The 131910-nt window shown below is 40.8% G+C and overlaps 2 protein-coding genes and 1 pseudogene across 8 annotated transcripts; 1 reads left to right on the forward strand and 2 right to left on the reverse strand.

Moving 5' to 3' along the window:
• The window catches only part of LOC103232354 (riboflavin kinase pseudogene), a 387-nt pseudogene extending 176 nt beyond the window's left edge, over nt 1-211 (forward strand).
• Nucleotides 212-29024: 28813 nt separating this feature from the next.
• Nucleotides 29025-100804, reverse strand: CENPI (centromere protein I). 7 transcript variants are annotated; one of them, XM_037988948.2, is made up of 23 exons: nt 100722-100804; nt 100419-100514; nt 98843-99162; nt 97687-97922; nt 96567-96704; nt 89392-89510; nt 88987-89094; nt 77555-77603; nt 77220-77266; nt 71160-71249; nt 70725-70853; nt 70326-70493; nt 69175-69295; nt 67940-68031; nt 65358-65475; nt 65207-65271; nt 56102-56196; nt 50231-50366; nt 49149-49273; nt 47605-47653; nt 47255-47473; nt 33902-33943; nt 29025-32645 (listed from the first exon to the last, which is right to left on the reverse strand). In XM_037988948.2, exons 4-23 carry the CDS (start codon nt 97907-97909, stop codon nt 32511-32513), a joined length of 2268 nt encoding a protein of 755 aa, XP_037844876.1. In that variant the 5' UTR covers nt 97910-97922; nt 98843-99162; nt 100419-100514; nt 100722-100804; the 3' UTR covers nt 29025-32510. The 7 variants fall into 7 exon arrangements, with proteins under 7 accessions (XP_037844876.1, XP_007990463.1, XP_072869629.1 ...); XM_007992272.3 differs by having other exon boundaries at nt 98908-99162; nt 100710-100796; XM_073013528.1 differs by having other exon boundaries at nt 29025-29632; nt 100710-100796.
• A 2542-nt stretch (nt 100805-103346) lies between these two features.
• TMEM35A (transmembrane protein 35A) lies at nt 103347-118934 on the reverse strand. The gene is made up of 2 exons (XM_007992271.3): nt 118664-118934; nt 103347-104426 (listed from the first exon to the last, which is right to left on the reverse strand). Exons 1-2 carry the CDS (start codon nt 118781-118783, stop codon nt 104043-104045), a joined length of 504 nt encoding a protein of 167 aa, XP_007990462.1. The 5' UTR covers nt 118784-118934; the 3' UTR covers nt 103347-104042.
• Nucleotides 118935-131910: the final 12976 nt, after the last annotated feature.

Below are 131910 nucleotides of genomic sequence, written 5' to 3' on the forward strand. Positions count from 1 at the left end.
TAAGATGGTGGTGGGCATAGGATGGAACCCATATTACAAGAATACCAAGAAGTCTATGGAAACACATATCATGCATACCTTCAAAGAGGACTTCTATGGGGAAATCCTCAATGTTGCCATTGTTGACTACCTGAGACCAGAAAAGAACTTTGATTCTTTAGAGTCACTTATTTCAGCAATTCAGGGTGATACTGAAGAAGCTAAGAAATGACTAGATTTACCAGAACACTTGAAAATCAAAGAAGACAATTTCTTCCAGGTTTCTAACAGCAAAATAATGAATGGCCACTGATGAAAAATCATATTATGTATTCATTCACTGTTTTCTAGTGTTTCTGTGTTTATTACTGTCCAGCCTCATCTTGGTTATATACTAAAAATCAAACACTTTGCTACAGTTGTGAATTAGTTTAAACAGTACAATGTAGTTACCATACCATGCTTCAACTGTTAAATTAAGCCCATTATGTCATAGCACTAAAAAGATTCAGTTAAAAATCAAAGATTTAAAATATATATATTGATTAAAATGTACCACTAGAAAGGTATTACATGTGTATAAGTATGGGTAAAAAGGCAAGTCACTAGTTTGAGATAAAAACTAAAATTATCATGGTAAAATACCAGCATGTATGTTCTTGTATAGTGTGTACTTCTAAACAGAGGCTTATAAAAGTAAATGCATTAAGGCCAAGTGCAGTGGCTCACACTTGTAATCCCAGCACTTTGGGAGGCCGAGGTGGGAGGATTGCTTGAGCTGATGAGTTCAAGACCAGTCTGGGCAACATAGCAAGACCCAATTTCTATAAATTAAAAAAAAAAAAAGGAAATGCATTAAATAGAAGGTTGATAGTTTATCATAAACCTGCGGGGAAGAAACTCAGGCTTTGTATTTTTTATATTTTGTGCATTAATACATTACAAACATGAAGATGTTTGTAAAATTTTGTTGTAGTCATTTTCTTTGCAGTCACATCATTGTACCACCTTCATTATTGTATAGAGCTGCTTCAATTCTGAGTCCTCTGGACTTCCCCTGCCTATCTGCTTTTTGTTGTTATTGAAGACAGCAAAATAAGTGTTTTCAAATCTATATGTCTCCTTTTTGTTGGATAATGTTTCTTCTTTTTAAAGGTAAATATTCTTGTTATTCAACATTTTTCTTTGGTTCTTTTTTCCTTTTTGAGGAAAAACAAAACAACAGACTTCATCATCCTTAGGTTTTCTCAAGACTTAAGTGAACACATTTACACGTATCAATTGCTTAAAGAACACAAAATGTTTCTCCTCCCAGCAAAACTATTTAAGAGCCAATTAAACTATGAAATAGTTAGAGAATTATTTTTAATATTTAAGGTCTTGGAAATTAATTATATTCCAAGACAAATCTAAATGGGTGTAGTTGTATATGCACAATGTAATTTAATGCTAGTCTAAAGAGTACTTACAGCTTGAGGGAAAAGCATAAAGTTTTAGTTAAATAACCTTCATACTGTGGATTTTTCCTCCTACTAACTAATATGTAGGAAATTAAGATTACAGATTGCTAGATCACACCACTGCACTCCAGCCTGGGCGACAGAGCAAGACTCCATCTCAAAAAAAAAAAAAAAAAAAATTACAGATTGCTTTGGGCCCCCTCAAACAGTACATTGCATCATTGTTCACTGTAGCAACAGATTTGGTGGTGATGGGGGGATAGAGGTAGAAGCAGATAGAAGGTAATTTTAAAGTTAATTTATTATGAATCACTTTCCCCCAATCTGCATAAATGAATTAGAACTGATTTTAATAAAAATGCTTTGTTTTGTATAAAAAGTATTCAGAAAAACATTTAAAGCTGTTGGAGAAGAGGGACTGATATAAATACAGTTGGATTTTGTTTTGCTTACTTTTTAGAAATCTTATACTTGAAAGAAGCCTCAATTATCAGTGGCTTTACGAAGTAAAGTTAAAAACAAACATGGGAAATATAAAAATATTTGTGTTTTGTCTGGCTAGCTTGCTGTTAAATGCTCTCTTTAGGTGTGTGAATATGTTATTTTCCCTTTACATCTTGTGAAATAGCCATTGCTTTTGAGAATCAAATAGTGTGTTGTTTAGGGGTTGTGTCTATATTTTTCAAAAACTTTTATATTATGTATTATAAGAAGTTACAGTAGTACCATTTTGATTAGTTTGAATGTTTTCAGGCCTTGAAATAAATTTTGACTAAGTGATTAAAAAAAAAAATATATCCATATGGTCAATAAGCCTATGAAGAGATGCTCACCATCATTAATCATCAGGAAAATGCAAACTAAAATGACATTGTGATACTACCATACATCCAACATAATGGTTAAATTAGACAGACAAAATCAAGTGCCGATGAAGATATAGAGCTATTGAGACTGTCAAACATTGCTGGTGGTGATGTAAATAAACATATAATCACTTTGGCAGTTTTTACAAAAGCCAAACATACATCTCATTCTATGACCAAGAAATTCCACTCCTGCATATGAACTCAACCAAAATGAGTGCTTATGTTCTATGAAAGATATGTACAAGACTGTTCATATCCATTTGGTTCATAATTCAAAAACTGGAAACTCAAATGTTTTTATACTCTAGAATGAATAAACCAATTGTAGTAAATTGACACAATGGAATTAGTACATAGCAGCTAAAAAAAAAAAAGAAACTACTAGAATGTGCAATGACATGGATAAATCTCAAGAAAATAATGCTGACTGGGTGCGGTGACTCATGCCTGTAATTCCAGCACTTTGGGAGGCCAAGGCAGGCGGATCACCTGAGGTCAGGAGTTCGAGACCAGCCTGCCCAACATGGCGAAACCCCATCTCTACTAATATTTATTAGCTAAGCACAGTGGCACATGCCTGTAGTCCCAGTTACTTGGGAGGCTGAGGCAGGAGGATTGCTTAAGCCCAAGAGTGCAAGACCAGCCTGGACAATATAACAAGACCTCATCTCAAAAAAGAAAAAGAAAAATATTTAAAAAGACAATATCAATTTAAAAAGAAAAAAAAAAAGGTCAATGGTCCCATTGAACACTTCAAGAAAAATGTATGTTATCCCAGCATTCAAATTAGATAAGTAAAATAACTGCTTCTCTCTCAAATTGATAGTTGCAGGAAAGACTGCTATTGCCCATTAAATCTTCCTCTAAAAAGATTATTTTGCTTTTGTTTTGCTTAGATATTTTTGCTTTGGATGTGGTATCCAAGTATAATAAAGCAGAAGAGAGAACTTTCTTCCTACTCCCAGATATTAGTTTATGCCATACAGACATCATATATTTTTCAGAAGATTTGCTCTGACCCAATTCAGGATACTCTGTTTTTGGCAAATAATCTGAGTAAAAATGCCATTCCTCACTCTGTGAGTGTGTGTATATTTATACAGTTTTTAATTTCCCTGGGAGTACTCATACTCAGTTTGAACAGCATGCCTTTGAATAGCCAATCTAGTCACAATGGCTAATTGACAGGAAAAGCCTTGAAGTGCTCAAAGGGATCACAGATCCTTTTATTTCGCGATGAGCAAAGAGATCCTTAGAGCTAATTAAATTGTGATCCTAATATTCTTCCCTTTCATTATTAGCAGTATTTGGCCTTGATTTTTTTCCTGGAGCATGTGTATTCAATTAGGGGTGAGGGAAACACATGTTTTTTTTTTTCTGTTTTTTTTTTTTTTTTGAGACGGAGTCTCGCTCTGTCGCCCAGGCTGGAGTGCAGTGGCCGGATCTCAGCTCACTGCAATCTCCGCCTCCTGGGTTTACGCCATTCTCCTGCCTCAGCCTCAGGAGTAGCTGGGACTACAGGCGCCCGCCACCTCGCCCGGCTAGTTTTTTGTATTTTAGTAGAGACGGGGTTTCACCGTGTTAGCCAGGATGGTCTCGATCTCCTGACCTCGTGATCCGCCCGTCTAGGCCTCCCAAAGTGCTGGGATTACAGGCTTGAGCCACCGCGCCCGGCCGGGAAACACATGTTTTACAAAACAAAAGTGGTCATTATTCTCAACTTCAATAAGAGTGTATTTTATCTTTTATCATTAAAAGAAGAATCAGTATTTTTACCAGGAGTTTTCAAATACATTTTTCTTTGAAGAAAGTTCTGGTGTGTTTCAATTGTTCTAAATTAAGATTAAGCTCCGGGCAATAATTCAAAACGTTTAAATTATATATAGTGATTAGTTTTAATTTTCACTGTGGGAAAGTGGTCATTGTAGACAACATTAATTTGGTAATGTTAAAGCATTAAGTGGAGAGCAACATTTCAATTTTCCTCACCCTGGTGTGATTTATTACATTATAGCCCATACTTGCAGTATCTATATTATCTCCTTCAAGGTATTAGATCTTATGATACTACTAATCTTAAAAAAGAGGTATTTTTCTTAAGAGAGTACCAGGCACTGGGCGTGGTGCTCACATCTGTAATCCCAGCAGTGGGGGCGGGGGGGGGTGGATCACCTGAGGTCAGGAGTTCGAGACCAGCCTGGCTAACATAGGGAAACCCTGTCTCTACTAAAAATACAAAAATTAGCTGAGTATGATGGCACGTGCCTGTAATCCCACCTACTTGGGAGGCTGAGGCAGGAGAATCACTCGAGCCTAGGAGGTGGAAATTGCAGTGACCCAAGATTGCACCACTGTACTCCAGCCTGGGAGACAGAGTGAGACTCTATCTCAAAAAATAAAATAAAGAGGCCGGGTGCGGTGGCTCATGCCTGTAATCCCAGCACTTTGGGAGGCCGAGGCGGGCGGATCTGGAGGTCAAGAGTTTGAGACGAGCCTGGCCAACATGGTGAAACCCCGTCTCTACTAAAATACAAAAATTAGCCGGGTGTGGTAGGGGGCACCTGTAATCCTACTCAGGAGGTTGAGGCAGAAGAATCACTTGAACCCGGGAGGCGGAGGTTGCAGTGAGCCGAGATCGCACCACTGCACTCCAGCCTGGGTGACGGAGCAAGACTCCGTCTCAAAAAAAAAAAAAAAAAAAAAAAAAAAAAAAGTACAAGGAGCAGCTTGCAATACCATATGATTTTATTCTCAAAATGGTATAATGAAAAAAACCCATAGAATCTGGTGTTAGTAGATCTGAAAGGTAGACCTGACTCCATTATGAATGACTTTGTGTGAATTATTCAATCTTTCAGAGCTTATAGTTTCTTCAACTGTAAAATAAGACTATTATAATAATGCCTGCCACACTGAAGAATCTGGATGAAAAGCATCCACACAATATCTTAGAATGTGAACTGGATATAATGTATGACAATATTTTTTTTTAGACAGGGTCTCACTCTGTCACCCAGGCTGGAGTGCAGTGGTGTGATCATGGCTCACTGTAGCCTCAACTTCCCAGGCTCAAGCAATCCTCCCTCATCAGTCTTCTGAGTAGCTGGGACTATAGGTGTATGCCACCATACCCTGGTAATTTTTTAATTTTTTGTACAGATAGGGTTTTGCTATGTTGCCTAGGCTGGTTTTGAACTCCTGGGCTCAAGTGATCCTCTCACCTCGGCCCCCCAAAGTGTTGGGATTACAGGCAAGAGCCACTACACCCAGCCTGATACTGTTTTTAAAATTGCAGTATAATTAGGCTGACAAAGGTTTAGGTTTGGGGTTTAAAAATCTAAAAATACTAAATAGTAAAAAATGCAGTATAAAGATTTTTTTTTTTTTTTTTTTTTTTTTTTTTTTTTTTTTTTGAGACGGAGTCTTGCTTTGTCGCCCAGGGTGGAGTGCAGTGGCCGGATCTCAGCTCACTGCAAGCTCCGCCTCCCGGGTTTATGCCATTCTCCTGCCTCAGCCTCCCGAGTAGCTGGGACTACAGGCGCCCGCCACCTCGCCCGGCTAGTTTTTTGTATTTTTTGGTAGAGACGGGGTTTCACCGAGTTAGCCAGGATGGTCTCGATCTCCTGACCTCGTGATCCGCCCGTCTCGGCCTCCCAAAGTGCTGGGATTACAGGCTTGAGCCACCGCGCCCGGCTGCAGTATAAAGATTTTAATGATGGTCGTGGTAATCTAAGACTGACAGAACCAGTATTTTAATGGAAGAAAAGGTTACTTTTCAATTCCTAGAAATAAATATTTCATTACTGAGAGAATAAGTGTGTATCTGTTTGGGAAGGAGGGAGTGCACAGAAGGAAGAGATTATAGGTAAGCCTCTATATTCTATTTTTTATTTTTTATTGCTTATTTTTTTTTTTAATTTTTTTGAGACGGAGTCTTGCTCTGTCACCCAGGCTGGAGTACAGTGGCGCAATCTCGGCTCACTGCAACCTCTACCTCCCAGGTTCAAGTGATTCTCCTGCCTCAGCCTCCCAAGTAGCTGGGATTACAGGTGTACAACACCACGCCCGGCTAATTTTTGTATTTTTAGTAGAGACGGGGTTTCACCATGCTGGCCAGGCTGGTCTTGAACTCCTGACCTCAGGTGATCCGCCCACCTTGGCCTCCCAACATGCTGGAATTACAGGCGTGAGCCACTGCGCCCAGCCTGAGCCTCTATATTCTAATCCACTTGTTGTAGGGCCCTGATATGGGCACCCAAATATAGCTTTAAAATATAAGGAGAATGACAGACAATAGTATATATGAAATATTCTTATCAAAAGATAAAATCTACTCTAATTAAACCTGTAGGGAAAAAAGGGACAAAGGGGCATGTTAAACAATATCATGAGAATAGAATGAGCAAACTCTAGAATGTAGGAAACTTAGGAAGACAAACACCCAGTTTCTTCAACAAATAAATTGCAAAAATAAAAAGGAACAAGGAGAACCTAGAGATTAAATGAGGCATTAAAGACATCAACCAAATGTAATCTGAGGACCATTTAAAATATCTGAATCAAACAAATGGTTATAAAAATACTTTGAGACAATCAAGGAAACATAAAATAGACATATATTAAAGCAGTATTGTTAATATTTTTAGACATAATTATATTAACAAGCTTTTTAAAAGAATTCTTGAGGCAATATCAGTGAAAACGGAAGAGTAACAGTCCCCCAAATTCAGTCCTCCGTAAAATTATTTTGAAGCCCAAACTCGTCAAAGTCAACATTTTCAGAACTCTGGGAATTAACCAAAGACTTGCAGCAAGTGGGGAATGTATTTTAAAGAAAAACACCTGAATCTCTGTAAGAAAAGTGAGCTTTATGTCATTTTAACTTGTCCTAGTTCCATCTCCCACTCTCTAGCTCTGCAGTAGCCTTAAAAAATTACAGTCCACATTTATGAAGAAAACCAGCAGCCTGTCTGACACGTGAGGGAGCAGAAAGAGGTGGGAGCTTATTCAAAGCCTCATTCCTAAACAACTGTCATTATTATATATGTCTGGTGGTTCCCTGGAAAATACCACTTGCTCTGAGATAACACAGTGCAAAAAGCCTTCTCCAGGGGGAGTATTTGCCAAAAATGAATACAGGCAAGTGATTTAGCTTTGCAGCTGCCTTAGGCTGTGAATAACAGTTAAGGTACACAATAGACTAATAAAAAAATCTTAAACAGAAAAATTGGGGAAGAATATATCTATAAGCACTTTGAAAACCTTCTACATTTTTCAGAAAATCTAGAAGGGCATCAGCATGCATAGAACTGTACACATGCTCTGGAAAGACTCAAGAAGGCCCCACACTGTCATGTCTGGCTGACCTTGAGCCTTTACGCAATCAGGAAGTGAAAGCTAAGGCAGAGTTGTTAATGGCCTGGTTGACTGTTGAAAGTACACCTCAACATGCACATGGAGTTCTTTGACAAGGACTAGGAGATTTGCTGGTTCTGGGCATTTAAGAAGCTCTCTGTCCAATCATGAACTAATCTCTAAAATAGCTGAGTAGAGAATTTAGTGGTCACATATGACAAAGAATACAGACTAGTTCAGAGAATTCACTAAAACAACCACCCACCCACATGAGTAAAAGCAAGTCAAAACAACAATAAACCTTGGTAAAGGGAGAGCATCTGATTTCCAAAGTTGCCACATTAGATTATTCAAAAGTCCAGTTTTCAACAAAAAATGATGAGTGATACAAATAAATAAGAAAGTATGGCTGGGCACGGTGACTCATGACTGTAATCTCAGCACTTTGGGAGGCAAAGGTGGGTAAATCACTTGAGGCCAGGAGTTTGTTAACAGCCAGCTCAACATGGTGAAACCCCATCTCTACTAAAAATATAAAAGTCAGGTGTGGTGACGCATGCCTGTGGTCCCAGCTACTTGGGAGGCTGAAGTGGAAGGATCGTTTAAACCCAGGAGATTGAGGCTGTAGTGAGCCGAGCTTGCACCACTGCACTCCAGCCTGGATAACAGAGTAAGACTCTGTCTCAAAAATTAATAATAAAATAAAATACAGTATAAATGTATTTTTTGTTTATAACACGTTTTCTCTCCTTATTTAAAAGACAACTGCATAAAACAAGAATTATAAATCTGTGTTAAAAGACACTCAATGTATATACATGTAATTTGTGGTAACAACAGCACAAAGGAGGGTTAGGATGGAGCTACTAAAGAACAAAATCTTCACATACTATTGAAATCAAGCTACTGTTCATCCAAATTAGATTGTTTTAAGTTAAAAATGCTAATTGTAATACTCAGGGCAATCACTAAAAAATTTTTAAAAACACAGTAAGTGAAATGACAAGGGAATTAGGATGCTACACTAGAAAATATCTATGTTCCATATGAGTTTTGTTTTTGTTTTTGTTTTTGTTTTGTTTTGTTTTTGAGACGGAGTCTCACTCTGTCACCCAGGCTGGAGTGCAGTGGTGCGATCTTGGCTCACTGCAACCTCAGCCTCCCAGGTCCTGGTTCAAGCAATTCTCGTGCCTCAGTCTTCCGAGCAGCTGGGATTACAGGCACCACCACCATGCCCAGCTAATTTTTGTATTTTTAGTAGAGACGGGGGTTTCACCATGTTGGCCAGGCTGGTTTTGAACTCCTGACCTCAGGTGATCCAACCGCCTTGGCCTCCCAAAATGCTGCGATAACAGGTGTGAGCCACCGCAGCTGGCACTATATGAGATTTTAAAAGCATTATCCAACTATGTGTTGTCTATAACAAAAAAACTTTAGATCCAAAGATACAAATAGGTAGAAAGTAAGAGAATCATATATATATCGAGAGAGATTCTGTTGCCCAGGCTGGAGTGCAGTGGTGCAATCTTAGCTTACTGCAACCTCTGCCTCCCAGCTTCAAGTGATTCTCTGGCCTCAGCCTCCTGAGTAGCTGGGATTACAGGCACACACCACCATGCCTGGCTAATTTTTGCAATGTTAGTAAAGACGGGGTTTCACCATGTTGGCCAGGCTGGTCTCAAACTCCTGATCTCAAGTGATCTGCCCACCCCAGCCTCCCGAAGTGCTGAGATTACAGGCGTGAGCCACAGCCCCTGGCCAAAACAAAGATTTTTTTATGCAAACTAACCAAAAGAGAGTTGGAGTGGCTATACTAATATCAGAGAAAACAAACTTTATGACAAAAGTTGTTACTAGAGACAACAAAAAAAAAGGAGTGTGTGTATGGGTGAATCCATCAAGAAGATATAACATTTACAAATACATATGCATCTAACAATAGAGGTCCAAAATAAAGGAAAAAATCCTGGTAAAATGGAAGAGAGAATTATGATTCAACCACAAGAGTTGGATACTTCAATACCCCACTTCAAATAATACGGGACTTGAACAACAAAATAAACCAGACAGAAATAACAAATATTTATGGAACACTCTATCCAACAGCAAAATACAAATTCTTCTCAAGTGCACATAAAACATTCTTCAAAATAGACAACATATTGTGACATAAAACAAGATGCAATAAATTTTAAAGGATCGAAGTCATACAAAGTATGTTTTTGGACAAGAATGGAATGAAATTAGATATAAAAGAAGAAAATTTGGAAAAGTTACAAATACGTGGAAATTAAACAACACACTCCTAAATAATCAATGAATCAAAGAATAAAAATAAAATTACAACAAATAAGAAAATGTTATGAGTTACATCAAAACTAAAACATAACATAATAAAACTTTTGCAATGCATAATTTTTATAGCTACAAAATCCTATATTAAAAAAGAAATATCTTAAATCAAAAATATAGCCTTATACCCTAAGATACTAGAACAAGAAGAGCAAATTAAACCCAAAGCAAAAGAGAAAGCAAATAATAGAGATTAAAGCAGAAATAAATGGAATAGAGAATGAAAAATGATGGAGGAAAAAAACCAAAGGCTGGTTCTTTGAAAACGTCAACAACATTGATAAACATTTAGCTAGACTAAACAAGAAGAACAAAAAACACAAATAACTAAATTCAGGAATAAAACAGGGTACATTACTACCAACATTACAGAAATATAGTATAGTGGTTCCTCAAAATATTAAAAATAGAACTGCCATATGATCCAGAAGTCCCACTACCGGGTATTGGGTTTCTTTGCTATAGGAAATCCAAGTGGAATAAGGAATGGAGATGTCTAAAAAGGTTTCTTTAAGGAAAGAAGGATGACACCCTGCATGGATTTAGATTTCAGCCCCTTCTGCAACATCACATTCTTCTCCTGCACTGTCTGATGTCCAAAGTGTTAGGCTGTCTCTAAGCAACTGCATGATGAGGGTGCTTTGTATGAGTGTTCATTCAGTGTATCACGTTCAGTTATGGCCTCATCAAAAGCCTTACTCAATTAACTTTCTTTTAAAAAAGTCACCTTATGCTAATAATGATAGCTGTGGTGGTTTTTACAAAAAAGAGGAAGGGAGCATGTTGGGAGAAAAGCTGAGTGTTGGGAGAGAAGCTGAGGCAGGGCTTGCATGTCTGCTAGACTTACTGACTCCTTGCTTCTAGCATTCCCAGCATCTCAAGCAGCCATATGCTTCTCGTTCACTTGACACACTGTTTCCTTTTAACCCCCACATCCTCACCACCTGTTTCTTTGAGCACCAATAAATAGTGTGGGCTTCCAGAGCTCAGGGGCCTTTGCAGCCTCCACACTTGTGATGGCCTCCCAGTCACACTTTCTCTCTCAAACTGTCTTTTTCTCATTCCTTGGACTCCGCCAGACTTTGTCGCCCCTACGACCTGGTGTTGGGTCTGATCACCCCAAGGAGACTGAGGCAAGAGAATAGCTTGAACCTGGGAGGCAGAGGTTGCAATGAGCCGATGTCGCACCACTGCACTCCAGCCTAGGGGACAGAGCGAGACATTGTCTCAAAAAAAACAAAAAACAAAAAACCTAGAAAGACACAAACTACAAAAACTGACTCAAGAAAAACGAGAAAATGTGAATAAATATATAACAACTAAGAGATTGAATTAGTTATTTTTAAAAAACCTTCCCACAATTAAAAGTCTAGAACCAGATGGCTTCACTGATGAATCCTACAAAATATTTAAAGAACTGATGCCAGCCTTCACAAACTCTTCCAAAAATGGAAAAGGAGGGAGCACTTCCTAACTAATTCTCTGAGGCCAACATTATCTCAATACTAAAACCAGACAAAATAATCACAAGCAAAGACAACTACAGATTAATATCACTTACGAATATAGACATAGTAAATTCTCAACAAAAAACTAGCAAATCAAATCCAGTCACATATAAACAGTACTACATGCCATGACCAAGTGGCATTTATCCCGGAAATGTAATGTTGAGTCAACATACAATAATCAATTAATGTAATACATCATATTAATAAAGGATAAAACCAAATCATCACATGTCAATAGACACAGAAAAACCATTTCACAAAATTCAATATCCTTTCACAACAAAAGCACTCAGCAAACAAAGAATAAAAGGAAACTAGGACCGGATGCCATGGCTCACACCCATAATCCCAGCACTTTGGGAGGCCGAGGTGGGCAGATCACTTGAGGTCAGGAGTTTGAGACCAGCCTGGTAAATATGGTGAAACTTCAGTTCCACTAAAAATACAAAAATTAGCTGGGCGTGGCAGCCCACGCTTGTAATCTCAGCTACTTGGTATGCTGAGGTGGGAGGATCACTTGAACCTGGGAGGTGGAGGTTGCAGTGAGCTGAGACTGCATCACTGCACAGTGAGACTCCGTCTCAAAAAAAAAAAAAAAAAAAAAAAAAGGGGGGCTGGGACAGCACTCCTAGCACTTTGGGAGGCCAAGGCAGGAGGATTACTTGAGTTCAAGACCAGCCTGGGCAATATAATGAGACTCCCATCTCAACAAAAAAAATTTTAAAATTAGCCAGGCCTAGTGGCACATGCCTGTAATCCCAGCTACTTGGGTGGGTAGCTGAGGTGGGAGGATCACTTGAGCCCATGAGGTCAAGGCTGCAGTGAGCCATGATGGTGACACTGCACTCCAGCCTAGGTAACAAAGTGAAATGCTGTATCAAAAATAAACAAATAAATAGAAGAAATTTCTTAAACCTGTAAACAGCATCTACCAAAACCCAACAGCTGATATCATACTTACTATTAAAAGACTGAAAGCTTTCTCCCTGAGTTCAGGAACAATAAAGGGATGTTCACTCTCCTCATTTCCATTCACCATTGTACTGGAGGTTCCAGCCAGGATAATTAGTCAGGAAAATGAAATAAAACACATTCAGATTAAAAAGGAAGAAGCAAAAACATCTCTATTCACAGATGACATGATCTTGTATATAGATAATTCAAATAAATCCACTCAAAAAGTATTAAGGCCATCAAATGAGCCAGCAAGGTTGTAAGAATCAAGATCAAATTACTAAAATTAGTTGTGTTTCTATATGCTTTAATAAAAAATGCAGACATAAAAATATTTCATCTGTAATAGCATCAAAAATAATAAAACACTGAGGAATAAATTCAATAAAGTAAGTATAAGACTTGTACACTAGAACTACAAAACGTTGTTGAAAACCATACCTAAATAAACGGAAAGACATCTGGTATTCATGTATTAGAAAACTTAAAATTTTTTAAGTCAGTACTTTCCAAAGTGATCTACAGTTTCAATGTAATTCCTATCAAAATTCCAACTGCCTTTCTTTGCAGAAATTGACAAGCTAATCCTAAACTTCATATGGAAATGTAAGGGACCCAGAAACGTCAAAAGCAATATTGAAGAAGAATAAAATTTGAAAGTCTCATTCTTCCCTATTTCAAAATTTATCACAAAGGTACAACAACAAAGACACTGTGGTACTGACCTAAGAAGAGACATATAGATCACTGCAGTAGAATTGAAAGTCCAGAAAAAAAAATAGCTTCATACTTCTATAGTCAATTGATTTTTGACAAAGATCCTAAGAAAATTCAGTAGAAGGTAAGAATAGCCTTTTCAACAAATTGTGTTGCAACAAATTGATATCACCATTAAAAAGAAATAAATTTAGACCACCTCATACCATATTAAAAATTAGCTTGATCCCATCTCTACAAAAAAATAAAAATTAGCCATGTGTGGTGGCATACCCCCATAGTCCAAGCTACTTGGGGAGATGCGGTGGGAGGATTGCTTCGGCCCAGGAGGGCAAGGCTGCAGTGAGCCATGATCACATCACTGCACTCCAGTTTGGGCAGCAGAGCAAGACCCTCTCTCTAAAACAAAAAACAAAACCATTAACTTAACATGGATAAAATACCTAAATATAAGAGCTAAAACTAGAAAATTCTCAGAAGAAAACAATGATGTAAATCTTCATGACCCTGGACTAGGCAACAGTTTTTCAGACATTACACCTAAAGTACAAACAGTCAACAAAAAAATTAGTTGGACTTCATCAAAATCTAAATATTTTGTGCATTAAAGGGCGCTATGAATAAAGTATACAGATAACCTGCTATTTGCAAATCATATATCTGAGAAGTGTCTTATATTCGGAATATATAAAGATGTCTTACAACTCGACAACCAAAAGACAAATAACCCAATTTAAAAATGGGCAAAGGCCGGCTGTGGTTGTTCATGCCTGTAATCCCAGCACTTTGGGAGGCAGAGGTGGGAGGATCACTTGAGCCCAGGAGTTCAAGAACAGCCTGGGCAACACAGTGAGACCTCAGATCTACAAAAAATAAAAAAATTAGCTAGGTGCAGTGGTGCACAGCTGTGGTCCCAGCTACTCAGGAGGCTGAGGCAGAAGGATCACTTTAGCCCAGAAGGTTGAGGTTACAGTGAGCCACAATCACGCCACTGCACTCCAGCCTGGGTGGTGGAGCAAGACCCTGTCTCAAAAAAAAAAAAAGGTCACAAAACGTAATTAGGCATTTTTCCAGAAAAGATACACAATGTCCAACAAGACATGAAAATTATGTTCAACACCACTAGTTATAAGGTAAATGCAAATGAAGCTATAAGATATTACTTCCTACCTACTGGCATGACTACAATAAAAAATAACAATAGTTGGCAAGGATGTGGAGGAAATAGAAGCCTCAAACATTACTGATAGGAATGTAAAATGGTACAGCCATACTGAAAAAGTTTGGTGATTCCTCAATAATTTAAACATAGAATTACCATAAGGTCTAGTAAACCCACTCCAAACCCACAAGAATTGAAAAACAGGCATTCAGGCCAGGCGTGGTGGCTCATGCCTGTAATCCCAGCACTTTGGGAGGCCAAGATGGGCAGATCACGAGGTCAGGAGATCGAGACCATCCTGGCTAACATGGTGAAACCCCGTCTCTACTAAAAAATACAAAAGGCCGGGCGCGGTGGCTCAAGCCTGTTATCCCAGCACTTTGGGAGGCCGAGACGGGCGGATCACGAGGTCAGGAGATCGAGACCATCCTGGCTAACACGGTGAAACCCCGTCTCTACTAAAAATACAAAAAACTAGCCGGGCGAGGTGGCGGGCGCCTGTAGTCCCAGCTACTCCGGAGGCTGAGGCAGGAGAATGGCGTAAACTCGGGAGGCGGAGCTTGCAGTGAGCTGAGATCCGGCCACTGCAGTCCAGCCCGGGCTACAGAGCAAGACTCCGTCTCAAAAAAAAAATAAATAAATAAATAAATAAATAAATAAATAAATAAATAAATAAAAAATAAAAAATACAAAAAATTAGCTGGGCGTGGTGGCGGGCGCCTGTAGTAACAGCTATTTGGGAGGCTGAGGCAGGAGAATGGTGTGAACCCAGGTGGTGGAGCTTGCAGTGAGCCGAGATCGTGCCACTGCACTCCAGCCTGGGCGACAGAGTGAGACTCCGTCTCAAAAAAAAAAAAAAAAAAAAAAAAAAAAAAAAAAAAAAACGAAAAAGAAAAACAGGTGTTCAAATAAACATTTGTATATGTGAATATTCACAGCAGCACTATTCACATCAGTCAAAAATGGAAACAATTCAAATGTCCATCACTGATGAAGGACTAACAAAATATGCTATATTAATACAAAAGAATATTATTCAGTCATAAAAAGGAATGAAATTCTGATATAAGTTATAACATGCATGAACCTTGGAAACATCATGCTAAGTGAAATAAGCCAGACACAAAAAGCCACATATTGCATGATTCCATTTATATGAAATATCCGGCACAGGTGAATTCATAGAGACCAGAATGCATATTGGTGGTTGCCTGAGGCTGGGAAAAGGGAAGGAATGAGGAGAAAATACTTAATGGGTACAAGGTTTCCTTTTTGGGTGATGAAAAAGTTCTGAAACTAATACTGGTGGTACCTGCACAACATTATGAATATACTTAATGCCACTGAATTGGACTTTAACATGGTTCAAATGGTAAATATTATGCAATGCGTATTTTACTAGAATAAGAAAAAGTAGTAAAATGCAAATCAGTTATCTTATCAAAACTAGCCTTTAAAATGCTTAAAGAAATCTAATAATTCTAAAACATGAATTATGAAATGTTTAAGAAATCAAAGTTAAATCTGTTGGTGACAGAATAAAACAAAATTCTAAGAAGAAAAAATGTAATGCTGACTGATGGCAAGGAAATTCTGAAATTTAGGGTAAGAAGAGCTACTGTAGTTATTAACCAATGTGAGTACTCTTATGTGAAGTGGCTTATAGGGTGAAAGTTCTTTAAGCAGCATAGATCTGACTGGGTGCGGTGGCTCATGCCTGTAATCCCAGCACTTTGGGAGGCTGAGGCAGGTGGATCACCTGAGGTCAGAAGTTCGAGACCAGCCTGGCCAATATGGAAACCCCATTTCTACTAAAAATACAAAAATTAGCCGGGCGTGGTGGCAGGCACCTGTAATCCCAGGTACAGGTACTTGGGAGGCTGAGGCAAGAGAATCGCTTGAACCCGGGAGGTGGAGGTTGCAGTGAGCCGAGATCATGCCATTGCACTCCAGCCTGGGCAACAAGAGCAAAACTCTTTGTCTCAAAAAAAAAAAAAAAAAAAAAAGGAAGAAGAAGAAGCAGCATAGATCCTAAGGGAGGGGCTTTGAGACAGCTGACTAGAGGCATCTGGTACTCACCTCCACAAAGAACCAAAGTAGCAAGTAAATAATCATATTTCAAACAGATCATTTAACAGAGAACACTGGAATTAGAGAAGTGACAGGAAACACCTAAAGAGAGGAGGGAGAGGGAAGTGAAGCAGCCTGCTACCTGTGATCAGCTGGGAACCTGGAGAGGCTCCAGGGGAGCCCCTATCCAGGGGAAAGGATATGTGAGTGGCCCCCAGTGTCCACATTTCCATTGCAGACTCCTTCCAGGCCACAGGAAAGCCCCTAGACCCTTTCAGGCCCTGAGAATAAGCTGCCTGAAGAATGCATAATGACATGGCTCCAGAGAGGGGGCTCCCACTGGGTCCCACACATACTCCAAGCCCTAAGCAGCTACAGCAAGGCACCATATTGGTTGCTAAGACTCACCAGACTGCATCCTGTCTGGGGGCCCAATAGCCCCTGCATCTCCACATCTTTGGAGCCCCATTGACATTTCACACCCACAGCCACCATTGCAGCTGACTGTGCCACCAGGGCTAAAGCGCAAGAGAAGGCATTGGCAAGGATCCTGCTGCCCCCAGCAGTGAAGCTGCAGCACACCTTCACATGGCCTGAGGACAAACTCCCTTACCAGCAGTAGCTACCACATCAGACTGCCTCCACCAGGCCCAAAGTGTGAGCACCCACCTGCATATAACTGCTACCAACTGAAAGCCACCCTGTCCTCTATAGTAGCAGGGCTGTTGCACAGTTGCTGCTGTCCCCACTCAAACATTCTGCCTTGAGCTTGAGGAGCGCCCTGCCTCTACCTAACACAGCCAATGCCTAAATGCACCACCTGGGGAACTGAGAACAGGTCCACCCAGCCTGGCTCAACCCTCGCTGTGACCTACCATGCCATCCAAGGGCCTAGAGGCTGCCCAGCAAAGACCACCACTGGTGGCACATGGGCATTCATCTTGAAGGCCTGAGGTTGGGCCCACCCAACCTGCCACTGCAGGTACCCACCTGCAGCTGGTACTCACCCGCACATGCCACTTGCAGGCCTCAGGACTATATTGCATAACCCATTATAGCCATCATAAATACCAGTGTGGATAGCTTGGGAGCAAAAGGCTTGTACAACCACTGCAACTATCATTACCCAAACCATACCTGCATCCAGGTGCCCAAAAACCTACCCACCTTCCCAGCTTGCCACTGCCACTATTGGCACCCAAGCAAGCCACCTAGGAGCCCAAAAGACAGCCACCCCCCAGATCTAAAATAACACTGGTATCAACATACACCACACTGAGACCCAAGGACAGGTACATTCAGCCCGCCACTGGAATCAAGGGACCAAGGGCAGGCCCATGTGGTGTCCCTGTCCCCAGGAAAACTTCACCACAGCCTCCACCAATAATAGCATCCTAAGCCACTGAGGAAATCACAAACATCACCATATACTAAATCAACTCAGCATGGTAACGACTGAAACGTAAGACCTGAAATTATAAAACATTGGTCTATGCAAATCACTTATGGCTAAGACCTGGAAAGCACAGAAACAAAAACAGACAAATGGGACTATATAAATAAAAACCTTTTGCACAGCAAAGGAAACAACCAACAGAGTAACATCATTGAACTGAAGAAAAGATGTGCAAATGAGTCATCCTACAAAGAACTAATATCCCCAATATACAAGGAACTCAAACAACTTAACAAGATAAAACAAACAAACCCATTAAAAAGTGAGCAAAGGACATGAATAGACAGTTTTCAAAAGAATACACACAATTTCCCAATAGGTATATGAATAAAAATGCTGAACATCACTAATCATCAGGTAATGCAAATCAAAACTATAATAAGATATCATCTCACCCCAGTTAGAATGGCTATTAAAAAGAAAAAATAACATGCTGGCAAGGGTGTGAAGGGAATGCTTATACTCTGTTGGTGGGATTGTAAATTAGTATAGCCATCACGGAGAACAGTATGGGAGGTTCAAAAAACTAAAAATAGAACTACCATATGTTCCAGGAATCCCACTACTCTGTATTTATCCAAAGGAAAATAGATCAGTATATCAAAGGGACACCTGTGAGCTTACTGCAGCACTATTCACAATAGAAAGACGTGGAATAAACCTCAGTGCCTATCCATGGAGTAATGGGTTAAAAATGCACATACATACACACATACAATGAAATACTATAATCTATAAAAGAATAAAATCTTGTCATTTGAAGCAACATGGATGGAACTGGAGGTCATTGTGTTAAGTGAAATAAGCCAGGCACACAAAAACAAATATCACATATTCTCACTCATACGTGAGAGCTAATAAAGCTGACCTTATGGAGGTAGAGAATAGAATGATAGATACCAAAGGCTGGAAAGGGTGTGGGTTTGGTTGGGGTTGGGGGAGGATAAAGAGTGATTAGTTAATGAGTACATTCAGTTAGATAGAAGGAATAAGCTCTAATGCTTGACAGCACAAGAGGGTAACTATAGTTAACAATGTATGGTATATTTCGATAGCTAGAATAGAGGACTTGAAATGTTTCCAACACAGAAATAATAAATACTCAAGGTGTTAGACATCCCAAGTACCCTGACTTGATCATTATACAGTCTATACATGTAATAATGTATCCCATGCACCCCATAAATTTGTACAAATATTATACATCAATTAAAAATAGAAGTATAGATACTAGAAAGGCTCAATTACTGTCCAACCTCTAGGAGCTAAGTTATAGTCCAAGAATCCTTCAGCTCTTTCCTTCAGCTCAATTCATTTCCAAACACAAGGGGAATAGTATTTGAAGTTAGGACAAGAAACTACAATTTTATCCTAACTCCCCATTCAGCATAACATGCTCATTTTCTTATTTTCTTTCTTCCCATCCATGGAAGTAGTAGGATCATTTTCTTTACTTTAGCTTTCCCTGCAACTGTAGAGGCTAAGTTGCAGAGGTAGAATTCTTACTTCCTTATAGTGGGGTAAATATCCAGCTGGGTTAGGTGATAGATCTATGTAAACTAAAAAGCTGTTGCACAGCAAAGGAAACAATCAACAGTAAAGCAATAACATGGGATTCTAAACATTGCTAAGATTTTTTCACACAGAGTATCTTCAAAATGGGGTTAAGTTATTGAAATAGCCTAATTGTTACAATCCTCACCTGAAATTAAATAGATTAATAAATTTTTAAAAATATTTCAACTTTTTTTTTTTTTTTTTTTTTTGAGACAGAGTTTTGCTCCTGTTGCCCAGGCTGGAGTGCAATGGCTGATCTTGGCTCACCGCAACCTCCGCCTCCCAGGTTCAAGTGATTCTCCTGCCTGAGCCTCCCGAGTAGCTGGGATTACAGGCATGTGCCACCACGCCCAGCTAATTTTGTATTTTTAGTAGAGATGGAGTTTCTCCATGTTGGTCAGGCTGGTCTCAAACTCCTTACCTCAGGTGATCCGCCTGCCTTGGCCTCCCAAAGTGCTAGGATTACAGGCGCGAGCCACTGCACCCGGCCTAAAATTTCAACTTTTATTTTACGTTCAGGTGGTACATGTGCAAGTTTGTTACCTGGGTATATTGTGTGATGCTGAGGTTTGGGGTATGACTGACCCCATCACCCAGGTACTGAGCATAGTAACCAATAGTTTTTCAACTCTTGCTCCCCTCCCTCCCTCCTCTAGTAGTCCCCAGTCGCCATCTTTATGTCCACGAGTACAGAATGTTTAGCTCCCACTTATAAGGGCGAACACGTGGTATTTGGTTTTTTGTTCCTGCATTAATTTGCTAAGAATAACGGTCTCCAGCTGTATCTATGTTGCTGCAAAGGATATAAAGTTGTCTTTTATGGCTATGTAGTATTCCATGGTATGTATGTGCCATATTTTCTTTATCCAATCCACCACTGATGGTCACCTAGGTTGATTTCATATTTTGCCATTGTGAATAGTGCTGCAATGAACACATGAGTGCATGTGTTTTTTTGGTAGAATAATTTATTTTCTTTTGGATATATACCCAGTCATGGGATTGCTAGGTCAAATGGTATCTCATGGGAGATAGAGATATGGATATAGATATAGATACACCCAGTCATAGGATTGATAGGTCAAATGAATTGCTAGGTCAAATGGTTTTAAGTTCCTTGAGAAATCTCTAAACTAATTTCCACAGTGGGTGAACTAATTTATATTCCCACCAACAGTGTATAAGCATTCCCTTTTCTCTGCAGTCTCAGTAACATCTATTGTCTTTTGACTTTTTTATAATAGTCATTCCAACTGGTGTGACATGGTATCTCTTTGTAGTTTTGATCTGCACTTCTCTGATGACTAGTGATGTTGAGCATTTTTTCATGTTTTCTGGCCACTTGTATGTCTTCATTTGAGAAGCATCTGTTCATATTTTTTTTTGCCCATTTTTAATGGGGTTATTTGTTTTTTTCTTAAGTTCCTTATAGATTCTGGATATTAGACGTTTGTCTGATAGAATTTGGCTGTGAATCTATCTGGTCCAGGATTTTTTTTGGTTGGTAGATTTTTTATAACAGATTCAGTTTGGGAACTTGATATTGGTCTGTTCAGGGTTTTAATTTCTTTCTGGATTCAATCTTGGGAGGTTGTTTTCAGTAATTTATCCATTTCGTCTAGCTTTTCTTGTTTGTGTGCATAGAGGTGTTCATAATGGTCCTTGAGGATCTTTTGTATTTCTATGGGATTCGTTGTAATGTCATCTTTGTCATTTCTGATTGTGCTTAGATTAATACATTTATCTACATAAATTACCATTTAAACACATGAGAAAGCTTCCCAATTCTATTTAAAACATCATCACTCTGGTTGCATCCTCATTCAGAACTGTGGAAATTCTGTATGCCTTTAGTCCCAGCCACTTGAGAGGCTGAGGTAGAAGTATCACTTGAGCCCAGGAGATAGAGGCTGCAGTGAGTTGAGATCACACCACTGCACTCCAGCCTGGGTGACAGAGTGAGACCCTGCCTTAAAAAAAAAAAAAAGAAAAAAAAGAGGCCAGGCGCGGTGGCTCACGCTGTAATCCCAGCACTTTGGGAGGCCTAGGTGGGCAGATCACGAGGTCAGGAGACCAAGACCATCCTGGCCAACATGGTGAAACTCCATCTCTACTAAAAATACAAAAATTAGCTGGGCATGGTGGAGCATGCCTGTAGTCCCAGCTACTCGGGAGGCTAAGGCAGGAGAATCGCTTGAACCTGGGAGGTGGAGGTTGCAGTGAGCGGAGGTCACACCACTGCACTCCAGTCTGGCAACAAAGCGAGACTCCATCCCAAAAAAAAAAAAAAAAAATTCCTACAACTACTTAATAGGTGCACAATGATCATATACAATTGTCTTTGCATATTCCTAACTTCCTGGACTGGAAGTGGTCAGGGACAGCAGATAAGCAAATAATGATTTTATAATTTTTCTAAATGTATTATTATACAATTAAGATGATCACTATGCAAATGTAAGATCTTTAAGATTACTCATCCATTTCCAAAGGACTTAAAATAGTCCTTATACATTTTTAAACATTGATATAATTTACATCACAATTTATCCATTTAAAATGTACAATTCAGTGGTTTTTATATTTACATAGTTTAAAACTTTTTTTTTTTTGATACGGAGTCTCACTCTGTCGCCCAGGCTCTAGTGCAGTGGTGTGATCTTGGCTCACTACAAGCTCTGCCTCCCGGGTTCACGCCATTCTCCTGCCTCAGCCTCCCGAGTAGCTGGGACTACAGGCGCCCGCCACCACGCCTGGCTAAGTTTTTGTATTTTTGGTAGAGACAGGGTTTCACCGTGTTAGATAGGATGGTCTCGATCTCCTGACCCTCGTGATCTGCCCGCCTCGGCCTCCCAAAGTGCTGGGATTAAAGGCGTGAGCCACCGCACCCGGCAAAACACTTTCATTACCTCAAAAAGAAACGTCTTATCTGTTAAGAGTCACTCCCCATTACCGGCTAACTATCCCAATCAGCCCTAGGCAACTACTTATGTCTTTATACATTTACATATCGTGGACATTTTCATATAAATAGAACCATAAAATATGTTTGTGATTGGATTATTTCATATAGCATAGTGTCTTTGAGCTTTGTCCATGTCATATGTTTTTTTTTTCCTGCCAAATAGTATTGTTAAATGGGTATAGCATACTTTACTCATTCATCAGTTGGACATTTGCATTATTTTACCTTTTGGCTATTAAAAATAATGCTGCATGAACAATCTGTGTTCAAGCTTTTGTGGGGACATAGTTTCATTTCTCTTGGGGATACACCCAGTGGAACTGCAGGCTCATATGACTACTCTATGTTTGAAATTTTGAGTAACTACCAAACTCTATTCCAAACTGGCTGCAACATTTACATTCCAACCAGCAATGTATGACTATTTCAATTCCTCTGCATCCCCCCAACACTAGTTATTATCTGTCTTATTATGCCTGTGTATCCTACAGGGTATGACGGTGTAGACCACTGTGGTTTTGATTTGAATTTACCTAATGACTCATAATGTTCAGCATTGTTCCATGTTCTTATTATCCATTCGCATATCTTTCTGGGGAGAAATATTCAGATCTTTGGGCCATTTTTTAATTGGGTCATCATTATTTATTAATATATTTGGAATAAAAGTTTTATCAGGTATATGATTTGCAAATATTTCCTCTCATTTTGTTTCCATCTCACTTAATGGTGTCATTTGAAGCACGAATGTTTTTAGCTACGATAAAGTTCATTTTTTTCTGTTATGTATGCTTTTGCTGTCATAGCTATCACTGCCCAACCCCATGTCATCCCATGTCACAAAGATATACTCCTATGTTTTATCTAAAAGTTTTATAAGGCCAGGCATAATGGCACACACCTGTAATCTCAGCACTTTGAGAAGCTGAGGTGGGAGGACTGTTTGAGCCCAGGAGTTTGAGACCAGTCTGAGCCACAGACTCGGTTTCTACAAAAACTCAAAAATTTAGCCAGGCATGGTGGTGCATGCCTGTGGTCCCAGCTGCTCAGGAGGCTGAAGCAGGATTGCATGAGCCTGGAAGGTCAAGGCTGCAATGAGCCGTGTTTGCGCCACTGCCCTCCAGCCTGGGTGAGAGTGTCACCTTGTCTCCAAAAATAAAAAATAAAAAAGTTTTCTAGTTTGGGGCTTTATATTTAGGTTTTTAAATCCATTTTAATTTTTACATATGGTGTGACACAGAGGCCCAAATGGATTCTTCTGCATGGAGATATTCAGTTGTCACAGTACCATAATGAAATACTATAGTCTTTTCATTTAAAAACTTGTTTTATAATCTTTTCAAGTATTGTATTGTTCCAGTACACTGGAGGACTATTCTTCCCATTGAACTGTGTTGGCTCCTTGTGGAAAATCACATTGGCCCTAAATGTATGCGTTTATTCCTCAACTCTCAATTTCATCCCATTGACCTATGTCTACCCTTATGCCAGTATCACACTGTCTTGATTAATACACCGTTGTGGTCTTTGAAATCGAGAAATGTGAGTTTTCTGAGTTTTTTCAATATTGTTTTGATTATTGAAATAATATTGAAAAATATATTGTTCTGGGGTCGGTCCCTCAGTTCCATTTGAATTTTTGGTTCACCTTGTCAACTTCTGTAAAATGCCAGATGAGATATCAAGAGACTGCACTGGAGGCCAGGTGCAGTGGCTCACATCTGTAATCCCAGAACTTTGGGAGTCTGAGGCACGCAGACTGCTTGAGCCCAGGAGTTCAAGACCAGCCTGGGCAACATGGCAAAACCCTGTCTTTACAAAAAATACAAAAATAAGCTGGGCATGATGGCACATGCCTGTAGTCCCAGCTACTTGGCTGAGGTGGGAGGCTTGTTTGTGCCCAGGCTGACGATACAGTGAGGCATGACTGCACCACTGCACTCCACTGTGGGCAACGGAGCAAGACCCTATCTCCAAAAAAAAAAAAAAAAAAAAAAAAAAAAAAAAGACCGCATTGGAAATGTAGATCAGTTTGGGGTGTATTGCTATCTTAACAATATTGTCTTCTAATCTATGAACATAGGATATATTTGCATTTATTAGATTGTCTACTTTTTAAAAACAATGTTTTGATATGGTGTATGATATTAACTACCTTTTGGATGTTAAATCAACCTTGCGTTCCTGGGATAAATCCCAGTTTGTCATGAAGTATAATCCTTTTTATGTAGTCCTGCAACTCTGAACAACAGTGCCATGTCCTGAGAAATGCGTTAAGTGATTTTATTGTATGAACATCATAGAGTATACTTACACAAGTCTATGGCATAGCCTATTACTCCTTGGCTACAAATCTGAACAGCATGTTACTGTACTGAATAGAATACTGTAGGCAACTGAAACACAATGTATTTGTGTATCTAAACACATCTAAACACAGAAAAAGTACAGTAAAAATACAATATAAAAGGTACAAAGCAGTACACCTCTATAGAGCACTTAACATGAATGAAATTTACAAGACTAGAAGTTGCTCTGGGTGAATCAGTGACTGTGAATGCCTAGGACATTACTGAACAATACTGTAGACCTTATAAACACTGTACACTTAGGCTAACTCTATAAAAAGCTTTTCTTCAATAAATTAGCCTTAGCTTACTGTAACTTTTTACTTTATATACTTAAAATTTTTAACTTTACTCTTTTGTAATAACACTTAGAACACACATTGCACAGCTGTACAAAATATTTTCTTTATATCTTTATTTTATAAGCTTTTTTCTAATTTTTCACTTTTTTTGTTAAAAATTAAGTCACAGAAGCACACATTAGGCTAGGCCAACACCAGGGCAGGCTCATCAATATCACTGTCTTCCACTTCCACATCTCATTCTACTGGAAGGTCTTCAGGGGCACTAACAAGCATGGAGCTGTCATCTCTGATGATAACAATGCTTTTTTCTAGAATACCTCCTGAAGGACCTGCCTGAGGTTGTTTTACAGTTACCTTTTTAGAAGTAAGTATGAGTAGATGCTCCAAAATAATGATAAAAAGTACAGTAAATACATAAACCAGTGACACATTTATTCTCATCAAGTATTATCTACTGTACATAACTGTATATGCTGTTTTTATGTGAGTGGCAACACAGGTTTGTTTACACCAGCATCACCACAAACATGTAACACGTTGCACTATGACATCACTAGGTGATGGGAACTTTTCAGCTGCACTATAATCTTATGGGACCACCATCATACATGTTGTCAATCATTGATCAAAATTTTATGTGGTGGTACATGACTGTATATTGCCGAATTTGATTTGCTTATATTTCCTTGGGCTTGTTGGATGTGTAGATTGTTTTTCATCAAGTTTGGGGCATTATTAGCCATTATTTGCTTAAATATTTTTTCTGTCCCCTTCTCTCCTCTTCTGGTATTCCCATTATGAGCGTATCTGTGTCACACATTTCTCTAAGGCTCCATTTATTTTTTTTCACTTTTTTCCAAGTCCAGAATTTCCATTTCTGTGTATAGAAATGGTGTATGTGTGTATTCTATACTTTATTGATGTAGTCATTGTCATCATATCTCCCTTTAATTATTTAAACACAGTTTCTTTAATTTCTTTGAAGCTACTTATAATAGCTGCTTTGAAGTCATTGTTCACTAAGTTCAATATCTGGTCCTCATCAAGGTAATTTCTAGTCTTTTTTCCTGTGTATGAATCACATGTTCTTATTTCTTTGCACATCTCATTTTTATTGCACTGAACACTTTAGGTACTACATTGTTATTGCTCTGGATAACGATACTCTCTACTCGAGGATTTGTCGCTGTTGTTTGTTCACTTATTTGGTGATGTGGCTAGACTAATCCTGTTAAGTCCATTCCCCCAGTGTATAGCCTCTAATGACCCCATTTAGATTTTTTGTTAATTTGTTTTTATCCTTAAATCTGGCTCCCTAAGGGTCATCCTTAGGTCAGTACAGTTTAGTAGTCAGTCACTGATAGATCAGAAGTTGTGCTTAAGCCCCTTGAGTCAATAAGATTTTTTTGTTACGTTTTGTTTCTGAGACAGTCTTGCTCTGTTGCCCAGGCTGGACTGCAGAGGGCAATCTTGGCTCACTGCAACTTCCGCCTCCTGGGTTCAAGCAATTCTCCTGCCTCAGCCTCCCTAGTAGCTGGGATTACAGGTACACACCACCACGCTCAGCTAATTTTTGCATTTTTAGTAGAGACGGGGTTTCGCCATGTTAGCTAGGCTGGTCTCGAACTCCTGCCCTAAGGGATCCACCTGCCTCAGCCTCCCAAAGTGCTGGGATTACAGGCGTGAGCCACCATGCCCGGCCCCAATAAGGTTTCCATTCTTTACTGTTTGCTCTGTAGCTTGGAGACTGCTTTTACACTTCAGGGAGTTTATAATTTTGTCTCACATTTAGTCAGGAACTACTAGCAAAGCAATGCCTTCTTCAGTTGCTTCTGAGAGAATGCAGATTTATGTATGTGTACACTTTTCCATATCACCAAATATGACCATGATTTTAGCAAGGCCTCCTTTGCTCTTTTTCTGATCTCCCTTTTAAACTTCTGGCTTGTCTTCCTCTACAGGTATTGTACCATGCTGTTAGTCTCCACATATTGCTAACTGGTTATCCTATTCTTTTGGGCAATTCTTAGCCATAAGTTGCTCCACAGGCCAAATAAAGTCAGGCCTCTCAGGAAGGGCCAGGGTCTTGCCAGTTTTTAAGGCTTGCACTGACCCCCTCCCTTGGCAGAGCCTCTGTATTATGGAGCAGTATCTGGAGGAGATGGGAGTTCTACCTTGGACCATGCCCACTGGAATACTTCTTGCATAACAATAGCTCTTCTGCAACATGAATTTGGGTGGGAAAATGAGTGCAGTCTCTAGTTCAGTTGTTATGACTTCCACTATTATTGAGTTCTGTCAATTTTGAATAAGTTGAGTTTCAATTTTGTGAATCTTCTGCTCACTCTCCAGATACTTTGAATGATTGCCTTTGCTAATTTTAACCAATGAAACAGGTATTTCCCTGAGAAGAAGTTCCATTGAATTCTTCGCAGTGCCACCCAGAGGTCCCCCACATTCCAATTTTCAGTTGATTATGCAGAAAGTGGTAATCAAGTTTGGGAATTTAACTTAGTCCATGAAGCTGATTATAAATGCAAAAATGATTCATTTCTAATTTTTAAAAGCTGGAATTAATGGTTAATTTTAAAAAATTATATACTATGTTTAACCTTATTACCCCAGGTAACAGTAAGTTGCATACAAACGGATGCAAGGGCAACATACAACGCAAAAAAATCAGTCCTGTTCAATTTCGTAGGTGTCATTATATCCAAAGCTGGAGTACTCATAAATGGCCAGGATGTCAGTCTATTAAATACATGCTCATTCATTCATACTTTTTGCATTTTGTCCAAAAAGGCTCAAGCAATCTGTTTGCCCATGAAGGTAAATTATAATAAATGCAAATTATCTCAGTAAAAATTACAGAGAATAACTTTTCTAGTAAACAATTCTACTATGCTAATAAAAGTTATGTGTGACACCATAGCCTTACTTTTCTTTCCAGATCAACCCCAAGATCAAAAGGAAGGAGGAAGTATAATAAAAAGGAAAAAAATGGGCTGGGTGTGGTGGCTCACGCCTGTAATCCCAGCACTTCCGGAGGCCATGGCGGGCGGATCACAAGGTCATGAGATTGAGACCATCCTGGCCAACATGGTGGAACCCCGTCTCTACTAAAAACACAAAAATTAGCTGGGTGTGGTGGCATGTGCCTGTAATCCCAGCTTTAGGAGGCTGAGGCAGGAGAATCACTTGAACCAGGGTCAGAGGTTGCAGTTAGCCGAGATCGCGCCACTGCACTCCAGCCTGGTGACAGGGTAAGACTCCGTTTCAAAAAAAAAAAAAAAAAAAAAGGAAAAAAAAGGAAAAAAATGTTAGAACTCTAATAGCAACTTTAGTATTCTTTAATATTGAACATTAGGTCAATAATAATGTCACCAATTCTACACAAATACTGGGTAAAGAAAATACTTTTTTACAACTGCAATAATAAACCAAATTTTCCATTTCTTTTATCTTCTCGACATGTTTTGTACCAAAGCAAAATAGCTATTCTTTATTTAAGTATTACGGTTTTTGCCATGAAGAATCTTCAAAAAATATTTTTTCAGATAACTATATTTGGCTTATTTGCACTGCCATATAATCTAAAGTGAGTTAAAAAATTAAAAGAGGGCTGGGAGCGGTGGTTCATGCCTGTAATCCCAGCACTTCAGGAGGCCGAGACGGGCGGATCCCAAGGTCAAGAGTTCAAGACCATCCTGGCCAACATGATGAAACTCCATCTCTACCAAAAATACAAAAATTAGCTGGGCATGGTGGCACGTGCCTGTAGTCCCAGCTACTCGGGAGGCTGAGGCAGGAGAATTGCTTGAACCCGGGAGGCAGAGGTTGCAGTAAGCTGAGATTGCACCGCTGCACTCCAGCCTGGTGACAGAGTGAGACTCCATCTCAACAACAACAACAAAAACAAACAAACAAACAAAAGTTAAAAGAGAAATATGCACAAAAAAAGGTATCCAGGTATATCTAAGTATTTTATTTGTGGGGAAAAAAGATACCCAGGGAATCATTATTGAACAAAAAGACAAACCTAAGGGAAAAATTATTTTTCATAAATTTAAGTTTATAAAAGTTTCTTTAATGATAAAATAATCAAATTCCTTCTCACAATGGAAAGTTCTACATGATTTTAAGGACCAAAATATCATGATTGAAAAGCAATATGGAAAGTTATTTGCAGTACAAACTATCACATTTACTTAAAAAAGCAGCCAAAGTTGCTTTTTTCCAGGTATACAGGCAACATTCCACACCATTCAATACTACCTTCCTTTTGTGAAACATTTTCTTCTGGTGGCTTCCAGAATATCAGCCTCCTGATTTTTCTTCTAGGTCACTGGTGGGTCCTTCTCAGTCTTTTGCTGGTTCCTCTTCTTCTCTGCTTCTCAATGCTGGCATACCTTAGGTCTCTGTCTTTTGCCACCTTCTCTTCTCTAGATGTACTAGGTGATCTCATCCAAAGTCATGGTTATTCCCTAATGACTCTCAAATTAATTTTCCAGTCCCAAATAGTACTCTGAAGTCCAGACTTGGATATCCAATTGCCTACACGGCATTTCCAACCTAACATAGCCAAAACAGAATTTGATTCCACATTCCTCCAAACCTGTCCCTTCTCCAGTACACTTCTCAGAATTTCATAGTTCACCCAATTGACAGGTCAAAAATCTGAGTCATCCTTTACTCCTCTCCTTCTTCCTCCTCATATCCAAGCCATCAGCAGACATTATCTTCTCTATTTACAAAACAGAGTCCTGAATCCAACCTCTAACCCCTCCCACCTCAACATTTATCACACTAGTCCAAAACTGTTACCTAGAACACTATAAAAACCTAACCAGTCTCTGATTTTCTCTTTAATCTTCTTCACTCTAACCTTAGCATTGTAGCTCCATATTTCATAAAGGTAAATCAAATTATGTCACTCCTCTTCTCAATCTAATTGCTTCCCATTTACATATCCACGCCAGGCTATAAGGACCTGGCTTTCTTTTTTTTTTTTTTTTTTTTTAAGACGGAGTCTCGTTCTGTGGCCCAGGTTGGAGTGCAGTGGCCGGATCTCAGCTCACTGCAAGGTCCGCCTCCCGGGTTTACGCCATTCTCCTGCCTCAGCCTCCCGAGTAGCTGGGACTACAGGCGCCCGCCACCTCGCCCGGCTAATTTTTTGTATTTTTTAGTAGAGACGGGGTTTCACCGTGTTAGCCAGGATGGTCTCGATCTCCTGACCTCGTGATCCGCCCGTCTCGGCCTCCCAAAGTGCTGGGATTACAGGCTTGAGCCACCGCGCCCGGCCAAGGACCTGGCTTTCTTATGTCACTTCTTACCATCCTTCTCTCTTAATCACTATGCTGTAACCTTACTGGCCTCTTTGTTGTTCCTCAAACATGCCAAGCAAGTTAACATTTTAGGGCCTTTCCACTTGTTTTTTACCTTTGTCCAGAATGCTCTTTCCCCAAATATTTATATGGCTCATAAGCTTCCTTCATTGGGGCCTCTGCATATGTCATCTCTTCAAACAGGCTTTCCTAAACCATCTTATCTAAAGCTTCAACCCTCTCCACATTCTGTCCCAATGGGATTCATCCCGGGATACAAAGATGATTCAATATACACAAATCAGTAAACATGATATATCATGTTAACAGAATGAAGGGCAAAAGCCATATGATAATCTCAAAAGATACAAAAAAAGCATTTGACAAAATTCAACACATTCTATCCCTATTCCCTGCCCTTTCTTTATAGCATTTGATATATGTTATTGTCTGTCTTCTCCATTGGAATGTAAACTCCATAAAAACAGGTACTTTGGGCTGGGTGCAATGGTTCATACCTCTAATCCCAACACTTTGGGAGGCCAAGGCCGGTGGATCACTTGAGATCAAGAGTTCGAGACCAGCCTGATCAACATGACGGAACTCTGTCTCTACTAAAAATACAAAACTTAGCTGGGCGTGGTGGCTGGCACCTGTAATCCCAGCTACTTGCGAGGCTGAGGCAGGAGAATCGCTTGAACCAGAAAGTAGAGGTTGCAGTGAGCCAAGATCATGCCACTGCACTCCAGACTAGGCAACAGAGCGAGACTCCATCTCAAAAAACAAAAACAAAAAAAGCCCCAGGTACTTTGTATTGGTCACAACTGCATAACCAGCACACAGAAGAGTACCTGGCACAGAGTAAGGAGCTCAATAAATATTTATTGAATCAATAAATGAGTCAATGGATGAATGGGATTTCTAGTCTGAACACCATCCAATAATATAGTTTAGGGTTTGTTTTTTTTTAAATGGGGGAAAAAAAAGGAACCCCAAGTATGCATCCTTAAAGACAAAAATTAATTCAGCTTGATTCTTCTCAAATTGAGGTAAATTTTTTTTTTTTTTTTTGAGACAGAGTCTCGCACTGTCGCCCAGGCCGGAGTGCAGTGGCGCGATCTTGGCTCACTGCAACCTCCGCCTCCCGGGTTCAAGCGATCCTCCTGCCTCAGCCTCCTGAGTAGCTGGGGCTGTGGGCACATGCCACCATGCCCGGCGAATTTTTTGTATTTTTAGTAGAGATGGGGTTTTACCATATTGGTCAGCCTCATCTCAAACTCCTGACCTCATGATCCACCCAACTTGGCCTCCCAAAGTGCTGGGATTATAGGCGTAAGCCACCACGCCCAGCAGGCAAAATTTTATAGTACATTTTCAGCAAGATATTCTAGCTATTATTATTTTTTTTAAACTTCAGAATTCCTTCTAAAAGTAAAATTTCAGTTAGTTTATTTAGTCCTTAACACTTAAAAACTGAAGCTACAGACACACACATACACATATACATATACAATACACACAAACAAAATAGACCAGTTCCATGAAATCAGACATATACAGGAATGTCTTGATTACCCAACAAATCCTCTTCCCTTCCTTCCCTCATCAAATTGCTATGATTGAAGGCCCAGGAAGTTACCAACTACTTAGGGCTTTTAGAGTCATACATGTTGCATCCTGTTAACTTGGTGCTAGTGCTGTTGTTCACAGTAAGAGAAATGACAATATCCCCAGAGGCAGCAAAGTATTTTGCATGTTTATGCCTGTGAATTAACTGTCACCACATATTGCCTGCTGTCTTCCATCAATGCAGCTCATAGTACCCCAAAATGTGAAAAAATCCTACCACAAAACAGATGTGTCTTTTCATGTATAATTTGGTAGAAAGCAGAGCCTGATGATGAAGGGGTCCATTTTTCACTGGTAGGCTAAAAAAAATCTAAATCTTTAAAAATCAGTTAGCCACACCAAGGCTCTCCTAAGCCATGAACAGAAGGCCAGTCTGAGTACTCCTTGAGGATGGCAATCTGTTAGTGAAATGAAAATGGGAACTCAAGGTGAGCCATTTTGCTCTAGCAATGAGGAGGGAGTTTTGCCCAGTATGCTCAGTTTATGTCAACATTCATTTAATATTGATTGTTGTAGTTTATGCCCTCTGCTCTGGGAACGGAAGAATGATGAACACTACTTCTTATAAAAAGTTTCAAGCCTTGTAACCCCTGTGAAAATAAATAGTCCAAATACCAGCTCCATTTCTTTCCCTGCAGGCACAGAAAAAGGAAAATTACTTATCAAATATTTTACTATGCTTTTTCTCTATTTCCTTCTCTTTCCCTAGGAAGAGTTTGCAGCATCCTGCATGCACATATCAAAATTAGTTCCGGGGGAAAATGAGCTCAGTCACTAAGTAACATTTAAACCAGAAAGTACCCAATTCCAAGGGCTAAACATCCATTTTATTATGTTGGCAAAAAAATTTAAGTACTACGCAATGGAAATGTGTCATCATTCTCACACTCTAGGAGATAACATAGGAGCCGATATTATTACATTACTGCCTATATTAAATATGTAAATAGCAGTTTTTGATAATGAGATAATTATATATGGTTTGTTTTTTTATTTTTTGAGATAGGGTTTTGCTCTGTTTGTTGCCCAAGCTGGAATGCAGCAGTGATCACAGCTCGCTGTAGCCCCGACTTCCTAGCCTCAAGCAATCCTCCTGCCTCAGCCTCCCGAGTAGCTGGGACCACAGGCATAAGCCACTATGCCTGGCTAATTTTTTAAAATTTTAGTACAGGCATGGTCTTGCTACATTGACCAGGATGATCTCAAATTCCAGGACTCCGGGTGCGGGGGCTCATGTCCATAATCCCAGCACTTTGGGAGGCCAAGGCGGGTAGATCACTTGAGGTCAGGAGTTCGAGACCAGCTGGCCAACAGGGAGAAACATCTTCTCTACTGAAAAAACAAAAATTAGCCAGGCATGGTGGTACACACCTGTAATCCCAGCTTCTCAGGAGGCTGAGGCAGGAGAATCGCTTGAACCCGGGAGGCAGTGGTTGCAGTGAGCTGAGATTACACCACCGCACTCCAGCCTGGGGGACAGAGGAAGACTCCTTCTCAAAAAAAAAAAAAAAAAAAAAAAAAAAAAAAAAAAAAAAAAAATCCAGGCCTCAAGGGATCCTCCTGCCTCGACCTCCCCAAGTGCTGGGATTGCAGGAATGAGCCACAATGCCCGGCCTATGTACGGTTTTGTTACAGCAGTCTCATTACAGTCACACTTTATATATATGCAACTGTAACTATCAAGAGTTATATTCTAGATAAGACTAGAAAGAATAAGTGCCAATAAATTCACATTAAAGTCATTGGAATGAATTTGGAAGGCAAACACTTCATTTTGATTTTGTGGAGGCAGCAGGCTTAAGGTTTGGAAAAAAGGAAAGGCATAAATTCTCTTGATGAAATTAAGCTGTATGAAATCCCTCAACATGATGAAAGTAAATTTATTTACCTGAATAGAGCTCACGTTTACTGTCCTTTCTTCTGGGCTTTCCTTAAAAACAAACAAACAAAAAAACAAAACAAAACAAAAAAGAAGTGGGGAGATATGGGGATAGAAATACTTGGTTAGTACAAATCATCAGAAAATTAAGATGGCACTTCACTTGCTCATTTGCAAAGTTCTAGTCCTACCATCACTTTTGGATTCCTTTCAAATATCCATCAGCTTTAAGAAATAATATTTTAAAAATTATTGCTAAGTTAAAACTTCTAAACTATTTATAACAGGCCGGGTACAGTGGCTCACACCTGTAATCTCAACACTTTGGGAGGCCAAGTCGGGCAGATCTCTTGAGACCAGGAGTTCGAGATCAGCCTGGTCAACATGAGACCTTGTCTCTATTCAAATAAATAAACTATGTATAACACAATGAATGCCTTTTTAACAGAATTGTTAGAATGATTAAAATAGTTGTTTTATGTAGGCAGGTTTATATCATATATCATTTTATAAACATAAGATAGTAAATATAAACAAAATAAACTGGTGAAAGTACTTCTAAAACTTCATATTCGGAGTACAATCCCTCTATTCAGAGTACAACTCCTCTGAGTTGTGGGATGTCTGTATTTTTTCACACCACATCATCCTCTGTCCCATAGTGTTGGTTACGTACCATTTCTTTTCTCTTTTTACTGACACATAATAATTGTACATATCTATGTGGTACAATGCAATGTTTCAATATGTGTATACATTGTTTAATGATCAAACCATGGTAATTAGCATATCTATCACTGTAAACATTATTTCTTTGCTGTGGGAACATTCAAAGTCCTCTCTTGGCTACTGGAAACATACAACGCATTTCTTAAAAGAACTAAAAGCTAGGCCGGGCATGGTGGCTTATGCCTATAATCCCAGCACTTTGGGAGGCCGAGGAAGGTGGATCACAAGGTCAGAAGTTTGAGACCAGCCGGGCCAACGTGGTGAAGCCCCGTCTCTACTAAAAAAAAAAAAAAAAATACAAAAATTAGCCGGGCATGGTGGCATGCACCTGTAATTCCAGCTACTCGGGAGGCTGAGGCGGGAGAATTGCTTGAACCTGGGAGGCGGAGGTTGCAGTGAGCCGAGATCATGCCACTGAACCCCAGCCTGGGCAACAGAGCAAGACTCCATCAAAAAAAAAAAAAAAAAGAACTAAAAGCTAATGGTGCTGGGGTCTCAATTATATAAAGCTAACTACTTTTGGCTTCTGCTTCAGGAAAGTCCATAACAAGTATGAATCACTGCTTCTGCCCTCCCTCCCTCCAAATCATTGGGTTTTTGAGGATTACAACAATGCTCCAATATTGTCTCCAGATTTTTTCCCCAAGCTGCTGGCATTCATCCTGCAAAGTCTGATTCTGGCAGTCTGCCTGTGCACACTCCAATAGCAAATGACAAATATGCCATTATTCCTACCTGACTGACAATGATCACACGATGTATTTGATCTCTTAGGAGCAGGAAAATGAAAAAAAAAGTTTTTGAAATTGATGAATATACTACTCACTGATGAATTCCATATTCTATTTATTTTTCTAGCTTGAACATTTCTTCTGAACACCAAGCTCCAACTGTCCACTTACATTTTTTTCTTGGATGTCTAACAAGCATCTCAAATTTAAGCAGGTCAAACAGAACTTGATTCTCAAATTGTCCTCCTCACAAAACAAAATAACCTCTCCTGTTCTCTCATCAGTATTCCTCTTAATAATAAATGGAACTACCACCAACTCAACTGTTCAAGTCAAAAAACCAAAAAGTCAGCCGGGCGCGGTGGCTCACGCCTGTAATCCCAACACTTTGGGAGGCCGAGGCAGGCGGATCACCTGAGGTCAGGAGTTCAAGACCAGCCTGGTTAACATGGTGAAAACCCATCTCTACTAAAAATACAAAAAAATTAGTTGGACACGGTAGCGGGCGCCTGTAATTCCAGCTACTTGGGAGGCCGAGGCAGGAAAATCACTTGAACTCGGGAGGCGGAGGTTTCAGAGAGCCGAAATCATGTCATTGCACTTCAACCTGGGCAACAAGAGCGAAACTCTGTCTCAAAAGAAAAAAAAGGCCAGGCGCGGTGGCTCACGCCTGTGATCTTAGCACTTTGGGAGGCCGAGGAGGGCAGATCACGAGGTCAGGAGATCAAGACCATCCTGGCTAACACGGTGAAACCCCATCTCTACTAAAAAATACAAAAAATTAGCCAGGCATGGTGGCGGGCACCTGTAGTCCCAGCTACTCGGGAGACTGAGGCAGGAGAATGGCGTGAACCCAGGAGGCAGAGCTTGCAGTGAGCCGAGATCGCACACTGCACTCCAGCCTGAGCGACAGAGGGATACTCCGTCTCAAGAGAAAAAAACAAGTCATTTTCTCATTCCCACTTCCAATCAAACTATCATCAAGTCCCATCTGTTCTACCACTGCAATATACCTCAAATCAGTCAATTTCTGTCAATTTCCATTACTACCCCTTGGATACAAATCACTATCAATATCTGTTGTCTAGACTTCAGCAATAGCCACCTAATGGGTATTCCTGTTCCCACTCGGGCTTCTTCTTATAACCCCATACTCCAAAAAGAAGCCAAAGTGATATCTATTGGCCGGGCACAGTGGCTCATGCCTATAATCCCAGCACTTTTGGGAGGCCTAGGCGGGTGGATCGCTTGAGGTCAGGAGTTCAAGACCAGTCTGACCAACATGGCAAAACCCCATCCCTACTAAAAATACAAAAATTAGCCGGGGGTGGTGGCACATGCCTGTAATCCCAGCTACTCGGGAGGCGGAGGCAGGAGAATCATTAGAACCTGGGAGGAGGAGGTTGTGGTGAGCTGAGATTGCGCCATTGCACTCCAGCCCGGGTGACAGAGCGAGACACTTTTTTTTTTTTTTTTTCGGAAGAAAAAAAAAAAAAGCCATACTGCCCAAAGCAATTTACAGATTCCATGCTATTCCTTTTAAACTACCAATAATGTATCCATCGACAAATGAATGGATAATGTGGTAGATATATACAATGGGATATTATTCAACCATACAAAATAATGAAATTCTGTCATTTGTGGCTATGTGGTTGGAAGTGGAGTACATTATGGTAAATGAAATAAGCCAAGCACAGAAAGACAAACATTGCATGTTCTCACACATATGTGGGAGCTAAAAAAGTGGATCTCATGGAGGTAGAGAGTAGAATGATGGTCACCGGAGGCTAGGAGAAGGGGGTGGGGGACAGGTGTGAAGAGAGGTTGGTTAATGGGTCCAAAATACGTTAGATAGAAGGAATACGTTCTAGTGTTTAATATCACAGTAGTGTGACTATAAGTAATAATTTATTGTATATTTCAAAGTGGCTAGAAGAGATTTGGGATATTCTTAACATGGAAAAATGATAAGTGTTTGAATTAATAGATATCCCATTTACTCTAACTTGATCATTACATATTGTATGCTGTATCAAAATATCATATAAATACCCCAAATTAAAAAAAACAATCAAAAAAAAAAAAAAAAAGAAAAAGAAAAACAATGTCCCTTTTTGTTTTTGAGACAAGGTCTCACTCTGTCACCCAGGCTAGAGTTCAATGGAGCAATCACAGCTCACAGCAACCTTGACTTCCTAGGCTCATGTGATTCTCCCACCTCAACTTCCCAAGTAACTGAGAGCACAGGTGCATGCCACCAAACCAAGCTAAGTTTTTATGTAAAGACAGCATCACACTATATTGCCAAGGCTGGTCTCAAACTCCTGGGCTCAAGCAATCCTCCCACCTTAGCCTCCCAAAGTGCTGGGATTACAAGCATGAATCACAGTGCATGGCCCCAGTGTCCTCTCTTGCTTGTCACTGATCCAGGGTCAATTTACTCCACCTCTTTGAGTTCAGCTTCCTCTCCTGTAAAACAGGGATGGTGACACCTAGTTTTGAGGCCTAATACATATATGTACATTATAGGCCAAGTCTGGCAAGTCACAAGTCTTCAATAATTGTTAATTCCTGGCCATAATAAAAATAAAATGAAAAAATAATAGATGTTGGCATGGATGCGGTGAAAAGGGAACCCTTCTACACTGCTGATGGGAATGTAAACTAGTACAACTACTATGGAAAACAGTGTGGAGATTCCTTAAAGAACTAAAAGTAGAACTACCATTTGATCCAGCAATCCCACTACTGGGTATCTACCCAGAGGAAAAGAAGTCATTATACCAAAAAAAGGCACTTGTGCATGCATGTTTATAGCAGCAGAACTTGCAATTGCAAAAATGTGGAACTAACCCAAACACCCATCAATGAATGAGTGGGTAAATAAACTGTGGCATATATATACGATGAAATACTACTCAGCCATAAAAATGAATTAATTAATGGCATTTGCAGCAATCTAGATGGGATTGGAGACTATTATTCTAAGTGAAGTAACTCAGGAATGGAAAAAAAAAAACATTGTATGTTCTCACTCATAAGTGGGAGCTAAGCTATGAGGATGCAAGGGCATAAGAATGACACAATGGACTCTGGGGACTCGGGGAAAGGGTGGGAAGGGAGTGAGGGATAAAAGACTACAAATTGGGTTCAGTGTATACTGCTCGGGTGATGTGTGCACCAAAATCTCACAAATCACCACTAAATAACTTACTCATGTAACCAAATACCACCTGTTCCCCAAAAACCTATGGAAATAAAACATTGAAAAATAATAAATACATAAATAAACAAATAAATAATTGTTAATTATTTTTCCCTTTTAGCAATAAATCAATCTTCCTGAGGCTATTCCTTCCCCTTTCAGATGGGAATAATGGTGCCTAAACTTACAACCTTACAGGACTGCTTTGATAATCAAAGAGTCAATGTATATTGTGGTACTTAAAAAAAGAGGATAAGGCAGGAGCGGTGGCTCACACCTGTAATCCCAGCACTTAGGGAGGCCGAGGAGGGAGGACCACCTGAGGTCAGGAGTTCGAGACCAGCCTAACCAACATGGTGAAACCCATCTCTACTAAAAACACAAAAATTAGCTGGGTGTGGTGGCGGGTACCTATAATCCCAGCTACTCAGGAGGCTGAGACAGGAGAATTACTTGAACCCAGGAGGCAGAGGTTGCAGTAAGCCAAGATCGTGCCATTCCACTCCAGCCTGGGTGACGAGAGTGAAACTCTGTCTCAAAAAAAAAAAAAAAAAGAGGGTAAGTTATTAAACAAAGGCAAGGCAAAACATTAGTACCATCATAATAATTATTATCATTACAATTATGTATGGCTGCACTTGACTCACTTGTCTTTATGAAGTTCAACATTACCTCATAAAAGTCTTACATGACAATCTAGCCTGAGCTATTTTCCAAACTAAACTGGTCACTTATATGCTTTAACATTTTTTATTCAATAGTCAAATCTGTTTGTTTCCAAGAATCTATAAGACTTGTAAAAAGAGTTTTTGGTTGCCCTTCCTGAATTTAGTAAGCCTGTGTGCTATAGAGGGTTACAAAAAAAAAAGTACCCAGTAATGTGTAAAAGGGAATTGTTATCCATCACCAAACAGGATTTATTCTAAGAATGCAAAGTTGGTTAAACATCTGAACCTCAATTAATATAATATACCATATCAGTAGAATAGAGGACAAAAACCACAAAACCATGTTTATAGATGCAGAAAAATCGTTTCACAACATCTAACACCCATTCATAATAAAAAAAAAAACATTCGGCCAGGCGTGGTGGCTCACATCTGTAATCCCAGCACTTTGGGAGGCCGAGGTGGGCAGATCACCTGAGGTCAGGAGTTCGAGACTAGCCTGGCCAACATGGTAAAACCCCATCTCTACTAAAAATACAAAAATTAGCCAGGCGTGGTGGCAGGTGCCTATAATCCCAGCTACTTGGGACACTGAGGCAAGAGAATTGCTTGAACCCAGGAGGTGGAGGTTGCAGTGAGCCAAGACTGCACCACTGCATTCCAGTCTGGGCAAGAAGAACGAGATACCACCAAAAAACACCATTCAACAAACTAGAAATAGAAGGGCAGTTCCCCAACCTGACAAACGACAAAGTGAAATGTTTCTCCCTGCGATTAAGTGGCCATTCTTGCCATTTTATTCGACATAGTACCTGAGGTTCTAGGCAGTACAATTAGGCAAGACAAAGAAAAGGCATTCAAATTTAAAAGGAAAAAACAAAACTATCTCTATTTGCAGAAGACATAATCTTGTATGTGGAAAATCCTAAGGAATATACCAAAAAGCTATAAAAACTAATAAATGAGTTCAACAACATTATGAGATATAAGATCAATATATGGATGCAGATCAATTGCATTTCTATATAATAGCAATAAGCAATCCAAAACTGAAATCAAGAAAAATATTCCATTTATGATAACATCAAAAAACACAATACTTAGGAATAAATTTTACCAAAGAAGTATAAAATTTATAATCTGAAAACTGCAAAATATTGTTGAAAAAAACTGAAGACCTACATAAATGGAACGACATACGATGTTCATGCATTGGAAGAATATTATTAGGATGGCAATACTACCCAAATTTCTACAGATTACAAGCCATTATCTATCAGAATAGTAGCTGGATTCTTTTTTTTTGAGACAGAGTTTTGCTCTTTCACCCAGGCTGGAGTGAAGTGGCGCAATCTCAGCTCACTGCAACCTCCGCTCCCCGGGTTCAAGTGATTCTCCCACCTCAGCCTCTTGAGTAGCTGGTAGCTGGGATTACAGGCATGTGCCACTACGCCTGGCTAATTTTTGTGCTTTTAGTAGAGAAATGGCCAACATTTCACCATGTTGGCCAGTCTGGTCCCAAACTCTTGACCTCAGGTGGTCCACCCATCTCAGTCTCCCAAAGTGCTAGGATTACAGGTGTAAGCCACTGTGCCTGGCCTCGATTCTTTATAGAAATTAATAAGCTGGTTCTAAAATTCATATGGAATTTCAAGGAACCAAGAATAGCCAAAACAATCTTGAAGAAGAAGAACAAGTTGGGGAACTCATATTTCCTGATTTCAAATCTTACTACAAAGCTATACTAATCAAGACAGCATTTACTGGCATAAGGATAGACATATAGATCCATAAAATAGAATTAAGAGTCCATACATCTATGGTCCATTGATTTTAGACAAGGGTGCCAAGACATTTTAATGGGAAAGAGTAGCCTTTTCAACAAATGGTGTGGGTGCATTTGTGTACTCACACACACAAAAATGAAGTTGTATACTTAAATCACAACATATACAAGAGATAAAATCGATTTAAAAAACCCAAATATAAGAGTTAAAACTATAAAATTCTCAGACATAACAGAGGAGTAAATCTTTATAACCTTGGGTCAGGCAGTGATTTCTTAAGCTCTGACAACAAAAGCATAAGCAATAGGAAAAAAAAGTGAAATTTCATTTCATCAAAATTAAAAACTTTTGTAAATCAAAAGACATTAACAAAAAAGTAAAGACAACCCACAAAATTGGAGACAACTTTTGCAAATTACATATTTGATAAAGAATTTGTATCTAGAATATAAAAGAACTATTATAACTTGATAATAAAATCACAAATAAACTCATTGAAAAATGAGCAAAGGGCCAGGTGTGGTGGCTCACATCTGTAATCCCAGCACTCTGGGAGGCCAACCCGGATGGACCATTTGAGCCCAGGAGTTCCAGACCAGCCTGGGCAATATGGTGAAACCCTGTCTACAAAAAATGAGTCAGGAGTGGTGGTGTGCACTTGTAGTCCCAGCTACTCAGGAGGCTGAAGTGGGAGGATCAATTGAGCTCTGGAGTTCGAGGCTGCAGTAAGTTGTGATTGTGCCACTACCCTCCATCCTGAGCTACCGAACGACCATCTCAAAAAGAAAAAAAAAAAAGTAAGAAACTAAAAAACTTAAAAAAAAAAAAAAGTTTAAATGAGCAAACAGTCTGAATAGAATTTCTCCAAAGAAAATATATAAATGATCAATAAGCACATGAAAAGATGCTAAACATCAATAGCTACCATGGAAATGCAAATCAATACCACAATGAAATACCACTTCACACATCCAGGATGGCTAGAACCAAAAAACAAAACAAAACAAAAAAAAAAACAAACATAAAAAGTGTTAGGAAAGAGGTGGAGAAAATGGAACTCTCACATACTGCTGATGGGAATGTAAAATGGTGCTGCCACTTTGGAAAACAGTCTGGAAGTTCTTCCAGTGGTTAAACATAGAGTTACCATATGATCTAGTATTCCCACTCTTAAGTATATATACCCAAGGTATATACACCCAAGAGAAATGAAAACATATGTCCACACAAAACCTTTTACAAGAATACTTATTCACAATCACCAAAAAGTGAAAACAACAAAAATGTCCATCAATTGATAAATGAATAAAATGTGTCATATCTATCAAAGCAATATTATTTATCAGTAAAACCAAAGTACTGATACATGCTATAAGACAGCTGAATGCTGAAAACATTATGCTAAGTGAAAGAAGCCAGGCCGGGCACTGTGGCTCATGCCTGTAATCCCAGCACTATGGGAGGCTGAGCAGATTACCTGAGGTCAGGAGTTAGAGACCAGCCTAGCCAACATAGTGAAACCCTGTCTCTACTAAAAATACAAAAAATTAGCTGGGCATGGTGGCAAGTGCCTCAGGAGGCTAAGGCAGGAGAATCGCTTGAACCGAGGAGGCAGAGGTTGCAGTAAGCCGGAATGGTACCACTGCACTCCAGCCCAGGCGACAGAGCAAGACTCTGTCTCAAAAAAGAAAAGAAAGAAGCCAGTCACAGAAGACCACATATTGTATGATTTCATTGATTTGAAACTTCTAGAGGCTGGGCCGGGTGGGTCACGCCTGTAATCCCAGCACTTTGGGAGGCCGAGGTGGGTGGATCACGAGGTCAGCAGTTCGAGACCAGCCTGACCAACATGGTGAAACTCCGTCTCTACTAAAAATACAAAAAAATTAGCCAGGCATGGTGGCACACGCCTGTCATCCCAGCTATTGGGGGGCTGAGGCAGGAGAATAGCTTGAACCCGGGAGGCAGAGGTTGCAGTGAGCCGAGATTGCGTCATTGCACTCCAGCCTGGGCAGCAGAGCGAGACTCCGTCTCAAAAAAAAGGAACTTCTAGAACAGGCAAATACATAGATATATAAAGTAGATTAGTGTTTGCTTAAGACTGGGAGGTGGGAGGCCATGGGGAATGATAGCTAAGGGGTGTGATGTTTCTTTTGGGAATAATGAAAATGTTCTAAAATTGATGATAGTGATGGATGCACAGTTCTATGACTAAACTAAAAGCCATTGAACTGTGTATTTGTTTTTTGTTGTTCTTGTGTTTTGTTTTTTGTTTTTTTTGCGATGGAGTCTTGCTCTGTCACCTGGGCTGGAGTGCAGTGATGCCATCTCGGCTCACTGCAACCTCTGCCTCCTGGGTTCAAGTGATTCTCCTGTCTCAGCTTCCTGAGTAGCTGGGACTACAGGCACGTGCCACAACGCCTGGCTAATTTTTTGTACTTTTAGTAGAGATTGGGTTTTGCCATGTTGGCCAGGCTGGTCTCAAACTACTGACCTCAAGTGATCTGCCTGCCTTGGCCTCCCAAACTGCTACAATTACAGGCGTGAGCCACCCCGTGCCTGGCCTCATCATGCTATTCTACCTTTGTTATGTTTGACACTTTTCCATAACAAAAGGTAGATTTTTTTTTTTTTAAGTAACAAGGTGCTAATGCTACGGTAAGGAGTTACAAGGCCAAAATATAGAAGATGATAACCCAAAGAAGTCAGTCTAATACTTAAAATCACTTTTGGCCTGAGGGAATTTGCCAATCCAGAGGAATTTGCTACCAAAGTGAACTGTACTTCCACGGCCTCAAAGAACTAAGGTAATTAAATTCAGAGCACAGGGTTTTCCAAAATTGGGAACTCTTATAAATCATGCCCCACTTTAAACTTGGAAACCCAATGGGCTATACTTTCAAGGTAAGACATAACCAGAAGTAAATTAGTCCTCTTACAAGCTTGCAGTCTGACCTCCTATAGTTCAGGGAATCTCAGACACAGAACTTGGATTAGGGTAGTGCCAGACAAAGAGCACCACTGGGTACCAGTAAGAAGCAAAGGCAAGTCCTCTGTGCAGAAAGATATCATTTCAGTGTTCAAATTATTTCTACAAAATAATAGTCCAAGTATCCAGCACATGGTCAAAGATAACCGAGCACACAAAGAAACAAAGCAGTATGAGGAAGAAGCACAAGAGAAAAAAAAAGCAGGGAACAGAAACAGACATTCAAAAACTTCAGAAGATGGAATTATCAAATACAGATTATAAAACAATGCTTACTAAGTTTAAAGAAAGGAAACATGGATGGAAAAAACAAAAAGCAATAGAAATGGTTATCTCAATGCAGAAGATGGTAAAAGATGGAAGAGGAAAGGACAGAAGAGAGATTTTCATAGTATAGAATTATGTAAATTTTTACATATTTCAAAATAAAATCTAAAAACAAAAAGTAGCCAGGCACAGTGGTGCACACCTTTAATTCCAGCACTTTGGGAGACTGAGGCAGGCATCTCGCTTGAACTCAGGAGTTTGAGACCAGCCTGGGCAACATGGCGAAACTCCATCCCTACAAATATGAAAAAACTAGCCAGGAGCGTTGGCACACGCCTGTAGTCCCAGCTACTCAGAAGGCAGAGATGGGAGGATCACTTGAGCCCCCGAGGTCAAGGCTGTAGTGAGCCGAGATTGTGACAGTGCACTCCATCCTGGGGGACAGAGAGTGAGAATGACACCTTGTCTTAAAAAGAAAAATAAGGCAATCTGTAAAACATGAAAACAAACAGAAATAACAAATATACCTAACTGCATGTAAAATACAGTATGTGCACCTTACATTTGCAGGAGGATTTAGTCCAGGGGGAAAAAGACCTGCAAACATTTAAAATTTCATCTAGTAGCCTCATGTTAGTAGTAATATGAATATTATTAATTTGACACAGGTTTTTGTATATTGTACGATAAGTTATTATGAAGGTAAGAAAAGAGAAAAGGACAAGAAGAAATATCAGAAAATCACTATACTATAGTCTCTGAAATTCTTCTATGTAGTTAAAAAATATAATTCTTACTCAAATATTCAAATCAATCAATATGGTTTCAGAGGCTTATGTATTATTTTCCTCAGCATCTAGTCCTTGACTGCATTTCAAAACCTCATCTACCATGTTATAGTCTAGCCCAGTGGCTCTCAACTCTTGTTGTATATCAGAACTATTTAAAAGGTGGGTCCTGAATGTCACCCTAGAGTTATTAAATCAGAGTCTCAGCATGGGAGCAGCTAAGGATGTACACTTTGAAAAAGCACCACTGAGGCCGGGCGCGGTGGCTCAAGCCTGTAATCCCAGCACTTTGGGAGGCCGAGACGGGCGGATCACGAGGTCAGGAGATCAAGACCATCCTGGCTAACACGGTGAAACCCCGTCTCTACTAAAAAATGCAAAAAACTAGCCGGGCGAGGTGGCAGGCGCCTGTAGTCCCAGCTACTCAGGAGGCTGAGGCAGGAGAATGGCGTGAACCCGGGAGGCAGAGCTTGCAGTGAGCTGAGATCCGGCCACTGCACTCCAGCCTGGGCGGCAGAGCAAGACTCCGTCTCAAAAAAAAAAAAAAAAAAAAAAAAGAAAAAGCACCACTGGCTGGGCGCAGTGGCTCATGCCTATAATCTCAGCACTTTGGGAGACCAAGGCAGGCAGATCACCTGAAGTCAGGAGTTCAAGACCACCCTGGCTAACATGGTGAAACCCTGTCTCTACTAAAAATATAAAAATTAGCCAGGCATGGTGGCGGGCACTTGTAATCCCAGCTATTCGGAAGGCTGAGGCAGGAGAATCGCTTGATCTTGGGAGGCAGAGGTTGCAGTGAGCCAAGATTGCACCACTGTACTCTCACCTGGGCAAAAGAGCGAGACTCCATCTCAAAAAAAAAAAAAAAAAGCACCACTGACAACTCTGCTGCTCAGTCAGTGTAGAATCACCGCTCTAGCCCTACAATTCTACCTCATGTTCCTCAAACATGACAAGCTCTAACATAGGGGTCATCCAACCACGGTCCAAGACCAAAACTCTAGCTCAACACCTGGCTTTGTAAATAAATTTTTTACTGGAATACAACTATAACCATTTGTTTATGCTTTGTCTACAGTTGCTTTCATGCTACAATGATAAAGTTGAGTACTCTTGACACAGACCATGTGGCCTGTAAAATCTAAAATATTTACAATCTGGCCCTCTACAAGAAAAGTTTGCTGACTTCTGTTCTATATTTGCTCTGCATCTTTGCACTTTTCCTCAAACTGTTCCTATCTTGACAAGCTCATGTTCACGCTTCAAAATTCCAATCAGCATCATTTCTGCAAATCTTGAACTTAGCGCCCCTTTATATTTTTTCATCTCTGTACTTTCTCCTATTATGTCACTCATTATTGTTTTTTCTAAGATGTCTGTTTAATGACTGCTTCCCTGACTAGATGTTAAGCTCTCTGACGACAACACTCAGAGGGTCTTACTCACTATAGTGCCTGGTTCATTGTATACGTATATTAAAATTTATTCAATGAATATCTCCTGCACCCTGCACACTTTTTTTTCATTTTGTTAGATTTCTCAATGTTCCGGTCTGTTAAGGGAATCCTGAGTCCAACTTCTTTCAGGTTATTTGTAATTCCACCCTGTTGTCTCATCCATGCATTTCAGATACTACCATTTGAGTTCCTCTCCATGTCACACACACATAATGTTGAAAGTGACAGGGCTGAGAATTAAGTCCTAAAAGGATACACACAAACATAAACCCTCCTCCATTGATATCAATCCATTAAATCAGCAGTCTTTGACTAAGATTCTAACTCTAATTGTACTATCATCTAGCCTACATTTTCTATCTTGTCTAGAAGGATTTTATGAGAGCTTCCACATCTATGAAGCCTTTCCTTACATAGCACCACCTCTACCCAGGCAGGACTGGACTAATCACTCCCCCATCCTTCTTACAACTGAACCTTTTCTCATTTTGCCACACTGTATTAATTTGTTTACAAGCCTATCTCTGCTACAAGCCCAAGCTCTCTTAGAGGACAGAAACTTACTTAAATTAACTGGAATCTCAGAGCCTAGCACAATGCCCAAAATTTAGTTGTTACTTAAAAAAAAATTACTAAACACGTGTCTTACAATTCAGACACATTAAATTTATGGCATTTCCTATATCCGCCATCACAGTATTACAATACAAAATCTAAAAATTCTTTAAATACCCTTACCTGCAGCAAAAAGGAAACAGCATAACTCAAGAAAGAAGGATGATGGATTACATTTAAACTGTTTTTATATTCAGTCACTCCAGTTTTTTCTAGGATTTCAGGGTCAATATATATTCCTTTCCCAAAGGGTTTAGACGTCCACAGGCAACCAACCATTGATGTCAAATAGTGATTAAATTCTTGATAAGTCTTGCTGCTGAAATTGAACTCTGATTTTGTCTAATGGGAAAGAAATAAAAAATTGTCACTATCACCTATTCTCCCTTTCCTTCTTATTCCCATCAGGTCATAAATATCTAGACTTAATTTTTAAACAACAGTGATTTAACACAGAGCTTTCTTATTCATACCTTTTGTACCAACTCATTTTTCTTTGCAGCAGTCAAATTTTTACGATACCTAACAGAAAAAACAAACAGAATGAAACATTTAACATGACTTTGAATATAATGCCTTTGAAATGGTAAAATTAAAAAAAAATACATTTTAAATGTAAATATATGCAAATATGCATATACACAAATATCCAGTGGTCTAGTTAAGGATTTTATCCTTTTGTGGTACATTCTCCTCAAGTGAAAATTAATAGAGGCTCAATAAATTGTATACTTAAGTTGTATACTTGACTAAATAAAAAATAAGCAATGAAAAATGCTTTCAATGTTTCACTATTAAAAATTTAATAGAATTCTCACTCATAAATGGGAGTTGAATGATGAGAACACATGGACACAGGGAGGAGAACATCACACACTGGGGCCTGCCAGGGGGTGGGGGGCAAGGGGAGGAAGAGCATTAAGACAAATACCTAATGCATGCAGGTCTTAAAACCTAGATGATGGGTTCATAGGTGCAGCAAACCACCATGGCACATGTATACCTACGTAACAAACCTGCACGTTCTGCACATGTATCCCAGAACTTAAAGTAAAATAATAAAAAAAAAATTAATAGAGGCTCAAAAGCAGTCACTGATATAGAATATATTTTCCTAATGTAAAAAAAAAAAGGTGCAGCAGAAAGGATAAAGGGGAAATTCTTGTCTGAGAACTATTAACAACTAATTAGTTTTTAAACATTTTAACCTTGACACAGTCCTACAAGTTATGCCAACAAGGTCTACACTAAGCTGAGCATGGTGGCTCATGCCTGTAACCCCAGCACTTTGGGAGGCCAAGGTGGGTGGATCACCTGAGGTCAGGAGTTCGAGACAAGCCTGGCCAACATGGTGAAACCCTGCTCTACGAAAAATACAAAAAATTAGCCAGGCGTGGTGGCAGTGGTGGCAGTCGCCTGTAATCCCAGCTACTCGGGAGGCTGAGGGGGAGAATTGCTTGAACCCGGGAGGCAGAGGTTGCAGTGAGCCGAGATTATGTCACTGCACTTGAGTGATAAGAGCGAAACTCCGTCACAAAAAAAAAAGTCTACACTTATGGACTGAAGAAACTAATTTCAGTCCACAAGTGAAAGAATTAGAGGAGACCAGAAATAATACTTATAGTTTCACATAATTGGCAATAGCTCCCCTTATCTCCCAGAAAATGTTATTTTTACCAGAGAAGCTACAAACACTCAAAGCAATTATCACCAAATGACTAATTTTTCCTGAAGACACAGCAATTAGAATGAACAACGCTGAGTGCAACAGTACCATTGCACAACAAGTCCTTAACTATGAATTTTTTTTTTATTTCGTAGCCACAGCAGTGGAGGAGTTAAAAACAACACGGCTACCATGGCCTCATATTGGAAGGTCATGTCCAAAAGCAAGCCACATTTCTGATTTCCAGAGGCCCTGGCAGAAGACGAGTAGGAATATTTATTGTATTATAGCTGAAAGAGGAAGAGAGAATTATAATACATTGTTTCATAAAATGGTAAAAAGGCTTTGTACCTGTGCATGATAAAACACAGCTGGTTCAGGATGCTGGTATCCAGGCTGAGGAGTGCAGAATAGAAGATCCCAGGAGGAAACAACACCACTAACGGAAGGTTATAATTTATATATATGTCACACACCTTGGAGGAAGAATGATAACATCAGTATATAGAGTATTCCCCAGAACTCCTCAACTAAGTTCACCCAAAGAATCATCAGTATAAGATAAGCAATAATATAACATTAGCTTTGGACATGCCTAACTCCTAAATAAACAAGTAACTACAAGCTTGCTTAAAATATACTTCACCAAACATCAACCACACTATAGAGGATTATTTCCAGAAGGCCATTACTCAAATCTTTCATTTTTTGGCGGGGAAAGGTCTTAAAGTTAGGGGGACAGGGTAGATTAAGGAAGTATTTCTTTCTCCTTAAGTCCCATAATACTTACTTATCATATGAGTTAGCTGTCAACCTAGAAAACAAAGGAGCATGCTTCTAAGCAAATGCATAACACAAGACAACTAGGTATTAGTAAAGAGAGGAAGCTGGGAAAAGTGAGACTATAATGGATACTTCATGGATAATATTAAATTGGTGCAAAAGTAATTGTGGTTATTGCTATTGTTTTCAATGGCAAAAACTGCAATTACTTTTGCACCAACCTATAGTTCTGTCCAGGTCATATACTATAAAACAATAAAAGGGTACTAGGTAGCAAGAGAAGTAAGGCAGTTGAAAGGTAGAAATGGAGATCTGAAGAAACAACAAGATATTTTTGGTTTCTGCCAGGGTTGGGAACGGGATGAACAAAAAATAATGCTAACGATAGACTTCTCTCTAGGGCCAGTATTAACACAGGTCAGTGTAGTGGTACCTGGCCCTAAATAAAGGCATTTGTTTTTCCACTTTGTTTATGAAAGTGAGTTATTCTGGGGAGAAAATAATCATGAACTTCAAAATGTGAGGTTATTTTAATGATGCTAATAAGATCATAGCCCACCTTAATGGTTGTACATAAAATTTAAATAATAAGCCAGTAAAGTGGACAGCCTTCACAAAAAGCCAAATGGGGAAAATGTAATGTGTACTACCTTCTCATAGAAATCCAAAATAAAGTGCAGCAAGAAAGTACTGTTGCTCTCCAAGCGCATTGCAGTAGTGGATAACCACCCTACATAGTGGATCAGTTTAGACACAGAGTTCATGGATCCACCCAAAGTTGTCTCTCTGCAATAAGAAACCACATAACATTCAGATACAGAGTAGCAATAGTGTTCACAATTTCCAAGCCAAAGCTAAATAATATAAAGCAAAAAGTTGGTGAAGATTTTAAAAACTATCAGTGCTCCAATGTATAATTCACTTTTTAAAAAAATCACAGTGATTAATCACAAAACTACACTTAGCCCTCCAGGGAACCATTAAGATGAATTCATAGAACATTCTAAGCAATCAGACTCTACTAGCAAATACCAGAGAAATAAAGTATTAAGCTCCAAGCAGATATGAAAATTCTCAAGTGAGATATATAAAAACCATTAGAAAAATAGGTATTCCATTAAAAGTTAAGTGGGGAAAAAAAGTTCACATAAAAGTGACATGAAAAATTCAGGGCCAGGCACAGTGGCTCACGCCTATAATTCCAGCACTTAGGGAGGCGAAGGTGGGGGGCTCTCTTGAATACAGGGGTTTGAGACCATCCTGGGCAACATGGCAAAAACCCCGTCTTTACAAAACATACAAAAATTAAGTGAGGTGGTGGCGCATGCCTCTGGTTCCAACTACTCAAGAGGCTGAGGTGGGAGGATCACTTGAGCCTGGGAAGCAAAGGTTGCAGTGAGCGAGATTGCACTACCGCACTCTAGCCTGAGCAACAGAGCAAGGCTCTGTTTAAAAAAAAAAAAAAAATTCAAGCCAGGTGCAGTGGCTCACACCTGTAATCCCAGCACTTTGGGAGGCCAAGGCAGTTGGATCACTTGAGGTCAGGAGTTCGAGACCAGCCTAGCCAACATGGTGAAACCCTGTCTCTACTAAAAATACAAAAATTAGCCAGGTGTAATGGTGGGTGCCTATAATCCCAGTTACTCGGGAAGTTGGGCCAGGAGAATCGCTTCGGGAGGTGGAGGTTGCAGTAAGCCAAGATCATGCCACTGCACTCCAGCCTGAGCAACAGAGCAAGACTCTGTCTCAAAAAAAAAAACAAAAAAAACAAAAAAATTCAGGATAAAATGTGAAAATGAACAAAATGATACAGTAAACTAGAAAAAATGAGAACTAATTTATCCCAACCAAATCAAAAGTGATTTAAAGGAATAAACATTAAAATGACTTTAGGAATCATTTCCTATACTGTAACATTGCAACACAGATCGAAGGAAAACTACAGTACACAAATCAAAACTCAGTTTTGCCTTAATTCCTGAGCTAAAATGCTATTAAACATATTTTCACTTGAATTTGGCTGGGGTCAGTGGCCCACGCCTGTAATCCCAGCACTTTGGGAGGCCGAGGCAGGTGGATCACCTGAGGTCGAGAGTTTAAGACCAGCCTGGCCAACATGGTGAAACCCCATCTCTACTAAAAACACAAAAATTAGCCAGGTATGGTGGTGCACACCTATAATCCCAGTTACTAGGGAGGCTGAGGCAGGAGAATCCCTTGAACCCAGGAGGTGGAAGTTGCAGTGAGCCAAGATCATGCCATTGCACTCCAGCCTGGCCTGGGCAACAGAGTGAGACTCCATCTCAAAAAAAAAAAAAAAAAAAATACAATATATATATATTGTATTTTTTTTTTTTTCACTTGAGTTCAATTCAACCCTAAAAGCGAATCAGCAAAATTTTTGGCATCTTTTATTCTTCTAGTAAAAAAGCAGATCTGGCTATTTTATATTCTCCCCAGATCAATGAATGGAGTCTCTTACAGCATATATGGGTATTTGTTCAATCCATCCATCTACTCACCACTGTCCTTCAATCTTTGACAATGTTAAATGGATTAGGAAAAGACTTACAAATCTGATTTCATAGCTTTGCCCTCCTATCTAGGTAGTTAACAATGGTTATGCATAAGGAAAAGAACATGTATAATCTTAGAGTTTCAGAGATGATAATAACTCTACTACTGCCCACCACGATAATTCAGTGCCAAGGCAATCAAGGAAGGATCAGGAGACCATTCAAATAGGTGAGCAACTACACATAGCCAGCTGGCTATTTGCAAAACTCTATCCTTTTTTTTTTTTTTTTTTTTGAGATGGAGTCTCACTCTGTCGCCCAGGCTGGAGTGCAGTGGCACAATCTCAGCTCACTGCAACCTCCTTCTCCCAGGTTCAAGCAATTCTCGTGCCTCAGTCTGAGTAGCTGGGATTGCAGGCATGCACCACCACACCCAGCTAACTTTTGTATTTTTACTAGAGACAAGGTTTCACCACGTTGGCCAGGCTGGTCTGGAACTCCTGACCTCAAGTGATCCGCTGGCCTCAGTCTTTCAAAGTGCTGGGATTACAGGCATAACTGTATCTTAACTATGATTTTTGGTAGCACTTGGCAACTGTGTCTGAAATAATTTGAAACAATGACGATTGCTCAGCACAGCCTCTTTTGAAGTGTTTCTCCACAAGACACTATTGGCATTTTGGATGAAACAATTCACTGTTCAGGACTGCCTCCTACTTCCCACCCACTGGAGCACATTGAGCATCCCCATCTTCCACATACTAAATGATGGTTGCAACCTCTTCCCAGTCACTGTGACAACCAGAAATGGCCCCCTTTGAGAACCACTGTTGAGAAGTTTTCTACCCTTCTCTTTTTATGATATATAACTACAATTTACTCCCTTTTTGACAGTGATACAGCATATGGTTACATGACAAAAATAGGGCATTATACCTATATTTACTAAATAAAAAGAATTACTGAAAACTTGAGCTATACTATATAATGCCAAATATTGATATGGCAAGCAAAATTATCCACATGTATCTCCATTTATATAAGAATTTTAGAAAACAGAATTCCTTTTTAAATTGTCTACCTTAACTTATGACACTAATAAAAGAGGAATCCTAAGATTTTTGAAAAGATAATACAGAAATTGTAAGGCAGCTATTTCAGGGGTACCAGAGACTTACATTGCAAGTCGGCCAAAGATTATAAATGCAAACATACTATTTTGTCAAATCTCTTGCCCATCTGGGGGAATAGAGAATGAATAAATATGGGTCTAGGCTCAGCAGCCCACAGAGGGGAATGCAGGTTAGGCAGAACCACAAGTAAAAGAGAGGAATTTCGGACTGGATGTGGTAGCTCATGCCTGTGATCCCAATACTTTGGGAGGCCAAGGCAGGAGGATAGCTTGAGCCTAGAAGTTCAAGACCAACCTGGACAACACAGTGAGACCTTGTCTCAAAAAAAAAAAAAAAAATTAGCCAGACATGGTGGTGCATGCTTGTGGTCAGAGCTCAGGGGCTGAGGTGGGAGGATCGCTTGAGCCTGGGAGGTCGAGGCTGCAGTGAGCTAAGACTGCGTCACTGTACTCCTGGGAGACAGAGCAAGACCCTGTGTTAAAAAAAATAGTGGGGAGGGGGGGAAGGTGGAGGCAATTTCAAACATACTATTCTTAATGTAATTTAGATAGAAGAGATTAAAAGTTTAAGTGGAATTTCTTTATAATAGTGGTTCTTGGCCAGGCGCAGTGGCTCACACCTGTAATCCCAGCACTATGGAAAGCTGAGACAGGTAGATCACGAGGTCAAGAGATTGAGACCATCCTGGCCAGCATGGTGGAACCCCATCTCTGCTAAAAATGCAAAAATTAGCTAGGCGTGGTGGAGAGCACCTGTACTCCCAGCTACTCGGGAGGCCGGGGCAGGAGAATAGCTCGAACCCGGGAAGCGGAGGTTGCAGTGAGCCAAGATTGCGCCACTGCACTTCAGCCTGGAAACAGAGCGAGACCCGCCACAAAGATAAGACAAGACAGATAAGATAAGATAAGATAAGATAAGATAAGATAAGATAGTGGTTCTCAAACTTCAGCTTGCACCAGAATTATGGTAGTGTTAAAACAGATTACTGGGCCCCAACTCCAGGGTTTAATTCAGTAGATCTAGGGCAAGACCTGAGATTTGCATCTCTAACAAGTTTCCAGGTTATGCTGATGATCCAAGGACCATATTTTGAGAAGCACAGCTTTACAAGATGTTTACTACCCACTAATGCTCCATTTCCTTCTAAAAGTGATCAGGTGTATATGGAAACAATGTAATAATGAATATGAAGAATTAAAAACAATTTTCCAGGTCTTAAGAAGCTTCTATTCTCTATTCTCCTACCAAAGTAGGAAACTACTATAGGGATAAGAACACACAGAAAAATTAGTCTGGGCTCATCTTTTAGCCAAGCTAACCACCAGCTATTTATAACTGAAGCTAAGGGGAATTTGAACATTGGTTAGATATTTAAAGATACTAAGAACTACTGGCCAGGCACAGTGGCTCATGCTTGTAATCCCAGCACTTTGGGAGGCCAAGGTGGGTGGATCATTTGAGGTCACGAGTTCAAGACCAGCCTGGCCAACATGGTGAAACCCCATCTCTACTAAAAACACAAAAATTAGCCAGGGATGGTGGCATGGGCCTGCAGTCCCAGCTACTCGGGAGGCTAAAACAGGAGAATTGTTTGAACCCAGGAGGCGGAAGTTGCAGTGAACTATCATCACCCCACTGCACTCCAGCCTGGGCAACAGTGAGACTCTATCTTAAAGGGGGGAAAAAAAAGAACTGCTAATTTTTTAGGTGTCATAATGGTACCATTTTTTACAGTTGAAATGGGAGCTGAGTTTTGCTTAAAAATAATCGAAGAGAAAGGTGAAAGGTATTATAGATGAAAAAAGGTTAACCAAGAGTTGATAACTGTTGAAGATGGGTAATGGGCACAGAAGGGTAACACTGCAGTGTTTTCTCTACTTTTGATTATATTTGCAATTTTCTATAATGTAGTTTGTCAAATGTCAAAAAATAATGTGACTGATAATAGAATTTAGAAGAAGCGGCTGGGCGCAGTGGCTCACACCTGTAATCCCGGCACTTTGGGAGGCCGAGGCAGGCGGATTACCTGAGGTCAGAAGTTCGAGACCAGCCTGGTCAACATGGCAAAACCCCATCTCTAGTAAATATACAAAAAAAACGTAGCTGGATATGGTGGCACATGCCTGTAATTCCAGCTACTTGGGAGGCTGAGGCAGAAGAATCATTTGAAGCTGGGAGGTGGAGGTTGAGGTGAGCCGATATTGCGCCTCTGCACTCCAGCCTGGGTGACAGAGCAAGACTCTATCTCAAAAATTAAAAAATTAAAAATTAAAAATAAAAAAGAATATAAGAGAAGGCAAAGATTTTAAGTAGAAAGAGTCAAAACAACCTGATTATGCCGTTCCTTGAAATTTAGTCTTTTACTTTTACTTTGAAGGTAAAGCACACATTTAACAAAAACTTAGGGCTCTTATTTTAAACTCCAAAGTTAAGATAAATTAACACACATAACCAAAATACAGCACAGAAACATAAAAACAAAGTTGTACGCAAAATTATGTTACAGATTTTTCTAGCTGTCATGTAAATTGGCTTTAAATATAAGAATATATTTTATAAAATGAGTTAAACTGAATGAAAGTCAAAGTTGCAAATTCTAATCTCAGCTCTCTAGTGTTTTCTTGTATTAACTCTTGAAAGAAGTCACTTAGCAGATAAGGGGTTGCTTTCTGATTTATACAATAGGAACTTAGAGAATTAGTCTTCCTTTCAGGATTGTGGGGGAAGAAGAGTGAAAAGTCACAAAAAAAGTCTTCCAGAAAAGTACTACTAAGCATTTACATGAAAAAATTAGGTTTTATGCCACACTATTAAACATATGCAAACATTTGTATACAGATCGTCTCTTGTGGAAGACCGTTAGATAACTCACAGAGGACTGTTTGTAACAGGTTTCATGTGAATGTCCATAGAAAGCCACAACAGCCAATTCTGCAATAGCTCTTTCAGACTCTGAAGAACACTACACTGAGGGGGACAAAACGAAAAAAAGATTCATGAAATCATTCAGACATAACAGTGTTCAGAACTAACAGAGGCTTAGAGATGAAAAGGACCATGGAGATGACCACATCCAATTTCGAACCCAACAGCTGCTTCTACAACATGATTAGTCTCCAGAAGACAGACGAATGCCAAGTACAAGTTTATTTTGCTATTTTCTCTACAAGAAACATACCTCAACAGGACTGCCTAACTTATCAGCCTAGAACAGACTTTTCTCTAAATTACTTCCATTTATAACAACTATTACATCATCAAATAAAAACAGCATCTATATCATCCCCCCTCAGAGAACTTTTGAAGTTGCTACAGATATGAATTCCTCTCCCTTTTTACCTTGCGGTCTACACTTACAATTTGCCACCTTTTTGACGGTCATAAAAATTTATCATATCTTCTGTGACTTTGAAAAAAAAAGCAATTCTAGTCTTTCTTTTCTCAGGCCTTGCCTCGATTTCCCAAGCCTCAATCACATACAAAAACATACAATGATGACATAAATTTGTCCGGGGCATTTATGATGATAAACCATAATATCTATAAATTTGAAAGCAATCCATACCATCCCAAAATCTAATACAGCAAACCTTTCTTAAAAATTCTTACTAAATAATGGCCTACTAATCATTTGAGTGCTCACTGCTACCTCAGAGTACAGTTCAATTAATATTCTTTTTGACAACTCACAGTCAGGTTAGAAGTATGTTCTAGTTGAAAGTAACTCTGGGCCGGGCGCGGTGGCTCAAGCCTGTAATCCCAGCACTTTGGGAGGCCGAGACGGGCGGATCACGAGGTCAGGAGATCGAGACCATCCTGGCTAACACAGTGAAACCCCGTCTCTACTAAAAAATACAAAAAACTAGCTGGGCGCGGTGGCGGGCGCCTGTAGTCCCAGCTACTCGGGAGGCTGAGGCAGGAGAATGGCGTAAACCCGGGAGGCGGAGCTTGCAGTGAGCTGAGATCTGGCCACTGCACTCCAGCCTGGGCGACAGAGCGAGACTCCGCCTCAAAAAAAAAAAAAAAAAAAAAAAAAAAGTAACTCTGGAATCATCTAAGACAATAGTCTACTTCAGTGTCAACCAAGGAATTTTATCATTTGAAGATATTCAAAATTACAATGTTATATTATCATTTTTAAAATATTTTATTTTTAATTTTTGTGGGTATATGGTAGGTATGTATATACAATGTTATATTTAGAAAACAAAAATCTTGACCGGGCGTGGTGGTTCACGCCTGTAATACCAGCACTTTGGGAGGCTGAGGCGGGCAGATTACCTGAGGTCAGGAGTTCGAGATCAGCCTGGCCAACATGGTGAAACCCCATCTCTACTAAAAATACAAAAATTAGCTGGGTGTGGTGACACATGCTTGTAATCCCAGAATGTTGGGAATGCTCAGAATGTTGAGGCAGGAGAATTGCTTGAGCCTGGGAGGCAGAGTTTGCAGTGAGCTGAGACCATGGCACTGCATTACAGCTTGGCCGACACAGCGAGATGCTGTCTCAAAAAGAAAACAAAAATCTTGGCCGTGCACAGTGGCTCACGCCTGTAATCCTAGCACTTTGGGAGGCTGAGGTGGGCAGATCCCTTGAGTCAAGGAGTTCGAAATCAGCCTGGGCAACAAAAATTAGCCAAGCATGGTGGCACGTGCCTGTAGTCCCAACTACTTAGGAGGCGGAGCCAGGAGGATCACTTGAGCTCAAGGAAGCAGAGGTTGCAGTGAGCCAAGATTGCACCACTGCACACCAGCCTGAGCAACAGAATGAGATCCCATCTCAGGAAAAGAAAAAAAAAATCTTGGCCGGGTGTGGTGGCTCACACCTGTAATCCCAGCACTTCGTGAGGCTGAGGCGGGCGGATCACAAGGTCAGGAGATCAAGACTATCCTGGCTAACATGGAGAAACCCCGTCTCTAATAAAAATACAAAAATTAGGTGGATGTGGTGGTATGTGCCTGTAATCCCAGCTACTCGGGAGGCTGAGGCTACTCACTTGAACCAGGGAGTCAAAGGTTGCAGTGAGCCGAGATCATGCCACTGCACTCCATCCTGGTGACAGAGTGTGACTCCATCTCAAAAAAAAAAAAAACTTTAATTCCCCACCTACCCTACCCCTGTCACCACATTAAAGAAAGGCGTGAGGGGCCAGTTGCAGTGGCCACACTTGTAATCCCAGAACTTTGGGAGGCTGAGGCGGGAGGATCACTTGAGGCCAGGAGTTCGAGACCAGCCTGGCCAACAGGGCGAAATCCCATCTCTACTAAAAATACAAAAAGTAGCCAGGCGTGGTGGCAGGCACCTGTAATCCCAGCTACTCGGGAGGCCGAGGCAGGAGAATTACTTGAACCTGGGAGGCAGAGGTTGCAGTGAGTGGAGATCCTGCCATTGCACTCCAGCCTGGGCAACAAGGGCAAAACTCCATCTTAATTAAAAAAAAAAAAAAAAAAAAGGGATGAGGTTTTTATGTTCATGACGATAAGGGGACACAGGTTTTGTCTTTTTTTTTTGAGACAGGATCTCACTCCATCGCCCAAACTGGAGTACAGTGGCATGATCTCAGCTCACTGCAACCTCTGCCTCCCAGGCTCAAGCAATTCTCTGGTCTCACCCTCTTGAGTAGCTGGGATTACAGGCATGTGCTACCACGCCCAGCTAATTTTTGTATTTTTAGTAGAGGCGGGGTTTCACCATGTTGGCCAGGCTGGTCTCGAATTCCTGATCTCAAATGATCCACCCGCCTCAGTCTCCCAAAGTACTGGGATTACAGGCATGAGTCACCGCCCTACGGCCAGTTTTCTCTTTTTAAAAACAAGGTTGAGCCGGGCGCGGTGGCTCATGCTTATAATCCCAGTACTTCGGAAGGCCAAGGGGGGCTGATCATGTCAGGAGATTGAGACATGGGTTTCCTGGCTAACACGGTGAAACCCCGTCTCTACTAAAAATACCAAAAAAATTAGCTGGGCGAGGTGGCATGTGCCTGTACTCCCAGCTACTTGGGAGGCTGAGGCAGGAGAATTGCTACAACCAGGGAGGCGGAGGTTGCAATTACCCGAGATCGTGCCACTGCACTCCAGCCTGGCAACACAGCAAGACTCCATCTAAAAACACACACACACATATACACACAAACGAATAAACAAACAAGGTTGAGAAACACAGCTCTACCCTACATGTGAACCTTTTCTACATAAATATCCTGAATAGACAGCCATTAAACCTCTGCCTGACCTACTCCACTGTCAAGAAATATATCACCTCTGAAAGTCCTTTATTCCATCATAAGTCTACTCTAACTGTTACGAGATACTGCCCTATATCTACCTCTGTTTCTTGAAGCCACAGAGATCTCCTTTCATGTGACAATCCTTCAAATATTGGAAGGGAACCAGAAAATCTTAGCCTTTTTTCCTCCAGGCAAAATATCCCTAGTTCATTTACTATCTCAAGTTGGAAAGTTTCAAGTCATCGTGCGTCCTTTACACTTTATCTTCAGTCACCATATTCTATCAATTTTTTTTCCTTCAAAATGTCCTACTTGTTCATTTCCTTCCCAATCCCACTGTAACTGTGAAGACCAGGCCTTCACACCTTTGAGGTCACTTTATCCTCCTAGCTAGTCTACCTTATTCTAGTATCATCTCCCAAACCCCAATTCTTTCCCCATGGCTGCTAGACTCTTGTTATTTAAGCACTCCATTCACTGCATCCTCCTTCTTTCCAAGAACTTGCAGTGTACATCCCATTAGCTATGGAACAGCACCTTACTTTTCATCCAGTAATCTCACTTTTATAAATGTATGCCAAGGGAAGAGTTTAAGAAAAAAACCTATATTATGAAGATGCTCAAGACTGTTATCTATTCCAACAAAAGAAACAAATTAGAAATAATAATAGAGGCCAGGTATAGTGGCTCACACCTGTAATCCCAACACTTTGGGAGGCTGAGATGAAAGGATCATTTGAAGCCAGAAGTTCGAGACCAGCCTGGGCAACATAGTGAGACCGTGTCTCTACAAAAACTTTAAAAATTAGCCAGGTTTGGTGGCACATGCCTGTAGTCTCAGCTACTTGGGAGGCTGAGGTGGGAGAATCCCTTGAGCCCAGGAGTTCAAGGTTACAGTGAGCTATGACCATACCACTGCCCTCCAGCCTGGGCAACAGAACAAGATCCTGTCTCTAAAAAGAGAGAAATAATAATAAATTACTAAATAAATTATGGTACTAAGGACTACAGTGCCACTATTAACAACATTATGACGACTATGTGGAAACATGAAAATTATTATGCAATGTTAATTATGTATTCCGATTTTTTAATTTATGTCCACTGTTTGCAACTCTATGGAAAATGATAAATCAATAAGGACAGATATTGAAAAATTAACACTCTAAACAAATATAACAACATTAGTGTGGATTTGTGGGGCCTTTCCCATGCAAAATTCTTCGGTGAAAATAAGTTATTTGCTGATAGGCATAACTGACTAGACCCAAACAAAACACACTGAAAATGTGAAAATATTTTAATAGGTTTTAAAAATACTATTCATTTATTAGACTAAGCTGGGTAATCAAGTTATACAATAACAAGGCAATAACTAGTTACTACAGGCCTCAGAAACTACTGTTTAGCTAATTCTACCATATTTCACATTCCTGTTACTCTTAGTCACCTCCCAATATGTAAGCCCCTTTAGTCACTTATTCTTCCTTGTGTCTATGCTTCTTGTCCTCTTTCATTGATCTCATCCTTTCCAAATCTCTCAACTGCAGTATCCAGAACCTCTGTTCTGTGGTAACCTAAACATACTCCTTCATATTCTACAAAGTATGCTTTCTCTGTCTTCTTACCTTAATCATATCCTAGATCTCCTTCACCACCAAACCAGGACACTGTTTCCTCTGAATACATTTCCATATCTATCCCACTTTAACAACTAGAAGTAAGCAGTGCCCTATACTAAGCTTCCCAGTGCTAATGTGGAACAGAATATAAGCCCCCTCTTTGAGAAGGTAAATATAAAATCAGAAATAAATCCTACTTTAAGAAGGAAATTAGATTTAATTTAAAAGATAATATACAGGCCGGGCACGGTGGCTCACGCCTATAATCCCAGCACTCTGGGAGGCCAAGGCAGGTGGATCACCTGAGGTCAGGAGTTCGTGACCAGCCTGGCCAACATGGTGAAACCCCGTCTCTACTAAAAAATACAAAACAGGCCGGGCGCAGTGGCTCAAGCCTGTAATCCCAGCACTTTGGGAGGCCAAGATGGGCTGACCACGAGGTCAGGAGATCGAGACCATCCTGGCTAACACGGTGAAACCCCGTCTCTACTAAAAAATACAAAAAACTAGCCGGGCGAGGTGGCGGGCACCTGTAGTCCCAGCTACTCCGGAGGCTGGGGCAGGAGAATGGCGTAAATCCGGGAGGCGGAGCTTGCAGTGAGCTGAGATCCGGCCACTGCACTCCAGCCTGGGCGACAGAGCGAGACTCCGTCTCAAAAAAAAAAAAAATACAAAACATTAGCTGGGTGTGGTGGAGGGCACCTACAATCCCAGCTACTGGGGAGGCTGAGGCAAGAGAATCGCTTGAACCCGCTAGGCGGATGTTGCAGTAAGCCAAGATCACGCCACTGCACTCCAGCCTGGGCAACAGAGTGAGACTCCATCTAAGAAATGGATCCATTTGATTTTTGTATATTATGGTTTTTTTTCCATTGCCTTAAGATTGTTTACAAATAATTTGTGAGCTACAGAAAGAATCTTATTAGTCAAACTACTACTAAAAGCTGAATTTGTTAGGCTAAATATTTGATTGCATTTTGCTACAGTCAGTTTTTCTCATGAGTCTGCTATCCCTTGCTTTTCTGAACACAACACAAAAGGTTATCTTCAACCCTATTTCCAAACCATTATTCCTCCTTCCTTGTGTAAAAAACCCTTTCTCCTTTGTTCGTATTATCCAGCTACACTACCCTCTATTTTTTTATCTTCTTATATCTCTGCTGTCTATCACTTGGAATCTTATCCAGATTCATTGAGGACCTTAGAACTCTGCATTGTGTCCTGCCATCAATACCTCAGTTACACCAGTGACCATGCAAATGATCCCCCTAACATTTCAGCTTCACAGTTCCTTGACTTTGAATCAAATAACCTTCACCTTCACTCCACCTTAGTTACCCACTCCCACAGCCACACACTAGATTCTGTCATAACCTGAACTGAACCACACCAAAATCTATTATTTTTTTCTTTGTTATAACTTCCTATTTCAGCTTTCTCACAGACTCAACTCCAACTATAGCTACTCTTGTTTCTCAACATCAGAGATATTCAGCCCCTTAATTCCTATTTTTTTTTTTTTTTTTTTTTTGAGACGGAGTCTTGTTCTGTTGCCCAGACTGGAGTGCAGTGGTGCACTCTCAGCTCACTGCAACCTCCACCTCCCGAGTTCAAGCGATTCTCCTGTCTCAGCCTCCTGAGTAGTTGGGATTACAGACATGCACCACCACGCCTGGCCACGCCTGGCTAATTTTTATATTTTTAGTAGAGATGTGTTTCACCACGTTGGCCAGGCTGGTCTCAAACTCCTGACCTCAAGTGATCCGCCCACCTCAGCCTCCCAAAGTGCTGGGATTACAGGCGCACGCCACCACACCCAGCCAATTCCTTAATTTTTAACCTCTTTTTTCAGGTTTATCAGCCTTCTGCTGGCCTTACTTTCCTATCTAGACTAGACCACACAGCTGATCACAACTCTCTTGTACTCCATTCAACCAGCAAAACCCAAACTGATTCAATCTCATAATTTGCTTTCTCTTCTCCAATATCTAAGTGGAAGAAAACACACAACTGCAAAGATTGGCGCCATTCCAAATTTATGAGCACCAACTTCTGCTGGGCCCTTAATGACGCTCAATAATCCTTTTACTTGTCTTTAACCAGTTCTTTTTTCTTCCTGGCTGTCCTAAGCAGCTAACGCCCTCCTGGAGTGTCCTACTTAATTCTATTGTGTAAATCATGCTTCTTATTTTGAGAAATTTAACATTCTTAGGCACAAAGTACTTTAATTGTCTTGCCCTTTCTTCTAACTTTACAAATATATCTATATATACACCTATCCATGCATCCTCGCCCCAGTCTTAGAGGATAAATGGTGCCTCCCAATTCCTAACCACCCATTCAAGTAAATCTCACTACCTAGTTTTAACCCAATACCTTCATATTTCTTCTGGAACCTTGTACCATCAATTATCCCCAATCTTTTCTCCATTTTCAACCTCTCCCTCTTCTCCATTGGCTCCTTCGACTCCATCTATAAACACACTCACGTTTCTCTCATTTTAGAGGCAAAACAAACAAACAAACAACTTCCCCTGGTTCATAGTCCCCCTATAGCTCTCTCTACAACATTTTTTTTGGTCAAACATTTTGAAACATATTCTATACTCATTGTCTTGACTTGACTTTTCACTCACTCCTCAACCCACACAATCTGACTTCTACCTCCTCTGAAGACATTTCCATATCCCACCTTAACAACTAGAAGTTGTTCCATTGGAACTACTCACTAAGGAAGCCAAAACCTCTGTATTGTCAATTCTAAAAGAAACTTTTTTTGTCCGTATCCTTCTGAACCTTCCTGGGATACTTAGCAACATCATTCCTTCATTCTTTTTTGATATCCTATATTCCCTTTGTTTCCTTGGAACTATTATTCTCCTGGTTATTTTTATACCTCTGGCAATTTCTTAAGATTCCTTCAGACCGTCCTCCTTCTTGGCCTGAGAATTAAATACTGTGCATTCCCCTGAGTTCTGCTTTTAGCCTGCTGTCTGTTCCCTCCCTTCCTTCCTTCCTCTCCCTACTCCTCTCACTCTCAAATATATGTGTATGAATGTGTATATGCATATTAGGTTGAACCACAGCAAACTGCCAATCATTAACCACCTCTGACGTACAAGAAGTGGCAATTTCCTAAGGTACAGCCTAATGTTTAAACACTTCTTTAGCGTGGAAGAATAAGAGAAGAAACAAAGAATAACCCAATTAGAAGATTGAGAGAGAATTGCAAAAAAAAAAAAAAATTTCAAACTGAAGTCTCTGAAAATTTATTAGCTGGGAGAATTGGTGTGGATATCATGTGAATGATGATATTGGTCAGGATGTAAAAGTTACAATTAACATAAATAGACCTCAAATCCAACTTAATGTGATAGGTAATTAAGCAAGTGCCATTCAATTATGACAAACACTAACCAGGACAACATGTTTCCTGTCAATGTGGCCAACAGTAAGTGATTTAAGGTAAAAAAAAAAAAAAAAAAAAAAAAAAAAAAAAGTTATAAAAGAAACATTACTTAATTGCCCCTCTTTTAGAATAGGAATAACCATTCTATAAGAAAGTGGCTCTCAAACTCATTCAGGTAGAACTTCTGGAAGCCATACTGGTCTTCTTGGAGACCACCCCAAAATAGTAACATATTATATATAAGGTTGGAACAATTTTATTAGCAGAAAACGACGATTACTATAAATATAAAATATGAATGTCAAGGGGAGTTTTGTTTGCTTTGGTCACTACTATATTCCCAGTGTCAAGAAGGGTATATAGTAGGTGCTCAAAAAATATTTGTGAAATGAATAAATGTATCTACAAAAATATAAACCACAACAATCAAACTAAGTATTTCTCAGTTCATTTGTTTTTATTAATATGCGTCTGCCACTTGTTCGTTCACTATGTCATTTGCTACAAGTGGAAACAGGTCAGGAAAACTGTATGCAACACAGCCTTAAAAAAGGAACATTCTATACATTAACTTTGAGTTGAGTGATGCAGCACCTCAAAGCCCAGGTCCAAGAAAATCCTGTTATAAAACCATTGCTGTAATGTCAGTTTGGAATTGTGTACCACTAGCAATAGAATAATACATCCTATTGAATCTAAGCAAGGCAAGTTTTTGTTACCTTGAAATAAATGGTTGATGTAAAGAAGAGCTGTGCTAGATGGTCAAAAAGAAGTGGTTTCACCTCTAGGAATAAAAAAAAAAAGATTATTCAAAATCCTTTCAATCTTAGTACATTGAATTAAATGACTCCAAATTTTCATGATACATACCAGAGAAGCTACTAAAAGGAATCCAGCTCACAAGCTGAAGGAACTGTGACCGACAACAAAGGCCATCCCAGAGAGGAAGGCTCTTATACAGGAATGCTTCACAGGAATAAAACCCCTCCTGTAACACAAGTGAATAGTAAATCCTTATATGGAACTCTTCAGTCATAAAATTACGCTCTAAACAACCAGTTTATTTTGTGCTATAGTTGCTTCACTCTTAGACTAATTTTTTTGTCATGAATATAATAAAAGCCTTAGGTTAGCTGCCAGACTTCCTCAGAAAAAGGATGAGATGATTAGTATTTGCATACATTACCATCTTTATCAATATAGTTATCAAATACCATAAAAGTTCATCAATTGGAAAGAAGGTTAAAAGTTATAGAATATTTTTTTAAAAATAAAATGTACTATCTTGGGATACATGCAGTAATTTGAACAGTCAATAAAATGTATACAATATTATGTAATAGGGCTAGAATTTCATTAGAGGCCATAGACCAAATCCTAACTCTGGGCAGCTCCATCTTTAGAGTCTCAAATGTCTAGGTTGCTTGTATCTCCACCAGAGTGAGGATCTGGGACTTCCCTTTTTCCCTTTGTCACCTAAGCTTTTCACAGTGACATGCACCAGGACTCTATCCTCAGACCTTCTTTTCATGACATGAATTCTCTGTACAATCTCATCCATATCATAGCTAAAGCCACTTTTAACATGAGGGTTCCTAAATCTGTATCTCTAGCCCAAATCTCATTCCTGAGCTCTAGACTCATCATTTTACTGCGTACTGGATATGACCGCTTTGATGTCCCATTAGGACTCTCTTAAGTGAAACATCTTTCCTTCCAAGCCTGCTCCTCCTATATTTCTTTTCTCAGTGAATGCCATCCATCTTCCCAAGTAGGAAACGTAAACATCAACCTAAATTGCTATCCTCACTACCATCATCTGCACCCAGCTTCCAATTAAATGGTTTCACACCAAATCCCTAAAACTTGGGTTGAGTGTGATGGCTCACACCTGTAATCTCAGCATTTTGGGACGCCAAGGCAGAAGAAACGCTTAAGCCCAGGAGTTTGAGACCAGCCTGGGCAACGTGGTAAATCCCCGTTTTCATAAAAAAAAAAAAAAAAAAAAAATACAACAAACAAACAAAATATAGCCAGGAGTGGTGGTGCACACCTGTAGTCCTAACTACTAACTAGACTGAGCGGGGAGGATCAATTGAGCCCAGGACGTCAAGGCTGCAGTAAGCCATGATTGTGCCAGTACACTCCAGCCTGGGCAACAGAACAAGACCTTGTCTCAAAAAAAACCAAAAAAACAAAGAATTATTCCACAAACATTTATCAATCAAGCTGAACATCTATACATGAAGAAAAGTTAGACATGATTTCTGCCTGCTGGGAGCTCATAATGAGTGGAAAAAATGGATGCTAAAAGTGTCACGATAGAGGCAAGCACAGGGAGCCATGGGAGCACATAGAACGAGGAGCTAATCCACACTGGGCAATAAGTGAAGGTTTCTTGATGGTGCTGATACCTAAGCTGCAGCTTAAAATACAACTCAGGGTTACCCAGACCAAATAGTCCATTGGCTGGAACATATTTGGTGCTCAAAAAATGTTTGTTGATTATAAGGATATAAGTAGTGACCTTATGAAATTTACATTACTGGCTAATTCAATTAACTGAATACATTTAATTTCATCTTCAGTTTGTTCTCTTAAATTACAGGCTTTCCCCTTTTATTTGCATAATACGACATATTCTTTCTTTAAATCTAACAGTGCAAAGATAAAAGTCCAACTCAGCTTTATCTATAATGAGCTTCAAACTGAACAAATATTATTTACAAAAGATGTCAGATACTAAAAAAAAGGTTTTTTGTTGTTGTTTTTGAGACAGGATCTCACCCTGTGATCCAGGCTGCAGTGCAGTGGCACAATTATGGCTCACTGCAGCCTTGACCTCCTGAGCTCAAGTGATCCTCCTACCTCATCCTCCTGAGTAGCTGGGACTACAGATGCATGCCACCACGCCTGGCTAATTTTTGTATTCTTTGTAGAGATGGGGTTTTGCTGTGTTGCCCAAGCTGGTCTTGAACTCTTGGGCTCAAGTGATCCACCTGCCTTGGCCTCCAAAGTGCTGAGATTACAGGTGTGAGCCACTGCAGCCGGGCAAGAAAAAGTTTTCAATGGATATCTAAATAAATTTTAGTAAAGAGTGGTGGAGGGCCGGGCGCGGTGGCTCAAGCCTGTAATCCCAGCACTTTGGGAGGCCGAGACGGGCGGATCACGAGGTCAGGAGATCGAGACCATCCTGGCTAACACGGTGAAACCCCGTCTCTACTAAAAAACACAAAAAACTAGCCGGGCAAGGTGGTGGACGCCTGTAGTCCCAGCTACTCGGGAGGCTGAGGCAGGAGAATGGCGTGAACCCGGGAGGCGGAGCTTGCAGTGAGCTGAGATCTGGCCACTGCACTCCAGCCTGGGCGACAGAGTGAGACTCTGTCTCAAAAAAATAAAAAAAATAAAAAAAAAAGAGTGGTGGAGAGTGGAAGAAGCAAGTGAAATCTTACTTGTAAGAAGCACTCTGCCCTGATGATAGTATCCAGGAAGTTGGTAAATTCTTTTCCATGTTCATAATTATTCACCTTATACCAAATACATTCTAGAGCAGAAACAGTAAATATAAGCATCTAGTTGTACCACAATAAAAAAGTGCACAAAACATAATTATCACTAAAGTGACAAGTGACAAAGTAAAAAAGCCATAAGTCTCATACATCCTAGCTAACTCATGATGTAGACTGGAACAGATACATGGAGATGATAGTGAGATATTCCTCAACAACTTGGTAATATAGGGAAAAGCTTATAGTGTAAATATAGGGAAAAGCTTATAGAAATGGAGAGAATTCACATATAATGAATATGATAAGCTTTATATCACATAGCAATCAATCGAAGAAAGTATAAACATCTGAATTAAAAGTTTTAGAATACCCTAAACTTCAATTAGAGTAGGCTGGGTATAATGTAAGAGTGACAGAAATTTAGTAGGTGGAAATCTAATAAACTATATCATATTCTTCAGAGCAGAAGAAGGAGACTTGGACTGGAACCAACTAAAAGCAACTTTAACCACCAGAAGAATCAGGAGTTGCTTATCCAGTATCCAGTAAAGAAACACTCAAATTTGGTCAAAAGAAATACTATCTCTAGAGAAATATACCTGTCCCTCCCCACCACCCCGCACCATTGGAGGAATGAAATGCTCATGCTTTACTGTGGCCTGGATGAAAGACTTCTCACTGCCCTTTCCTTTAATTCTATAATTAAGAAATCTTCTAATGACAAATTTGACTCCCATATATGCTGACAGCAGAGAGGGGATATTCTGGTTGGCAGATATGAGCATTTTGTTTACCAGAAATAATTAATTTTATAATAAGCTGACATTCTGGCTTATACATTTGTCTCTTTTGAGTTTCATTACCATTAATGGGATGACTCTGGGGCCCTAACAGCAAGTTTCTGAATATACAAAAATGAAGAATTCTTGGATTGTGATAGTCATCAAAGTGGAGCCACCCAGTGAGTTTTGGTGGCCATCCAGCAGTGTTTCCTTAACAAAATCCCTCCACCTTCTTACTGCCTTAAAATTACAACAACAGAAACATTCATGCTCTAAATATAAGATTGCCACAGACATAATTACAGCATATGAAGACTCCTGTTGTCTAGAATTTGGCACGCTTATAAAAGAAACCCATTTGTTAACTGTCTTGGTCCATCCTCACTCAATTCTTACCTTCTTGTAATGTTTGACTCAACCAGTAATAAAATCTCAGCAAGACTGGCTCATCTCTGACACAGTTAATATAGTGAAGCAGCAGAGAGTTGTTTAGCACTGAGCCCATCTGAGAAGGCAGCTGCAATGACAGAACAACCGATCAACAGTTAAGTATCTGAAAAGTGGATAAGGGAATCGTCATATAGAAAATATATAACAAAAATAGGCTGGGCATGGTGGCTCATGTCTATAATCCCAAAATTTTGGGAGGCTGAGGCAGGAGGGTCACTTGGGCCCAGGAGTTTGAGGTCAGATTGAGCAACATATTTTTAAAATAATTTTTTTGTTTGTTTGTTTTGAGACGGAGTCTCACTCTGTCACCCAGGCTGGAGAGCAGTTGCGCCATCTCAGCTCACTGCAACCTCTGCCTCCCAGGTTCAAGCGATTCTCCTGCCTCAGCCTCCTGAGTTGCTGGAACCACAGGCATGCACCACCAAGCCAGGCTAATTTTTTTTTTTTTTGAGATGGACTTTCGCTCTTGTTGCCCAGGCTGGAGTGCAATGGTGTGATCTCAGCTCACTGCAACCTCCGCCTCCCGGGTTCAAGTGATTCTCCTGCTCAGCCTCCAAAATGGCTGGGATTACAGGCATGCGCCACCACGCCCAGCTAAATTTGTATTTTTAGTAGAGGTGGGGTTTCTCCAGGTTGGTCAGACTGGTCTCGAACTCCTGACCTCAGGTGATCTGCCTGCCTCAGTCTCCCAAAGTGCTGGGATTACAGGTGTGAGCCACCGCACCCAGCCCAATTTTTGTATTTTTAATAGAGATGGGGTTTCACCATTTTGGCCAGGCTGGTCTCGAACTCCTGACCTCAAGTGATCTGCCCACGTCGGCCTCCCAAAGTGCTAGGATTACTGGCATGAGCCACCGTGCCCAGCCTGATATAAATTGTTTTAAAAATTAGCCAGGCATGGTGATGCACATCTATAGTCCTACCTACTTGGAAGGTTGAGGTGGGAGGATCACATAAGCCCAGGAGTTCAAGGCAACAATGAGCCAAGATCACGCCACTGCCTGGGTGACAGAGTAAGACCCTATCTCAAAAAAAAAAAAAAAAGGCCATGAAATTCAAATAGAAAATGCAAAGAAGTACATGGTCCAGTCACATACCTCTAAGCAATGGATGTTCTGTAAAAGTTGGGGGAAGCTTTTAAGTTGTTCTAGTGGAAATGATCCATTTCTATTCAGACAATCAGAAAGACTCATCTCTTTTTTTCCACATTCTTTAGTGTAACTACTGGAATTGAGCACTGGTATAATTGAGAGAGAATTCCACTTCTGAAGAAAGATAATAAAACAATCTATCAATGGACTAAACAGACTACAAACCATAAATATAAAAGCAGTTGTTAAGGTGTTTCAATTAAAGGAATCTGAATATGGCTTACACAGAATCCTGGGTAACTGACATGTACTTAAATATCTATAATCTCCTCTAAGATCTGAATGGTTATTACTTGGATTTAATAAAAGAAAGTAATGCAAGTTGTTTCAGCTTTAGATACTTACTCTTTTTAGAGGACGAACATTAGCTGGACCTAACATCAACTTCAGAGGTTCTGGAGAAGGTCCCCGGTTTCTTTGCTTCACGGCAAGCAGAGCCATCTTCCACAGATTCTCTGAATTCTTAAAATATATCTATAAATTTGGATATAAAGTACAAGAGAGTAGGTACCCATAAATTGGAGCAACATAAAGTCCAAAACTCCTCATTATTGAAAACATATTATGAAATCCTTTACACCCATACAAATGCACTTAAAGTTTTTTTTTTTTTTTTTCTGATTAGTAATCTATTAAATACACCAAATGGGATCAACACGAAGTGCCAATCCCTAAAAAAAACTTTCCCCAAACAGTATTTTATTTGAAATCGGTAAGTTAACTTTACCAAAAATAACATATTTCAATCTCAATATGATTTCTCTCTCCTTAATCCCTTACCTTCTTCCTTACAGGCAAAGATACAGAAATCAGAGCAGGAGCAAAGAACTTATACAGCGACAACAAAGCCTGGAGATGAGGCTGCATTCCCTGAAATAAAATAAGTTTTCCATTTTCAATTCTGTGACTATTAAGAAACTGAGGAAACAAATACCAATAAGAAGGAAAAAAGTATATTCAGACCATAATTTCACTATGAGATATAGCTATAGGAAGATGCTATCAAAAATCAAGGAATGAGTAACCAGACATTTAAGTCAACCACCATAAAACAACCCTCTCCAAACTGTGATCTTCTCTCTTACGACCTTTTCCAACTTTACTTCTTCCTTGTATTTTCTCTCTTCTCTTCCTATACCTTAGGCTGACCAGTCATGCTTACTAGCATAGCATAGCTTATTCTCACTGGTAGCATACTCAGGACTCAAAGTTTACTCATCTTTGATTTAGACCTCAAGGAGATAGGACCAAAAGAGAAGCTAATACCTGATTATTATAATTATTGGAAAATTATCTAGGAAATTACAATTGGTATGCCATAATCAAGCAGCTTTGATATAACTGAAACAAGTTTTAACAAAAGCACTAACTTCACAATGAAAGAAGTGATTACTGCTAGATACTTGTTTTATACATCTAGCTATCCAGAGAAAGCATACCACTAAAATGAATTCTAAGGAAGTAACCAAATTGTTTTATTATGCTAAAATGTTATTGAATCGAGTACTGTACAAAGTAAGGCAGCAAATGAGGCTTAGAAACACAACATTTCCATTTTATAACAGCTTCTTGAAATTAAATGTATTAAAAAACCAAAATGACCCAGTTTATCTATGTTGAAAATATCTCCTAACCTCTGTACACCCATTAGTAATGAGTATCAGAGTGTTTGTTTTGAGCTAGAATGCTTTTTAGAGAATAGTTAGTTGTGCTGAGGCCTTTAGAACTTATAGTCTAGTTAATTAAAACTATCTTTTTTGTTAAAAAGTTAATACTAAAAGAGGGAAGGGGGAGATTTCCAGTTAAAAATGGCATATTGAACATATGATTAACTCTGGGCTCTCCCAAAGCCCCATTTAAAAGACAGTGAAAGAATGAAAAAGGTGGCTGGGCGCAGTAGCTCATGCCTGTAATCCCAGCACTTTGGAAGGCTGAAGTGGGTGTATCACTTAAGGTCAGAAGTTTGAGACCAGTCTGGCCAACATGGTGAAACCCCATCTCTACTAAAAATACAAAAATTAGGCTGGGTGTGATGGTGCACACCTGTAGTCCTAGCTAGTCGGGAAGCTAAGGCAGGAGAATGGCTTGAACCTGGGAGGCAGAGGTAGCAGTGAGCTGAGATCGCGTCACTGCACTCCAGCCTAGTGACGGAGTGAGACTCCATCTCCAAAAAAATAAATAAATAAATAAATAAAATAAGAATGAAAAAGGATAAAGCAAACTACAAGTTCAAAGAGAACAAGAGAGGAGACAACAGCATATAAGAAATCTAAATAAGATTTTGGAACCTAGAATGAAGATGGCCAAATAGAAACCAAGTTAGCAGAATAGATAAAATGAAATCTAAGGTGTAAACAGAAAAAGCCTCAAAAAAATCAGATTCTTGCTTGACAACTCCCAGAAAGGATCATGAGTTGAGGGACCAGATATCTCTAAAAAATGGGGATGCAAGAGGGCCAGAAAACAGGAGTATTGCATGAAAGGCTATATAAGAAGCAGTTAGAATCTCAAATTCCTTCACTATACTGGCAAAACATTAGGGCTTTACTCTCTGAAAATGAAGCTGGACTTGGATACCAGGCACAGCCAAGGGAGGATACCAAGACCATTTCTCACTGCTTTCTAGTGCTCAGGTCTCAGAGTACCAGTAGCCAGGTTTATACCCTACGATGATGTATTACCCCATTCTAACACTGCTATAAAGAACTGCCTGAGACTGGGTCATTTATAAAGGAAAGAGATTTAACTGACTCACAGTTCCGCATGGCTAGGGTGGCCTCAGGAAACTTACAATCACGGCGGAAGGAGAAGCAAACATATCCTTCTTCACATGATGGCAGGAAGGAAAAGAATTAGAGCTGGGCAAAGGGGGAAACCCCTCATAAAACCATCAGATCTTGTGAGAACTCACTATCACAAAAATAGCATGGGGGAAACCGCCCCCATGATTCAATTACCTCCCATCGGGTCCCTCCCATGACATGTGGGGACTATGGGAATTATAATTCAAGATGAGATTTGGGTGGAGACACAGCCAAACCATATCAGATGGTTAATTTTAAGTGTTGATTTGGCTGGTCCACAGGCTGCCTAGATATTTGGAGAAGCATTATTTTGGGTGTTTCCGTGAGGGTTTTTTGGATATGATTAACATTTAAATCAGTAGACTTTGAGTAAAGCAAATTGACTGCCCTCTGCAATGTGGATAGGTGTCATCCAATCAGTTGATGGCCTGAATAGAAGAGGTCCTAAAAGAAGAAGAAAATGTCCAACAGACTGCCTTCAGACTTTATCTGCAACAGCAGTTCTTCCTGGTTCTATAGTAGACTGCCACTTAACTCAAACTGGAACATCAGCTCTCCTAGGTCACCTCCAGCCTGCTGGCCCATCCTGTAGATTTTGGACTTACCAGCCACCATAATCAAATGAGCCAATTCCCTCTAATATTATAAATACACACACACACACACACACACACACCAGCCACCATAATCAAATGAGCCAATTCCCTATAATATTATAAATACACACACACACACACACACACACACACACACTTGATTCTCTACGTACAACTGTGCAACCCCATAAGAGAGGAAACAGGAGAATTCTGCTTTCAGAATATTAACATAGTCATCTGGGAGGATCCTCAACAAAACATCAAGATCCTACAATGAACAAGTCCTGCTCATACACACAAGTTTCCCATCATCATGTTACTGTTTTACTTTTAAATATGAACAATTAAGCTTTACCAAGCATTGGTGAGCAGTGGTTCACACCTGTAATCCCAGCACTTTGGGAGGCCAAGGCGGGAGAATTGCTTGAGCCCAAGAGTTTGAGACCAGCATGGGTGACACAGAAAGACCCTGTCTCTACAAAAAATTTAAAAATCAGTCAGGTCTGGTGGTGCATGCCTGTAGTCCCAGGTACTCTAGAGCCTGAGGAGGGAGGATCACTTGGGCCCAGGAATTCACGGTGTCAGTGAGCCATGATCATGCCACTGCACTTCAGCCTGGGTGCAAAGTGAGACCCCCGTCTCTAAAAAAAAATTAAAATAAAATTTAAATTTAAAAAGTACCATGAAAGACCAAACAATCTAAAAACAGAAACTATGAGGAAACAGAGACAAAGCTTGAAACAGAAAAAAATCACAGCCCAAAGTGTATACACACAGGCTCATGCCTGGTAGAGGGAGAACCAACCCTTAGGATGAGACCTAATTCCCCCTTCTTGTTCTAAAGATTGCTCTGGACAGGGCCTAGTGTATGTAGGAAAATGCCCCACTTCCTACCATTCATGCCTGCCACCAGAAAGACAACTTTTGTGGTTTTGTTTCCTTCATAGATGGGAGTTATGGAGCATGGATGGGGATAGACGGGATATATGCCTTGGCAGGTATCAGAAATTCACACATCCGATGTATTTCCTCACATATGTTGACTATGCCTGTTACTATCATGCATGTTAGGTTACATATGAACATGGCTATGCCTTCTTGGTTTGATATTGTTGGACTTACTCAAATTCATCAAAATTCAGCTAACCAAAACAATGTTATGTATGCATCTTTATAAATGGGTACTTATTGATAATGGAATAACTTAGTGATGTACTGTATAGAGTGGTAGTAATGAAACCATACATTTAGTGTCTCCGTTATAAATTTTTAGACAATCATCTCATAAATCATTTTTTAACTTGAACATACACTGTGTTTCAGCTCATACAAATCAGCAATACCTTTTTTTTTGGAGATAGAGTCTCGTCCCGTTGCCCAGGCTGGCATGATCTCAGCTCACTGCAACCTCCACCTCCCGGGTTCAAACAATTCTCCTGCCTCAGCCTCCCAAGTAGCTGGGATTATAGGTGCCCACCATCACGCGCAGCTATTTTTTGTATTTTTAGTGTAGACGGGGTTTCACCATGTTGGCCAAGATGGTCTCGAACTCTTGACCTTGTGATCTGCCCACCTAGCCTCCCAAAGTGCTGGGATTATAGGTGTGAGCCACCGCACCCGGGTACTAAGATCTTTTATTATGGTAAGAATTGTCTTATTCCATTGAAACGTTTTGCTGTAACATGGGAAAAGGTATATCTTTTTCATAATTTCTATTAATGTAAAATAAAATTCAAAATGGACAAAAATATTACCAATAATATCTTCAGAGAACTGAGAAAAAATAATTGTACCCATGGAACTAAAACAGAAGGCTATAAAAAAAGAATAATCATTGAACTGCACTAAGAGGAGACCTCACATTGCAGAAGCACAAATGTGTTCTGTGTTTGTGTCTTTCATTCAATAAATGCCTATAGGTAGGCCATGAAGGCTCCAGTTAGGCATGGCCACTATTACTTCCTATTGTTTCATATCCAAAGCTTCACAGACTTCTGTGACCTGGCAGGTAAAGTGGAAATAACAATGCAAGAGAGCTGTAAGGACCAGAGATAACAGTCAGAGAATATACTGAAGTTTAAGCTTCCAGAAGATAATGTCTTAAAATGCTTTCCTAGGCCAGACTTAGCAGCTCACACCTGTAATCCCAGCACTTTGGGAGGCCAAGGCAGATGGATAACCTGAGATCAGGAGTTTGAGACCAGCCTGGCCAACATGATGAGACCACCGTCTCTACTAAAAATACACAAATTAGCCTGGCGTGGTGGTGTGCGCCTGTAGTCCCAGCTACTCAGGAGGCTGAGGCAGGAGAACTGCTTGAACCCAGGAGGCAGAGGTTGCAGTGAGCTGAGATCGCACCACTGCACTCCAGCCTGGGCAACAGAGCAAGACTCCATCTCAAAAAAAAAAAAAAAAGCTTTCCTAGATCACATCCATACAAAATATAAATTCATTTATGACCACTCCCTAACACTTACTGTTACAGCCATACCAACCCAGCTCCCTAAACAATGTTTGCTGTTTGACATCTCCATGTCTTTGCTCACGCTGTTCCCTCTGGGAGGAATGCCCTTCTCTCCCTTCTTTGCCTACTTAAATCCTATTCATCCCTTAAAAATTATCTTAAGCAGGGCGGGTGCAGTGGTTCATGCCTGTAATCCCTGCACTTTGGGAGACTGAGACAGGTGGATCACCTGAGGTCAAGAGTTCGAGACCAGCCTGGCCAACATGATGAAACCCTGTCTCTACTAAAAATACAAAAAATTAGCTGGGCATGGTGGTGGGCACCTGTAATCCCAGCTACTCAGGAGGCTTAGGCAGGAGAATTGCTTGAACCCAGGAGGTGGAGGTTGTAGTGAGCTTATGCCCGACTGCAATCCAGCCTGGGCAACAAGAGTGAAACTCCATCTATAAAATAAAAATAAAATAAAATAATTCTCTCAAGCATCACCACTCCTCCTGGACCCCAAGTCTGATTCCGATTTTTCATTTTGTTGACTGAGCTCCCCAGAAAATAAGTTCCTTAAAGATACTGAGTTATAGGCCAGGTGCGGTGGCTTACGCCTGTAATCCCAGCACCTTGGGAGGCTGAGGCGGATGGATCACTGAGGCCAGGAGTTCCAGACCACCCTGGCCAACATGCAGAAACCCTGTCTCTACCAAAAAATACAAAAGTTAGCCGGGTGTGGTGACGCATGCCTATAATCCCAGCTACTCGGGAGGGTGAGGCAGGAGAATCACTTGAACCTGGGAGGCGGACGTTGCAATGAGTCGAGATCGTGCCACTGCACTCTAGTCTGGGCAACAGAGTGAGACCTTGTCTTTAAAAAAAAAAAAAAAAAAAAAAAAAAGGTCCAGTTATTTGATTTTGTATTCCCAATGCCTGGCTCAGTACCTGGTACATAGTACATTGGCAGGTCTTAGGTCTTCTCAGTACTCACCATTTTGGCCTGAAGATCAAGCAGTTTTCTCACACGAAATGGTTTGACTAGAAAACATAAAGGAAAGAGGTACCATGCATTTGGATTCAGAATAAAAAGAAATCGGTTATATTTAACCACCATGCAGTTCATACAGTTTCTTCTTATAACATATCAAGAAAATAAATACCCTGTTCAGTTAAGCCATTGAGCAGATGCTCTTAAAGTACTAAAAAGCAATTTCCACAAAATGACTTCTGTCATATAACTAATGCTAATAGTTATTTTAACTTTATAAAGGCTAATACAAATGCTAATTCCACAAAGTGCAATACAACTGTAATGAAAATACTCACCATTCTCTTTTTTGGTAAGTAAATATAACAAATGGCAAACATAAGGGCACTGTTAAAACATAAAAAAAAAAATTAAGAGAAAGGATAATATGTCTTGAACAGAGGGGCAACATATTTTCCTCAAATGTCAATCTTACACTGATTAAGTAAAAAACCTTCAGGACTTCACTGAACAATAGTTTTACAAAGAGTCTCTTTTTCCTACTATATAGTGATAAAAAAAACAATAGTTTTAATCAGCATCTCATTAGGTCATTTTTTAGGTATTTTTGGAATGTAAAGATATTGCAGACAATTTGAAAAACAGAATTACCTATCATCCTTCTACCATCTATCCTATCCATCCATTTGTATAAATTCATACAAATATTGAAAGGAATGCATGAATTTTTGTTATTCCTTTCAATATTTTTATGTATGTATGTATTGTTAGTTGGTGGAGACAAGGTCTCACTATGTTGCCCAGGCTGGTCTCTAACTCCTGGCCGCAAGTGATCCTCCTGATTCAGCCTCCTAAAGTACTAGGATTATAGGCATGAGCCACTGTACCTGGCCCATACTTATTAAGACATAAACTTGAAACTTTTATCCTGATTTCCTATTTCAAACCATTTTCCCATGTTGTTTATTCTTCAAAATTATCATTTTCAATGATGCTTCATATTCCAGTCAGTATATATACAAGAATTTAGTTAACAGCTTAGTCTTCAGTTTGGCAAATAGCATGCACTCAATTTGCTAATTAAATTATTGAATGACTGATTCCCTTCTACCATTTCATTTTCAGTGTCCATCTGTTGAGGTCTTTCTCTAGATCAGGGGTCAGGAAACCATGGTCTACCTGTTTTTGTAAATAAAGTTTTACTGGGACACAGCCACATTCATTAATTTATTATTGTCCACAGTTGCTTGCACACCACACCAGCAGACTTGAATAGTTGCGACAGAGACAATATGGCCTTCATGCTCAGAATATGTATTATCTATCCCTTTAAGAAAAGGTTTGCCAACACCTTCTCTAAATAACAGGAAAATGAAAAAATAAAGTATTTAATAGTACTAGAGAAAGCAACAAGAGCAAAGACTTTCTTTAAACAAAAATTTGTATTTTTGTAGTCATGACTCTAAACTTTAAAGTCTAAACTACAGCATATTCCATATTGCCTCTTCTGTACTTAGAAATGGTTTGAGAAAGAATCTAAACATATTTTTAATAAGCATGAATTTCGATATGGATTTTTTTTTTTTTTTTTTTGAGACGGAGTTTCACTCTTGTTGCCCAGGTTGGAGCACAATGGCATGATCTCGGCTCACTGCAACCTCCGCCTCCCGGGTTCAAGCGATTCTCCTACCTCAGCCTCCCGAGTAGCTGGGATTACAGGCATGCACCACCACGCCCGGCTAAGTTGGTATTTTTAGTTGAGACAGGGTTTCTCCACGTTGTTCAGGATGGTTTCGAACTCCCGACCTCAGGTGATCTGCCCGCCTTGGCCTCCCAAAGTGCTGGGATTACAGGTGTGAGCTACCATGCCTGGCTGGACTCTTTTTTTAAAAGAAAGAATACATGTTATGACCATGTCTGCCATATGCTACCCAGAGAATAGCAATTTTCAGTATAAAAAATGTGTTACCTCATACTCTTAAGGATATGAACTATTAGCAACACTATCATGTTGAATATGAAATGAGTGTTACACAATCACTTGCCCTAGACTCTAGCATTATAGGAAATCTGACATTCTCTTTTAATCACATGTAGAAAGGAAAAATTCATATATATTATTTTAAAATTGCCTTTCTGTCAAATATTTAGGTTGGTGCAAAAGTAATTGCAGTTTTTGCTATTTCAATGGTAAGTACTTTAATAAGTACTTGGGTTATAAAAGGCTTAGTCCCTGCCTGGAAGAACTCAGTCCATTCAGCTATTAGAGGAAAGGAGAAAGCATATCTTCTTATTTCCTATTCTTTACAAAGTATGTTTAAATACAGAATTCATTTGTATTGCAATTTGGTCACTTTATGAACAGAAACAATATGAGGTTAAGAGAGATGTCAAAGGTTAAGAGAGAGACAATGACGTACCACTTGTCATTCAACCACACCTGTGCACCACAAGACATGCAGCAGGGATAAGCATCCTGCATTCTTACTTTCTATCGACACTTCCAAGGTTACCACTCTTTCACCCTTGTATAGAAAAAGACCTCCTCTGAGACTTAGTTCACCCAACTTTACTACCTCTACCTTACCTATACCTTGTCAGCTCACTACTAACCTAGTACCTTCCCCAAAATTCCATGAGGATTTGGGCATCTCACTCAGTTTTCAGCTCTAACTCTAATCCCAATATCATGCCAGACGACTTTAATGTCCCTATCAACAAATCACCGTAGTCTTAGAGTTTACTGACCTCAATTCCAATGACCTGATAACCATCTATAGAAATATTGTGTATTAGATTCGCCGAATGACCCTGACTGCTTTCCTGCCAACTTAGCAATGTTTTTGACATCATATCCAGCAGTTGAAGCATGTTTCAGAGCTGGCATGAAAGCAAGAATCTGCAGTTCCCAAAAACAAAGTGAAAGTGGAAACACTAAATATTAAACAAGCTTTCTCACCAATATTTCTTGCCAAACCTTAAAAACTTTGAACTTATGACTTTAATAGCTACAAAGGGAGGCAGGGGTAGGGTGGGCAGAGGATAAAGCTTAGGACCCACCCAATGTGTAGATTATGCAGAGGATCTATTATAATAAAAAACTGGAACCTCCAAGAGCTACACACTAAGTGTATGGTTGTGAAATTAAAACCCCACTGTGTTGAACAGGACAGCAAGTAAACTTGCTTGTCTTGACCTTGGGAATGGCTGAAAGGAAAATAAAACCTTTCCCAAGAATTTGTAACCACAAGCCAGCTCAAAAAATGTCTGCAGTTTGGCCAGGCATGGTGGCTCATGCCTGTAATCCCAACACTTTGGGAGACCAAGGCAGGCAGATTACCTGAGGTCAAGAGTTCGAGACCAGCCTGACCAACATGGATAAACCCCGTCTCTACTAAAAATACAAAATTAGCCGGGCATGGGGGTGCATGCCTGTAATCCTAGCTACTCGGGAGGCTGAGGCAGGAGAAACGCTTAAACCCAGGAGGCAGAGGTTGCAGTGAGCCAAGATCGCACCATCGCACTCCAGCCTGGGCAACAAGAGCAAAACTCTGTCTCAAAAAGAAAAAAAAAAAATTATATATCTATATCTATATATATCTGCAGTTTGAATTTACACAAATGGGATGGCCTGGAAAACCTAAAGAGAATAACTTAAAGTGGCTCTAGCTTAGTTGTAACTCCCAGGTAAATCATATATCTTGTATCCAGGGACTTGTATCTAGAATACAGAAAGAACTCTTACAACCCTATAGGATAATGAACAACCCAATTTAAAAGTGGGCAAAGGATCCTAACAGACATTTCTCCAGGGAGGGTATACAAATGGCCAATAAGCACATGAAAAGATGCTCAATATCATTAGTTATCAGGGAAATGCAAATCAAAACCACAATGAAAGACTACTTTACACCTACTAGCATAGCTATAATCAAGTCAGATAAAATAGCCAGTATTGGTGAGGATGCGATGAAATTTGAACCTTGTTATAGATTGCTGGAGGGAATGAAAAATGGTACAGCCACTGTGGAAAAGAGTTTGGCGATTCCTCAAAAAGCTAAACATAGAATTGCCATATGATACAGTAATTTTTTTCCTAGGTATACACTCAAAGGAACTGAAAAAGCAGGAACCTGAACAGATATTTATATACCAATATTCAACACAGGATCATTCACAATAGCCAAAAGGTAGGAACAACTCAAATGTCCAACAACGGATGAATGGATAAACAAAATGAGATATAGTCATCCCTTGTTATCAGCAGGGGATTGGTTCCAGGACTTCCCCTCCCCGCCACCATATCAAACTCTACAGATTCTCAAGTTCGTTATATAAAATTGTGTAGTACTTGCATATAACCTATGCACATCTTCCTGTATACTTTAATCAGGGGGTGCCCAGTCTTTTGTTTTCCGGGCCACACTGAAAGAAGAACTGTCTTGAGCCACACATAAAATACACTAATGATAGCTGATGAGCTTAAAAAAAAATCCCCCCAAAACTCTCATAATGTTTTAAGAAAGCTTACGAATTTGCGTTGGGCCTCATTCAGAGCAATCCTGGGTTGTGGGTTGGACAAGTTTGCTTTAAATCATCTCTGGATTAGTTATAATACTTAATATAATGTAAATGCTATGTAAATAGTTATTACACTGCATTTTTTATTTGTATTTTTTATTGTTATCTATATATTTTAATATTTTCAATCAGTAATTGGATGAATCCATGGATGCAGAACCCTCAGACACAGAGGGCTGACTGCATATATATGAAGTAGAATATTATTCATCCATAAAAAGGAATGAAGTTCTGATACATGGTACAAATGAATGAACCTTGAAGACATTATGATAAATGAAAGAAACCAGACACAAAAGGATAAATACTGTATGATTCCACTTACATGAGGTGCCTAGAATAGGCAAATTCATAGAGACAGATAGTAGATTAGAGGCTACTAGGAACAGGGGAAAGAGGGAATAGGGAGTTACTGTGTAATGGTTAGAAAATTTCAGTTTAGGGTAATGAAAAAGTTTTGGAAACAGATAGTGGTGATGCTTGCACGACACTGTGAATGTAATACATGTCACTGATATATACACCAAAAAAGTTTTAAAATGGTGAGGGTCAGGCACAGTGCCTCACATCTATAATCCCAGCACTTTGGGAGGCCAAGGCAGGAGGATTGCTTAAGGCCAGAAGTTCAAGGCCAGCCTGGGCAACATAGTGAGACTCTGTCTCTAGAAAAACTTTAAAAATTAGTTGGGCATGGTAGTGCATGCCTGTGGTCCCAGCTACTTTGAATGATGAAGTGGATGACTCATTGTATGGTATGCGAAATAAATCTCAATAAAGTTGTGTTTGTCTTTGTTTTTTTTTTGTTTTTTTTTGAGACAGAGTCTCGCTCGTCACCCAGGCTGATCAATCGAGGTTGCAGAGAGCCATGATAGTGCCACTGCACTCCAGCCTGCACAAGAGTGAGACTCCATCCCAAATTTAAAAAAAAAAAATAGAAATAATGAAAAAAAATAAATGGCCGGGCTCAGTGGCTCAAGCTTATAATACTAACACCTTGGGAGGCCAGGGAAGGCAGATCACCTGAGGTCAGGGATTTGAGACCAGCCTGGCCGACATGGTGAAACCCCGTCTCTACTAAAAATACAAAAATTAGCCAGGCGTGGTGGCGCATGACTATAATCCCAGCTACTCGGGAGGATGAGGCAGGAGAATCATTTGAACTTGGGAGGCGGAGGTTGCAGTGAGCTGAGATCGCACCATTGCACTCCAGCCTGGGCAACAAGAGTGAAACTCTGTCTCAAAAAAAAAAAAAAAAATTTAAGTACTAATACACCAGGCACGGTGGCTCATGCCTGTAAACCCAGCACTTTGGGAGGCCAAGGCAGGCAAATCACCTGAGGTTGGGAGTTCAAGACCAGTCTGACCAACATGGAGAAACCTCATCTCTACTAAAAATACCAAAAATTAGCCAGGCGTGGCGGCACATGTCTGTAATCCCAGCTACTCAGGAGGCTGAGGCAGGAGAATAGCTTGAACCCGGGAGACGGAGGTTGCATTGAGCCAAGATGGCGCCACTGCACTCCAGCCTGGGCAACAAGAGTGAAACTCCATCTCGGGAGGGGGAAAAAAAAAGTACTAATACATGCTATAACACAGATGAAACCTGAAAACATTTTGCTAAGAGGCAAGTCATAAAAGACCACATTATTACATTAGTTCATTTATATAAAATGTCCAAAATAGGCAAACTTACAAAGACAGAAAATTAGATTCGGGGTTGCTTAGAGCTAGGGGGTTAATAGAGAGATGGGAGTGATAGCAAAGGGTATGGGGTTTCTTTTTTTTCTTTTTGAAATGATGAAAATGTTCTAAAATTGACTATGCTGAAATGGTTGTACATACCTGTGACTATACTTAAAATCAGTAAACTGAATACTTTAAATGGGTGAATTGTGGAGTATGTGAATTAAATCTCAATAAAGCTGTGTTTGTCTTTTTTTTTTTTTTTTTTTTTGAGACAGAGTCTCGCTCGTCACCCAGGCTGGAGGGTGCAGTGGTGCAATCTCGGCTCACTGCAATCTCCGCCTCTCTGGTTCACACAATTCTCCTGCCTCAGCCTCCCAAGTAGCTGGGATTAGAGGTGCCTGCCACCATGCCTGGCTAATTTTTGTATTTTTAGTAGAGACGGGGTTTCGCCATGTTGTCCAGGCTGTTCTCAAACTCCTGACCTCAGGTGATCCGCCCCCCTCAGCCTCCCAAAGTGCTGGGATTACAGGTGTTAGCCACCAAGCCTGGCCTAAAGCTGCTTTTTAAAAGTAGCTAGAGAGAAAAGAAAAAAAGGATTACAATTAGACTGATTCAATAACATGATGGAAGCAAGGAGCCAGTGGAATAATATTGTCAGTATCCTGAAAAAATTTAACTGTCATTCTAGAATTCTACATACACCAATACCAGTTTTCAAGAACAAGGGCAAAGTAGAGACATTTTCAGACAAAGAGTTTGCCATCAAAAGATTTTCAATGAAAGAATAACAAATACACTTTTAGCCAAAGGAAAATAATCTCATCTTGAAGGTGTGAGATGCAAAAACAAATGATGAGCAAAAATACTGGGAGATATGTGGGCAAATCTAAACAATTATCAACTGTAAAAATAATACTGGTCAGGCGCAGTGGCTCACGCCTGTAATCCCAACACTTTGGGAGGCCGAGGCAGGTGGATCACCTGAGTTTGAGACCAGCCTGACCAACATGGAGAAACCCTGTCTCTACTAAAAATACAAAAAATCACACCATTGCACTCCAGCCTGGGCAACAAGCGTGAAACTCTGTCTCAAAAGGAAAAAAAAAAACACCTACTCTGTGTGTGTGTGTGTGTGTGTGTGTGTGTGTGTAAAGGAATGGAGAAAAACAAGGTAAAACTAAAACCAGACAACAACAGAATATAAGCCAGGAGCAGTGTGACAGACACGAAGAGAAAAAAAGAACAAGAGAAAGCATTCTTCGGCCGGGCGCGGTGGCTCAAGCCTGTAATCCCAGCACTTTGGGAGGCCGAGACGGGCAGATCACGAGGTCAGAAGATCGAGACCATCCTGGCTAACACAGTGAAACCCCATCTCTACTAAAAAAAAAAAAACACAAAAAACTAGCCGGGCGAAGTGGCGGGCGCCTGTAGTCCCAGCTACTCCGGAGGTTGAGGCAGGAGAATGGCGTAAACCTGGGAGGCGGAGCTTGCAGTGAGCTGAGCTCCGGCCACTGCACTCCAGCCTGGGCGACAGAGCGAGACTCCGTCTCAAGAAAAAAAAAAAAAAAAAAAGAAAAAGCATTCTTCTGCACCATATGACACGAAGAGAAAAAAAAGAACAAGAAAAAGAGAGTTAAAGCATCCTAAGGTTTTTGTATCCTATAAGATAAAGGTACAGATGCCAGTTACCTTTAGACTTAAAGTACGCATGTTAAGTAGGTACAAAAACACTTAGGTGACTTCCAAACAAGAATAGGAAAAAAACTAGGGTCAAAAAAAAAAAAAGCTCATTTAGAATATCTCAAAATAAGATATCTGAATTTATTTCTACTATAATCACTACACCGAGGTAAATAAACTAATTATCAACCGGGCATGGCAACAGAGTGAGACTCCATCTCAAAAAAAAAAAAAAAAAAATTAGAAGACCCCTTGGCTGGTGTGGTAGCTCACACTTGTAATCCTAGCACTTTGAGAGCCCGAGGCCAGTGGATCACCTGAGGTCAGGAGTTAAAGACCAGCCTGGCCAACATGGTGAAACCCCATCTTTACTAAAAATACAAACAAATTAGCCAGGCGTGCTGACAGGCGCCTGTAATCCCAGCTACTTGGGAGGCTGAGGCAGGAGAATCTCTTGAACCCAGAAGGTGGAGGTCGCTGTGAGCTGAGATCATGCCATTGCACTCTAGCCTGGGCCACAAGAACAAAATTCTGTTTAAAAAAAAAAAAAAAAAATATTAGAGGACTCCAAAAATGCTTTTTGTTTTTCTGGGTAATGTCTGTCAACACTCACCAGGTTAGAAATAATACTGAGAATATATTTTTTTGAGACAGGTTCTTGCTCTGTCACCCATGCTGGAATACAATGGCACCATCACAGCTCACTGCTGCCTCCAACTCCCAGGCTCAAACGATCAAATGATTTCCGCCCCCCGCCCCCAGCCTCCCAAGTAGTTGGGACTACAAGTGCATGCCACCACACCCAGCTTTTTTTTTTTTTCCCCCCAGTAAAGATGAGGTCTCACTAGGCTGGAATGCAATGGCATGATCTCAACTCACTGCAACCTCTGCCTCCTGGACTCAAGCGATCCTCCTGCCTCAGCCTCCTAAGTAGCTGGGACGATAGGCACATACCACCACACCTAGCTAATTTTTGTATATTTTGTAGAGATGGAGTTTCACCATGTTGTCCAAGTTGGTCTCGAACTCCTGAGCTCAAGTGATCTGCCTGCCTCGGCCTCCTCAAAGTGCTGGAATTACAGGCATGAGCCACCACGCCCAGCCCATTTCTACAAATCTTTTTAATGTCTCTAGCTTAAGAGAACACAGTTGGAATCTGTGCTTCTATATTAATTCTATTATGTTTTGATTGAATTGCATGAAGAAAATCCAGCCTCACACAGATATATAGTTGGAAAAGGTAGGAACAGTTTAAAAGGCTTTTCAGAAAATTAGGGATATTAGTCTTTGCTACTACACCAAAACATGACAAGTGGTAGTTTCTTAAGGGGTAGCTGTAATGTGGAATCTGAAACACTCTCAATAAAAGCTCTGTACTCTGTTCCATTAAAATTCGTTGATGTATCTTGTATTTTAAAGGGTTCTTTTACCCATTTATGAATTTAGAACATCATACTTGTTCATCAGGAAAATATTGGCTCACTGAGTTATACTGAGCTTTCAAATGCTGACACATTTCATTATATGGTAACTAAAAATCACAACATTAATACCATCACCAATTATTACAAAAGTCTTTCAGGTATCTGAAAGCTGTCAGGTTCATAGTGGCAGATACAAATTTTCTAAACTTTAATTTTTCACTTGAATGCTCAAATGTTATCACTGGCAACAGATACGGCCAGTTGTTTTCTTTGAATAACAGGCTTGTTTTGTTCATTTTCAAGAAAACATCTTCCAAGTACCCAAGTCTGTATAACTATGGTTCGTATGTCAGTTATTCTTTGTTTTTGAGACAGAGTCTCACTCTGTCGCCAGGCTGGAGTGCAGTGGCGTGATCTCGTCTCACTGAAACCTCTGCCTCCTGGGTTCAAGCAATTCTCCTGCCTCAGCCTCCCAAGTAGCTGGGACTACAGGTGTGCACCAACATGCCCAGCTAATTTTCCTATTTTTAGTAGAGACGGGGTTTCACCATGTTGGCCAGGATGGTCTCAATCTCTTGACCTTGTGATCCGTCTGCCTCAGCCTCTCAAAGTGCTGGGATTACAGGTGTGAACCACTGCGCCCGGCCGTCAGTCATTCTTTCAAATAAAAATGGAGCTAGTTTGGCTCACAACTCAATCACACAGATGCTTTTCCTCAGAATAACCATCGTACTTTAGTATGCAGGAGGACTTTGTTTGTACTTGCCATTTCATTACACAGAATATTAAAGACGTAGAGATTTAATAAAACTATTAATTTTTATGCTTCACTTGACATTCTTAAGTGAAATTAGCATTTTTGTTTTTTTACCACAATGAAGAACATAATGAAGAACATGCTAGTACAGTTTGGTGCCACTGCCTTGATTCATGTTAAATGGCCAGTAGTTTTACCCACAATAGCTTTAGCACCATCAGTGCTAAGGTCAACAAAGTGAAAATGGCAAATAATACCTTGGTTTTATTATGAAAATAATTTTGACCTCTTGGACTTCCCAAAAGGGTCTTAAGAAGCCCCAGGGGGTCCACAGACCATATTTGAGAATTTCTTGTCTACGACATCATGTTATACCTAGATTATCATGTCAGCTTCCTAACTAGTATTCCTGCCTTCAGCCTCTCTCTTAATTCACATTGTTGGGCACTACTAGATACAGCTTCCTACAGAGCTGCTTTCAACATATTCCAGCCAAAAATATTCAGTGATTTACCCACTGAATAAAGTTCAAATTCCTTAGCATCACATTGGAAGACCTCTACAATCTGTCCTCACCCAACTTTTTCAGCCTTACCACCTAACACCATCGCCAATTAAGTCAGGCTGGTCTATTTAAGGTCTCCTAAAACACAATTTACACACCTCACGACTTTGCTTGAAATATTCCCATCATATCAAATATCATTTTCTGTCACCAAATCCCAAATCCTATTCAACCTGTGAGGCCCAGCTTAACACCCACATACTTTATGGTGCTCTTAACTAATCATTTTGAGTTACAGTGCTTTCTTCCTTCCTGGAAATATTATAGCAATTATTATCTTCAAACTATCATATGCTGTTTTTGATAATTTATGTTATTTCCTTAATTCCCCAACTAGATTTCAAGTTCCTGGAGTATAGAAACCCTATGCTAAACTTTGAATCTTCTACAGTGCCTAGAACAATGCAATGAACACACTGGAAACATCATTTTAAAAAATAAAATCAATAAATGAATTCCCTTCCCAAAGGCAAGAGAAATACAGTTAGACGAGTGATTCACACGGTCTGTGAACTACTGATGGTCCTTGAAAGTCTTCCAGGTGGACAGTAGATTGATTTCTTAAAGTTATTAATGTTTTTAAGGGAAATAATTATGCTATTTAATAAAAATCACTCCATTGGCACTCATGAAAAGTAATCCTCTCCTTCTCATTAATTTTGATGAGGCTTTTGCAGTGTTAATCAAGAAAATGTAGAGTAAATGACTCAAAGGACCCTGTTGAAGTGGTTTAAAAGGGAAAAGATGGCAATAAGTGCTCTAGATCAGCAAACAAGACTCCAATGTGAAATCAACTTTATCTGTAACATTTTTATTTCCTTAAAATAAGATATAAAGTAAATACGATAAAAACTTTCTATTTGTTAATCTGAGAGACAGGAGCAAAATAGAATGTTATTATTTGCCCTTTTCTGTATATTTGATATGTCTACATTATCTTGGTACATTTCTGTATGTTTGATATATTTTTAAAATAAGGAAAAACACATTGTATAGCATGCTGAAGGATATATGGTGCATCAATATACACTCATGTACTATTTGATTGATGCCTAATGCTGTCCAATTTTTACTTACCAGTGCATCATCTTGCAATGAAGCAAAAAAGAAGCCGTAGAGCAAGTTAATTTGCTCCTTACGATCAATGAAGTCAAACATTGCAACCAGCCAACGATAAAAAAGTACCTATTGAAGAGACAAAATACTTATCTTTAAAGAAATACAACTGGTACAGAAGAGTTTAATTCCACCCCCCGTCCCCCGTCGCCAGGGCTATTTTAGAGGCTTCAGGCACAAAGTAGAATAATAGATTTTATTTCTCAGTAAAAATTTGTTTGAACATAGCCCTTGCATCAAGATATATTGTTCCAAAACTACAGGCTTTGCACAAAAGGCCAATGCCATTACTTGATAAGTGGCTCTTCCTTGTCAGTCCTTAAGTGGTTCTGAAGGACTTACAATCAAAGAGTTTAAAAAGATTACCTTGGTGCTACCAGAACACTTGTCAACACAAAGCCAGGAGACTGCCTTAACCACAGAATCTTGTGATATTACTGTTGCTGGGATCATGCACTTCAATATCCGTGTGTTTACAGCATTTCCTGGAAAGGAGACAAGCTAAATTAAACTACATTTTAATGTCTCGATTGTTCTTTTACTATTATTCACTCTCAGATCTAAAAATCTCACATTAGGCTGGGCATGATGGCTCACGCCTGTAATCCCAGCACTTTGGGAGGTCATGGTGGGTGGATCACCTGAGGTTGGGAGTTCGAGACCAGCCTGACCAATATGGAGAAACCCCATCTCTACTAAAAATACAAAAATTAGCCAGGCGTGATGGAGCATGCCTGTAAGCCCAGCTACTCGGGAGGCTAAGGCAGGAGAATCGCTTGAACCCAGGAGGCGGAGGTTGTGGTGAGCCGAGATCGTGACATTGCACTCCAGCCTGGGCAACAAGACCAAAACTTCATCTCAAAAAAAAAAAAACTCACATTATATTGAAGGCAATAAAAACCAACAGTGTGTAAAATTCAGTATCTCTTATCATTATTAATAAATTGTTCAAAACAAAAATGTACCTTTAACTACTGATGTAAACTATAAGGCAATGGTCAGGCACAGTGGCTCATGCCTATAATCCTAACACTTTGGGAGGCTGAGGCAGGCAGATCACTTGAGCCCAGGAGGTCAAGACTAGCCTGGGCAACATGACAAAACCCCATATCTACTAAAAATACAAAAATTAGCCAGGGGTGGTGGGGTAAGCCTTTAGTCCCGGCAACTTGGGAGGCTGATGTGGGGGAAACACCCGAGCCCAGGGAGGTCGAGGCTGCAGTGAGCTGTGATCGTGTCACTGCACTCCAGCCTGGATGACAAAGTGAGACCCTCTCTAAAAAAAAAAAAAAAAAAAAACTATAAGGCAAATTATTTGGCTCAAATATTTCTATTTAAAAAATATAAATGAGTCCAGGGTTTCTTCTTGGGGTGATGAAAATGTTCAAGAAGTAGATAGTGGTGATGATTACACAACTCTGACTATGCTTTAAAGAAATGCTGAATTTGGAGCCGAACATGGTGACACATGCCTTTAATCTAAGCACTTTGGGAGGCTGAGGTGGATGGATTGCTTGAGCCCAGGAGTTTGAGACCAGCCTGGACAACATAGCAGGACCCCGTCTCTATTTAAAAAAAAAAAAAAAAAATTAGCTGGGCATGGTGGCACCTCCTGGGCGGCTGAGGCCGGAGGACTGCTTGAGCCTAGGAGTTTGAGATTAGCCTAGGCAATATAGTGAGACCCCAATCTCTACAAAAAATACAAAAATTAGCCAGATGTGGTAGCACATGCCTATAGTCCCAGCTACTTGGTAGGCTGAGGTGGGAGGATCACTTGAGCCTAGAAGGTGGAGGTTGCAGTGAGCTGAGATCACACCACTAGACTCCAGCCTGGGTGACAGAGTAAGACTCTGTCGCCAAAAACAAAAATGCTGAATTTTTAAAACAGTGAATTTTGCCAGGAGCGGTAGCTCACGCCTGTAATTCCAGCACTTTGGGAGGCCAAGGCAGGTAGATCACCTGAGATCAGGAGTTCAAGACCAGCCTGGCCAAGGTGATGAAACTCCATCTCTAATTAAAAAAATACAAAATTAGGCCGGGCGTGGTGACTCACGCCTGTAATCCAGGCTGGGCGACAAGAGTGAAACTCCATCTCAAAAAAAAAAAAAAAAAAATTAGCCGAGTGTCATGGTAGGCGCCTGTAATCCCAGTCACTCAGGAGGCTGACGCAGGAGAATCACTTGAACATGGGAGGTGGAGGTTGCAGTGAGCCGAGATCACGCCATCGCACTGCACCCTGGGCTACCAGAGTGAAACTCCATCTCAAAAATAAAAAAGTAAAAAATAAAAAAATAATGAATGTTATGAGGGCACGGTGGCTCACAACTGTAATCCCAGCACTTTGGAAGGCCAAAGCAGGCAGATCATCTGAGGTCAGGAATTCAAGACCAGCCTGGGCAACATGGTGAAACCCCCATCTCTACTAAAAATACAAAAATTAGCTGGGCTTGGTGGTGGGCGCCTGTAATCCCAGCTACTTAGGAGGCTGAGGCAGGAGCATCGCTTGAAACCGGGAGGCAGAGGTTGCAGTGAGCCGAGATCACACCACTGCACTCCAGCCTGGGCAATAAGAGTAAAACTCCGTCTCAAAAAAAAAAAGAAAACAAAAGGAAAAAACAATGAATTTTATGGTATGTGAGTTATATCTCCAAAAAAGCTTTCAATCACAGGAAAATTTCAAAGATTTTTTTTTTTAACGGCCTCATAGACTGATTTATTTAAAGCTACTGATGGACACTTTGCATGAGGTGTTACATTTAAGAATGTATTTGTTCATGAGAGAATGTGAGCCAGAAATAAAAACATACATATAAAATTAAAATGTATATATTTGTATCATCCGCTCGCCCCAAAAAAGCAGGGAGAGTAGCAGAATAGAACAGATATTCTTTTTTTTTTTTGAGACAGGGTCTGACTCTGTCACCCAGGCCGGAGTGCAGCCGTGCAATCATAGCTCACAACAACCTCAAATTCCTGGGCTCAAGCAATCCTCCCACCTCAGCCTCCAGGGTAGCTGAGACTACAGGCATGTGCCACCATACCTGCTTATGTTTTTTATTTCTACCAAAGACAAGGTCTCACTATGTTGCCCAGGCTGCTCTCGCACTCCTGGACTCAAGGGATCTGCCCACTTTGGCCTCCCAAAGTGCTGGGATTACAGGCATGAGCTACCGTGACTGGCCTAGAACAAGATATTCTTGGAATTGACTAGCAGTAATACCATTCTACACTCGTCCAATCTTTCCACTTGATCTCAGGCCTCTATGGTGTTCTCCCATCTGGTAATAGAAATGATGTCACAGAGATCACCTGAGGGCAAGAGTTCGAGACCAGCCTGGCCAACGTGCTGAAACCCCATCTCTACTAAAAATACAAAACTTAGCCAGGCATGGTGGCGGGCGCCTGTAATCCCAGCTACTCAGGAGGGTGAGGCAGGAGAATCGCTTGAACCTGGGAGGCGGAGTTTGCAGTGAGCCAAGATCGTCTCAAAAAAAAAAAAAAAAAAAAAGTCACAGAGGCTGGCTTTGAATATATCCCATCTCAATTTCTGTTAATTAAGGCTTCAAGAATTAGAATATATCTCATCACTTTGTACACTATCATTCTGTGGAGAAGAAAGGAAGCAGTGATGATAGGTAATGAATCACAAAAATAAAAATCTCTGCTTTCCACTCTTGTGGTTTCTTTTCTTGTTTTCTTTCTCACTCCCATCCACTAACTCTTCGAAATTTAAAATAGTCTCACCACTAACACATTACACGTGCACCAAATTCAAAGGGAGAATTCAATACTGATTCTATTTTTACTTCCAAGTGACTTAATTTTTAAAGAATCTAAAGTCCCTTTGTACCTAATTATGATGACATTTCTAGCATACCTGCCTCTGAATATGCATTGAAACTTACCAAAAGAGCTGCGTGTAAAGATCTAGTAGGGATGGGGGACATCACAGAAATAACTATAATAAAAGGGAGAAAAGGAATTAAGGAGGCCACATTTGACCTCAGCAAATTCCAGCTTAGCAGAAAAAAAAAAATGAAAAGTAACAATAGAAAGCCAGAGATTATTTTTTAAATTGCTATATAAGTTTCCCAAGTCTGAGGCATGCATTTTGAGACACCTCAAGTCCTGGCAGACATCAAGATAACCTAATCATTAATTTCTGAGATAAAGAAAGGAGGCTGGGTGCAGTGGCACGCACCTGTAGTCCCATCTACTTGGGAGTCTGAGATGGGAGGACTGCTTGAATCTAGAAGGTCGAGGCTGCAGTGAACCGTGATCATATCACTGCACTGCAGTCTGGACAACAGAGTGAGACTCTGTCACGAAAAAAAAATTTCTAAAACAGAAAACATCTGTATACTCCACATGTTGTTTTTTTGTTTTGTTTTGTTTGAGATGGAGTCTCGCTCTGTCACCCAGGCTGGAGTGCAGTGGCATGATCTCCGCTCACTGCAAGCTCTGCCTCCTGGGTTCACGTCATTCTCCTGCCTCAGCCTCTCAAGTAGCTGGGACTACAGGCGCTCACCACCACGCCTGGCTAATTTTTTGTATTTTTAGTAGAGATGGGGTTTCACCACGTTAGCCAGGGTGGTCTCGATCTCCTGACCTCGTGATCCACCCACCTCAGCCTCCCAAAGTGTTGGGGTTACAGGCATGAGCCACTGCGCCCAGCCCCTACTCCATATATGTTTTAAAGTGAGATGGGAGTGGGTGAATTGATCTTGACAGACATTGTTCAGTTAAACACAGATTCCTGGAAAGATATTAGAACCAAACAATCTAAAACCATCTACAAGAAAAAAAACAATTTTATTAGGTCTCATTTAACTTTCTAGGGAAACACAGAGAACTAATCAGATAAAAATGGAGAAATAAAATACCTGACAGTCATATGTTGAATTCGGTTAGTAATGTGTTGTAACTTTAAAATAAATACACACACCCCTGCAAATATGCTGCTAGGATATAAACAAAGGAATCCAACATGCGACAGCCAAGAAACACTTAGTATATAAAGCATTTGGTTTTGAGAGCTGTCTTTCTTTTTTTTCCCCAGAGACAGAGTCTTGCTCTGTGGCCCACACTGGAGTACAATGGCACCATCATAGCTCATTGCAGCCTCAAACTCCTGGGCTCAAGTGATTCTCTTGCCTCAGACTCCCAAGTAGCTGGGACTACACGCCCATGCTACTGCACCTAGCTAATTTTTTTTTTTTAACATTTTGTAGACAAGGTTTCGCTTTGTTGCCCAGGCTGGTCTCAAATCTGGCTTCAAGCAATCATCCTGCCTTGGCCCTCCAAAGTGCTGAGATTACAGGCATGAGCCACTATACCCAGCCTTAACTTTTTTTAAGTAGAAAAAAAAGCAGCAATGTGGTACAGTATAAGCACTAGAATGGGAGTTTGGACATCTTATTTCCCCAGTTCTACCTCTGACATTAAGCAAGTCTCTTTAACTACTCTGAGCCTCTTTTTACTCACCTTTAAATGAGAGTGTTTAGAGTCTAAAATACCTTCCAAGTCTGAATTTAAATGAGAAAAAGTTAAAAGGTTCAAGTAAATAAAATATTGACCAGGTATTATTTCTAAGAACCTCTTCCAACCATCCCAACCATCACCAATGAATTTAGAACAGGAAAAGATGCACTTGCACAAAAGAAAAAGCATCTTAGCTGGGCACGGTGGCTCATGCCTGTAATCCCAGCACTTTGGGAGGCTGAGGCAGGTGGATCATCTGAGGTCAGAAGTTTGAGACCAGCCTGGCCAACATGACGAAACCCCGTCTCTACTAAAAATACAAAAATCAGCCCGGTGTGGTGGCGCATGTCCATAATCCCAGCTACTCAGGAAGCTGAGGCAGGAGAATTGCTTGAACCCGGGAAGCAGAGGTTGCAGTGAGCCGAGATCACGACATTCACTCCAGCCTGGGTGAAAGAGTAAAACTCCATCTCAAAAAATAAATAAATAAAATAAAGAAAATGAAGGTAATGAAGTAGACTAAGTGATCTTTTAAGATGCCTTCCAGCAACATTGTTGAAATTACTATGTATGCTTAAGATAAACACTAAAAAATGGTTCTCATATATTTGGTGACAAAAGTATGTATTTTGCATTTTATTTGTAATGATATATGGTAACTGGTCATTTTCAGCATATGCACACAGAAACTTTTGGCCTAAACACACAAAAAAGCCCATTGTATAATCTTAACAGATTGGTCTTATGAAGAGAACAGTAAACATAAAAAACTGCAACTAATTCCAATGAACAATCTAATTCAAAGTCTAAAAGGAAGGTCGGGCACAGTGGGTCACGCCTGTAATCCCAATGCTTTGGAAGGCCAAGGAGGGCGGATCACCTGAGGTCGGGAGTTCGAGACCAGCTTGACCAACATGGAGAAACCTCATCTCTACTAAAAATACAAAATTAGTCAGGCATGGTGACACATGCCTGTAATCCCAGCTACTCGGGAGGCTGAGGCAGGAGAATTGCTTGAACCCAGGAGGTGGAGGTTGCAGTGAGCCAAGATCGCACCATTGCACTCCAGCCTGGGCAACAAGTGCAAAACTCAATCTCAAAAAAATAAATAAACAAAGTCTAAAAGGAAAAACTAATAGCAAAGTGATGACAAAAACATCCAAGACCGGGCACAGTGGCTCACGCCTGTAATCCCAGCACTTTGGGAGGCCGAGGCAGGTGGATCACGAGGTCAGGAGTTCAAGACCAGTCTGCCCAAGATGGTGAAACTCCGTCCCTACTAAAAATACAAAAACATTAGCCAGGTGTGGTGGAAGGCACCTGTAATCCCAGCACTTTGGGAGGCCAATGTAATCCCAGCTACTCGGGAGGCTGAGGCAGAGAGGTGGAACCCGGGAGGTGGAGGTTGTAGTGAGCTGAGATTGCACCACTACACTCTAGCCCGGGCGATGGAGTGAGACCCAGTCTCCCAAAAAAAAAAAACAAAAAATGCCCTTGGCCAGGCACGGTGGCTCACACCTGTAATCCCAGCACTTTGGGAGGCCAATGCAGGAGGCTCACGAGGTCAGGAGATGGAGACCATCTTGGCTAACACAGCAAAAAAAAATTCAAAAATACAAAAAATTAGCCAGGTTAGGTGGCACGTGCCTATAGTCCCAGGAACTCAGGAGGCTGAGGCAGAATTGCTTGAACTCAGGAGACAGAGGTAGCAGCGAGCTGAGATCGTGCCACTGCACTCCAGCCTGGGTGACAGAGCGAGACTCCATCTCAAAACAAAAAACAAAACAACATCCCCCTCGAGCCAGGTGCGGTGGCTCAAGCCTGTAATCCCAGCACTTTGGGAGGCCAAGGCGGGAGGATCACTTGAGTCTAGGAGTTCCAGACCAGCCTGGGCAATATAGTCAGACACTGTCTCTATTATAAAAAATGTGTGTGTATACCTATCTACATATATGTGTGTGTGTGTGTATATATATGTGGATATACACATATTTTTAAAAGAAAAAAATATAGGTGCTAGGTGAGTTAAAAGAACAAAAAAAAGCATCTCCTCAACATACCAAATTTGCCACTGAGTGCAATATTTAATAGAACGTCAATTTCTTCTGAAGCTAACCCATTCTTCCAAGCCACATTTTCCACAGTTTTCAAGTGTTTTTCCAAGGTTTTATCTTTATTCTGTGAAGTTTTAACGGGACCTGAAAAAAAAAAACAATATTAAATAGTGAGACCTTTAAAATTATTTCAGTCTTCAGCCTCAATAATAACAATTTGGAACTCTTTAAAGGAATAGCTTAATGACCAGGCGTGGTGACCCACATCTGTAATTCCAGCATTTTGGGAGGCCAAAGCAAGAGGATCACTTGAGGCCAGGAGTTTGAGACCAGCCTGGGCAACATGACAAGACTCTATCTCTACAAAAGAATTAAAAACTAGCTGGGCATGCTGGCATGCACCTGTGGTCCCAGCCCCTCAGGAGGCTGAGATGGGAGGCTCACTTGTGCCCGAAAGGTCAAACGTACAATGACCATGCCACTGCACTCCAGCCTGGGCAACAGAGCAAAACCCTGTCTCCAAAAATAAATAAAGGAGTTTATGTAAAAAGTGTCTTCACAAAAACCGTTCAGAGATGTTTTTAACTAAAGAATATTTAACAGTGATAGCACCTTCAGTGAGGAAAGCTGGATTATGCCCTGACATTTCTATTCTAAACTAACTAAAAGCATTGAACTTAGACTACAACCTGTTTCAATACTAGGACAGTGGTTCCCAAACTTTGCCATACATTGGAACCACCCAAAGCCTTTAAAACAAATCCCTATGCCAGGTTACATTCCATACCAATAAAATCAGAAAGTCTAAGAGTGGATGCCTGACGTCAGTTTGTTTGTTAAAGATTCTCAGAGCCAAAGGGGTAGAGAGGGAGGAAAAGAAAGAAAAGAAAAAAAGATTCTCAAGTGATCCCAATATGCAGCAGTTTGGGAACCACTCTACTAGTAAGTTTTGTTGTTGTGTCCCTAGTGCCCAGCATACTGATATGTAGTAACTGCTCAATGTCTATTAAATAAACAAAAGCATGAATGAGCAAAATTATGCTTTCCTTTAAAAACTCTTCAGAAAAAAAGACTAGACTATTTTTACAGAAATAGGACTTTCATAAGGAAAACAATCCACCTTTACCTTTCTCAAAATATTCCACTGCCATTTGCAAAGCATCTTCAGCTTGATCATCAGCATGTTCATAATCTCCCACTGGATTGTTTTGTCCATGTTTTGAGATGTTCTTTGAGTTGCTTGGACCCTGTTTTACTTTCCAGGCTGAAAGCGTGGTCTGAAAACTATTACTACCTTGTGAAGTCCTGTTTTGTGCCTTGACGTTCTTAACTCTCTTTTGAGGTGACATTACTGCATATGTTCTACACAGAAAACAAGTGTTATCATTAATCAGCCAAACAGTCCTTTTTTATCCACAGAGAGAGGGTGTGTTTCCAGTATTTAGTATACAATAGCTAGCATACAACAGGCATGCAATAAATAAGTTGACAACAATTCAGGAAACAAAATCTAGAGGTTGACTTTCTCAGAAAGTCCTTGCCCTAAATAGAAATAGAAACAACCTGCCAAGGAACATTCATCAGCTGAACTAGCTTTCTAGTGGAAAAAAACAGTAAGAGTACAGGCAACATATGCAAGTTCTCTCTTAGAATGGCTATGTCATATAAATGGGTCCAAAACTAATCCATCTCGGCCGGGCGTGGTGGCTCACACCTGTAATCCCAGCACTCTGGGAGGCTGAGGCGGGCCTGACTTGAGGTCAGGCATACAGGAGTTTGAGATCAGCCTGGCCAATATGAGGAAACCCTGTCCCTGCTAAAAATACAAAAACTAGTTGGGCATGGTGGCACACACCTGTAATCCCAGCTACTCAGGAGGCTGAGGCAGGAGAATCACTTGAACCCAGGAGGTGAAGGTTGCAGTGAGCAGAGACTGCACTGCTGCACTCCAGCCTGAGTGACAGAGCGAGACCCTGTCTCAAAACAAACAAAAAAACTAATCCATCTCAATAACTCAATTTTACTTTCTCCACTCCTATTTTCCCCCACTTCTCCTTGATTTTGCTTTTAATCTTTATGCTCCTAAATTTGTCAGTGCTAAGTCAAAGCTGCATAGTTCAAAAGCCAAACTGGTGGCCAAACTAAGCATTTTCAGGAGACAAATACTCCCATTCATTCCCTTAATAAATAATTACTAAATGTCATCTATCTGCCAAGCACAAGTCTAGTTACCAGGGATAAAATAATAAAACAATCAAGGTCCCTGCTCTCATGACACTTACACTGAAAGGCGAGGTGAGAGTCAATAAATAAGTATACAACTAAGACCGGGCATGGTAGTTCACACCTGTAATACCAGCACTTCGGGAGGCCGAGGCCGGAAGATTCCTTCAGCCTAGGAGTTCAAGGCCAGTCTGGGCAACACAGTGAGACATCTCTACTAAAGATTTAAAAAATTAGCTAGGCATAGTGGCACGCGCCTGTAGTCCTATCTACTCAGGAGGCTGAGGCAGGAGAATCGCTTGAGCCCGGGAGGTCGAGGCTGCAGAGAGCCGTGATTGCGCCACTGCACTCCAGCCTGGTTGACAGAGCAAGACTTTGTCTGAAAAAAATAAAAAGTAAAAGGAAGAAAAGTAAGCAATAATGAACATAATACACAGTGATGTGACAGAAATGAAGTGGGGATGGGAAGCTACATTGTAACTTTGTAATAAGTGTTCAAAGAAAACCTCTCTGAGGTGACCTTTGAACTGAGATTTGAATGCCAAGAAGGAACCAGCCATGAGAAGATCTGGTGAAACAGTATTTCATGGAAAAGGGGAAGACATGCTAAGACCTTTAAGACTTTAAAGCAAAAAGAGCTTTATGTGTCAAAGAAACAGCAGCTTGGCAGGGCAAGGTGGGTCACACCTATAATCCCAGCACTTTGGGAAGCTGAGGGCAACATAGTGAGACATTGTTTCTTTTTTTTGAGACAGTCTCACTCTGTCACCCAGGCAGGAATGCAGTGGAATGATCTCTATCTTGGCTCACCACAACCTCCACCTCCCGGGTTCAAGCAATTCTCCTGTCTCAGCCTCCCGAGTAGCTGGAATTACAGGCACACACCACCACACCTGATTAATTGTTGTATTTTAGTAGAGACTGGGTTTCACCACGTTAGCCAGGCTGGCCTCGAACTCTTGACCTCAAGTGATCCACACCCGCCTCGGCCTCCCAAAGTGCTGGGATTACACGCGTGAGCCACCACGCCTGGCCCAACTCTGTCAAAAGAAAGAAGAAAAAAAGGAAAGAAAGGAAAGGAATGGAATGGAAAGGAAGAAAGGAAGGGAGGGAGAGACAGAGACAGAAAGAAAGAAGGAAAGAAAGAAAAAAAAGAAAGAGTAGTAACATTAGTCTAGAGGGAGTGGAATGAAAGAGGTAAAAGGTAATGAGCGATGAAATCAGAACGTAGCCAGTGACTAAGATCATATTGGGATTTGCAGGCCAGAGTAAGGAGTTTGGATTTTAAGTGTCATGGGAAAACACTGGGGAAGGGGGAAAGGTTAGAGAGTGGAGCAATACCACCTGATTTGTGTTTGAAGATCATGTTAGTTGCAGTGCAGAGACGAAAACGTTAGAGGTCAAGGAGAGAAAAGAAACAAAATAAAAAGCTGTTGCAGAAATCCAGAAGGATGACTGTAGGCCTAGGGTGTAGAGGTGGAAAATGATTGGATTCGTGCAATGTTTTGGAGTTAGATAGAGCAGGCCGTGATAAAAGAATTGGATGTAGGGAAAAGGGAAGAGGAACCAAGAATGACTTCTAAGTTTCTGGCTGCAAATAGGAAAAACGAAAGGAATGGTCGGAATGACACTTACTCAATCCCACCTCCCTGGAACAGATGAGGCCAGATCAGGAGAGGAATATGTCCAAACCAGTGGGAAGGTACGGGTTCCGAGTTATTTCCCAGGTTCCTAGGAAAGAAGGGCAAGGGAGCAGCTTCTGACCCCACCCAGTTGAACCATCCCAGGGCTTCCCAAGGATCCCTGGAGGGAAAATGGCTACGGAAAACCCGACCGCAGTCACACCTTGCAGGATAGTCCCACCCTCAAAAGTTAAAAAATTCTCTTCGCTCCCATTTCGCGCGGTGCTTAACAGTACCTCCTCACCTGACACTCTACCTGTACCCGCACAGGCCTCTGACGACCGAATGCCGCCTCCGGAATTCAAAGAAGCTGACTCCACCCCACGCATGCGCTTCCGCGCAGACCCAGGCGGCGGCTGGGCGGAGTAACGCACTCAGCTGAAGCCTGATTGGCTAGAGGTGGCGGGTGGCTCGGTGGCGGGAGGTGGCGCGCGCGACGACCCTGACGTAGACCCAATTACGGAGAGCGGCTTGCCCCACCCACCTGAGCCTGTAGGGAGCGCAGCGAGTGGGCCGTTGCTGCTGGTGTCAGCTGATTGGCTGGCGTTCCCACTGAGCTAAGAATATTCATGTTCGTAATTTTGCGTATAGCGGGACAATTCGTGTCTGGGTTCTTGAATTTAACATGATCAATTATAGTGATTATTTTGCCTAGGTTGACCCAAGATGTCGGGACTTTGTAGGAAATGTGAAACCGTAAATATCACAATAAAGGTGGCTTCTCCCTGGCCAAGACTTAAGTTAAAGGGCCTGTAGCTTTCCCCATGTAAACCTAGGGCGTGGGAGGAAAGAAAGGCTGGATCTGCCCTCCTTTTACCGAGAATGGGTATGGATATCCTCCAAGGTTTTCTAGAAACCGGCTGTCAACATGTAACTATTCCTAACAATGAGGAGTTAATTGACCTTAAAGAAACTGGCTTTAAAACAGCAACAAGGGTTTAGTCTAAGCTCTCAGCTTAGTCCCTAATCTAATCTCTTACTAGAGTAGGAATAAGAGAGAAAAGACAAATTTAATGACTCTCACTGAGTTGTTGAGACCAAAACATACCTATAAACTTTAGGCAAACTTGGCGGGGGCGATTGCAATCTTAGAGATGAATAATCAAAGTTTATGTATTTGGGAAAGGATACAGCAAAAATAACTTTACCACCTCATATATGGTTTTCAGAATAGTTTCACCAACTCTTAATCATGCATGACAACTGAGGCTCTTCTATTTTTTCTGATAGATGCTGTTCTTTAATAAAATTGAAAATTTCTTGAATAATTTTTCATGTTTTTAATCATGTTTCATAGTCTCAAAGAAATGCAAATGGGAAGGAAATTTAAGGTTTCGACAACTTTCTTTTTGTAGATGGTGAAACTGGAGCCCTGAGTGGTGAAATATCTTGCCTAATGTGAAAAGTCCGTGGCAGTGCAACTTGTACCACTTTGTGGAGATATATGTGTACATGTGTGTGTATATATAGATATGTGTATATATATGTATATATGTGTGTGTATATAGATATGTGTATATGTGTGTGTGTGTATATATATAGTGAAAGATAGTGATTCACCTTTGATACACCTTCAATTTTCTCCAAAATCATTTTTCGAACTTCTCTTGGCATTACCTAATTAAGCAAAACTCCCAAACCTGGAAATTGTATCGAGATCCTAATTACGTGGCTTTCTGTCTTGTGTGCTAACATCACAAAAGTGTGGGGAAACGTAAATAAAATTGGAAAGTTGGGCCAGGCGAGGTGGCTCAAACCTGTAATCCCAGCACTTTGGAAGACCGGGCCAAGCAGACTGCTTGAGCCCAGGGGTCCGAGGTCAGACTGGGCACCATGGCAAAATCCCGTCTCTACAAAAAAAAATTAGCCAGGCATGGTGGCGTATGCCTGTAGCCCCAGCTATTCGGGAGGCTGAGGTGGAAGGATCACTTGAACCTGGTAAATTGAGGCTGCAGTGAACTGTGATCACACCACTGCACTACAGCCTGGGCAACAGAGCAAGACCATGTCTCAAAAAAAATAAGAAAAAGAAAAAAAAGAAATTGGAAACTTGGCAACCTCATTAGCATATTAAGTGATTAAACTCCCTCTTCTCTTTCCTCTCCTCCTTCATCCAGACTCAGAAAAAGAGAGGCTAAATCCTTTGATATGATCCTTACTTTCCAGATTTTCAGTATTTGTCCAGACAGTTTCCTCCAAATTTCAAAAAGTTTTATTTTGAAAGAATGAGAGAAATAAAACAGAGAGGTATCAATTACCAAGAACAATTACACTGAAGAAAACACAATAATAAGTACTCTTCCCACACACACACCCCCCACCCATTTCCCCATCCCTGGCACAATATTAAAACCACCAAAGCACATCTAACAAGGAAAAACAACAGTACGTAATGAAAAAAGCAAATGCCCATACTGCTCAGTCCAACTAACCCTTATGAAATGTCCTTCCCTCAGCTAAACTCCACCCACTGGAATGATAAAGAAGTGTAGAGACAACCCCTAGGGGGGACTTGGAACTCTGCTTATACTAGCAAAGCTCAGTGAAGAATCAGTAAGAGTAGTGAATCTGTTTGGCAATGAAACACTGGATATAACTTCCTTTTCAAATTTTGGATGATTGCAGAGAACAGGTAGAGTTTGAGACTCACAGACTTCTAATAGGACTGATCCCTGTTCCCTCAACCCTAACAGTGGAGCAGCTGCCAAATCGTGGTTGGCTGCTGAGAATAGTGGAAGTGAGGCAACTTTGGGCTTAAGACAATCTGAAAAAGATATCTGGAAACAAGTTTACTGCTTCAGTTTCAAACTGTAAGTAAAGGGGTTTAATAGGTGGGGCTCGGACAAAGGCAAGGTGAAACTTCCTATATTATCCCTTGAAGAATTAAATTATCAATTTGACTGCATGCATCCCTTGTTTTAATTAAACTCAATATGGACTATTTAAAATTTAAACAACTGTTGGAATAGAGCCTAATTAATTTCATATATAACTCAGTGTCCGAAATTGAATTTTTTTTTTTTCCTAAAGTAGTAAGTTTAAGTTTTCAGCATCTGTGGAGAGATTCCCGGCCATGGGACTACATGACTTGTTTTATATCAGAATTCTCTTTATAGGAAATTTGTTTTATTCTGCCTTTGCTGGAATCAATCTATAAAGGGAAGGATGCCTGTGCAGGATTAGTTCAAGATCAGAGATTTCTCTGCTCGTGTGTGTATGCATGGGCGCGCGCACACACACACACACACACACACACGCACAGTAGTTAAATACATTTTCCCACACACAATGCTTGTTGGAGTCCATCTCACAATTACACTTCAATAGTAGCCATATACATGTACATGCAGCAAGATGTGAGAGTTGCCCCAGAGTGATTAAAGGTGGTGCACAAATGTCAATGTGGGGAAGTCATTTTAGCATATAGATGTACACAAGCCAATAGGGTCATTAACTTGCAGATTACATTTTTCCCTTTCCCCAAGATAAATAAATCAAATGAAAAACACACACTGACATCTTCCTGGTGTCATGGACACAACTGCCTGGAAGGTCCACTCTTTGTACTTCCACTTTCCTATGACACCTTCACTTTGCCCTGAGGGGCCTTCTCATATAAGGAGGGTTGCTCCTCAGCATTCCCTGGCAAAGGCTTCTTCTCAGAAGACCGGTCTTCAGGCTTGCGGGCAATCAGCAGGCGGCAGGTGAGCAGGATTCCAAACACCAGAGCATGGGCGTAGCGTTTGAGAGGATCACCGACCAGCTGGTGGAAGAAGAGCACAGCCAACACCAGCAAGAGTAGGAAGAAGTTGGCCACATCTTTGGGACGCCCGGGCACAAGGGTCATGACGATGCCACAGGCCACCTCAAGGGCACCAATGCTTTTTCGGAGGAGAATGGAATTGATCCCCATTTTCTTCAGCAGAGGGAGGGCTCGAACATAGCTCTTATAAGCACGTTTCTAGAGTGGAAAATATTGTAAGGAAATTACTGCATTAACCATGATTTTAACATTAGAATGAAGAAAACACAAGCAGAGTCCTCCTTCCCTACCTCCATTCCCCTTTCACACTAGCCACTGGTGTCCCATTATATATAATTTTTCATATCTTAATTATATGTAATTAAACTTAGAGACCAGGCACAGTGACTCACACCTGTAATCCCAGCACTTTGGGAGGCCGAGGCGGGCAGATCACCTGAGGCCGGGAATTGGAGACAGCCTGGCCAACATGGTGAAACCCCATCTCTACTAAAAATACAAAAATTAGCTAGGAGTGGTGGTGGACACCTGTAATCCCAGCTACTTGGGAGTCAGTCTGAGACACAAGAATGGTTTGAACTCAGGAGGTGGAGATTGCAGTGAGCCGAGATTGCACCACTGCACTCCAGCCTGGGTGACAGAGTGAGACTCCATCAAGAAAGAAAGAAAGAAGAAAGGAAAGAAAGAAAGGAAAGAAAGAAAGGAAAGAAAGAAAGAAAGAAAGAAAGAAAGAAAGAAAGAAAGAAAGAAAGAAAGAAAGAAAGAAAGAAAGAAAGAAAGAAAGAAAGAAAGAAAGAAAGACACCAAGCAATCTGCTGGAATCCCTATGATTTAAACCTTAGTAGCATCTTTGCTATGGTCTGAATGTTTGTGTCCCCAACAAAAATCATATGTTGAAATCATAACCCCCAAGATGATGGTATTAGTAGGTGGGGCTTTGGGAAATGATTATGTCCATGAGGGTGGAGTGTTCCTAAATGAGATTAATTCCTTTATAAAAGAGGCCTCAGAGAGCTGACTTGCCCCTTCTGCCATGTGAGGACACAGTTAGAAGGCACCATCTATGAAGAGAAAGTGGGTCCTCAATAGACGCCAAACTGCTGCTGCCTTGATCTTGGACTTCTCAGCCTACAGAACTGTGAGAAATAAATTTCTGTTGTTTATAAGCTACCCAGTTTATGCTATTTTATTATACCAGTCTGAATGGACTAAGACAAGCACCAAAGGTAATAAGGCGGACAATTTGATTTTATAGTTTAAAAACATTTATGATTATAAATCATAAATAGCATTAAGAATTTTTTTTAGCCAGGCACAGTGGCTCAAGCCTGTAATCCCAACATTTTGGGAGGCCAAGGCGGGCAGATCACCTCAGGTCAGGAGGTCTAGAACAGCCTGGCCAACATGGTGAAACCTCATCTCTACTAAAAATACAAAAATTAGCCGGGTGTGGTGGGGCATGCCTGTAATCCCAGCTACTCGGGAGGCTGAGGCAGGAGAATCACTTGAACTCATGAGGCAGAGGTTGCAGTGAGCCAAGATCATGCCACTGTGCTCCAACCTGGGTGACAGAGCAAGACTCTATCTCTAAATAAATAAATTAATAAATTACTTAAATTAAATTAAATTAAAAGAATTTTTAAAAAATTCACTAGGCCCATAAAAATTGGTACATGTTAGCCACATCCATATTTTCTAGTGCCTGCTTTGTCAAAACCCAGGTGCATATGAATACTAAGCAAAATGAAACAAGGCAAGGCACAGTATGGTAAAGCTTCACTAATTTGAACTTCCCTAAATTGGAATCTGTGATATTTCAGAAAAGAGAGAATCTGGAGTTTATATTTGTAGAATCTATAAAAATGAAAGTGTTTGCTGAGAAAATAGAAAAATAAAAATGTATGCAAATGTCAGCCCTTTATATATCGTTAAAGTATAGTAAGACAAAATCAGTCTCATTTCATTGAGATAAATCCCCAAACCTTTATAAGAAGCTACTTTGGCTGGCTTCATTCCTTAATTTTTATTTTATTTTATTTTTCATTCTTTTGAGATGGAGTCTCACTCTGTTGCCCAGGCTGGAGTGCAGTGGTGGAATCTTGGCTCACTGCGACCTCTGCCTCCCGGGTTCAAGCGATTCTCCTGCCGCAGCCTCCCGCATAGCTGGGTTTACAGGTGTGCACCACGACGCCTGGCTGATTTTTTTTTCTTGTATTTTTAGTAGAGATGGGGTTTCACCATATTGGCCAGGCTGGGCTCGAACTCCTGACTCAGGTGATCCACCCACCTCGGCCTCCCAAAGTGCTGGAATTACAGGTGTGAGTCATTGTGCCTGGCCTCATTCCTTAATTTTGATTCAAGAACTATTTATTGCACACCTGTTATGGGTTTTGCATCAATGATGCAGAGATAAATAAGACAGGGTAATGAAGCTTTCAGACTAGTAGGGGGAAACAGATATGTAAACAACATAAAGCAGCACAGTTAGTGGTACATAAATAGAGATCTATATAAGATCACAAAGTAACAGAATTATATTGACCTTCGAGTTATAGATCATTCATATTTTTCACTATCCATTTTAATGTGTTCCTCATTTTGGAGTAAATTGATGAGATTTTATCAAGTGTCTTATTGGGTTGGTCCACTGTTTGCATTTAGTATCCATTCATCCATTCAATGCTTATTTTCTTTCTTTCTTTCTTTCTTTCTTTTCTTTTTTCTTCTTTTTTTTTTTTTTTGCTTTCCAGGAGGTGCTCTCATCTGAGTTCAATATTTATTAAGTGCCTCCTTGTGCTAGGCACTGTACTGGGTTCTCTGGATATAAGTGTCAATTATTCAAAGGTCCTGTCTTCCTGAAGTTTGAGGTTTATAAGGGGAAGAGCAGATATGTAAATACACAAGTGCAATAAAGTGTTATAAGTGCTGGATACAATTATGTAGCAGGAATAGTATAGGCACACCAGAGGGAGTGGTCAAATCTCCCTACATAGTGACAGAAAATTTGGAGTGGAATCTTAAAAGTAGAGCAGGTGAGGCTGGGCGTGGTGGCTCATGCCTGTAATCTCAGCACTTTGGGAGGCCGAGGCAGGCAGATCACCTGAGGCCAGGAGTTCAAAACCAGACTGGCCAATATGGCGAAACCCTGTTAATACTAAAAAAAAAAAAAAAAAAAAAAAAAAAAAAAAAAAAAAAATTAGCTGGGCGTGGTGGCACATACCTGTAATCCCAGCTACCTGGGAGGCTGAGGCACGAGAATCACTTGAGCCCAGGAGGCAGAGGTTTCAGTGAGTCAAAATGACGCAAGCCTGGGCAACAGAGCAAGACTCTGTCTCTAAAAAAAAAAAAAAAAAAAAAAACAAGAAAGAAAGAAAAGAAATGGAAAGAGAGAGTCCATAAAGCAGATAGAAGAAAGTATGGTCAGAAAAGCAGGAGGAAAACCAGGAGAGATCAGGTCATGGACACCAAGATAAGTTTTAAGAAGAGAATAGTCAAAAGTGCCAAATGCTAGACAAATGTAAGAATGAGGCAGAAAGCCAACTTGACCTCTCAGAAGCATCTGGCACTTAAACTAGTGTTCACACACTCTAGATTTAGAACAAATATTAACAAGCAAATGCACCTTTACATAATGGATTAATTATGAGTGGCCCCAGATAATCGCCTATGAGGACTCTTAAAAGACTAATGGTTTAGAAAAAAGCATGGTTTGGATGCAAACAGACTTGGCGTCAAATCTCAGCTCTGCCACTTTCTAGTCTTTTTTTTTTTTTTTTTTTGATATGGACTGTCACTCTGTCACTGAGGCTGGAGTGCAGTGGTGGGATCAGAGCTCACTGCGGCCTCTACCTCTGGCGCTCTAAAGCAATTCTCCCACCTTGCCTCAGCCTCCTGAGTTGCTGGGACTACAGGGTATGCACCATCATGCCCGGCTAATTCTTTTGCTTTGTTTTGTTTGTTGTTGTTGCTGTTTTTAGAGACAGCGCCTGGCTATGTAGCCTGCCTTAACTTTCCAAAGTGCTCCTGCCGCTTTCTAGTTGGGTGTCTCTGAGCAAATTATTTGAAAGGTCCTAAACAAGCCTGGACTAGGGTAAAGTCAGCAAGGCTACTTTGGGTGGAAAATTTAAGGGAGCACCAAAAACACTCACTAATCAAGGTAAACAATATCCATGATGAACACAATATGAAACTTTTAAATAAAGATAGGCTCTGACACTACACTTGCACGACCCTGCTTCACTCACTTCTCCCTAAACCTGCCTGTCAGAGACTGTCCTTATTTAAAATTCTACCTCACCCTAGTCCCTACCCTGTTCCTGAGCCTATATGGAAACACAAAGTGTTAGTCATTCTTCCTCTCTCTTCCCATCTTAGATTAAATCAAGGATTTTTCATAGAGAAATTAGGAGAGAGGTTGACCAGTAGGCAGAGTAAAACCTTGGGCTGAAAGGAGCCAGACCCATGTGGGGCAGAGCTGAGCTGAGGTTTAGGGTACCTGGTGGTGGTGAGAATTATGTAGCAGGAACAGTATAGGCACACCCCTTTCCTCCCATTAACCTAAATACATGCCACCTGCCTTATCCTTTGCCCTTTGCACTCTGGTGATGGTAGCAGGGGGACGTTACGGGGAAAAAATGTAGACCCCAGAGGCTTCCATAATACTTTTTTTTTTTTTTGAGGCAGAGTCCCACTCTGTCACCCAGACCGGAGTACAGTGGCTCAGCTCACTGCAAACTCTGCTTCCCAAGCTCAAGTGATTCTCCTGTCTCAGTCTCCTGAGTAGCTGTGATTACAGGCCTGCACCCCCACGTCCAGCTAATTTTTGTATTTTTAGTAGAGACGGGTTTTCACCATGTTGGCCAGGCTCTTCTCGAACTCCTGACTTCAGGTGTTAGGATTACAGGCGTCAGCCACCACGCCCGGCTTCTTAACACTTCTGAGGGTCTCGCTGTCACCCAGGTGGGAGTACAGTGGCACCATCAGGGCTCACTGCAGCCTTGACCTCCCAGGCTCAAGTGATCCTCCCGCCTCAGCCTCCCGAGTAGCTGGGCCTACAGGCTTGTGCCACCATGCCTGGCTAATCTCTTTTAAATTTTTTTATAGAGACTGGGTCTCACTATGTTGTCTAGGCCTGTCTCAAACTCCAGGGCTCAAGTGATCCTCCTGCCTCAGCCTCCCAAAGTGTTGGGATTACAGGCATGAGCCACCGCTTGGCCAGTAAGGGCCATTTCTAATTAGCAACACAAAGGTTCTCAAGAGGCAATTCCTAAATCCTAAGTGTAAACTTCTGATGTGATAAGCACAAAAGACAGGATGAGTTTTTTGTTTGTTTGTTTGTTTTTTGAGACGAGTTTCGCTCTGTCACCCAGGCTGGAGTGCAGTGGCATGATCTCAGCTCACTGCAACCTCTGCCTCCTGGGTTCAAGCGATTCTTCTGCCTCAGCCTCCCAAGTAGCTGCGACTACAGGCGCACACCACCACGCCCGGCTAATTTTTGTATTTTTATTATTTATTTATTTATTTATTTATTTATTTATTTATTTATTTTGAGATGGAGTCTCACTCTGTCGCCCAGGCTGGAGTGCAGTGGCACGATCTCGGCTCACCACAACCTCCGCCTCCTAGGTTCAAGCGATTCTTCTACCTCAGGCTCCTAAGTAGCTGGGATTAGAGGTGCCTGCCACCATGCCTGGCTAATTTTTGTATTTTTAGTAGAGATGGGGTTTCACTATGTTGGCCAGGCTGGTCTTGAACTCCTGACCTCGTGATGTGCCCAGCCCAGGATGAGTTTCTTATAGTCAGTTAGGAGCCAAGACTTCTGGATGCTGGCTGAGTGGGTTCTGGAAACACTTCTTTTTTGACTAGGGCTTAACCACCCATCATTCAGGTATAAATTCTTATCTATACTATAGTGCAATCTGTAGCCTGGGGCCAAACTCCATGTTTTAAATCAAGTTCCTATAACTTCAGTAATCTTTTTTCTCTCCATTTAGTAGAACTGCATATTACTTTTTTAGTTTAGCTAACCTCTTAAACTGCAGCTGTGGATATTTTTATGTAACTGTTGCTTCTTTCTTTCCTCTGTTTCTCAAGAAGAAACTGCATGTGGATAAGTCATTTTATCAAATCTTTCATTGAAAGCTGAGTAGGTACAGATAGGATTTATTTTCTAGGACTCCAAAGAGGGAATGTTTAGTTTATTGGAGATGGGACTAAGCTTGGATGGGTCTTGACATTATAGGAAGCCATCAATCTTTCTCCTGTGGAGTAGGATAGTGACATCAAAAGAATCCTATTGGCCGGGCGCAGTGGTTCACGCCTGTAATCCCAGCACTTTGGGAGGCTGAGGCGGGCAGACCACCTGAGGTTGGGAGTTCGAAACCAGCCTGACAAACATGGAGGAACCCCATCTTCACTAAAAGTACAACATAAGCTGGGCATAGTGGCGCATGCCTGTAATCCCAGCTACTCAGGAGGCTGAGGCAGGAGAATTGCTTGAACCCGAGAGGCAGAGGTTGCAATGAGCCGAGGCCATGCCATTGCACTCTAGCCTGTGCAACAAGAGCAAAACTCCTTCTCAAAAAAAAAAAAAAAAAAAAAGAATCCTATTATTGCGAGCCCCCTCATTGTGCTTGGTCCAGGCCACCTCAAGTTAAACAATAGAAGGGTCACATGTCTTGAGTCTATAGTAACTAGGTCTCTAAAGACTTTAATTGTACAGATAGTTAAGAATAAAGAGAGTTGACAGATTCACTTTCTTAAAAGGCTCTTGCAATTCAGTTTGTTAGGTCTGTATTCTTTCCATTGCAATAACCCAGGCTCTGAAACCATAGTTTCCATATAGGGGGAGGAAAAACAGGAAAAAGACAGGTTTAGTTAAATGTTTCAAGCCCCTGCAATCAAAGGCAATCATCTAGCAATATCCTTGGACTGGGATTCTTAAGCTGAATTCCAATTTTAGTTTTGCCACTAAATTGCTTGGAGAAAATTACTAAGTATTTTATTACCTTAGTTTCCCCTCAGATTCAGTAAATCAAATGAGCATTTTGGAGATTTAGGTAAATAATCAAAGTGTCATAGCATCAGCTGAGGACAACACACACACATTTGATCATTAACGAGCCACACAATTAGGCCAGGTGCAGTGGCTCACGCCTATAACCCCAGTACTTTGGGAGGCCAAAACGGGTGGATCACCTGAGGTCAGGAGTTTGAGACCAGCCTGGCCAACATGGCAAAACCCCATCTCTACTAAAAATACAAAAATTAGCCAAGCGTGGTGTCACACGTCTGTAGTCCCAACTACTCGGGAGGCTGAGGCAGGAGAATCATTTGAACCTGGGAGGTAGAGGTTACGGTGAGCCGAGACCACGCCACTTCATTCCAGCCTGGGTGATAGAGCCAGACGCTGTCAAAAATAAAAAACAAAAAACAAAAAAGCCCCACACACAATTAGAAATCCATATGTTTGCAAGCCACAGTAATTTAATAACAAAATCATTGATGAATCAAGCAGGTCCATTCTTGTGGTATGAGGACATTCTGATTCAGACATGAGTCAAAAGCATATGGAGCCTTTTATTTTTTGTTATTTTGTTATTTTATTTATTTTTATTTTTGAGACAGAGTCTCACTCTCGCCAGGCTGGAGTGCAGTTGTGCGATCTTGGCTCACTGCAACCTCTGCCTCCCGGGTTCAAGCGATTCTCCAGCCTCAGCCTCCTGAGTAGCTGAGATTACAGGTGTGTGCCACCATGCGCAGCTAATTTTTTTTTTTTTTTTTTTTTTTTTTTGTATTTTTACTAGAGACAGGGTTTCACCATGTTGGCCAAGATGGTCTCAATCTCTTGACCTCGTGATCCACCCACCTCAGCCTCCCAAAGTGCTGGGATTACAGGCGTGAGCCAACGTGCCCGGCCTGTAGAGCCTTTTAATTTTTTTAATTTATTATTTTTTTCTTTTTTTTTTGAGATGAATTCTTATTCTGTCACCCACGCTAGAGTGCAGCTGTGTGATCTCAGCTCACTGCAGCCTCCACCTCCCGGGTTCAAGCAATACTCCTGCCTCAGCCTCCCAAACAGCTGGGACTATAGGCGCCCGCTGACGTGCCCAGCTAATTTTTGTATTTTCAGTAGAGATGGGGTTTCACCATGTTGGCCAGGCTGGTCTAGAACTCCTGGCCTCAGGTGATCCACCCAACTCAGCTTCCCAAAGTGCTGGGATTACAGGCGTGAGCGACCGTGCCCAGCCGGAGCCTTTCCTTTTTGTCATTTATTCTTCACCACACAGCAAGATCCATGATCTCATATTAATGACATTAAATTTGAATAGCTCAAAACTGTCAAATAATATTAATCTTTGATTACAACTAATAACCAGCCCAAGCCAGCTAACAGGACAAAATACAAAATGAGAACACTGAGCAAGTAGTGTCCAGTTCAGTTCACTCATGTCAATTAGGTAAAAGGAAAAGATAAATTGGCTAATATACTGTAGAATTCCATTTATATAAAGTTCAAAATCAACAATTGACTTATGTTGTTAGAAGTCAGGATAGTAATTACCCTTGAGGGGGGTAGTAACTGGAAGGGGCCAAGAGGAAGGTTTCTGGGGTGCTGGTCATGTGGTGTTTTTGTGGCTTTTTTTTTTTTTTTTTTTTTTGAGATAGAGTCTCACTCTGTCACCCAGGCTATAGTGCAGTAGCACAATCTTGGCTCACTGCAACCTCTGCCTCCTGGGTTTAAGCAATTATCCTGCTTCAGCCTCCCAAGTAGCTGGGATTACAGGTGCCCACCACTAAGCCCAGCTAATTTTTGTATTTTTAGTAGAGACGGGGTTTTGCCATGTTGCCCAGGCTGGTCTCAAACTCCTGACCTCAGGTGATCCACCCACCTCGGCCTCCCAAAGTGCTGAGATTACAGACATGAGCCACAGCACATGGCAATGTGCTTTTTCTTAAAATGAATGCTTGGTTACACGGGAATGTTCTGAAAATTCCTTGAGCTGCATACTTATGCTATGTGCATGTTTCAGTATATATGTTATATTTCAATAAGATTTACAAGGAAAAAAAAACTATATGAAAGCAGAAGAAAGCACTGATAAAAATATATTTTGGCAAAAAATCTCAGCCTGGTTGCTATCTTAAACCATAAAGCCTACATAAGTGCTGCAAAATGTACTGACTCATGTGTGATTTTTCTGAATCTCTGTAAGAAATAAAGCCCGTGTGAATCACAGATCATTGTTTAAATGTAATAAAAAGCCATTACATATTTAATTGCCAAATTGCCACATGAATGATAAACATCTTTTTTTTTTTTAGATGGAGTTTCACTCTTGTTGCCCAGGCTGGAGTGAAATGGTGCGATCTCGGCTCACCACACCCTCTGCCTCCCAGGTTCAAGCGATTCTCTTGCCTCAGCCACCAGAGTAGCTGGGATTACAGGCATGCACCACCACGCCCAGCTAATTTTGTATTTTTAGTAGAGATGGGGCTTCTCCATGTTAGTCAGGCTGATCTTGAACTCCCGACCTATTTTACTTTCCATTGTCATATAATGCCCACCTAAAGAGGAAGCTGGCAAGCTTGATCCTACCAGTCAAAGTGGACGCTTCCCAGATTGCATCTTAGGGCAGAAGACTGACTCCTGCTGTCAGTCAAAGATCTCTCTGAAACAAACTCTGCTTTTGTCCATACTGAGAGGCTACAAGCTCCCCAACATAAACTCTAACACATAGTTTAGCTTGTGATGGCAGACTGTGTGAACTAAGCAAAGCTGCTTCGCATCTCAGGGTCTGTTTCCTCTCTGAAAATAAACGTACTGTACCACCTCAGAGAGTGGTCTAAGCATCAGTAAATTACTATCTTATTACCTAGTTGGAAAACAATAGCAGTGATTGGGAGCTTAAAAGATTACCTATGGACATTAAAGAAACTGCCCAAACATATTGGGAGTGTTTCCTCAGGATTACATAAACAGAAGGGCATTTAACTACACATAAACAAATAAATCAAATCAACAAACCTTTACTATGAGGGAATGCAAAGAACCAGGGACTTGCCCAGTCATCCTCAGGACCAAAATCTCTTGGCTTTATTGTCACCAGGATTTTGGTGTTTTCTTACCTTTTCATATGTGGTCCCCTGTGCTTACAGGATGAAGCCACTACTACAAAAAGCTGAACACCAGATTTAAAGCAAGCCAACTATTTATATGTTCCCAGTCACTGCACAGGAAACTTTTCAAGTGAACTAATAAAGGCATTTAGTCCCATTTTCAAGTGAACTAATAAAGGCATTTAGTCAAGGGAATGGCCAGTCATGTTGAATTCACGTGGGATTTAGAGTACTCTATAATGATACTTGCTAAATCTGGAGGAGGTATGGGACAACACATGCCAAATGGGCTATTCAGAGATGCATCTGGAAGTTCTGCATGAGATCCACTGTACATTACACAGCGGCAAGTGTGGATTTTTCAATATTAACTGATTGCATAAAGGTCTGTCCACAAGGGCACATTAAAATAGCATCTTGTTCTTCTAAATGCTTGATTTCAGGCTGGGGGTGGTGGCTCATGCCTGTAATCCCAGCACTTTGAGAGGCCAAGATGGGTGGATCACCTGAGGTCAGGAGTTCACGACCAGACTGGCCAACACAGTGAAACCCCATCTCTACTAAAAATACAAAAATTAGTCAGGCGTGGTGGCACGCACCTATAATCCCATCTACTCCGGAGGCTGAGGCAGGAGAATCGCTTGAACCCGGGAGGCAGAGGTTGCAGTGAGCCGAGATCACACCATTGCACTGCAGCCTGGGCAACAAGAGCGAAACTCCATCTCATAAATAAATAAATAAATAAATAAATAAATAAATAAATAAATACTTGCTTGATTTCAGTCCCTTAAACTGGCTATTTAAATCAGTTAGGAAACCACTGCATAAAATAGAATCTCTTTTAATCACCTCACCCAAAGCATTTCTCGAACACACACTATAGCAAACACTGTACCAGACACTTTTATACATAATCTCAGTTAATATTTACAGCCTTCTGAGGTAGGCATTCCTTTTTTTTTTTTCCCCTTAGGATGGTTTGTTTCTTAAGTGGTAGGCATTCTTATCCTCATTTTATGAACAAAGAAACTGAGACACCAAGAGTAGCAGGACCTGAACCCAAGCCTGTGTGACTATAAAGCCTGCACTCTTTCCACTAACCCTTGCTGGCTTCTCCAGCACAAACAGGAGAAAATTTCACAGTTATTTGTTTGTTTTTTAGCAATGATTCTCCCTGGAGAAGATAACACCTAAGAATTACACAAATGATTTTAAAGCAAAACGAACAAATAAAAAAATAGTTGGCAGAAAAGCAAAAAAAAGAAAAAAAAAGAAAAAGAAAAAAAAGAAAGAAAAAGAAATCAAATCAAATCAAATCAAAAATCTAAATTTTAAAAATTGATTTTGAAGTAAAACAAAATTGAAAATATGGATTGGGCAGTTAAACTGGTACAATAAAAGGAGGAAGACTGTGCCGGGTATTCTCAAGAATCGGTTGTCAGTTCTGGCATCCATAAAAACCCAATAGTTTTAACCATTAATGATCCTTCTATTGGGAGTATTGAGTCATGGACTTGGTTTCTCATCTCTGCTCCAACAACAGCTTAACTTCCTTGCTTTGGATATGTCATTAAACTTGTTCTGCTTCAGTTTATCCATCAGTAAAGTAAAAATAACAAATACACTAAATCTGCCTCACAGAGATGTTCTAAAGAACAAGTAATCTTAAAACAACAACAGCAGCAACAACGCTTTGAGATCTTGTAAGAAATGCCACTGCAGTCAATACATGACTAACCTCCTCGACGCAGAGGAATCACTCCTTAATGGAAAACAAAAAATCCCGGATAATCATCCCAACTGATCTAGGGTTGGGGTTCTGAGAGACTCTCCTTCCGAGAGACAGGGGCTTCTTAGAGAGTCCCTCTAAGAGGCAAGAAATGGCTCCTGAACTGCATAATCAAGAGCCAACCAGAGAAATCTGAAGGGTGGTAACAAGCCAAGGCAATGCTACAATGACTCATTCATTCACCCATCCACTCCACAAATACATATTGAGCACCTTCTCTGTACTAGAACTGAATTTCCCTCCCTTTCCTATGGGAACGAGAATAAAGCTGGGCCAAGCCTAGGCACTATGCAGTAAGCTTTATGCCACAGAGCAATCTCCAGTCTATGGCACGATGCTCAGTGCAGGAGAGGACCCCGGCAAAGGGCAGTCTGAAAATCCTCTTCAAACTATTGTGATGTCTACTTCTCAGTTAGATACAATCTTTCCATTCCCTCTAGATGCCCCTAGCACAGAAGCGCAGAAGTGTGCATACACACCCACACACAATGGTTCTATATTGCTGTGTTACGCTATATCTATTTAAATATGTTCCTATGTATGATATGAAATCTTCATATTTGTTTCTTCTGCCTTTCATTAGGCTGCGCTAGACAGCTCCATTTCTAGGAAGAAACATACTGTAAACCCATTTGTGGCTGGTCCTCCTTGTGAGCTCCTGCCAAGCTGGTAGGAAGCTTCCCGGTGACTCCATCTTAGTTGGATTGCCTGCAGAGCCTAACACTGTACTTAAGGTGCAGCTTGGGGGGCCTCTGAAGCAGCTGACTAGGGTCTGGAGGGCAGGGAGCATACTGAAAAAAGGTAGTGTGTCCCTAAGGCTAGGGAAAGCTTACAAATACCTATGATGCATACACACAAATATATAAATATATGTACATATGAAAAGTAAAGCAAGAGCATGTTCATTTATTCATAATCTAACACCAAACTACTACCACCAAGACAGAAATATAGTGGCATTTCTCCTCCACCCTATCCCTCTGTCCCAACCTCTTCAAGTCATTTGGTGGCTTCTGCTACCCCACCCCATCCCTCTTCTCCCAGTGCAGGCTGCCTCGGGTACTCATTTTGACCTGATTTCAATTCCATCTGGTCAAACATGCTGGGAGGAGGGGAGGGGAGAAGGAGAAGCATGTAAGGATTTGCCACTGGGGCTAGACCTAAACCCTTGAGTCCTAGCCACCCTCCCCCACCCTAGGGTGATCCTGCGGTGAGGAAGAAATGGAAAGCTCCAGCTTAAACCCTGAGACAGAAGCCAGAGCTGCCTGCAAACATTTTCTGAGCATCTATTAATATAATTTGCCAGTCTCCATCCATTTGCAGCTCACGTTAAGGGGCCCTGGAAAGCTCTGCAGTAGGTTCAGGAGAGCTATGAATTCCTCGCAATGTGTGAGACTGTTCCTCCCTGCCTCAGCCCTAACAGGGCTTGCCTCTTTTCTCTTTCCCCTTCTGTTCCTCCCCTAAGCTCCTTTCTCTCTTGACCTTGAGAGCCCAGTAATGTGCTCCCTCCCATTACTGGCAGTCTGGCAAAGGCGACAAGAAGCAGGGTCCCTTTAGCTGGGGTGGGGAAAAGAAGAGGCAAAGTGACAGGGGAAGAGGGGAGAGATCCGAAAGTGCTGGAAACATTCCCTGCCATCTCCTAGTACTCCACAGCATAAGAGCAAGTCCTCATCACGCCCAACTGGGGAAAGCAGCCCAGCCCCCAGGTTGCAGAGGAGATGTTTTGGCCAGTCACCTTCCGTGATTCCAACTCTGCAGAGGGGAAAACCTGCAGAGGGCCAGGCTCTGGTCATCCACAGAAGGCAAGGTGGGGATTACGGACTGTTTTGCAGGAGAGAAAAAGCAGATTTTGCAGATTTTGTAGATTACCTCACACACAAAACAAAATAAAACAAAATATCTAGCCCTCCCTTGAGAGAAGGGGAAGAAACAAGAGCTTAGTGACCTTTATTTGGGCTAAGAATGCTTTGTCTCAAGGATCCAGATACATACCCAGGTGGCTGGAGGAATACTATTAGCTGTCTGTCTGGGATGAGGAATACCAGCCAGTCCCTAAAAATTGCTTGTTTTAGTAGCCCATTTTTCCCAGCTCTTTCCCTCTTTTCCCTTTGTTCTGCTCTAAAATAAATAAACTCTCTGCTTGCTAAACTCTTAGCTCACAGGGAGGGAATCAGACTTGTAGACTGGTTGCCCGGACTTTGGGTGTGTGCTGGAAGGAGGGAAGGGCTCCTGTCAATGACAGGTGCTACACAGGTCTCAGCCTTCTGGTTTACTTGGGATGGGGGGTATTTGCTGGGCAACCCCTCCCCCAACTGGCATTCAGTGGCTCCAGTACAGCATAGCCCACAAAAGAAATCGCTCTTGCCCAGCTGCTCCTTCCTTCCGAGCTGCAAAGTTGTTGAGAAGGGAGGGTCCAGGTGGGGATAGGGGCTAAGGGGGTGGTACCAGAAACTGAGAAGGAAAAAAGGGGAGAGGTCCTCGCAATCCCATGGGAGTGCGCTCCTCATCACCCGTATGCTTCACTTACCATCTCACTGTAGGCATCCTTGCTGAGCCTGGGGGTCAACTTGATAGTCCCCATGAAAACAAAGAAGAGTCCCAGGGCCACTGAGAGGGCCACAATAGTTACGGTTCTGGGGGATGCCATGTGGTCGCCAAGGCAGGTCCCAACTAATCCTTCTGATTTGCGCACCGCTCTGTCCAAGGCGCAGGCACTTAGCACAGGGAGAGCTGGGGGGACGCTGCGGAGGCAGCAGGCAGCTAGAATGACAAAGGGAGAGGAGGGAGCTCGAGAGAAAAATTGAGAGATCGAGATTCAACCACTCTCACTACAACAATCTCTGGGTCCTAATGCCCTACGTGTGCTCACAGGCCAAAAGGACAGTCTCGAAGTTAAATGAAGCCCTAAACGAAAAACGGAAACTTCAAATCTTAAATGGGGAGAAGGGAGGTTATGTATGAGTTCAGTCACCGAGTGACCCCAGGAATGAGGAATTAGGGAAGACAGGCTTTGCTGCCACCTTCCCACTGGGCTCACTTTTCATCTCCCCCTCCCACTTATCATCTTTCAGTTATTCACTCCCTTTTTCCATCTCTTCCTTTCTGTCCCCCTTTCCTTTCCCTAAATCAAAATGTTGGTCCTCAGAGAGTTGTTTCTGAAGTTGGTAACACTCAAGTTTAAAACTGCAAAGTTGTCAGTCTTCAATGCTGCCAAAGAAGGCTTTCTCTTGCTCAGAAACCTTTAATGACTCTCATAGCCAGTGGTTAACTCCAGTTTTAAAATTAGAATTCAAGGCCCTCCACATTTTAACCCCTGTCTCTCTTTGGAGATTTAGTTTTCAATGGCTCCCACTGCCACATGCCACCACTTACCTATCTACTCATGGCCTCATACAACCTAAGCCTTCCCACCTCCTCTACTTTTAACTCCCTATCTTTTGACCCCGCACCCCGCCATCACTCTTCCATTAGCATTAAACCTTTTCTTCAATGTCACCTCCTCCATAAAGCCTTTCCTGATTCATTCTCAGTTAGATATGATTTCTCCCTCCTCCAATTTTCTATAACAATATCCAATAATTGTTAACTGTTTACTAGATGCTAGATGCTGCCCTCTACTTGTTTTAACTAATTTAATCTTTACAGCAACACTATGGACTAAGTATGAGTCCCCATGTTATTAATGGGCACATTGAGGGGCTGGGAAGGTAAGTAACTTGCCCAAGAGTATACAGCTAGTAAGTGGAGAGCCAGGCTTCAAACCTAGGCAGTCATTTCTAGAGCCCAGGCTCTTAACAATTGCTCTGCTGCCTCTCCTGTAATATTTTTCACTATTAGTGTGGCACTTAAAGTTGTTTAGCACTGTAAGTGTGCACGCACACACACACACATACAGAGTTTTGTTTTGTTTAGAGACAAGGTCTCACTCAAGTGATCCTCCATCTCAGCCTCCAGAGTAGCTGGGATCACAAGCACATGCCACCATGCCCAGCTAATTTTTTTATTTTTTGTGGAGTCGGAGCCTTGTGATGTTGTCCAGGCTGATCTCTAACTCCTGGATTCAAGGGATCCTTCCGCCTCGGCCACCCAAAGTGTTGAGATTACAGGCATGAGCCACGGAGCCCAGCCCGACACATTTTTTTTTAAGGCACTCTTGCTCTGTGGCCCAGGCTGGAGTGCAGTGGCGCGATCTCGGCTCACTGCAAGCTCCGCCTCCCGGGTTCACGCCATTCTCCTGCCTCATCCTCCCGAGTAGCTGGGACTACAGGTGCCCGCCACCTCGCCCGGCTAATTTTTTGTATTTTTAGTAGAGACGGGGTTTCACCGTGTTAGCCAGGATGATCTCGATCTCCTGACCTCGTGATCCGCCCGCCTTGGCCTCCCAAAGTGCTGGGATTACAGACGTGAGCCACCGCGCCCGGCGTTTTTTTTTTTTTTTTGAGACGCAGAGGGTCTCCCTCTGCAGCTTCAAGTGGTCTTAACACCTCAGCCTCTCAAGTAGCTGGGACTACAGTCATGTGTCACCACGCCCAGCTAATTTATTTTTTGTTTTCTGTGGATGTGAGGTTACCTTATGTCGACCAGGCTGGTCTTGAACTCCAGGAGTCCAGTGATCCTCCTGCCTTGGCCTGCCAAAGCGTTGAGATTATAGGCAGGAGCCACTATGCTCAGCCCTACAGAATCATTTTTAATGATTGTATAAAACTTTAGCATCACTTGAATGTACTATAGTTCACATTCATTTAGCATCCTATTGCTAGATATTGATGTTGTTTCCATGGTTTTTACTTTTACAAATAAAAATGTGATGCATGGCCCGGCGTGGTGGCTCACACCTGTAATCTCAGTGCTTTGGGAGGCTGAGGTAGGCGGATCACCTGAAGTCAGGAGTTCAAGCCCAGCTTGACCAACATGGTGAAACTGTAACCTCCCAAGGGGTTCACCTTGCCGGCTGCCTAGACAGATCCCACTCACCAAGACAGGGGAATTGCAACAGAGAAAGAGTAATTCATGCAGAGCCCACTATGCGGGACACCAGAGTTTTATTACTTAAATCAGTCTCCCTGAGCATTCGGGGAGCAGAGTTTTTTGCTTGTTTTGTTTGTGTTTTTTTGAGACAAAGTCTTGCTCTGTCACCCAGGCTGGAGTACAGTGGTGCAATCTAGGCTTGCTGCAACCTCCACCTCCTGGGTTCAAGTGATTCTCCTGCCTCAGCCTCCCCAGTAGCTGGAATTACAGGCATGTGCCACCACACGTGGCTAATTTTTGTATTTATAGTAGAGACAGGGTTTCACCATATTGGCCAGGCTGGTCTCGAACTCCTGACCTCAGGTGATTTGCCTGCCTCGGCCTCCCAAAGTGCTGGGATTACAGGTGTGAGCCACCACGCCTGGCCAGGGAGCAGAGTTTTTAAGGATAACTTGGTAGGTCAGGAAAAGCCAGTGAGCCAGGAGTGCTGATTGGTCAAGGATGAAATCATAGAGAGTCAATGCTGTTTTCTTGTGCTAGGTCAGTTCCTGGGTGGGGGCCACAAGGTCACATGAGCCAGTTTATTGATCTGGGTGGTCCCAGCTGATTTATCAAGTGCAGGGTCTGCAAAATATCTCAAACACTGATCTTTGGAGCAGTTTAGAGAGGCTCAGAATCTTGTAGCCTCCAGCTGCATGACTCCTAAGCCATAATTTCTAATCTTGTGGCTAATGTTAGTCTGTCAAAGGCAATCTAGTCCCCAGGCGGGAAGGAGGTCTGCTTTGGTAAAGGGCTGCTACCATATTTTTTTAAACTATAAACTGTAAACTATAAACTAGGTTTCTCCCGAAGTTAGTTCAGCCTATGCCCAGGAATGAACAAGAACAGCTTGGAGGTTAGAAGCAAGATGGAGTCAGCTAAGTTAGATCTCTTTCACTGTCTCAGTCATAATTTTACAAAGGCGGTTTCAATCCCTCCCTTTGGGTTTTATAATACCTTAAACTTAAGGTGTAGGCTATAAAGATGGGAAAAGTCCATCAATCGCTCTGGCTTCTTCCTGCTGACAGGGGATCTAGTGGGAATGGGAGTGAACCCCAAGCTGAGAAGAGTGGAACTGCTTTGCAATTAACTGTCTGAGCATATTCATGCAGGCCTGGTTGAGCTTCCAAGGTTTGTATGGCAAAAACGTTAGTAATCTCATCTATAGTTTTACTACAGTGTTTAAGTGAACAGTTTATTTTACCTTATAAGGTAAATAATGAGTCCTAGGATGAGGAGTACAATTCCCAATTTTAAAAACAAAGATTTGAAAGCATTAGTTTGGGGACTTCTAACCCACAGAGTTTAGAATTTAGTCTAAACTGCAGAAAAAACCTCAAGAACAGCTAACAACAGTGTACTATAGTTTTTCGTTTGAAGCATAATTTTTCTCTCTCTAGTTCCCATTTTTATTAAAAACAAATCATGATAGAACTGATTTGTTTACAAAATAAGCTTTAGCCTTACTGTCCATGGCCTGATTATTTGCATAAAGTGCAGCAAGAGTATTTTTCACTTAGGCTTTTTAAATTGGCTTTGCTACAACTCTGTTCCATGAAGAATCTCAGATAAGATGTTTTAAAAGCTGAGCCCAACCATGGGTTTGTATCCTCAAATACCTATGAGTTGGGCAAATTCCTTTCCTTTTGAGGTCCCAAGATAACTTGGGGTTCCTGGGCCTGTTAGAAAGTGACATTCTTTACTTACCACAGGACAGGAACCTTGCACAGGGACTCTGTGTGGACAAGGTATGAGGCCAGATGCCTCAATGGGCTTTAATTTGCTCTATAAGTCAACTTTGATTATTTAAAGGGAGCATGCCATTCCAGTCAAAGCCTTGGTAAAATAACCAATTTCTCCAATTGTGTTCTGCTACAAAAGAAAACAAATTTTTATTGAATTTATGCAATTAACTATACTGCCAGAAATTGAGAATACTCACAGTTTCCAAATTCTGGAGAAATCAGGTAGAGAGGAATAAACATGCTCCAAATCTTGTTCACAGCACTATATTTTACTCACTTTAACAGTTGCAAATGGCTCTAAAGAAATAAGTTCTCTTGACTCTGAAAACAAAGGGTCTAGCAACGTTTAATACATTAGCTCTCCATGAGAGTCCTAGAAGATTGGATTTTCCTCTATTGCAATAGCTCAATTTTTAAAGTTACCTGAGAGCTGCACTCAGAGTCCTATATCTGATTATAAACTGCCTTTTGAAAAGGACCAAAGGAAGACAAAATGTCTGTGGATGACAAAATTCTATAACCACTATTAAAGCTACAATTGACTAGGAATTTTGGTTACTTCTGTGGCATACAACAATTTTATGTAACAATTATAATTATTGATAATGTACACTAAATTATATCAACATTATAGAAGTTTCCCATAATTTTGGAACACATACCAATAACATATTTATACAAATACAGTCCAAAGAAAACCAAACACCATTCACTCTTCTATTTGAAAGTATTTTTCAATTCTAATTTTACAATCTCCCAGAGTAATTAATCAGAAACTCACATTTAGGAGCACCTCTTAAATTTTATAGCTGATTATAAAATCATCTTTTAAAGAGGACCAAAGTGAGACAACAGTTGTCTGTGGATGACAAAAACATTTTAGGGCAGCCACAGTTAAAGGCACAATTGGCAAAGAAATTTACCTCTGTGGCACACAGTCATTTAACATAATAATTATAATTATTACTGATAACATATACTAAGTCATTTTAGAATTATAGCAGTTTTTGGCCGGGTGCGGTGGCTCATGCCTATAATTCCAACACTTTGGGAGGCTGAGGTGGGCAGATCACAAGGTCAGGAGATTGAGACCATCCTGGCCAACATGGTGAAACCCTGTCTCTACTGAAAATACAAAAATTAGCTGGGCATGGCGGCATGTGCCTGTAATCCCAGCTACTTGGGAGGCTGAGGCAGGAGAATTGCTTGAACCCGAGAGGCAGAGGTTGCAGTGAGCCTAGATCGCGCCACTGCACTCCAGCCTGGTGACAGAGCTAGACTCTGTCTCAAAAAAAAAAAGAAAAAGAAAGAAGAAAGAAAGAAAGAAAGAAAGAAAGAAAGAAAGAAAGAAAGAAAGAAAGAAAGAAAGAAAGAAAGAGAATTATAGCAGTTTTACATAATTTTGGAACATATACCAATGACACATTTACACAAATACAGACCAAAGAAAGCCAAACACCATTTCATATTTGACAATACTTCCTGTATGGTTTTTGTACCAAATAAGCCAAATGTCATTTTTGGACTTTAGAGGACCTAATATCTAAAATATTAGGTTAGAAAGAGACATAATTTATAATTTGATTTTGGAAAGTTTGTCAAAGATTTAAAGCGCTGGATATCACAAAATAGAATCCCAGGTCACTATAAGTCATTCATTTGACCAAAATGGTAACTCCAAATTATTTTTTAAAAAAGAAAACCTTGGCCAGGCGCGGTGGCTCACACCTGTAATCCCAGTACTTTGGGTAGCCGAGGCAGGTGGATTACCTGAGGTCAGGAGTTTGAGACCAGCCTGCTTAACATGGCGAAACCCTGTCTCTACTAAAAATACAAAAAATTAGGCAAGCGTGGTGGTGCTGGCCTGTGATCCCAGCTGCTCAGGAGGATGAGGCAGGAGAATCGCTTGAACTAGGGAGGTGGAGGTTGCAGTGAGCTGAGATCGCACAACCACACTCCAGCCTGGGTGACAGAGGGAGACTCCATCTCAAAAAGAAAAGAAAAGAAAAGAAAAGAAGACCTTTGCTCTGATGGAGGAGACTTAACTTTCCAAACAAGACCCAATAAAGATAGCATGAGGCTAACTAAATTAGTCTCTTCTCTCTCTTCCCTTTTTTCCCTGCAGTTTACTCAAAGGAAGAAATAAAACACTTTCATCATCTTTTAACATTACATAAAAATCGTCTTCAAAGGAGAAAACCAAATTTAATGTTTGCATTAGTGCATCTCTAATGTTAAGGCTAGTTTTTTAAATAACATTTTATATCTCTATCCAGTTTTAATTAGTTTGACCATAAGGTAAGGTTTTCATAAACTGTTTAGAATACTCTACAATTTTCCATCAGATAGATCCATTTTCTAAGAAAATCCTGCTCTAAGAAAATTAGAAAATTGATGGGCCTGGATTCTGGCCCCACAACAGTATCATTTCCGTGTTTTAACCTATGGAAAAAAGCTAAATAATTTCTTTTAAATCTTGGCCATCTTGTTTATATCCAGAGAATTTTTTTATAAGGCTGACCCTTTTCACTTTGCGTAAACTTTCGGTTGTGTTCTGTTACTCTTTTAGGTTAAAACAATCCTTAAGACCGGGCGCGGTGGCTCACGCCTGTAATCCCAGCACTTTGGGAGGCTGAGGCGGGTGGATCACGAGGTCAAGAGACCTAGACCATCCTGGCCAACATGGTGAAACCCCATCTCTACTAAAAATACAAAGCATTAGCTGGGCATGGCGGCACATGCCTGTAGTCCCAGCTACTCCGGAGGCTGAGGCAGAGGCAGAGGCAGAAGAATTACTTGAACCCGGGAGGCGAAGGTTGCAGTGAGCCGAGATCATGTCACTGCACTCCAGCCTGGAGACAGAGGGAGACTCTTGTCTAAAAAAAAAAAAAAAAAAAAGACAATCTTCAAAACCCTCTGAACTAGACAAAATTACATTCCCTTTAACAAAAGCCATATTCCCAATGCCTTTCTTTACATGAATGTAAAACTGTTTCTCCAGTGTTTTCAATTACATGTTACAATATTAACTCTTAGCAACTTTTATTTTTAGTGAAAAACCTGATAAGTAAGTAATTTTAATTAGATACTAGGGGTGGAGCCTAGGACACACGGAAATGAAGATAAGGTCTGACTCTTTTTAGAACAGCTAGCTGGCATAGCTCTCCATATGTCTCCAGGCCTTATCTATAATCCAATGCTCCAAAGTAGGTAAATCGAACAATTTTCAAAAGTTAAAGAAAGTTTGACCTTAAGGCATTTAGCACATCTGATATCTGACCTTAATTTAGAAAAATGTCTACATTTTCAAGACATTTGATTTTACCAATAATCTTTAAAACTGTTTTTATTTCCAAAAGATTACTAAAGTCATGTGAACAAAAAAGCATTAAAGTTCCTATTTTTCTGACAAAATATTTAAGTGCTCATTTTTCTAAGTCAATTAATCAGAAGGTTTTTGTTTGTTTTGTTGTTGTTCTTGTTTTTTTGTTTGTTTGTTTGTTTGTTTTTTTGAGACGAAGTTTCACTCATCACCCAGGCTGGAGTGCAGTGGCACGATCTTGGCTCACTGCAACCTCCACCTCCCTGGTTCAAGCGATTCTCCTGCCTCAGCCTCCTGAGTAGCTGGGATTACAAGCATGCGCCACCATGCTTGGCTAATTTTTATATTTTTCATAGAGATGGGTTTCACCATGTTGGCCAGGCTGGTCTCAAACTCCTGACCTCAGGTGATTCCCCCCACCTCGGCCTCCCAAAGTGCAGGGATTACAGGCATGAGCCACAACACCCGGCAATCAGAGTTCTTTTATATGTAAACATCACACACACACACACACACACACACACACACAATGCATATAAATACAGACAGAAGATTCGGCACTTGTAAGAGCCACCGCACCCAGTCTCTATGCATTTTTTAAAGAGTTATTCCTGGCTGGGTCTGGTGGCTCACGCCTGTAATTCCAACACTTTAGGAGGCCAAGGCAGGAGGACTACTTGAGCCCAGGAGTTCCAGACCAGCCTGGCAACATAGTGAGACCCCGTCTCTACAATGAAATTTTTAAAAATTAGCTGGGTGTGTGGGCATGTGCTCATAGTCCCAGCTACTTGGGAGGTGGAAGCGGGAGGATCTCTTGAGCCCAAGAGTTCAAATGAGTTATTCTTAGGAGTGTTATGCTATTTTTGTCATCATTAATGCATTTTTATTCCATTATATCTTCTAGCTGGTTGTTGCTGGCTTACAGGAAAACTATCGATTGTTATTCGGCCACTTTTCTGAACTCTCTTCTTTAATTTATGAGTGTTTCAATTGATTCCCTTGGGTGTTCTCTTGATAAACAGATGAACTGAAAATAATGGTAATTTCTGTATCCCTTCCAATAGTTATTCCTAATTTCTTTTTCAAATCTTACGGTATTAACTACAAGCCAGCTTTTAACATTTACTTGGCCTGGGCCAAGAGTACGATTGGTGGCTTACTTACCACACATCAAGGAACCATGAATTGGAACACAAAGAAAAGCAAGAAAACCTATGCTTATTACTATTGGGAAACAATCATTGTTATGGAAGAATCTATTGCTATTGGGACAGAAAGGATTTGACTAGTTAATTTGTCTTTTCTCTAACCAATCACATCTGCTACTAAGATTTTCCTTGTACTTCTACTACAAGGCTACAGTAACCAAAACAACACGGTACTGGTACCAAAACAGAGATATAGACCAATGGAACAGAACAGAGCCCTCAGAAATAATACCACACATCTACAACCATCTGGTCTTTGACAAACCTGACAAAAACAAGAAATGGGGAAAAGATTCCCTATTTAATAAATGGTGCTGGGAAAACCGGCTAGCCATATGTAGTGTTATACGCAGACCGTTTGTTCCCCAAAGAAGACCACCAGAGTCCAGAGTCAAAGCCAAGCGGCAAGGATCTTTACTACAAGTTCGAACTTGGTCCCTCCATTCTACAGCATACAAGAGGGCCTCGAACAATGCAAGTGCTTGCTTTTTATAGCCCGATGTATAACAGGATATGTAAAGTTACAGGGAACAAGGTAGTTCTCTCGGTTACTGCATTACAATTGGTTAACATTATACATTTAGCATTCCTTATCGGAGATCTCCCAGGTGATGTTTTTCTGAAGTTTGAAAGAAATATGGAGGAATGTGTTTGTGCTGGGCTCAGGAAGTTGGGCGATATATGGGGGATGTGCCTCATTCCTTTCAGTAGAAAGCTGAAATTGGATCCCTTCCTTACACCTTATACAAAAATTAATTCAAGATGGATTAAAGACTTAAATGTTAGACCTAAAACCATAAAAACCCTAGAAGAAAACCTAGGTAATACCATTCAGGACATAGGCATGGGCGAGGACTTCATGTCTAAAACACAAAAAGCAATGGCAACAAAAGCCAAAATAGACAAATGGAATCTAATTAAACTAAAGAGCTTCTGCACAGCAAAAGAAACTACCATCAGAGTGAACAGGCAGCCTACAGAATGGGAGAAAATTTTTGTAATCTACTCATCTGACAAAGGGCTAATATCCAGAATCTACAAAGAACTTAAACAAATTTACATGAAAAAATCAAACAACCCCATCAAAAAATGGGCAAAGGATATGAACAGACATTTCTCAAAAGAAGACATTTATGCAGCCAACAGACACATGAAAAAATGCTCATCATCAGTGGTCATCAGAGAAATGCAAATCAAAACCACAATGAGATACCATCTCACACCAGTTAGATTGGCAATCATTAAAAAGTCAGGAAACAACAGGTGCTGGAGAGGATGTGGAGAAATAGGAACACTTTTACACTGTTGGTGGGACTGTAAACTAGTTCAACCATTGTGGAAGACAGTGTGGTGATTCCTGAAGGATCTAGAACTAGAAATACCATTTGACCCAGCCATTCCATTACTGGGTATATACCCAAAGGATTATAAATCATGCTGCTATAAAGACACATGCACACATATGTTTATTGTGGCACTATTCACAACAGCAAAGACTTGGAACCAACCCAAATGTCCATCAATGATAGACTGGATAAAGAAAATGTGGCATTGGCCGGGCGTGGTGGCTCACACCTGTAATCCCAGCACTTTTGGGAGGCTGAGGCAGGCGGATCACAAGGTCAGGAGATCGAGACCACGGTGAAACCCCCTCTCTACTAAAAATACTAAAAATTAGCCGGGCACGGTTGCGGGCGCCTGTAGTCCCAGCTACTCTGGAGGCTGAGCCAGGAGAATGGCGGGAACCCGGGAGGTGGAGCTTGCAGTGAGCCGAGATCGCACCACTGCCCTCCAGCCAGGGGGACAGAGCGAGACTCCGTCTCAAAAAAAAAAAAGAAAATGTAGTACATAAACACCATGGAATACTATGCAGCCATAAAAAAGGATGAATTCGTGCCCCTTGTAGGGACATGGATGCAGCTGGAAACCATCATTCTCAGCAAACTATTGCAAGGACAAAAAACCAAACACCGCATGTTCTCATTCATAGGTGGGAATTGAACAATGAGAACACTTGGACACAGGAAGGAGAACATCACACACCAGGGCCTGTCGTGGGTAGGGGGAGGGGGGAGGGATAGCATTAGGAGATATACATAATGTAAATGACGAGTTAATGGGTGCAGCACACCAACATGGCACATGTATACATATGTAACAAACCTGCATGCTCTGCACATGTACCCCAGAACTTAAAGTATAATAATAATAAAAAAAGATTTTCCTTGTACTTCTAAGCTGTGTCTGATATCAGCAGCAGCATAACTCACAACACTTCATGGCTTATGGATGGATTTGCCTTTTGTTTCAAGTATATAGATTGAGAGATAGGAAGTATTCCCCCTGAGTTTTGATGATGTTAATCATGAGAGTGGAGGTTTAGGATTATGTGGTGAGCTGTACCAACACTAAGTACTAGATCCCAAGTGACACAAGTGCCTGTGTCTTTTTAAATAAATTTGAGTATTTACAATATGAGATATCCTTTAAAGCATGAGCCCCAGGGCAGAAGCCTCTTTTGTCCAGGTCTAAGGATGATACTGGTTATTCAAAACACTATTAAGCTCTTGTAAATGGCAGCAGCCTAGCTACGTCCTTGACTCCAGTGAGAATGCTTTTAGTTAGAAGGAAGCTATAATTTACAGAGGGTTTGGCCAGGTGCGGTGGCTCACGCCTTTAATCCCAGCACTTTGGGAGGCCGAGGCAGGCGGATCACCTGAGGTCAGGAGTTTGAGACCACACTTTCCAACACGGTAAAACTCCATCTCTACTAAAACTACAAAAAAAAAAAAAAATTAACTGGGCATGGTGGTGGGCATCTGTAATCATAACTACATGGGAGGCTGAGGCAGAAGAATTGCTCGAACCCGGGAGGCAGAGGTTGCAGTGAGCCGAGATCACGCCACCATACTCCAGCCTAGGCAACAGAGTGAGGCTCTGTCTCAAAAAAAAAAAAAAAAAAAAAAAAAAAAAAGCATTATTGAGAGTTTATCATGTATCAAGTGCTAAGTGTTTTGCCTACATAATCTCATTCATTCAATACAGCAACTCCCAAAAGTAGGAACTATTATTATTAGGTTTTGATTTATTATGTAACTTGCTCAAAGTCACATGCCTATGTATTCCTGAGCTGGGATTTTTATATTTTTTAATAAAAATAGAGACAGGGTCTCACCATGTTGCCCAGGTTTGTCTTGAACTCCTGGGCTCGGAGGATCCTCCCACTTGGGCCTGTCAAAGTACTGGGATTACAGGTGTAAGCCACCTCACACACACATAAACTGAGATTTTAAACCCAGGTTGGTCTGAAACCAAAAGCCCATTTTATTAACTACCACATTTTTACTAACTTACTTTTTCTCATTTATCGTAATGTTGGTTATTGGTTTGAGATGGATATGCTTTATCTTTACTTGGCTCTAGAGGCAAAATAGAATACCAGATTTTTTTTTTTTTTATCACTTCTCGGCCTTTTGGTTAAGATCAAGTGTAGAATACTGGATTCTTTTTTGAGATGGAGTCTTGCTCTGTTGCCTAGGCTGGAATGCAGTGGCACAATCTCGGCCCACTGCAACCTCCACCTCCCTGGTTCAACCAATTCTCCTGCCTCAGCCTCCCAAATAGCTGGGATTACAGGCACCCACCACCATTCCTGGCTAATTTTTGTATTTTTAGTAGAGATGGGGTTTCACCATGTTGGCCAGGCTGGTCTTGAACTCCTGACCTCAGGTGATCCACCCACCTTGGCCTCCCAAAGTGCTGAGATTGCAGGCATGAGCCACCATGCCCTGCCGGAACTGGATTTTTTACTTTGTCTTGGGACTGAACTGAGATCCAATACTTGGTTCCCACAAAGGGGTGGCCTTCTTTGTTGCCTGTTAAGGCCTAAGAAATTCTGCTGTGTTCTATCTCATTCCTTACATCTTAATGCGTAGATTCTTGTAGTTTTTTGCTTGAACTATAAAGGTCTCTGGGTGGTGAGTGCACCAGAGGTCACCAATTCACATGCCTACAAGGGGTGAGGAATAAATGCATAAATCTGGTGAGACATTGGGCAATAGATATTAAGTTTTTTGGATCGTGACTCCTGAATACTCTGGAAATTCTGGGTTGACCACTAATTAGGCCACCGGTTATAGTGCAGACCATCCTGTACTCTTCAGTGGTTCTCAGAATGTGGTCTGAGAACCCCAAGTGGTCTATTATTTCCTTAAGGTAATTAGTGGGCTGGTCTCTAAGAATATTAGTGTTACTTTGTTTCTGTTTTGCTTTTACTTGGTGTTTTATCCAAAGAAGCATCATTCCCCCCAACCTTTATTTATTTATTTATTTATTTATTTATTTATTTATTTATTTTTTGAGATGGAGTTTTGCTCTTGTTGCCCAGGCTGGAGTGCAATGGCACAATCTCAGCTCACCGCAACCTCAGCCTCCCAGGTTTAAGCGATTCTCCTGCCTCAGCCTTCCTGAGTAGCTGGGATTATTAACCACC

The sequence above is a fragment of the Chlorocebus sabaeus genome, chromosome X (assembly GCF_047675955.1).
Source record: "Chlorocebus sabaeus isolate Y175 chromosome X, mChlSab1.0.hap1, whole genome shotgun sequence".
Lineage (NCBI taxonomy): Eukaryota > Metazoa > Chordata > Mammalia > Primates > Cercopithecidae > Chlorocebus > Chlorocebus sabaeus.

What these genes read in the sequence shown, in the direction of transcription:
- CENPI (XM_007992278.3), bottom strand. Translation starts at nt 97,909, where the DNA reads ATGTCACCTCAAAAGAGAGTTAAGAACGTCAAGGCACAAAACAGGACT. An exon ending in CATCAACCATTTATTTCAAG is followed by an intron (nt 56,197 to 65,206) that starts GTAACAAAAACT and finishes TGTCCCCCTCAG; the next exon opens with TGTAGTGTTCTTCAGAGTCT. An exon ending in CCTGTTACAAACAGTCCTCT is followed by an intron (nt 50,367 to 56,101) that starts GTGAGTTATCTA and finishes TTCTTATTGCAG; the next exon opens with AGAGACAACTTTGGGTGGAT.
- TMEM35A (XM_007992271.3), bottom strand. Translation starts at nt 118,783, where the DNA reads ATGGCATCCCCCAGAACCGTAACTATTGTGGCCCTCTCAGTGGCCCTG. An exon ending in AGGATGCCTACAGTGAGATG is followed by an intron (nt 104,427 to 118,663) that starts GTAAGTGAAGCA and finishes TTTCCACTCTAG; the next exon opens with AAACGTGCTTATAAGAGCTA.